The sequence below is a fragment of the Dermacentor albipictus genome, chromosome 2 (genome assembly GCF_038994185.2).
Source record: "Dermacentor albipictus isolate Rhodes 1998 colony chromosome 2, USDA_Dalb.pri_finalv2, whole genome shotgun sequence".
Classification (NCBI taxonomy): domain Eukaryota; kingdom Metazoa; phylum Arthropoda; class Arachnida; order Ixodida; family Ixodidae; genus Dermacentor; species Dermacentor albipictus.
Genome location: NC_091822.1, coordinates 100841981 through 100986159, shown reverse-complemented (window position 1 = coordinate 100986159; position 144179 = coordinate 100841981). Strand labels below are relative to the sequence as shown.

At 44.5% G+C, this 144179-nt stretch overlaps 1 protein-coding gene and 1 long non-coding RNA gene across 2 annotated transcripts; one reads left to right on the top strand and one right to left on the bottom strand.

Moving 5' to 3' along the window:
* Window positions 1–31866: 31866 nt before the first annotated feature.
* Window positions 31867–97412, bottom strand: LOC135915948 (uncharacterized). Its single transcript, XM_065449136.1, has 4 exons — window positions 97279–97412; window positions 97009–97202; window positions 34217–34521; window positions 31867–32813 (listed from the first exon to the last, which is right to left on the bottom strand). Exons 2-4 carry the CDS (start codon window positions 97066–97068, stop codon window positions 32576–32578), a joined length of 603 nt encoding a protein of 200 aa, XP_065305208.1. The 5' UTR covers window positions 97069–97202; window positions 97279–97412; the 3' UTR covers window positions 31867–32575.
* LOC135915916 (uncharacterized) lies at window positions 55072–62616 on the top strand. Its single transcript, XR_010568783.1, has 2 exons — window positions 55072–55208; window positions 62272–62616. It is a non-coding gene; the product is annotated as an uncharacterized lncRNA (long non-coding RNA).
* Window positions 97413–144179: the final 46767 nt, after the last annotated feature.

Below are 144179 nucleotides of genomic sequence, written 5' to 3'. Positions count from 1 at the left end.
CGAATCGGGGTACGCAGTTGCTGCTTGAAGATTTTTCCGATACACTAAACTGTGCATTTGAACACAATCAGATTGCTTGTGCAGTGTTTCTAGACGTCCGCAAAGCGTTTGACAGCGTCTGCCATAGTATACTACTAACCAAACTTTCTTTGCTAGGCTTTCGGAGTGCGTTTATGCGGCCTCTGAAAAACTTCTTATCTCATAGGCACCAACTTGTGTCTATTGGAAAATTTCGTAGCAACGTGACCGAAATTAAAGCTGGCGCCCGCCAAGGTTCAATTTTAGGTCCATTATTATTTAATTTATATTTTAACGATTTATCTAATGTTGTGAACGTCAAATTATATCAGTGGGCTGATGACACTGTCCTTGTTTCACACGCTCGAAGTTACACTGACGCCATCTCTTCTTTACAAATTGCAACAACAAAAGTGATGTACTTGTTTCAGAATAATGTAGTCCATATCAATGCGTCCAAAACTCAACTAATCTGTTTCCACAATCCTGCCAAGCAAGTTACCCTATCGTCTCCATTGTATTTGCACACATCACATTGCAATCCCTGTTCGTGTGCCCCTGTGCATAACGCTTGTTCAATTAAATACCTTGGTGCCTTTTTTGACATTGATTTATCCTGGAACTCTCATTTCGCATATATTTGTCAAAAACTTCGCACAGTGTCTTGTGTTTTGTATAATGTAAAATTTTACATGCCATTGTCTGTCCGAAAGCTTGTAGTACATGCCTTATACTACAGTGTAATCCGGTATGGTATATCTACATATGGTCATGGCGCTCAACATTTGGTAAACCGGGTCAACTGCGTCCTTTGTGGCATTCTGAAGCATGTTGCTTATGATGTCTCACCCAAATCTGATGAGTTTAAAACTAAGTCTTTACCTGATTTCAATTCTTTGCTGCTAGAAACTGTTATCTTAAAACATTTTTGGGTAAGTCAGTATAAAATTCCTTATGTGACTGTTCGTTCCCTGAGACCAAAGAATCATTACGTTACACCCCGCTGTAAAACGAGATATGGTCGAAGACTTCGTAACTATTATGTCCCAGCAATGTTTAATTTACTTCCTCAACGCATACAAGATGTGAAAACGAAATATGGTCTTAGAAAGGCTCTTAGACACATTAATTTGTGATGGGAAGCCTGTCATGTGTGTATGTTTTTTTTTCTCACTGTTGTCTAATAACGCGGTACTGATGGCTCTGTCGCTGTCTCCCAGGCACTGGCGTTCAAGCCCACTGTGGTTTTGGCAGGCCCGATTCTTCCACTGTATGATTCTCAAGTCATCAATGAAGTATTATTATTGTTATTATTTATAACTTGAAAGACTGCTCAGTGGTGTTCGATTGCACACTAATGCTTTCGCATTCCCAATTCAATAACAGCTTAAGTGCCCTCGGTATTTTAGTGACCCTCTTTAACGTTATTTTTTTGTTTTGTTTCGGCACAGTCTCACAACGTTGAATGTTTGATTTTGTATGTTTATGTCTCTTGCTTTTCTCCTCATTGATATTTCCGCTTACAGAAAAACAGGTCGAAAACAGGTGTGCTGGTGGAAACGAGACAAGAAACATTCTTTAAGAAATGGCTCCTTTATGATCTCTATGACTGCTATCGCCAAAAAATGATTCAAATAAAAAAATCATTACTTCCTTCTTTAACTATCTTTTCCCGTTGACATGGCGTTTTCTTGAAGAACTGTAGTGGATTGTACGTTTTGTCTTTCGAGCATCTGCGTTATTACTAAGCTTGCACAGTTTTTCTCGCTACCTAACAGTGTAAGCAATCTGCACTGAAAATGTTCGACAGAATAGTGCCATCAAAAACATTTTTTTTTACTATTTTTTGCTTTTAGAACAATTTACACCGTAGTATTATTTCAGCAAGGCACGGCCATTTGTGTCTACACATTATCGCCGCCCTCTTCATAAAACATGTAATAATGGCTACCATAAAGCGCTCTTTCCTTTCTCCTTCGTCAACTAAGGCTACGTCCAGATCTTTAACAAGCATTCCACTACACTAAACACCTATGGCCGCTAGGCGCGCGGCATATACTTCGATTCACATGCAAGGAATGTAGTGCGGTGACCATTAGGGTCGGCGCGTGTGATATTAACGACCACTGTGATTAAGGTCGCTTGTCGTAGCCACCCCTTAGTATGTAGGGTGCTTTTCACACAGCACTGTATCACCAAGTGCAATTTCCTTGGCTGGACCCACTGTTCCGTTAGCCTAAATGACTTGCCTTTATTATTTTCTTCTTTTTCTACCGCCTAAGAACGCTGTTATTTAGGTTGATACTTTTGCAAAAGAAATGGGATACTGGGATCAAACCTACAACATTGAGCTCAACAGCTTAACTTTATACCCACTGAGCAAGAAAGGAAAGAAAAAAACTGTTGGTATAAGAGACACTGGGTGTGGGGCTTCGGATTGGATTCGATTGGAGCAAACTTTATTTGTGCCTGCAGCTGGGCGCTCGCGCGCCCCGACGAGGGCCTACGTCATCTACGAAGGCGCCGTTACTCGGCGCGGGTCTCCGCTCGCCGTTGCCGGCTCGCGGGGTCCCTGCCTTTAGAGCGCCCCGAGGACCTGCTAGATATTTCTGAACTCCTGAATGTGTCCAACATCTCCAAGATCGATCGAACCGACGACGTCATATTGAACGACAGAAAGCACTAACTACTGAGCCTTTTTTATGCTTACTGAAGCCTTCAGTTCGAACTGAGCGGCTATTTGCGTCGTGGGCGTAAACGTAATAGATGCATAAAAATCGTATAAATAACACCTACCTGACGAGACAACTGACGTGGAAATATAAAATCAATTTGTTAGACGGGAACACATTCCATTTCGTTTTCTTCCATATCGTTTTCAGCAGCACATGTCTGGACCCCTTCCTTATCAAAGTTAATTTGAGCGCCATTGTGCTGCCTAAAATTAAAAATATCACGAAGTCGACGTTTTTAATTTGTTAGCATACGTGCGCTGAGTGCAGCCACTGTTTGCAAATGAGTGGGCGGATGGATGAACTTGATGTTTAAGCGGGCTGAGCCCGAGAAAGCGCCGCGGTAGCGAGTAGGCTTGTGCCACTTACTATGGGCCCTTGGCATCACTGGGCACTGTAGACAGCGCTACATCTATAATGTGTCGTGCAGATCTGGCAACTGTTTGGTGGCGGCTCATGCATGGAACGTTCTGGAGTCATAGTGGTCGGAGTCGATCACGTAAAGAAATAAATCTATGTGTATCGTTCCTGACACTCGACGTGGTTAGTCTCGATATGATGCTGGAAGTGTAGTCTGGCGAAGTTTAATCAGCTACTCGCGACGAAGACACAGTGTCATCGGTCGTGGAACCTTCTGGACTGATTTCTCGTCTGTGAATTTGCGGTGACGTGGCACGTTCGGTACCTTCTGTCCAACGAGCCCGCCCGCCAAGCCTTAATCAACTTCAAGAGACAATACTCAATTGCTAAAACTTTTGAGTGGAGAAACAAACATTCAAAGTTTATCCTTTTGTTGTATCGTGGCAAGATCTTTCTAGGCGACAGCCTCATCAATTTGGCTCTGAGAACGCTGTTTCCTGGACGACCTGGTTAATGCTATTAACCAGGTCATCCAACAAGCGCAAAGACTACGATTATGAATCCAACTATGAACTTTATCTCCCTCTCGCATTTCGGAAATTTCCATTAGGGAATCAACGCAAGTAAGCATTAAAATTAGGAAGTAGAACTAACATAAATCTTAGAAAGGCTTAATGTGTCGCACAATGTGTATGTGTATCGTGCTGTGCACCTCGGAATGGGTGTGGCATTCCTGTTGAACGCCTGAGGATGTGCGCTTAACATTTCAGTTAGCTTCATCATCAAATTTGATTGCACGAAGGACGTACCAAAAGCCTAAGACAACGTGAACTTTGAACATTTAACTTTATTTAATTCGAGCCGAAATATAAAACTATGAGGTCGTTGAGCTGACCATTGATTCAGTGCAAATAGCCTCGTCAAATTTCCAAGGACTATGGCGCGACAGTGGTCACACCCACTGGATCGTTGGATTTAGGTGAACGAAAGATGACCGAAAGTATCAACATGGAGCAGACTGGCCTACCTTGATTTTTCCTGACGTGCGTGGTCATTTATTTTTATTACCGCCCTGCATTTAGGTTAGATCACATTTGCTACGATGACTCCCCACGATGCACAGGCGTGTGTCACTTCTGGCAAAGAGTGGCGTTTGTGAAAGCTTCGTGGGATCAATTGGAAGCAGAATGCAACATGGTACGACGGGTACGATGAGTTAATAGACGATATATGTCGTTGCTTTTGTTTTTTGACAGTCTGCTCCAGATTTGTTCTCTCTAAAGTTATATATGCAAGCCCGTTTTACGGAGAAGTCTAGCAGGCAAAGCGTGCATCTTTAATACTATCCGAGATTACTCTCTACCGCTCAGATTTTTCAAAGATACGCCTTTGGTAGGTCGATCAATACACTTTTGTATAATTTCACCACAATATATTATGACTAGCCAAAAGACGTTTTAAAACGACGCTGTTAGTGCAACTAGACGCCAGTTTTCACGAGTTTGTTAAGAAACAAGACGTCTCACAATAGTTGTGTCAGAGTAATGTGTAAAAGGATAGACATCATATAGAAGCCACTTTTGAAGTGTGTGGGTTAATGAAGGGCTAAATAAAAATTGCTATACCTTTGTTTCCAGCCTGTGGAGAGGCGTTATATGAAACATTCAAAAATTGACCCGCTGCCCTCGGATGACCAAAGTCGGCAGTAACTTTGTATTTGAAGCCAATAGAAACTTGCTAATGGTGACGTGTACTTAACGTTCGAAGTGTGCAGGTTAATTGTGTGCTTTGAAAACAACTAATACATGCTCGTTCTTGCCGAATTTTCATGCGTTATAGAAGGCGAGCAAATTATTCTCTCGGTCTCCGCTTACTTTGCAAGGCAAGTCTTTTATATTTCTTTGAATTAGGAGGGGCGTTGTGGGTAACGTGGGATAAATATTTATTCTGTGGAAGGTAATTACTGCCTTTGTAGAGAACTCGTTATCGCAGGCGTCCCAGTGTGCCTTAAAGGGACACGAAACCGAAACAATAAATCAGTTTAGACTAATTAAGCATTGTTTGAGAACCCTGAAGGCAGTCATTTAAAAAAATACTTTTATTATTAGATCAGAAAATGAAGGTCCAAGTATCACTATTTGAATTTCGTGCCGAAACCCAAGCGCCGTGACGTCAGGGATTCCAAAGTATTTTTTTGCATTTGGGCCGCGTTGGCAGAGAAAAGGTTCCCGAAACTTGCCATGTTTAATATTTTGTTCCTTTAGAACACAATGTAGTCAATCTAAACCGCTATGTATAATTAGCAGGCCCTAGAAGATGCCATCAAAATCCAAGACGTCACAGCCCACAGGTGATGGAACATAAGTAGGCGTCGCCGCCCGTATTTCGTTCTCCCGCTTTTTCTCGCTTACCAAAAGTCTTATCGTTGTAAGAGTGGTGTTTTTGGTGTTGTAGAACGGTAATTTACTGATGCTGAAGAAATCATTTTCCCCTTGAGTGTCCCTTTAAGGCCGTTATCCAGCCATGTTTTCCACACTTCCTTAATGAGAAATTTGAAGAGTTCACATTTATTAAAAAATAGGGTAAATGTCGAGTGTAACGAGGGGCAAATCTTTACAACAACAACAACAACAACAACAACAACAACAACAACAACAACAACAACAACAACAACAACAACAACAACAACAACAACAACAACAACAATAATAATAATAATAATAATAATAATAATAATAATAATAATGTCACCACCATCATCATCATCAGCCTGGTTACGCCCACTGCAGGGCAAAGGCCTCTCCCGTACTTCTCCAACTACCCCTGTCTCGCGCTAATTGTGGCCATGTTGTTTCTGCAAAATTCTTAGTCTCATCCGCCCACCTAGCTTTCTGCCGCCCCCTGCTGCGCTTCCCTTCTCTTGGAATCAAGTACGTAACCCTTAATGACCACCAGTAACTTCCCTCCTCATTACATGCCCTGCCTATGCCCATTTCGTTTTTTTGATTTCAACTAAGATGTCATTAACTCGCGTTTGTTCCCTCACCCTATCTGCTCTTTCCTCATCCCTTAACGTTACACTTATCATTCTTTTTTCCATAGCTCGTTGCGTTGTCCTCAATTTAAGTAGAACCCTTTTCGTAAGCCTCCAGGTTTCAGCCCCGTAGTCGAGTACTGGCAAGACATAGCTACTATACACTTTTCTCTTGTGCGGTAATGGCGACCTGCTGTTCATGATATGAGAATGCCTACCAAAGGCACCACAGCCCATTCTTATTCCCCTGATTATTTCATCTTTACCGCTCCTAGCTTAATGTGGAGCTTTGAAAGTAATCGCCATACCCTGTTTTTTTTAATGTTATTTCGTTACTGAAAGTTTGCATTTCGTTTCCTCCGAGCTCGCGATGAAGAAACCAAGGACCCTTGTTGATATTTGGCCAAAATAACGAAAAGGTTATAGGTGATGTGTAGGCAACGTTTAAATTGTATGGGATAATTGAGACCTGTGCGAGAAACTGCGTATGCAAGCGTGCCAGTGGGTTATGTGATTTATGAACGTGCAGACTTTAACCGATTGCGCTTGGGGAAGCATATCTCTATAAATTGCGCCAAAATTAAATTTTGCGAAAATGGAGGGAACATTATGGCCACTTTTTTCCTAAAGTAAAATGTCGGCTGATAATTTTCAGCACTAGGTGAAAAATTTCACTTTACTAGCTTTAGGTTTTCATAATATTTAACAACTCACGGGCGACAGCCAAAATAAGAAGCTTTGGCTTGTCATATATGGATGTACTTTTGCCTTTTTTCTCTTTGACTAACCGATGCAACGCTATTGAGTGAACGAGCGAATTTAATGCATTGGTATTGACTGTTTCAATGAATCGGTAAGAGCAGTTATCTTCACACGGTATAAACCCGCTGTACAAATAAATAATACTCTCTTTAGCGCCTAATTAAGGTTAAAATATTTAAGCACTCTGGAAAAATGAAGCGCTGGATACTGTAGCAACATGGGGACGTACTTTTCGAAATTGGTGCTAAGTAGAAAACTTGGCCTACATGTGCTTACTTAACTACAACTCCTCCTAAGTTCTGCATTATGCACCCGCAAGCGAATGATCAAAGTATTATTAATTAGCTATCGCACAACTTATATTTTTCTTGCACGCAATGCCCACACCTTCGGCCAGTCGTACTTCAAGGATAGAATTCCCATGATTCTCACTGAAAATGTTTAAAGACCATTTGCGCTACTAAGTTGTGGTGGTGTAATTTAGCACCTTCGGCAACAGAGCCTGGTCTCAAGCTGGACTTGAAAACTTAGATGGCTCTAAGAAGAAGTCACTCTACACCGCCAGAACATAGCATCAAACAGCGTGCGCACACCCGATTCTAACCGCCGTATTCAGAAATGCATGTTAATTTTAACCTCATGCTTGATTTGAACGCACCAAAGGAAATGCATTGAGCGTCTTGGGCGCATTCGCACCAAGCGTCATTTATATCTAGTCAAGCATGACGGGGCTAAGCTTGAGGAGGAGTAAGTGGTATTTGCGCGAGAAGGTTCCCTAAAGTACGGGTTCTGGAGGAATGCTGCTGTAGGTTATCGGGTTCGAGGGGGGTGCGTGGGGAGAGCCCTGCGGACGACCAGTCGCCCCTCGTCGAATGATGACGCTTCCAAGGCAGCCGCACTGCGATTTCTCCATTTCGGCAGTTCCTCAGCTGCCTCATGGCCAGGAACTCCGACATGTGCGGCTTTTCTCAACTTTTGCAGTCATTCAAAATGCGCCACTCATTCCCATTTTCCTACCGTCCTTTGTCTCCTCATCACCGAGCCAATTGCGCCAAGAGACGTGCGACGTAGTGGGATCGTCAGTAAATCTTCGGTTGGGGCTAGTTGGCACATCGTATTTCCACTCACATCTGGCGGGACAAGGCCCTTGCGCAGGGAGAACCTGTCCAGTCTTGCTCGGCAAGTCCCATGGATGACGTGGGTGAGTAATGCGTTGATGAGAGTAGAAGAACGGGGTGAAGAGGCACAAAAAGAACGGCCCACTGTACTAGAAGGGAACGTCAAAAATACTTCGGTTGGGTCTAGTTGGTATATCGTATTATGAAGGGGAAAACGCAGAACCAACACCATGGACAAACCACAAAGACACAAGACAAGCACACGCGCTTGTCTGGTCTCTTCTCTGGGGTTGTTCCAGGGTGTTGGAGCTGAATTTTCTCACCTTCAAAAAGTGAGGACCTGCTCATCTAGAAGGGATCCCCCGACGACGTAGTCTACATACTCTTTCAGGATGACTTGAGGACCTGAGCAAGGACCTGAGCAATGAGCTTGTGTAGTGGCGGCTTTTTTGTTGGAATTGATTTCAGTGGTGGCAGCGGCAAACCCTTTGTGTTCCTATTCGGCATTCAGGTCTTCACGGTTGATCAAAAATTTTGCGGTGTACCCCCCCTTCACCTGCCTGTTACGCAAAGTCATGAAAAGCGCGCAATCTCCCATATCCGATATGGCGTGTGCACACTGATTATGCATGATTAGACCGAACAAAAGAAAAAAAAACATTATTTATGATTTGAAACCTTCTTTTTCTATTAGCCCTTCGCAATTGGTCAAAAATTTTCGGGCTGCCCCACTTCGCGTTTCTGTCATGCGACATAACAAAGCCGTGAGAACTCACCATGTCAAAGTGCACAGCTTAAAGATTCATCAGCATACCGAACAAATTTGTGCTTTTTCGGGAATAGCCACAAAGGACCCCGTTCCGAAAGGAATAGAAGGTATCTGCCAACCTATCACTCTGATACTGGCTTCTCGGTGCTGCTGGGGAAATTGGATTTATTTGCGTATTGTATGCAAATAAATAGGTGGCAGTATAACGTTCTAAAGCCCTTTCCGCATGTATACGACATGACTGTGCGAACTGTTATTTGATGCGAATTCCTTTTATCGACATTTAAATCTTCCGTTGCACGCTTTAGCAATTTTCGACCAGCCACCACAACCGAAGTATAGGAATGTGGGCCAATAATAGCCGCCGGCAGCCCCCTCCCGCTCCGGTTACCTACATTCACGGTGCTAACTCGTTCCCAATGAAACCTCCTCCATCTCGACAGGCTCCAGACTTCTTGCCAGCCAATCAGATAAGAAAGACCTGTCAAAGCAGGCAATGTTATTTGATTTGAAATCAGACGAATGGGACATCCAATAAAGGAGGGCAACGTTTGATTGAGTGGTCCAGAGAATGCGTTGAGTCACCGCGCGATGCGTTAACGTCGACCGTAACGTAAACGTGACATCAGGAGTTTAGAGTAAAACCAGAGTTGAGTAATTTTGCGGTATAAGGTCCCATGAATACATAACTCAGTACATTACAATCGGATTCTGCAGTGTGTATTTTTTCATGTTATACGTTAAACTATGCTCGTGATCGGCTAGTATTAATACGGTCAAGTTCTAAAGCGCCCTGCGCCTTTCTCCGTAAACACAAGCTTGATTTTCCTTCTTCCTTTGGCCTCTGCGTGCTTTCTAGTTGTCATTCAGTTCACCAATGATTTGTTGCTTGCGTGGTTCAGTAAACCTGCTTCTATTTTTCTCTCATTACTGTTTTTAGTTTCTCATTTGCTGCAAGTGACCAGCCAAGAGGCCCAGCCGCGAGAAATTGAGCACTTCTGGCAGCGTCATGATAAGCAACAACCCTGCGGTGCAGACAGGATTCTCGTCTCATACTCGCATTCAGAATGTCTGAGACGTACAAGCGAATCAATTTTCGCCGGTAGTCTGTTCCGGCATATGAAACCCCACTCCTCATTTTTTGTTAACGTCATGGGTCCGGCGGCAGCATGGAATGCACTCGCTTCAAAATCTTATGTTCTGCCTTGCAGATTGCTGCATGCACCGGAATCTTCTACGTTCAGGACGGCCCGTCCTGTTCAAGCCATCTCGATAGCCTACCTTCTTTGCCGGTCAGCAGATGCTTCGTCAATGCCTCGTGCGGTGAAGATGCTTGCAGGGATACTGCGAAGAAGCCTGATTTCCACCATATCTGCTGGACTGTCAATGCGTGGTCGAACTGCGCGTGGCGCGGTACCAGGACAACTACGAACACACTGGAGCCTATAAAAGCGTCGCATCGTGTGCTACTCTTCAGTGGGTCCGGCGGCAGCATGGAATGCACTCGCTTCAAAATCTTATGTTCTGCCTTGCAGGTAAGCTTGAAGTACAATTTCAAGAGCTATAGAAGTGACAATCGTTTTCTATTGCTGCTGCCGGACCCCCCTGCAGTCCTTATAAATGTGTTTCTTTCGCTCATAAATTCCTTAAAAATGCTGTTACTATTGTGCGGTGACGTGGAAACTAACCCTGGCCCCGATATTGAAAAAATGTTGCTCGAATTACTCTCGGGACAAACAAAAATTAGCCAAGAGCTAGCGGCTCTTTCCTCTAGGGTTGTTTCCTTCGAAGAGCGGTTAACTGGTATAGAGCAGTCTATTGCACCAATTGCTGAAGTTGCATCGCGGGTATCTGTGCTTGAAAAGGCTGTAACTGACCTTCGAGTGATCGTTAATAAATTAAATCGCAAAAACGACGATTTAGAAAACAGGTCCCGCAGAAACAACTTGCTTATATTCGGTCTTGCTGAAAGCTTCCGCGAATCTTCAGAGGAGTTGCTGAAAGCGGTAACTGAACTGATTACATCGAAACTAGAAATTAATTGCAGCGATATCGAACGCTGTCATAGGGTGGGAATGCGAAAGAGCAATAATCCAAGACCTGTAATTATTAAGTTGCTGGATTTTAGAACTAAGGATGCTATATTAAGAAACGCGAAAAAGTTGAAGGGCACAAACATATTTATAAATGAAGACTTCTCTGTTCGCGTGAGGCAGGTGCGGAGGGAGCTCTGGCAGAATTCCGCTGACATAAGGAAAAATGCACAAAAAGCCCGGTTGCACTATGATCATCTGTTAGTAGACAACGTTCGGTACTCTTGGGATGATAGCAAAAAAGTTATCGTTAGAGAAACCCGTCGCTTGACCGCTATAGACAACGATTGACAGTTCCGAGAGCAATGCTTCACGCTTTTGAATTTAAATGCACGTAGCCTCATTAACAAAATTGAAAACTTTAACTGGCTAATAGAATGTCATACTCCATCAATTATATGTGTGACTGAGACTTGGCTAAACGAATCCATTCTTGACCATGAGTTCTTGCCTCCTAGTTACACGGTTCTGAGAAAAGACAGGCCTTCTGGCCGTGGTGGCGGAGTAGCACTTTTTATTAAGAGTGGTATTGAATTCTCTTTACTACCTCAACTTCCAGATGTTGAATCAATATGGTGTAAATTAAAAATTGATGGTCTCGCTATTGTTATCGGTGCTATCTACCGTCCGCCAAATTCCGCCCCTGACATTTTTTCGGCTATCAGTGATTATATTGTCCGACATAAGCTTAACTGTTCTAAACTGGTACTAACCGGTGACTTTAACGCACCCGCTGTAGATTGGCATTCGTTATCATCAACTGGCCGTGATAGGATAATTTGTGATTCGTTAATTGACATGTCAGTAGCTTTCGATCTATCGCAGCTGGTTGTCGATACAACGCGCGATGATGCTGTCTTAGATCTTGTTTTTGTCAATGATGACCTGGTAAAGAATGGATATCAGTGCCATGTTGTTGACGGAATTTCCGACCATAAGGCTGTTATTGTTCGCCTAAATGTTGCTTGTGTACCAGTACGACCAATGTTTAAAACTGTCCTGAATTTTGAGCGTGCTGACGACACTTCTATTATTGCTAAACTTGCATCATGTTTTGATGATTTTGTGTCTTGTAGTGAACACTACAGTGTTGATATGTTGACTAACCAATTTTATGGTATAGCTAATGAGTGTATAGCGCAATTTGTTCCTCAAAAGAGTATAAAACGGCATGCTACACACCCGTGGTATACCAGACCAATTATACAACTCAAACGTCGCATTAAGCGACTGCGAAAACGACGTAATGCACAAAATAATGACGGGGAGTCCCTAAATAAATTACTTAAATCTGAACTAAAATCCAAAATGAGTGAGGCTAGAAGGTTCTATTTCAATACCACATTATCCTCTTTTATGAAAAATAATCCACTTAAGTTTTGGAAAACCATCAACCCTGCTACCTCCTGCCCGTCATCCTTCGTAATAAATGATGTGTCCTGTTCGGACCCTTCGACAATCTCGGAGGCGTTTAATGGCTATTTCAAATCTGTGTTTGGAGATGTCAATGGTACCACCCCTGACATTGGTATTATCCAGGAAATGCCTCCGTTTCCAGTAATTGAAATGAGCTATACCGGTATTTATAACCTTCTCTTGAACATCGACGTCACTAAGGGTGCCGGACCGGACGGTATACCAAACATGTTTTTGAAGCGCTATGCAGAATGGAGTGCTCATTACCTAACCATAATTTTTTGTAAGTCATTAGAGACATGTACTGTACCGGCCATTTGGAAAATCGCCAACGTAATTCCTGTGTTCAAATCGGGAAATAAGCAACTAATTTCCAACTACAGGCCTATCTCGTTAACAAGCACTTGTTGCAAACTCTTAGAGCACATAATTCACAAACATGTCCTTCAGTATTTAACTATTAATAATATATTGTCGCAGAATCAACACGGTTTCCGCTCTGGTTTTTCTACAACTACTAAACTCATTGAATTCACTCATGACATCGCTTCGGCTCTAAATAATCGAGGTCAGGTTGATGCCATATTCATAGATTATAGCAAAGCGTTTGATATGGTGTGCCACAGACAACTTCTTCTTAGGCTCAGTAAAATTATTAACGATGATAAAATACTTGGCTGGATAGCTGATTGGCTACATTTAAGATCTCAGTATGTTACTTTTAATCACGCGCAGTCATCGTCGGCCACAGTCACTTCCGGGGTACCACAGGGCTCAGTCCTTGGGCCCCTGCTGTTCATTATTTATATTAACGATGTCACACAGGTCATTAGGGACACACCAGTGAAACTGCGATTGTACGCCGACGACTGCGTGCTCTATACCACAGTAACTAACAGACGAGATCAAGAGGTTCTCAACAATGTATTTTCGTCCTTTTGTGGTTGGAGCAATGCGTGGCAAATGAGTATTAATTACCAAAAAACTGTACAAATGACTTTCACTAATAAAAAGCAGCCGTTCAATTTCAGTTATAGCTGTAATGGGCACTACCTAAATTCTGTGAATACGTTCAAATATCTTGGAGCTACCTTCACTCAAAACTTAAAATGGCAGCTTCATATTGAAACAATTTGCGCTAGGGCACTTAGGAAACTGGGATATTTAAAGCAAACCCTCAAATTCTCAACTAAGGACTGCAAATTAACAGCTTATAAATGCCTCGTCAGACCATTACTAGAGTACGCCTGAGTGGTTTGGGGACCATACACTGCACTTGACATTAGTAAGCTTGAAGCTATACAAAAGAAAGCAATACGGTTCATTTTTAGCCGATATGACCGCAACTTTTCTCCCTCATCTCACGCATGCGCATTATCAATAGAACCCTTGGCTCATCGACGCACACTTGAACGTATCACTTTGCTACACAAGATTGTACACGGCCAAAGTTGCATTGATGCCCCGATTTCCTTCAGTCATCCCACTGGGCGTGCCACGCGCCGTTCACACCCACTTAATATTGTTCCTTTCCAGTCTTTTGTAAATTGTTTTAAGTATTCGTTTTTTCCAAGCACTGTTGAAATTTGGAACAACCTAGCTGGTTCCTTGCGGGAAAAATCTAATGAAGAGTTTGTGAAGAGTTTGTGAGTTTGCGAAGAATTGTCTAACCATATTTTGTAATTACGTTTCAAGTTCATTGTATGTTGTGTTGATCGAATCTCTGATGTATCCACTCCTGCTATGTCTCATGTATTGAGACAGCAGTATCTGTAAATAAATAAATAAGTATATGCCTGAGCAGCGAGCAATAAGAAAGACGCTTTCACTCCATCCATGTGCTCAACTTTTTACCGTTCTTCCTTTATCTTCGAATACATACTTTAACTTCGTGGCGCTATAGTTCGCTCTCTGCAGTTCTCTTTACTCGCAAGACTCCACCTTAACACTTCTGGTGTAGCTGCTGAGGACGCCGTTATTGTATTACACTAAGTTGCTTACATCTTAGAGTATTTGCTCTTGTGAAACAATTGGTTTTGATTCTCCCCATGTCTCTGACACCTTCTGCAGTATATCGAAATAAGCAGCACAGTCCGTTTTCCTTCCTCCAAAACTCAAATGAGAGAGAGAGAGAGAGAGAGAGAGAGAGGAAATGCAGGGTGGTTAACCAGATATCAGCCTCGCGTTGGCTACCCTACACTGGGGATGGAAGATAGGGGTTAGAAAGATGACAGAGAGGAAAACGCAAAAAAAACACGCACGCATGGAGACACACGCACACGCAAAAGGCGTTCCAGTTCGCGAAGGCCGGTAGCGAAGGCCGGTAGATCGCAGAAAGCGCAATAGCGCTTGCACGGAGTTCTTCTGTGACGTTGGGTCCGTTCGGTGGTGTAGAATTCTTTTTTCCGATAACGGTTGGTCGTCCAGTTGGTCAAGTTCATGGCGAAGGCATTCCCTCTGTGGACTGCACTGCGGGCAAGCGCAAATGAAAAGCACAGATGAGCGCGTGCGTGTTCTCTGACTAACGTCTTCCTCTAAAATTAGCAACTTGACATTGACAGCCAAGTCATGATGAAGTGAAGCGCTAAGAGAACGGGAGTTGAATGTGTAGTGAGCAAGTGCCCGCTGTATTGGGCGGAATTCATGTTAACGTTCAGTCGTGTAGCTGCGTGTTTTGTAAAAACAATTTGTAACATGCATACTTCAGGTTGATGTGATGGCGGTGGCAATTTGTGTTTGGGCTATAAACTGCAGCAATCCTCAGAGTTATCGCGCAACTCGCGTAGCCTCAGCAGGTTTTCAAGTATACGCTTTTCTCTTGTCAATGGGTAAAATAAGCAGACTTAAGATATATTGATTCGAGACCACTCAGATTGTCACTCTACAGGGCAGAGCAAGCGCATCAAGGAGGATGTCGCTAGGCATTAAGTTCCCGTGCTCTAAGACGTACCGAAATGATAACCTTAACTAGTAAAACGAGAAGCGCTTGTTTCGCTTTCTGCGTGTTTGCTAGTTAATTGAGAAAAAAAAGGCTAGGGTTAGTGACTTCACTGTTGGAGCATGCTTGCGCTTCGACAGCTTGCGTACATAATGCAAGTGCTCCCGTTCACTCATGGTCGGGACTCCGGCCTCGAAAAGTAGTGAGAGAAAGGCGTTGGGAAGAGTCCACGTGTAGCTCCTTCCAACGAGAGCTAGACTATATGCTGCGCAAGTATCTGTTGTTGTAACCTAAAGTTTGAGCATAATATTAGTACGTATTGAATCTCGAATCATATCGCTCGAGACATGTTTGAGCCTCGCCGAAGAAGAGACGAAAAATAAAAAAACATAGAGGTTGGGGCTCCTTGAAAAACAAATCTGGCGTAAGTATTAAAAGCGCGAAATGTTACACACAAGAAAATGCTTCATTTCTTAGTCTCCCAATGTCATGAGGTCATTTCTGGAGAAATGAGCCGGCGTGTGCTTATATCAGCTCTCAAGACGCGCGTCTTTTAGGACTTCCCAAGCCATAGACAAAAAAAAAGCAGAATAAACACCAATGCTTGTCTACTACGTTGTCGCCTACGTTCAGGCGCTAGCATTAGCAAGCCTTAGAACATTTTGGCAAGCTAATCGATTATGCTCGCTGAATATGTCACACGTCGGCACAGTGGCTCGATATGACACCGTGATGGCACCCACCTCATCTCTGGTAGGGTTTAGTTCGCACAAGTTGCATAATTTCCCTGGGGACGCGAAATTGAGCAAACAGTTGTGTTTTGCAAGTAAAACACTCCTATGCTCGTGGAAATTGCTCTTTGACGCCAAAGAGAGAGAAAAAATAATTTCATGACGTCAAAGTAGCGAAATTTGAGTAAGAGCAGACAAAGTCACAAAATAAGCGATGGCGCAACAGTATAGAGGTACGTATTCAAACCCAATATGACGGTGTATATTTCAGGTTTTATAATTTACAAATTCTATTGCTTTATTGCCAGAGCGGAAGTTCTTCTTGGAAGTCTTCCCATAATTAGGTAGAGCCAGAGATGTATGAAAGCGGTCCTCTACAGATGTCCTTTAATAATCGTCGCGGTGACGTAGTGCCTATGGCGTTGGCTCCTAAGCATTAGCTTGAAGGATCAAACCTCAGCCATAGCGGCGGCATTTCGTTTTGGGTGGAAAGCCAGAACGCGCGTATACAGACCCCTGGGCGCATCTTAAAGAACCCAAAGGTATAAAAATTTTTTCCCGAGTCCTCCACTACGGTCTGGCTCGTAATCTGATTGTGGTTTTGGCCCGTAAAATCACAGAGGTTTTAGTGTGCCGCTCTTAGGCGGCCGTTCCTGCGTTGAGCGTCGGTGTGCTTCGGTGTTTCCTGTAACCGAGAGAACGACTACAGGGAAGGATGAAAGAGCGAACGCAGAGTGGAGCGGAAGAGGGAAGATGGCGATAACGAAGACAGCGCTAGGAGAATAGCACACAGGCGCCTTTTCCGCGCGCTCTTGGCCTTCGCCGAGGACGCGGCGCTTCAAAGCCGCCTGTAAACATGCCCCACCCACGGCCTTACCGCTGCGGCTGTCGCCGCCGCGCTTTTATTTCTTTCTCACCTATCTTTTCATTCCCCTTTTGCCCCTGTGCAGCGCGGTTGAGGTGTCCTCTGCGGAGAGACAATTACTGCGCTGCACTTAATCCCATACTTTCAATCCCTTCTTTAGAATCTCTTTAGGAGAAAAGCAGAAGAGGAGGCTACAGTGAAAGCATGATGCTGAAAGCGGAGGAGGAGAGTATGGCGAAAGGGTGAGGAAGAAAGCAGAGTGCTGCACGGGACTAAGAGATGGCGCCAAAGTAGTAAAGTGCAGCTCATAGCAGCCCGTTCCTGGGTTGAGCGTCACCGTCCCTGGGCCGCGCTAACCACGCTAACGTGGTCGTGCCAGTGCTCGCACGTTCCTTGTGGTCCATTTCGACAGCTACCTCTGATGCCGCTCATCATGCTAGGGTCCCACATATTGCCGCTCACGCTCGTGCCACTCATTGAGCCTTCGTCGTAATTTTCTATCACAGCTGCCTCCGTTGCCGTTCGTCATGCTAGCGTTCCCGAACTGCCTCTCCCTCTGCGAAGGCGCTCAGGTCACTGGCGACTGCCTGACGGTGCGGTGATTTCGGCGTCAAATTGTTACCTAAATAATTAGCGAAATGAAACCCGTATGCAGCTGCATTTTAATTTCGCATCAGGGAGTATATCGTAATCGTCGGGTATTTTTTATAAGTAACATTAATGAGGTAGCCTGCCTAGAGGCAGTCTTCCGAATCAGCTGTATTGGGCCGAAAATGAAAAGCTTTCAAGAACACTGTTGGCTTCCAAAAACGTGAGCGCTTCCCTGTTATAATTCAAGGACCGGAAGCCTATTGTAAGCAAGACGCTCCATATCCTCACAGCCACTCCTTCACTATGTCCAATGCTGATGAAGCCCTCTTTTTGCCTACCACATGTTATTTATTTTATACCCCGCATGAAGCACATATATCTATAATTTGCGGAAAGATTTCAGCGAAAATGTACGAACAACAATTTTCCAAGAAATATTATTTTTAGTTTCTTAGACGCACAGCTTAACATTGTCAGTCCTTTATGGTGTCACTTCGGTGAAGTTTACACTGCCGAAGCGAAGAGGAGAAGCTAAAGAAAAGGTTAGAGGATGTCAGCCACAAATGCGTTTGGTTGGCTTCCGTAAGCACGGGAAGGGAACAGGTGATGAGAAAGATCAGGGGGACGAAATAAAGCCACAGGACAGCTAAATGCTTTCTTCCAATGAAACACAAATTCAACTGTTCATTATGCCACTGCCCTCAATTTCATTTAAATAAACAGTCAGACTCCAACGCATTACTACCACTGGACCAGCGGCCATCGTCCATACAGGTGGTAATGAAACGTCGTTCGTCTCCCCGCGAGGCAATGAAGTCATTTTTATACTCTTTACAGGTTGCTAGACTGCACTCGTCAATTTTAGATGGCTAACTATGTTAAAATAAAATTCAGCTTTGTAACAGAGCCTATGCTCTACAGTGAACAGATGCTGGAACGCCTGTTGCAGCACACCCTCAGATGGATGGAAACAATGCTCATAAGACCATTGGGAAAGTTAATCTCACACAAAATGTAACTCTAATGTCACTCTTACAAATGTAACATCCAACTGGCTGATTTTATCCCCCCCCACACACACGCACACACGCACACACGCGCACACACGCGCACACACACACACACGCGCACACACACACACACGCGCACACACGCACACACACACACACACACACACACATATACACATACACACACGCGCACACGCGCACACGCGCACACGCGCACACGCACACACACACACACACACACGCGCACACGCGCACACACGCACACACGCACACACACACGCACGCACACACACACGCACGCACACACACACACACACACACACACACACACACACACACACACGACCCGCCGTGGTTGCTCAGTGGCTATGGTGTTGGACTGCTGAGCACGAGGTCGCGGGATCGAATCCCGGCCACGGCGGCCGCATTTCGATGGGGGCGAAATGCGAAAACACCCGTGTGCTTAGATTTAGGTGCACGTTAAAGAACCCCAGGTGGTCAAAATTTCCGGAGTCCTCCACTACGGCGTGCCTCATAATCAGAAAGTGGTTTTGGCACGTAAAACCCCAAATATTATTATTATTACACACACACGCACACACGCACACACACACACACACGCACACGCACACGCACACGCACACGCGCACACACACGCACACGCGCACACACACGCACACGCACACGCACACGCGCACACACACGCACACGCGCACGCACGCACGCACGCACGCACACACACACACACACACACACACACACACAAAAGCGCGCGCGCGCATTAAGGTCGGGTGCTCCTGTCTAAATACATGTAAAAGTAGAATTAGTTTTTCTCGGTAACCACTGTACCAAACCTAAAGATGAAAAACTTTATTTATCCCTCTTTAAAGGGAAGGGGGCAATGGAATAGAGGATGGGGGGAGGAACTACTTGAAGTAGGCCTCCTTTATCCTCTCAGCCCACTCCAGGATGGCCTCCTGAAGATCGGGCCTGGAGCTGCGCAAGGCAGCCTCCCACTGCTCCTCACTAGATATTAATTGTTTGAGGAAAGGGGGAAGGGGGTGCTTAGGGCACCCCCACATGATGTGGTTTAAGTCTGCTTTGGGAGAGACACAGAATTTACAAGAGGGAGAAAGGTAAATGGCGGGATGAATGCGGTGGAGGAGGTAAGGGGACGGAAAGGTACGAGTCTGCAGCTGTCGCCACAGAATTTCACACCTACGCGGGGATTTGCCCATGAGTGGCGGAAAGGTTAAGCGGTCTAATCGGTAGTGTGCACAGATGTCGTGATAAGTAATAAGTCGATCCCGCGCTGTAAACGACGCCTCCTCCGTGGCGAGGTCCGACACATCTGATGCCTGAGCCCGGACAGTAAATCCTCGGGCACTGGCATGAGCCGCCTCGTTTCCGGCAAGGCCCGCATGCGCGGGAGTCCAGATTAATGCCACAGTTTGGTGGAAAGGATGGACCAAGAGGAGAGAAAGGGCTGGCTTAGAGACCCTACCCGCTCCGAAGTTATGTATGGCTGCTTTGGAGTCGCTAACGATAACTGATGAATTTGGAATTGTGAGGGCCAGGGCTATGGCCGCTTCCTCCGCCTCCTCCGAGGAAGAGCCAGGAATGGAAGCGGCCGCAGCGACCTGGCCGTGAGAGTTAATGACTGATATTGCGTAATGATTTCTGCTCCCATATTCGGCGGCATCGACATAGAGCACGTCTTTAGAGGTGGAGAATTGTTTTTGGAGAGCCTTTGCTCGCTGCCTCCTGCGCTGTTTGTGATGCACAGGGTGCATGTTTTTAGGAAGTGGGGGGATGCAGAGGTTCTCGTGTATGTGATGTGGAATGGTGTATTTAGTCTTGATGATGGGTGCCGGAGTGATAGAAAGGGTTTGTAGAATGTGTCGACCTGTTGCGGTGTTAGAAAGTCTGCTATATTGGGATGTGAGGTGGGCTTCTGTGAGTTCAGTAAGTGTGTTGAAAGTTCCAGTAAGCATTAGCCTATCAGTGGAGGTACGTATGGGGACTCCCAGAGCGAATTTATATATTTTGCGTAAAAGAGTGTCGATCTTATCTGATTCTGATTTAAGGAAATGTAGATATGGTGTTGCGAATGTAATCTTACTGATAACGAAGGCCTGAATCAAGCGGAGAAGTTCGGCCTCCTTTAGTCCGCCATGTTTATTGGAGACTCACCCTAGAAGGCGCAGGGTGTGATCGACTGTAGTGTGGAGTGTATGTAGGGTATATGTGTTGAGCCGGTTGCTTTGAATGTGTAAGCCGAGCACCCGGAGCCTGTCCACTCTAGTAACGGGGATGTGGTTTAGGATGACCTCTATACTAGACATGTGTTTTCCGGACCCCCGGTGGGATGGCAGAAGTAGCAGCTCGGATTTTTGAGGGGAGCATGTGAGATTCATAGCCCCGGCATGAGCCACGACGGCGTCTGCTGCGGCCTGTAGAGTGTCTTGAATCTCTCCATCGGAACCGCCAGTCATCCAAAGAGTGATGTCATCGGCGTAGAGTGAAAACTTGAGATTGGGAATAGACCGCAATGCTTGCGCCATCGGCATCATAGAAAGATTAAAAAGAAAAGGGGACAGCACTGAGCCTTGGGGCGTGCCGTAGCTACCTAAAGCGTATGAAAGGGATTGCTCTGTATTTTCTTGTATTTTCTTCATTGTATTTTCTTCAAGGAGGGATTCATTATTAGCAGTCTGGTTTGAGGAGCAGCTGGAAGAGGCTACCTTAGCCCAGCTTACCTGGGGTGAGTTGCGCGAGGAGTTGGCGAGAGTAGGGCTTGATGATAGAGCTGGCCAGGCGACGTCTTGGGTTGCGTAGCCAGGCCCGCGGTCCTTGCTTTTGCTGCGACTTCTTCGCCGGCTTGAGTCACGAGTGCGGTCGAGACTGGGAGTTCGGTTGGTGGGTGAAGTTTCTTGTTTATGCCTTGGACGTGTAGGGCGTGGTTTGAACCTTTGTTTGCACAGTGAGGAGCCGGTTTGATGGTTTCCGTTGCACACAACACATATCGGGTCACATTCATGGTCCATGGGTGCGTCTTTCATTCCACACTTGGGGCAGAGTGTGTCGGTGGCACTAGTGCAGACGTCCTGGCGATGACCAATCCCGCGGCATCGGGTGCAGGCTTCTACCTTCTGCCTGAAGGGGCGGCATCGAAGTGAACAGCCGTCGTAGTTGACGTAGAAAGGGATGATTTTGCCTTGGAATATGACCATGATGGTTTCAGTATTGCCCAGGCGTCGTGCACCCCCAATAATCAATGTTGGGTTGCATCTGCGGAGGGTTGAGGCGATGTCATCTTCTGAGTAATCTGGGGGCAAGTGAATGCATCCTCTGCAGGTATCGATGGGATCAGCCACATGTGTGGCGACTTCGTAAGGGTTACCATTGAATTGCAGACTCTGGATGTTGTGGTAGAGATCTGCACGTTCCATGTCTGGTGTGCTGATTAGAACGGTATTGTTGATGGTGTTGACACGAATTTGGTCAGAACTGGTGCGGTCGGTGATGGGGAGCCCCGCAGCCTTGAGGATGACTTGTCTGAGGATGCATGCATGGATTCCAGCGCAGTTGAGGCCCCCACGAACTCTTAGGATGATTTTATAATCGCTGCGCGGCAGCGGCGGGGGCTTCGGTTCTGCTCTTGATTGAGTCTTATGAGCCACTGCGGGGTATGCTGGTGGCGAAGGATGCTGACGCTGTTTCGAGAGGTTGTCGTGGATCTCGCGCCAGGTGCGCGCGCCATCGCGCTCCGTTCCTGCGCCCATGCTAGGCGGAGCTAGGCCCAGCAGCGAGACGGTCAGCCGAGAGCCCTAAAAAGGGCTGCGGCTCGCGTAAGGGACGTCGGAGTTGCTAAAGGAACTGTCAAGAAGTGCCGATAACACTCACATAGGTCCAGGCAGGAAATCAGGCTCTTGAAGCGATTGGGTAGGCACAAAAAGAGAAAATGCAGGAGCCGAGGCAACATGCGACCGCTCGCACCGTCGTCTTCTTCAACAAACCTAAAGAGGTTTGTTGCATTAAAAGAAATTAAAATCTAGTGGCTGTTGGTTTCCAATTTTTGATTGAGGTTGCAATTTCGTATTGAAAATTGGCGAATATCGAAAATTTGCGGTAAACGAAACTATCAAGTTTACGACTCTTTAACTCAGCAATGAGAAACAATATCGCAATTCTATCATTGTAGTATCTCTTAGTACATCTAAAGCGGACAAAATTGATATATTACACATGAATCTAAAAAAAAAATTTACTACTACGGAAATACAGCTTTTGCAGAACTCTTGTAGACGATGTAACAAATTCAGATAATACATATTTAATTTGTGTGCTTTAAATTATCTAATGGATGCCGTTTACAGAACTGGGATGTCTGTTTCTGATGGAGATATATTAATTTGTAAACTTCCTGCTTCTATGTTTTTCGAACTTCCGATTTCCTGAAAATTCTTTCAACAAAATTCAAACCCTAGATCGAAATTCCGCTTCCATGTGCCCCGAATTTAACTTTCTCTCTCAAATGTAACACCTTTCATTAATATCTGTACAGAGGTTATCGCACAAAAACGTTTTGGCACTTTACATGTATTTGAATAGCCCGCCTAGGAGTTGGGGCCGAGCTAAAGCTTCCTCGTAAGCTTCAAGCACGAAAATTGCTAGCCCAGCAGCAAATTATAGTGATATATAACACTGACCTTTTCCTGCGCGAGCAGATATTGCAAACAGCAACTTTAGGATGCGGCCCTTGACACGATAAGACGATTCTGAAGTTGTGAGCACGGCAGTAGGATTGATAGCGAATCAATGAAGCATTCAATCAAACGAAATCGACACCGGTTAGCAAGTTGCTACGGTGCGCACTGTTAGCTAGGAAGCAGATTTAAGCACTAAAACAGAAGTTCGACATTGCCGGAAACATCTATAGAGAGATTCATGAAAATAACGAAAGCAAAGAGACGTTAGCTATATGCTTTTCACAAACTTAGAAGAACAACATTTCTTGTGCTTGTCATTCTCTTGCATTAGCAGTCGAGAGTTATGTGTGTTTGCGCGCATTAAATCGACGTATATTGCACTGCAATCGCCGCATTCACTTTTCAAGCCTAAACTTATCGTGTTAAGAGGAAGCTTTAGCTCGGGTGCTCCGATCTAAATACATGTAAAAGGAGAATTCGTTTTCTCGGCAACCACTGCACCAAATTTGACGGGGTTTGCTGTATTTAAAAGAAAAACTTGATATCTAGTGACTGTTGGTCTCGAATTTTTGAGTTAGGATGTCCATTTTTTATGGAAAATTGGGAAAAATTGAGAATTTTCAAAAAACAAAACTATGAAGTTTACAACTCTGTAACTCAACCACTAAAAATGATAATACAATTCTGTGAATGGAATCTAATAGAACATCTAAAGTGGACAAAATTGATATGTTACACATGAATATAAAAAATTCTAGTCATAGGGAAATACAACTTTTGCAAAACCATTGTAACCAACGTAACAAATTCACGTAAGATGTAAAATGACATATTGCATTTGTCCGCTTTGAATGATCTAATGGATGGCGTTTACAGAACCGCGATATCAGTTCTTGATGCAGAGCTATGAATTTGTAAACTTCGTGCTTCTATTTTTTTCAAATGGTCAAATATTTGAAAATCGTTTTAAGAAAATTCAAGCCCTAAATTGAAATTCCGCTTCCAACAGTCCCTAGAATTTAACATTCTCTTTCAAACGCAACAAATTTAATCAAAATCGGTCCAGGGGTTATCTCACAAAAACGTTTTTGCGTTTTTACATGTATTTGAATAGGCCGCGTCGGAGTTGGGCCCGAGCTAAAGCTTTCTCTTAATGTAACGCTAGAGTATTGCCACGCGCACTTTTTCCGGGACCGTAATTCACCTAACTAATGGTAAGAGTTGTGGCTAAGCACAAAACACGCCTAATTGTGCCGGAAGTTTCTCGAATGTTATCGCTCATTCCATCTTTTGTCTATGTTTTCAACGAACCTTGATTGCGGAATCAGATTCCCTACGCGACGCGAATTGCGGCATATATTCTGAGAAATACGCGAGCACCAATGATTACGCTGGAGGGTCCAGCGAGTCGTGTATAAATAACGGACGTATCTGATCAGCTTACCAGATATTTGACGATCACCACCTGTGCTCGGCGCTATCGTCGCGTTTCAGTTGTGCTTGAGGCACATTCGCTCAATAAAGATTTACCATATTTAAGTCACGGGTTTTACAGGGTCTTATTCTTTGCCGTCATGACAACCTGACATCTGGTGGAAGTGCCCGAAAAAAACTTGAGCCGCAAAAAACGCAAGGAACGCTTTATACCCACGGACAACATTGTGTGGCAATGAAGAAAGCTACGGAGGCAAAGCGCGACAAGCGAGAGCGTTTCTAAAAGAAATTCTAAATTTTCATCCGCGTTACTTTAGGCTGGCAAAGAAATCATGAAGCACCATATTTAGAGCAGCGAAATGAGAGAAAACGCACCATTGACGGAGAGTTATCTCGCCGCTCTTTGCTTGCGCGTCCGAGCAAACGCTAAACCGTTGTATGCGGAAGTTGCCAGGATTCAGCACTTTTCTGAGAAACCAAAAGCACTGTCACACGCTGCCGCACTATTTGGCGCAATAGCAGATGTGCAGAAGCACCGCCGCCGTAGTTACCCCGTCCGTTGCCACGGAAAGCTGTCTGCGAGTACAGAAAGTTATCCTATGTTAGCCTTATAAGGTTGAATGATGAACAGTTTTCTTAATCAAGTAGGGGGCCGGCAGACGGTGTAACACACTGCGGCTTAAAAGTTATAAGGAAGGGCAAAGTGCCTCAGAACGGACCAACGTTTCACTAGTAAACCAACCTAGTTTTGTCGAAAAGCGACTATGTCATCCTCAGCAGGTTAGTTTTAACGGGTTAGTAAGGGGACGTCACGGGTGGTCGTTGTCGACGGCGGCTGGCTGAAAAGGAAGATACTGAAACAGCGTTCGTGCCATGTTACTTGTGCTGTTTTCGAGGCTGATCCTCGAAAACGTTCCTCGACTTGTGGCGCCGCATCGCATCACACCGTTCCGACACACGCCGCAGGCCGCAACATTTCTATTTTTTTTTATAAATCCAGTGGCCCTGCTTTGATGCAACTTCCCTGTAGGACGAACACTATGAGCCTTTACAGTCAGTGGAGCTGAGGTCTACTTTCGTATTGTAGCCAATGGCCTACTTTCACAACCTCCGAAACAGCCCTGGCTGTTTACGAATATTCAGCAAAGCATTCATTATACCCTTGAAAATGCTATATCCGGGACTAATAAGTTTTTGAGAAATAAGTTCGCATCGGAAGTTATTCATTTGACATATTTAATGCGGGCGTTCGGCGACGAACGGGCCCTGTAACTGGATTGGGCGCACGTGCCCTCTGCATCGGCGTCAATTCCACAGCGGTGAATATCCAGGAACCTGGCATCCAATCATACAAGCACACACACACACAACACCCACAAACAAACACACACACAGCACACACAAACAAACACGCACAACACACACAAACACATACACACAAACGCACACCCACAACACACACACAAACACGTACACACACAAACACGCGCGCAATCAGAGATGCGCTAACTGAGCGCTTTTCGTGCTGTTGCGAAAAATACTGCTACTCTTATTACCTAATTGCCATCCAATGTGAAGAAAAAATAAATAAGAAGAAGTTCTGCCCTGAGCTGATGGTCCCTTCTCTACGAGCAACCTCACGATGAGCGATTGCTGCCCGCTAAAACTTCCGATGTACATTGTGGAGCCTTCTAGTACAGCACATAAGAAAAGCTCTTGAATTACAAAAAAAAAATAATAATGCGAACTTTGGTGGCCTTCAAGAATCGCAACTCAATTTCCAGCGAGGATCTTCCTTTTGAGCAGTTGCAATAAGAGGTTCAGTTCCCTGTAAATAAATCCTCCATATAGATACATCGGCTCAATATTGCTTGTTCGTTATAAACTTTACCAGCATATAAGGTCTTCGAACACATGGTAAACAAAGTTTACATGAGCACTAACTCATCAGCCTGCATTTTCATTTTTCAACAACACTGAAAAGAATATTCCTCCCATTTTAACTAAACGTGATCTTGTCGGCGTTTACAGTTCCCGAAGGGCAAAGGGGTAAAATCTGCATTGTTACTAAACCAGTTATAATGCTTGAGATAGCCTGTATGCGTAATTTGCTGCTAAGGCTGTAAATCGTCCACAAATTGAAATTCGTTCACACATTACGTATAACCTGCTTTTAATTTTCTACCAACATAAATGAAGTATCTTTTCCAGTTCATCGATGACAGCGGGGAATCCTAGGAAGCTCGTTAGACTAGATTCGTAAAAGCCTTCTACGATAAAATAAGTGATATACAAGAGTAGTTCAGTAATTGTTTGCAACGCTTCAAATCCAGTCCGTAGCTTTAACATCTTGTCAAACATTGCACTGAACATGACTGCTCTTTCCGGCAAGCATAAACATGGTGTATAATGAAGTTATGTCAGGGGATTTTGCAGCATACCTGTAACGGCAGTGTCAGGTATGCTTGTTCACATATTTAGAACTTGACCTACATATTAGCCATCACCTGCGCCTTACTTTGTCAAAATATACCCAAGGTGCTTTGTCCACATCACCCAGGACTTCGAAGAAAGCAACTACAAACTTGGTTTGACACATTAAAGTAATAAGAAAAAGAAACGATAGTTAAGTGGCTCTTTGCAACGTTTCTTTTTAAATCAGGAACATCAGAGTGTAACCACACGTTAAACTTAACAGTCCCCCTATCTTCACGGAATTCTTAATTGGCGTTGTTCGCAGCTGTTTTATGACTTCGACATATACAGCGAATACCGACGGTACGGCACTCTGCAATGCTTAAGTAACTTTCTTGAAAGACTGTGATTACGTCACAGAGATTTAGCACACATTGTTCGTAACACCGACGTGTTTCGTAATTCAATGAAGTGTATAAACCGCGCCTCACATAGTTCACCACAGAGAACGTGTGTATAAAATGTAAATGTTTAGAAAACACAAGTATTCAGCAATTATTTTCGAAATTCACAGAAACCCTAAGCGCTTCCAACTTTCGGCGCACGTCACCCAAACCATGAACCCCATTTTATATAAATATATAACTCCTGGCGTTGACGGTCCTCCCCTGGTAGAATCATAACCTCTTAAGCCGCTTCTAAATGGGCCGAAACTTAGAGCTTAGGCATTTTCAATTAACACCTAATTGATACATTCATTTGAAAATTTGCCTGCACATTTCACTTGACAATGCACACATTCCATCAAATTATAGACTTCGTGTGGGATTTAGAATTCTTATAGAACTGCGAAAACTTGCACATAACGTTCTGAGCGCGTCTAGTTCCATTAACCACGTCGCTTTAAAATGTTGACCTCTCTCTCATGAAGGGTTGGCAGGGGTGTGTTTTGATGCCACGAAAAAATAAAAAGAAGTTAGTTCTGTACCACTATCAGTATAGTTTTGTACTTTTCGTACTTACAAGGAACAAGTTTTTTGTTACTTTCATCGTTTTTATTTCTTAAATGGCGTTGTGGGCTCTGCGATAGTGCTCTTACACTGTATGCTAAAGTTTTGCAAGGGAGATGCTAGTTTCCAGGGAACATTCAAGCCGGCCCTATGTTTAGGAAATGTAGGGCTGTCAGTTAAGAGGAATGATGCGCATGCCAGTAGTTGGAGAGTGTATGTTAGTTTGGCGCTGAATAAAACACAGTTATATTACGCTTTTCTCGCGGTTTGCGGGCCTTATATGAAGCGCTACGAATCTTCGTCTCTACCACGGAAGAACCTAAGGCGGGAACAATTATGCGATTGAAGAGCGTATAAAATCCATGTGGTGAGCACTGAAATTTCAGAGTGTATATTTTAAATATTTCTTTTGTCTCTAAGACTACTAAATTATAGGGTTATTTCTGTCTTTGGCGGGCTTACAAGGAGCGTGAACTTCTTTTGCAAGGTATAGTACTAATGGTGGCACCGACATTCCATTTAAATGAAAATAAGTAGACCTATGAGGCGTTTGTAATGTATTTCATAGGGTCTTCATGGGTTACTTTACCATGAGTTGCATTAACTGACAACAACGTACATCCTCTACAACCTAAACCCAACCTGCTAGGTGACATATATATTCGGAAGAAAGGATCCTTGGATCATGGTGAATGCTTCCTTGCATGCGAAAGGCCACAAAAGCCCTTCTTCACTTAGTGAAGGATACTGGATTGCATGAATGCTTGTGACAGTGGAGATTCCTCGGCGACTGATTTAATTTTTCTTTTCTCTCCTTATCTGTTCTTCCCCTTTCTCTCTTCCCAAATGTAGGGTAGCCAAACAGTGGCGTCCTTGGTTAACTTCCCTACCTCTCCCTCTTCGTTTCTCTCTCTCTCTCTATTCTCCGCGGTTGAGCAATTTAGTGTTCTAGATAGGGTAGAAAGCTTACCTGTGTTTCACGACTCCTTCCCCCCTCTCTGCTCTCTACTGAAAAGCGTATATAGTTTTATTCGCAAAATTAAATGTCCTGTTGGTAGCCAGCGCTTGTTCTGTTCGTCCTTGTTGTCTTGTTTTTGTTGGGGTTTTTTTTCGCGCTGTTTCCCCGTAATGAAGGAGACTGTGCTGGATGATGTATGGTAAGAGTATGAACTGTGTATTGTAATTATTAGCTTTGTAAAATTCTTTTTATAAAAGCGTTCTAGAGCGTTTCAGGGCATTTTTCCAAGCCGCTTACAAAGGTTTCCCATCCTCAAAAAAAAAAAGAAAAGAAAGCCTGATGGTGCAGTGAATGCACAGGCGCCGACAGAAGTGGTATACTCCACGCAGCGGGAGCCGGAGCAACGGCAAACTGCATCGCAACGCCATCTACAGGCAGTATCTGGGATCGAAACAGCCAATGGGTGCCCTTTGTTATCTGCAAGCATGTCGCTTGACTCGTGTCGATGTAGATGGCGTCGCGATGCAGTGTGCCGCTGCTGCAGCTCCCGCTGCTTGGAGTACACTACTTTTGTCGGTGCCTGTACACCTGTGCGACTGAGCGGAACTTTTGGAGGCATGCGTTGGCCATGTTTTAAAAGCGTCAGTAGAACATGGTCTTCGAAATAAAAATTCCTAGGCAAGTGCTTGAAAGCGTTATACGACCGTCAACCACAATGTGGCCCACTCTAATCGAAAAACTATAGGCGATACCGCCTTTGGTCACAATGTGCGGAATGTCATGTAATATAGGCGCGACTGTTTCGAGAATTTCAAAAGTCTCCAAAAGTTAGGCAAGCAGTTACTGTATAGCAGTTTTCTCCCTATTCTTATGCTTAGCATGAGGGGGCAGTGGTATTTCCGCGTTTTTTCGGTGAAATTAACAATGTTACTTGCTTATATTTGGTGTAAAAATAGGGAATGCAATTGGTTATGTGCAAGCAAATGTTAAGTGCTGCAGTTAATTACGGTCTCAGCAGTCACTTATTCTTACAAGCACTGCAGAGCGTTGCGTGTCCTAGGAGTATCGTAATATTAGTCCTGCCATCCTCAGAGAACAATGGAAGGCACCGTTTTGTAAAAACAGAGAAAACCTTACGTGTAATGCACGAGCAAAGTTTCAAGAAAATGAAGTATCAGCTTTGCAAGCAGTTAAATAAATAACAGTCAGTACACTCAAAATTAAGATTGGCCGTTCGTATAAGTAATCAGAAGGCGCCGTGCTGGAGCTCTGCTTCGCAGTACACTTTCATGTACACTTTCATCTACCCAACTGCCTCACATCTTCTAAATGTATACTATATGCCGATGTTACAACAAATACTTATTCTGGTCAATGTCTGTCAATGGTAATAACCAAGCTTAATAGTGATATTTATAACTTGTTAGAATGGTGCAAAATGAATAGACTGTCCATTGATCGTACTAAAACTAAATTTATTTTATTCTCATCCCAGAATAAATCATCACTATGCATTCCTTCCATTTCCATTGGTGACCATTTATTGCAAGCAAGTGAAGAATGCAAGTACTTAGGTGTTATTATTGACTGTAACCTAAAATTTCATCGCCATATAACGCATATTAAAAAGAAGCTATAACATGGAATACGCATTCTCATCAGGGCGCGTCCATTGTTTTCACGACCTGTGTTGCTGTCACTCTATTTCACGTTTGTACACTCTCACATTAACTATTGCATAACCTCCTGGGGTAACATGTACACTGCTCACCTAAAACCGATACAAACCATCCAAAACCAGGATACTAGAATAATCACGTCGAATCCATACACCGCCAATGCTAAACAGTTATTACAAGCAAATAACATTCTAGACGTTGTAGCCCTTGTCAAGTACAGCCTTGCCACTCTTCTTTTCAAAATAATAAATGACAAAATATCATTATCGCTAATTCCTATATCATCTCTAACAAACACTAACTCAACTCGTTTTGCGCTGCATATTAACTTCATTCTGCCCAAAGTGCGCACTAATTATGGGAAACAGACAATTCACTTTGCAGCCATATCATCATGGAATACATTACCATTTATAATAAAACTCCTAAAACCCCATCGATCTTATGATGAACTGAAAAATTTTCTGTTATGTGATATGTAAGTGACACTATGCATTCTATAATCCGATTTTGGTTTTAGACCTGCCATTGTTACGTACTCCAACAAGTAAATAATTTCTTTTTTTATTTTTTTTTCTCTTTCTTCCTCTTTTACTTTCGTGTTATCTAGTTGCGAAATATTGCTTACCGCCTTTATATTGTGTATTAATTACTTCATCTACTTAGATTTGTATGTCATTATTTATTATTACTGGAATTGTACCAATTGAGCTGTTGTTGCTTGCTAAATGAACTTTTATGTTAACAATGAACAGGAGGTCCCAATTCAGTTTTAACTATGGGACCTCCTTCTGTATACTTCTATCTGTATATAATTTTTGTGTAATAGTAAAATGGACTGATTGATTGATTGATTGATTGATTGATTGATTGATTGATTGATTGATTGATTGATTGATGTGAGTAAATAACACTCCTTTCGAAGTTGAAGCAAATATTCACGCAGCTGATAGATCAGTGGTTAGGATTATGTGATAGATCAGCGGTTAGGCTTATGATGAAAATATTACTTTAGTGCGGCCATCGATGCCCAGAGATTTTCATTTTTCTTTAATTTACGTTTTAGAGGTGCCGAAACGCTTGAGAGAGAAACGCCTTCTTGCTTCTTTCCATGAGCGACCATGTAGTATACAAACGCCAAGTCTTGGAATGACACTAGCGTGAACATATACAGGAGTGGCAAAGATTGCGCTGGAAGTATGGCGAAGAAGGCCCAGAGGTCGAGTGATGTTCAACAGCTTTATTTGTGGCATAGTTAACGAACGTACTCTGAGCAAAAATATTGCAGCCATTTATTCATAATTTCGTCTCCTGAGATTTTAGATGCCACTTTGTTCCAGCTGTGAAAATGCGCTCTGAAAGAGACATGCTCCCACTTATACACAACGGATTCCCCTGATGTAAGAGAATGTGTCCGTTCTCACGGCTTTTGCAGTTGCAGTTTGCAGGCCGTTCGCCACATATGGACGTGAGAACGGTATTGCCATAGACAAGGTGCTCGTTGATTTCGCTAAACCAACTCAATGAACTCGTACTAACGATGTCGAGAAGAGCACAATTTAATGCAAACCGATGAATAGCGCATAGGAACTCCTGCGCCAAGTAACATCCCGTTTGCTAATTGACCTTGTCGATGGGGCAGACGATTTTCCACTCAAGGGCACCTATACAATGAGAGAACACGGGGTTCCTGCATAAAAAACAACAACCTAGTCCGCACAAGTTGCTTTGGAGTGTTAGGGCATTCTAGCTATAAAAACCTAAAATCTTCTACATGTATGTAATCAATGCTTAATTAGTCTCGCATGTTTTTATATTATTCAGACTGGTAAAAGGATCTGTAATACGGTGGAGAGGTGGCATTTGTTCGGTGGTGGTTTCGCTTAGCGGGTGGCCAAGGCTAACGGACAAAGGGGTAGTGCAAGGGCGTTCACTTCTCCCGAGCTCCCGAACGCTTGTAAAAGCCCTCGAAGCCATTCCTGTCGATCTCGTCAAAATTTCGCTTGTAAAAGCCATCGAAGCCACTCCTATCGATTTCGTCAAAGTTTCGCTTGTAGAATCCCGGCCAGCCAGCGTGATCGATCTCGTCGAAGTCCCCGTGTCCGTAGGCCCGCTTTTTCAGGCCCCCTTGGTCGCCTCCGAACGTCAGACCGCTGAGGGAGTCGAACCTGCGCATCGGGCGGGGAAATGAAATGGTCAGTCGCTTGAAGTCTCACCGAGTTGTCATCGCATGTCATACTCTTCGGAGAGTTCGTGCTACTTTTCGAATACACGAGCGCCAGAAGAAGGCCCGGATGGTCACCGTCAAATATCTCGTGCATTATATCGGCACCGTGCGCTGACTTGAACATTCTAGGTGGTTCAAGTAAAGATTTTGTTTGAACATTACCAAGAGCCTTATGCAAAAAAAAAATGAGGACGTCGTTAATGATCACGCCGGCATGACGGCAACCGCAGCATTGGCGAAGCAATCGGTCTAAACATACTGCGTCTAGATTTTCCCAACCGACTAATGCCCGGCGTTTGAGTATACTTTCTATGCTGGTAATATTTAATTATCGTTAAACTTGTGCTTTCGGTTCACGCCAACATTGACGCGCACATGTTCGTAAAACTTATTTCGCGGATAATTTTTGACGATTTCCAAGTGTATATGAACGCGCTGCAGGAATTGGGGACAAGTAAAACAGCACAGTGGCGCGAACTAAGCCGTATATTATTTTCGTTCATTGGGACCAAGCAGCCGAAACTTGATAGCCCCGCCGTTACTATACATACGCACTTTATTCGTTTACCTTATGCGCTTGGCGAACAGTTCCACTACCTCAGTGTTCGTTTCAGCGCGATTTAAACAATTCTTTAGCAGGCAGTTTCATTCTAATTCGTGAATCGCAGGACGCCAAGCAAGTAATTGCGCATCACAAAAATGTTGAGCGTGCTCTATGGTGCAGGTGCACAATCGCTAGAGGCATTCGATTCGTAAGTGCATTTTGTCATTGACCGCCTTTGCCAATGATATGTCCAGCATCAGCACCAGTGGGAATTCGCTCTTGCAAACAATTCCATCGCAATATCTTTTTCCGGTAAAAGGGCTCACATGTCTAACTCTAAAAGCATGTAATAGCTACAAATGAAGGCATTCTTTCTAAGTGCGTGACGAGAACATAACGCTCGGGCTTTTACACGCAGTATAATGCAATACGAGCCAGTCCATAAAGCTACGCTGCTAAGTTACATTTCCTTCTTTCTCGTACCTTCTTTCCGTGCCTCCGTTAAATATCCGCCCTTTACACAAAAATCGCAAAACCAGAACCAGAGCAGCAGCTCTGGATCTGCACCGAGCAACGCATTGCTTTCAAGATTCGAATCGGCACTGCATGCTGCACAGTTTGGTACGCCGGTTGACAGTATTTTCCGAGATATGAGCCAGGTTAAGCGGCCGCAGGGCACGCCACAGTGAAAGGAAAACACGAGGCAGTGCAAGTGCACGGCGAAGAGCTAGCAGTACACGTCGAAGGAGAGAAGCGAGAAATTTAAAGCAGTGGGAGGAGCGTTCTCGTGTGGTGCTCGCCTTTTGGCTGCCGAGCCAGGCGGCAAGGCCCCCGCCGAACGTATGTACTCGCCGCCGCCAATCTTGTCCAGTCCGCGGCGGGCGTCCGAGGCCGGTGTTCGTAGGGCGTACGGCAGCACCAGCGAGCGCAGCAGCGCGGCGTCGTCGGCCGAACGCAGCAGCTCGCCGCCGCTGATCTTGTCCAGGCGTCGGCGGCCGTCGAGGCCACGCACGTACTCGCCGCCGCTCAGCCGGTCCAGCGTCCGCGCCCCCTTGGCCGAAGACGGGGAAGCGGGAACAGCGCGCAGCTCGTCACCGAGCACCTCCTGCGAGGAAGCGAGCGCCACGCGATATATTTCGTGGCCCGAACAGAAAGCGTGTCAGTTGCGATGCGGCCACGCCGACCGGCGAGATGAATTTGTGCTCCGCTTACAAGGGCGCTGCCATTTGCTTCCCCGACCGGGTTTTAATAGGTGACTCCAAAATTTAGTGCAGATATTTGAATAATGTTAGTGGTCCCACTGTAACACACAAACACACACACACACACACGCTTAATTAAATATATATATATATATATATATATATATATATATATATATATATATATATATATATATATATATATATATATATATATATATATATATATATATATATATATATATATATATATATATAAACGAGAAGAAAGGGGGTTAACCGAGGGACCCGATATTTATTAGTCATATAATCAGAAGCCAACAAACACTGACACCAAGTACAACATAGGGGAAATTGCATGTGCTTAATAAATGAAATAAAGTAATGATAAATTAATGGAAATTAAAGTGGCTGAAAAAACAACTTGCCGCAGGTGGGAACCGAACCCAGTTGCCTTCACCCGAAAAGATCACGTTCTCGTGACGCCTGCGGCAAAAAAGACGTTCCACGTCCGCCGCCAAGGTCTGTGAGTGGGGGCGCTGGCTAACACTCCCAGGGTTCTACTAGTACACATAAATACCCAAGAAAGTGGATGGGGAAACGCCGCCGCGGTAGCTCAATTGGTAGAGCATCGCACGCGACATGCGAAGGTTGTGGGTTCGGTTCCCACCTGCGGCAAGTTGTTTTTTCATCCACTTTAATTTCCATTAATTTATCATTACTTTATTTCATTTATTAAGCACATGCAATTTCCCCTATGTTGTACTTGGTGTCAGTGTTTGTTGGCTTCTCATTATATGACTTTATATATATGTATATATATATATATATATATATATATATATATATTCTGATGAAGGCCGGACCCCGGCCGAAACGTCAATAAGCCGCTTCATACGCGCGTCTACTTCACTGTATATATATATATATATATATATATATATATATATATATATATATATATATATGGGTATAGAGAGAGAGAGTAACATGATTTTTAATGGGCCAGTAGTATTTAGAATGATGAGAAGCACAACATCGCAGAATTATCTTTAGCTTATTCGCTCAAGTTTCGAAGGGTGAACCGACCTTTTTCAAGGGATAAAGTAAACTTTCGCAACAGTGTCTTTATATATTTAGGTAGAGAAAGACACACACGCTAGAAATAACGAAAATACAGAAATAGGTGACAGATGGGTAGAAAAAAAAACAAAGTGAAATTCCCGAGGGAGAGAGCCTAGGGATAAGGAAATTAGTGGTGGGTAACGGGGTTATTCACGACGTATTCCGCACTCCCCTCATCAATGGCAATGTACAGGTCATTGACGCGGTACCCGTAGCCCGTTATTTTACATGATTTACAAACACGCAAGCCATTTTGTGGTGTTTTTATCAAATTGAGTAGAATGCGTAAAAAAAAAAGATATAAACCATAGTGTTAAAGCACGTAGTCGCTGGTAACGGGGTTATTCAGGTATAATTCGCGGGGTCATTTCCCTCATCATTTATAGTGTTCAGGTATCTGACACATTCTGCAGGATGGTTGTCAAGAGGATCATGTGATGAGAAGCGTTGGAATATGAATTCGTGAGGCGTTCTTTTACATGAAAGATAAACACGCAAGTCATTTTGTGCCTTCATCAAACAAAGACATTGCAGAATTGGTGGAACGAGTAAAAGAATAATAATAACAAGCACAATTTTCATTTTTTCCAGTAAAAAAATTAGAATAGTATAGTAAATTAATGAAATAACAGAAAGAAAACGCAGCGGGCAGAGTCCGTTCCGAGTAGTGCTGAGAACTGATCGTGGCAGAAGGAAAAAGAGAAAGACAAGAAACGCGCGATGATAATAATTGCAGGAAAACGAAAACAAATTGAAAGGAAAAAAAAACATGTACATAGGACAATAATACTGTGGCGAAATAAATAGTTTTATTTGGTTTTATTAGTGTGGATACTTGTAAACTGCTACTTCTGCTGCTCCAGCAAGGTAAAGGCCTTAGGAGTTTTACGCACACCTTACGGCATACTTTGTATTTGTTTTGCCGAAGTAGGGTACTTGAAACTGAAAAAGAATGAGGTACAGTAATGTGGACGGGTCGGTCAGCTCCCCGAATGGAGTATAGTGAGCGTTCTTTGAGCTGAGCCCACGTATTCGCATTTCAAATGCGGTGATTGAGTAGTTTTCCATGTGTTCATTTATGCAATGCGTGATTGTTGTACATTCCTAGATAAAGTATTGCCCTTTTTCTTCCCATCCACGATAGGACCGGAAGCCCGACTGGAGAAGGGTGACTCCTATTTCGTTAAATGAATGCCATGGCAGACGGACATGTTTTGAATATGGGAGTTGTCGTAGCGCGCGGCCGAGAGTTTCGTATTTATTTAGACGGGTCTGAACGCGGTGGCAGTCTGGTTTGACTGGGACCGCGTTCAGACTCCACCTAAATGACCGCAGCGTACACCACCACGCTCTACGACATCTCCCATTTTCAAAACAGGTCACCATGCCAGAGCATTCATTTGACAAAATTTGAGTCGTTCTACTCAATTCCGCTCTCTCTCTCTCTCTCTCTCTGTATATATATATATATATATATATATATATATATATATATATATATATATATATATATATATATATATATATATATATATATATATATATATATATATTTGTGTTTGTGCGTGTTTGACTAACAAAGATAAGGGTCTTTCTATGTATACATAAATATCTGCATGTGTTTTCCACTCGGATTTGTGCTTTCATTTGCAACATTGAATGGCGCTTTGCAAATTACAAAGGGGCGCATGTTTCATTTATTTCATTTATTTCATTTGTTTCATGTTTCATTTTATTTGTCTAAAGCACGCAGATGATTCTCAACTTTTCTATAATGACTTTTGGTACACGCTTATTCAGTTCAGCAACTCATAAAAAGCCTAACGGCTTTTTATGAGTTGCGCATGCGAATGCAATAATGTCCAATTAAACGCTGCTGAGTAGCCCTTGGAGTTTTACACTGCAAGTAATGTTTGCGCTAATGCTCGTTCGGCAAGCCGTGTATGGGGAGAGTTAAAGACAATGGCGGATTTCGCTGCCTGCCTCTTCGCTCTTTTTGGTGCCGTTCTTTCGCTTCCTTCATTTGTCTGCGATGCACTGGCCTGGACAACTACGTTGCGCAACTTCCGGGGTTGCGGTCGCCGGTGATGTAGAGGCTTCAGACTCCATAGCCGTACGCGCTTCCCGAGTCAGTAAGCGGGCGCCAGCGTTGCTTGCGACGTCGCGTCAGAGCAAATGGGAAGTCAGATGCCGTTCTTTCGCTGCTGAGACTCCGCCGGCTTTTTCACTCGGTGGGTCATTTGACGCTTTTACATCAAAATAACGACGAAAATCAAACCGAACCCTTATGGAGAAGCACACAATCTGTGACCTCAGAAATGCTGCAACAAGGTGCGAGTGAATGAACCTACGCAGCAGTGGCTATAGTCCTCCTTACGCAACGGGCCAAAGGTGTCGCGGAAATTCTGCAGCAGAAAAACGGGCACTCTGAAACTGTCGCACGGCGTTATTGCCGATATTGCGATACATCGCGGTGAGGTATACTCAGCCATGTGTGTGCACTTGTGGCGCTTTTCCCACGGGCATACAAGCATCTAGGCCGATGCCCTTCCTATACTCATGCGCAAGGGTTTGCTGAACGGCAGGTTAAAGAACGTGTCAAAGCCAGAACTTGCATAGAAAATGAATAAATATCAAAATCATTACTGTGTTCTATCTTCCTGCAGGAACATAGCACGTCATCTCTGCTCCAGGATGAGAGAACGCTGGCTGGACGCTTTATATAGTGGCACGTTCACGTGTCGATGCACTCGGTGTGCGCTTCTTTATGAAATTGCGATAACCGAAAGACTACTTTGTACACCATTTGCAAGACCAGCGCCGGCTCATCCCAAGCGTCTACTGTGTTTACAGCTTGTACTATTTTGGTCCTTAAGGCACACCGTGTGCTTCTAGCCATCTTTATACGCCTGCCGGCTGACGTATTTGGCTGTACGCGATATACTATAGTCTTTTTCTTGTTAGAGGCTGCGAAATGACGCAACGTGTGCTGGAATGCTGTCGATATTTTTCCTGAAGTTGCTGCATATAGGAAACCGAAATAATGGCTGTTGGGATGGCAGAGATGAATCGACTGTGGGACACGGGCGCCCACTGGTGTGGGATTGAAGTTTGACGGATGCATGTTTGCTCCGCGAAGTGCACCGCCGAGTGCTAAAAAATTGAGAAACAAGCATAGCTTCTCATTTTTGTGTACTTTGAGAATACTGGATTCCGTAGAGGTGAAACACGTAGCGTCTCTACATTTCTCAATACGCACGGGGTAACTTCAGGCAGTGCAGACTTCATGCTTGCAAACAGCGCTGCACATCAAGATATGCTCGGGCTCTCAGAAGGGCACCTCCATGGTGGTTTTCTGTTTGCTCGCGCTAGGCTGTTGGCGAGCATGGCTGGGAGTGCGACCAGGAGCGGTCGATTGCGCACAGAGCCGTACTCGTCGGGGGTCCGCTGAGCGCCATTGTGTTTTCTGGCACCGCTGTTCGTTGTCAGGACAATGCTCGCAGCGAGACAGTGGGAAAGAATTGACGAATATACGCCCCCGCCGTATGGGTTGTCGCGTATACTCAGTTCGAGTTCTACGCTTCAGTGTCACGTCATTCTGTAGCTGGCACAAAGAGGAGAGTACGCAAGCGCGTAATGACATATGCGTGAGAGGGTACCATGCAGGTTGCCCCATCTAGAGTAGTACAGGGCTTCGCCGTAACTTCAGCGCCACCACGTGGGGATGCATGCCACTAGAGAGTCAAAGCCGCGCAGAGCGGGGATCTTTGCTTCCTCTTGTCCCGGTACTGTGACTTTCGATTGGCAACAGGCTAAATGTTACTTCGCATAAGCATATTAATCTCTGCATAAAGTAGACAACAGCATCCGTGACGTTTATCACCTAACTAAACGGGATTTAAATCAGGGTCTCTCGCAAATGAACAGTTCTTATTTGAACTGCGCGGTTCAAAAGTTCGACAACGTGTCAGCCTATATAAACTAAAATTATTAAACTAATATATGTCTGCATAATCCCGTGCAATCAATAAGTGTATGTCTCACGACCCTCTTAGCCTTCGTGTCTTTAATCATCGTCGTCAGCGTCTACGACAACTTCTCCGGTTTTATGTCGCTTCAGTTGCCTAGTGGAGTGTATGTGCTGTGTAGTTTCTGTCGCTGCCGTCAGGTAGTTTAGCACTTACCCAATCTTTTGCAGCGGTGGCATAAAATTCGCGCTGCTGCCGTATCTGACTGATCTTCCTCTCAACAGCAGTAGCTCACGTAATATGGAAGTGATTACAATCTCATCACCTTGTCATTATTTCGTCTGGTTCCGTAAGGTTCTTGTCGCCTATTAACAGCAGGACAACGACTACAGAGTTGTCATCCAACGCTTGCAAATTCAGTTGTTTCATTACTGTGTTTGCGACCTCTGATCCTCATTTCAACTTTATCTCACAGTAACGCCAACGAAACGGCCGATTTCCCATCCACAGGACGCCGTTTGCGTCAGCTTGTGCGACTGCACCCGGTATTTTGCTAATGCTTCCGAAGAATATTCATGCACCACGTAGCTCACAGCACTGCGTCAAAAACTTTTCAGCAACCGTACATGTACGCAAAATGCGTGATAAGAAAAATCCATCAGCACCGAATAAAAACACACTGTGCTTGCTGACTATTTTAGCCCTCTAATTTATTAGTCAACCAGACAGTTACAGAATACGAGCATGCAAGCAGATGAACTAGAATAAACTGCCGTCGAGTTTTTGCACGTTACTCAGTCGCGTCGCAAAAGTCACGAGTAGTTGCGTAATCGCATTATTACTGCATTACCGCGCCTTAGTATGCCACGCGCAAGGACGCCTGCTAATCTGGCAAATTTGCGCAATTGGCTCGCAGCAGCAGCTCACAGGTGCCCTGCGTATCGCGGTGCGCATTCTTCCCGTTTCTGCGTGCGCAGGCCGATACCCAGAGTGTGTCACTGCCGCAATTTTGCCGGAAATGTGCCGCGCGCCCGCTAATCTAATTTCCCTGCGATGCATTTTGCTAAAAGGGACCACCAAGCTTGCGATTTGCAAAATGGGGCCTGCGAAATGATAATGCGAGAAACACGGCGCCTCGCACGGGTAAATTACGCGACGTCTCAGCCGTACATACGAAAGCACTGCGTCGGTGGCGTTTATGCTGCGGTCGAGCGGCGAACCCACGCGCACACCTGAGAAACCGAGCATTCCGAGTGCATTGTTCGTCACTACACTTGATGTCTGATTTGTGAGCAAGGAACTCTCGCCAGTGGGCCCCAACAGTGGATGGATCCGGAGCATGGTTGGCCGCCTAATGTATTACGGGCATACATTGCAAATCTAAAATATACAAACTACTCAACTTTAGTTAACCTGCTCGAGCCTGGTGCATTTTTTCACGGCTATACAGCATGTATTTCGTAAATTCTTTTCATACGTGACGCTGCAAACGTATTTTACAGTCTAATTCTTGGCTGCTGTTGACAACGGGTGTTTAATCGGATGCATACTTCCGCATATTCAGGCAGTATTTGATCTTTTGTCTCACCCTCTACTGTGTTTAAAATTAGGTTATAGGTTCTAAAAATGTTATTGCCTGGATTGTAAACGCTATTTCAAGCAAACCCCAATTTGTGGCAGCTAACCATTTTTATTGCCCTTACTGTCCCCTTATTCGGTTGTACCGCAGGGTTCTGTTCTTAGCCCTCTTCTATATTTAGTCTGTAGTTACCACTTGACTTGTATAGTTCAATCATCTATTAGACTATATGTTGACAACTGCCCAATTTATCATCTAATACATTATCTTCTGACAATTATCTTGCAGTCCTTCAGTCTGAGCTTGACGCTATCATTAAGTGATGCAACTCATGACAAATGCGCCTGAATGTTAAGAAAGTGAATGAGAATCTCCCGAAAATGGGCCACCTGCAACCCTCTTTTTTATAAAATTGGTGGCTTTATGCTAGACGAAGTAACCTGTTATAAGTATTTTGAAGTTCACATAACTGCTAACCTTCCTAGTGAAAATCGCGTTAACTATACATTGCTAATTATGGTAATTGTATGTTAGGTTAGTTATGCTGCAACGCTTTAAGGGCACCATCGTCCCCTAAATTAACTTTATATAAGATAGTAGCAATATCTAAGCTTGAATATGCATATGTATTGTGGGGTCATAGTCAATAATTTCTGATTTATCAAATAGAGTAGGTACAAACCATGGTCTCCGTTTCATTTTGTCGAATTATTCGAGCTTCTCCAGAGTGCCATAGATGAAACTCGCATCGCAGTTTCTGAACCTCTCTTTGCTTAGGATGATGTCACGTTGATCAATGTGCCACAACTCTTTTCATAATACTCACCTGAAAATTTAACTTCTTGTTGAGTTTGCTTGTGATCCGTGCCAAACTAACCACCGCCATAAAGCTTGCGTCCCGTTTTGTCGCACTAATTTGTTTTCTGATTCATTCATCCCAAAGAAAGGTAAAGAACGGACTTAGCCACCTACGCCGTCAGCATTCTGAACGCCTCCGGATTCATATCTCTCATCGTTGTAGCGCACAGGAGCAGTCATGGTTCGAAACCGCAATAATCCCCGCACTCTACAGTACTGGGATGTCCGGTAAGCTTATGCGAATTTTGCAGTGTCACCCTCGGCTGCTTGAGCCCCATGGCCTTCTTGCGATCGGGCTAGGTCTGCGGACAGCATGCAGCTCAAAATACATATGAGAGCGTTCCGGTAATGTAATACAAAAAAAAAACGTACAAAAAATTTTGTCGGATAAATGACCTCATTCCCGACGTTCGCGTCTTTTCCTCATGAATAAGCTTCTCACATCGGCTAGACCGTTCCGCGGAACAATTTCCTTGGATCACTGGCATATTATGCACTGCGCGTCTCCTTACCGGTCGTTTGGGGGGCATATAGGACTAACCTTATCACGCTTTGCTATCGCGCTTCCAATTCTCCCGATTACCTCGCACGCTCTTTTGGATTCTCCTAGCCTGCATTTCTTGCCGTTAGCTCCGTGAACTCCATCCACACAGCCCATAGACTTCACACTTCTCGTTCGCATATACCAACGATGCTGCGATATGGAATGACTGCCAATGTCGTCTTCTAGTAAGGCTGGTAGTAGTGATCACTAAAGAAGGCAGCGCCTCGGGGAACATGAGATGCCAGGGTCCACCGTATTAACGTAATAAGTTTCACTACGTCTCTCTAGCATTCGCTGTGGGCTAGTTTGAAAAGACGATGAGGTAGAATATTTTAAGCAGCTAGGAGGTTGAAGGAGCTAATTGTTGCGCGGTTTCGCTCATGCTATTTTCATACGGAAAATAATTATGCCACTAACACCCATTTGTACTTCTATAGCACGGGACGGGGTATGACCACCAAATTCTTATTGCTGATTGCTATTGCTATCTCTCCTTGGATGAATGTATAGAGCCGTCTTCAGTTTTATGATGACTGCATGTGTGACATGCATGCTGAAAGTGTGTCCCAGTACTGTATAACCAGGGAACATATATAGAGTTTACGATGTTTAGACAATGTTAATGCCCCATTTTTGAAAATATCGGCTGACGCATTTTGTCATCAGAATAGGTAAGGACAGCGAGAGAATGATGACATGGTCATGTCATCAAGAGCCACGATCATTCGTTGCATGCGTCGAGCTGCTCCAGTCACAAAATACTTCTGGCTCCGATCTATGAAAGTAGCTCAGCCAAACTTTAAACGAAAATTTTCAAGCTAATTTTTCTTAGCCACACTCGTCGTGGTTGCGTAGTCGCTATGTTGTTGGGCTGATAACCACGGGGTCGCGGGATGAAATCCCGGCGGCGGCATTTTGATTGGAGTGAAAACACCCGTGTACCTAAATTTGGGTGCACATTATGAAACCCCACATGGTCCAAGTTTCTGGAGCCCCCCCACTAAGGCGTGCCTCATAACCAGATCGTGGTTTTGACACGTTAAACTCCATATTTTATTTTTTTACTTGCCTCTTTCTTCGACTTTCCTACTGCTGCTGCTGTCTGGCACACCACGTCGGAAGGTGGTTCAGAGCGTTTTTATACATGACAAAAGCGCAGCAGAGATGAAAGGTGGGGCTAGAAACTCGTTTGGACCGGGTCGGATGTTCAAAGTGCCCTCTGGAACTCTCAGGGCGTCGCCATATCAGCCTGTTATAGGTTATTATCCGTGACCACCCACGAAAGCATTGCAGAAATTGTAGCGCTTACTTTTGTACTAAAGTGCAAGTGCAGAGGGAAGCTAGATACGATTGTAGAGAGGATGGGGGGTGGGGGGTGGCAGGAAATGAATAGAGCCAACGCTATCGCGAAACGAGTTAATAATGGCCTTGGAACTCTTCGCTCGCATCTCTCACGTAAAGGGTTGTGGTGTATAAGAAAAAGGCGACGTGTGAAGGCGCGGAAACGCTACTACAATAGACACGACGGCGATTGCGGCCAAACGGGATAAACTTAAGTTCGAGGTACTGTACGGTACGTTTCTGCTATTTATGAAAAATAAACACCATGTGATTTGTCAAGCGCACAATTTACGCGGGGCGTGCAGAAGCAGAGGCGCATTAAAGCGCTCCGTAGAATCTAGGCGACAGTACGGAAGCTGTCACACATCAAATCAACACTTCTGTGCCCGCCGCGGTAGCGTTGCGGTTATGGCATTGGTCGAGGTTGGGCCATTCATCCCGACCATGGCAGCTGCACTTCGACGGGGTCGAAATAAAATAAAAAAAAAACGCTTGTGCACTTAGATTTCGGGACGTGTTAAACAGCACCACGTTGTCAAAATTATTTCTGATTCTGCCACGACGGCGTGCCTCATTATCTGACTGTGGCTTTGGCACGTGTGACCTCATAATTTAGTTATAAATTTTAATAGTTTTTCCACGATGTGACGTACCATGTGAGGCAATAAATATGCTGAACCCTCTCAGAGGTTATAGAGTATGGCGCACACGAACACCTCAAGCGAACACTTCCCCTGTGTGTGCCGTTATCTACGCAGGCACAGTACAGGCAAGATAAAGTTTTACTTCAACTCACTACTTTAGTGTTGGAGTAAATGTTGATGAAATTAAACATCCGTGCTCAGTATCACCGCTAATTAACGTCAATCAAAACAAACAGCACAGAGAGCTTCGCGCACATCGATTTTCACAGTGCGTGGAATCCGCATAATTTCCTCATACATATTTTAAAATTCTAAGCTTAATACATCCTTGGTCCGATCTAAAATTATGTGGGTCGCTATGGCCATGAAAAATAGATACGATTGGTTACAAATTTATGCCCCCGTGAGAACTGGCTCTTGCAGTGGAGATGCTATTGGGAAACAAAAGTGTACCCTGCAATCATGCGTTAAACGAAACGTGAAAAGACAGGAAAATAAACACGAACTCAAATCCCTTCCTCTCAGCGGTTACTCAGATCCTGTGCGATATCACTAGAAAGAAAAATCTATACAAAAGTTTAATATGAGCAATTGTGTTAGGTCTGGGCTTGTTTTCATCACGGTTCGTTTTGGTGCACAAAACAGCAGAAAAATTGAATATGCGCACATTTTTCCCCCTATGACGACTAAACCAGAAAGCACTCGCGAACTAGATGGTGGCGTCAGTGAAACGTTGGATAAGTGACCCGTTTTCAGCGCATCAGGAATCTTGCGGGACGAGGCGTCATTTATGATGCCTCTCTAATTGCACTCGAAGTGCTTGTGAGACGTGCACTACTGGTATGTTGGGCTGCCTCTGTGCTAACCCCGTAAATTACTCTTTGCCGGTCCAACTTTCCCTCAACCTAACCTACCTTCTCGCGACTCCCTCTACACACGCTTCTCCTGTGCACACGAGGATACGAGTTTGAGCGCTGCCTTTGTTATGCGGTTGCCATGTCCATTATGACTTGGTGCTGTGTTGACACTGCGGTAGAGCAAACAGAAATGGCAAGCCGGAAGATTTATCCCCATTGGTCACGTAAGTGTTCCACTTACTTCACGTTCCTTGGAAGTACGCCACACGTGATGGCATGTTTGGTGTTTCTGGCGGTGGCCAACAATGCTCCCGTTTGAGTTGCCAAGTTTGAGCGTTTAATTTTCGTAGCAACGTGTCAATGACTATATACAATATGAGGTCAAACCGAAACTGTCAGCTGTAACCTGGAGAACACTTTGACCGAAGTTGGGTAATGACGACGGAAGCGGGGAAATAGACGAATCTTTCGAAGCTCCTTGAAGACGATATTTAGAGGTGACAGTAAGGAAATAAATTACATTTCGCAGAAGGCACACAAACATCATGGTGTTTCTCATTGCTAGTAATATCGCTGTCAGAAGCACGCATGTGAAAAAAAACAAGGTTTACATCGAAATATTCTGAGAAATGTAGTTTGTAAGAACTCTATAAAGCTAAGAACACTTTCTCTAATCTATAAAGTTGTCTTTTAAAGTGCTATCAGAGCAATCGCTTGCGTGATTTTGCTCGGCAAGTGCTCTGGTGAGACTCACAGTTTCTGCAATAACACCAATCAGATGATATCAGGAATTCCAAGCATTGGTATGGCAAGAACAATAATATGCAAGTAAAACGAATCTGGTTGCATTGAAAGAGTCGCCCAATGATGTAATACCTCAAGTAATGATTGAAGGTTAAAGGTACAGCGGTAAGTTCATTTTCGAAGTTTTCGCAAGACTTATTCGTTGTCACTGACACCTGAGGCCAGAATAACATTGACATTGGGGCAGCAAGTCCATACTGCACTTTGTTTGCATAGATCAATAGGCGCTCTCACAACCAGAAAGGAGCATCCTTCAAAAAAAAAAATAAAAGTGTCGCTATCCATGCAGTAAGTAAACTTCTCTTAAATAGAACGCTCGGAAAGATGCACGCGAGCAGTGTGTCTGATATGACATTGTTTGACAACACAGTTCTCCATGCTGACGATAGCGCTGGACTACATTTTAGTCCTTCAGGGTATTTAAAGGATGCTGAACATTATCTTCTAAGAACTGAGGTGAAACAGCGCGAAAAAGACGAGGACACAAGGACACAAATACCACAGACAAGCGCTGACTGCCAACTGGAAGTTTATTTGAAAATCACTTCAGTATGCGAAGCCATTTTGCAGAAAGAGAAAAGAAGTTCCGATGCTGCCCAAGAAGAAAACAAAGACAAAAGACTAGCGCACGTGGTGCCATACCTTCACAAGCTGCCTCACAATGTGAAGAAAGTTTCCAATAGACATAATATCAATTTGGTTTTCAGTGCCCCGTGTAAGTTGTCCTCGATATGCAATCGCATGAACAAGCGCGAAACGCACCTGTGCACCACTAATCATAAAACTTGTTTCACTGAGTGCAGGCACAATGTCATCTATCAAATACCGCTAAGCTGTGGGCAATCTTATATAGGTCAAACGTGACAGCGCTTCAATGAAAGAGCGCGTCAGCTTAGCGCTAACCTAAAGAATGGCTATGGGAGTCATTTAGCTGGACACTGTAGCAAGTGTCAATGCACCCCCATTTTTGAAAAGACTAAATTCATAGGGAAAGGAAAGAGTAAGAAGGAAAGGGAAATAGTAGAGGCCTTTCATATAAGAAAAGAAGGCGATAAATGTGTAAGCAGTCCCTCTCTTGCCTTGTCGGGAAAAGAAATAACATTTTTGGAAGAAAGATTAAAATGATGATTTGCAGATGTTTTTGCGAATGATGTGCGCATGCCTATGCTGATGAAGGTATAAATGTCCGGTGATTTTCAAATAAACTTCCAGTTGGCAGTCAGCGCTTGTCTGTGGTATTTGTGTCCTTGTGTCCTCGTCTTTTTCGCGCTGTTTCACCTCAGTTCTAAGTATGAACCTACTAGCCCTCATCAAGACCTTACTAATGGAAATTGTTATCTTCTACACCTTCAGTGTATATGCATACCCACACGTTGCCCCACGTAGGATGCTTTCAGAAGTGTAGCGAGAACGGCTGTATCTACCTACAGGTGAATGGAAACGCCAGCGAGTACGCTGACGGTGTAAGAGCCAGAGAAACGCTCACCGTCTCCGCCATTTACCAAGAAAGCCGTGCGAGGTGTACGCCGCGGTGCATATATGTAGAATATGGAAATGCGTTTGAAGAAGTCGGTTTGCCTGCGCTAGGTGAATATTGGCACATATTTCAAGCAGTCGGCTGCTTTCGATTACTCGCAGACAGAGGTTTCAAGGTGCAAATATCAATGGCGCTATCGCTAAATTTGTGATTCCTGTGTTATCCAATGCTTACTCGAGGGCACATTCAGTCTAGCAGGAGGAACTGCTTGTATAATTTTCAGCTTACCACTTTGTATGCACATTGTTTTTTTGTATATATTGCATGAGGCAAAGAAAAAGAGGCAAGAAATTCGGGTATTTTCCTTCTGCGAACACGAAACAACGAAAGCGTCTCGTGGAACAACAATCTTTTCTAGAAGTCATTTAAATGAAGCTTCTTTGCACACAGTAAAATGCAAGCCATGGGCCTTAAACAAAGCACGCACTTACAAACTGGCAAGGATGATGACTAGCACAAGTGGCTCGATCAGGCATGCATGCAGGTATTTCGAGAAAACTATTTATGTAACTGTAATGTCAGTTCTCAGAAAAGTTAACGCTTAATGTTATGATCAAGTCCTGCGGGCATGATTAGCTGCTGTAAGAAACGTTATTGGTATTCCACGAAAACTCACGCATGGTTGCGTTTTAATATCAGTGCATCAATAATGCCACAGCAGGAAGCAATTTCAAATCTACATAATGGTAGGGGCGTAATCTGGAGGATTTGCGTCGGACATGGCAAACTCACTTTTTCATTTGGCACGGGCTACGGAAAACCTGTGTGTGTAATTTGCGGTATGTGCATTACTAAGTTACAGTAGAATTATCTCAAGGTTTCCTGGAATCAAGTGCGCAGGCACGTTTTGGGCATGTTTTTTTTTCTGTTCGGAGATCCGCGTCTTCTCATGTCACTGCTGGCTCGGGCGTATGCAAAAAATATTCCATTAACAAACAAATGAGTGATCTGGCGGTTCCTCCAAGACGGGGTTGTGGCACGACTTATAGGAAAACACATATGTAACAGCCTTACACTATATTACAAGCGTAATCTCGCATTCAACATGTTCTCCGTATAGATACGTATGTCCATTGTGCAGGTGCAGTTTGTCGTACTATGTGTGGCACGACGGATTTGTATAATTACGTTCTGGCAGCAAGCGGTGCTTATTGGAATTTCTGCTAGGGAAGTGCCTTTTACCCCCTTTATTAAAACATACGCCCCGTGACAAAGTCAGTCCAATTGTAGTCAGAACAAAAATTCTTGGTAAAGACATTTCATTATGAATTCACCATAGTGCCACGCGTGTAGAAGTAACAGGTGTATAGACGTCGTTTCCGCCAGTTTTGCAAACAAACTCTTCCTGCAGCAGATATCTTCTGCAGTGGTGTGCAAATACTCAAAGTGATGGAAAAGTGCCTTGGTATTTCAATCGGTGGTTTGTATAGGCCCGGCACGCAGACACGCCGTCCTTGCGTCTTGGGCGTTGTCTGCCGATGGTGCTTGCACGGAACAATCATGTCTTTGGCGAGAGGATAATTAAGCATCATTTACTCACCTTCAGGGCTAATGAAGGGACAGGAGAGATAGAGAAACGCCATTCGCTTGGCGGTTCGTTAAGATTTGTCTAAGGGTGCTGCAGCTCGAAGGTCGCGTTGACCGTTCTGTGGCCTCCTTTTGGCATCGGTGATTTGCATCGACCTGTTTGCTTGAATGAAGGAACCTCGATCTGCTTGCGGTACTTAAGGCGCAAGGTACTCCCGCCTCAGATTCGACCAGTTCGAGCCACTTTTTAAAGAGACTCACTTAGCAGGAGACGCAATTTGTTTTACAAGACTTGAACGCACCTAAAGATGTAAACGCCATCATGACGCACACATCACCCCATTCTGCTGCGTTTTATTGCTTTGTATCACTTTTTATTATTCAGATAACTTTATTATAATGTACGGCTAAGATAGTGTTAAGGTTTTGACAGTATCCCTCGCTGATCGTTTCTATTTGATCAGGAGGCATAGCAAAAAAAAGTAACTCCCTAATGCACACCCTCGCGATGACAGTTATTAACGACCAAGGCAAACTTAGTTCGCATAACTAGGTTTCTTGAAACCAGCGCTCAGCTCGGTTTTGGCGCAAAGATAGCCTCAGGCGCACACTCTGCATTTATTGAGGCGGAACTTGCTTTCCTGCACTGAATTTAAGTTGCCGAGCCCCTGGCGACCAACATCGGAACATTATGAGGCTCTCTTGGGTATCGCGATAGGCAGTTTGGTGCGCACTTCTCCCGTGGCAAGCACGTGGATGCTCGAAGAAACTTTATCATTTCGAAGGATTCCAGTATAAAACACAGCTGAGTCCCTTGTCGCCTGATGGGGCAGTGCGCAGTGGGGTGAAAGCCAATCTTGCCAGCGAACAAATGGATATAAATAAAATGACAACTGTCTTATTATGGCCAAACCGCCTCAAGAAATATCGCCAGCATTTGATTTTGGTGCCCTCCACCATGGAAGAAACAAATATGCAAAATAGTTTTGTGAACCTTTTTTGACACATGTAATCTTCAGCACGACTAAACCAACAATAGAAAAAGTTTATACAAGGAAGTGTACCAAAATCTGCGCTTGTAGCTGTTGGCATATTTTGACGATGAAAGAAAACTTCATTGTGAGATTCACTCTTCTGGTGGAAGAAGAATCACAAGGTTAGATTTCTTTGTTAGTGAAATTACAGCCCTTTTGGCAATGTCATCTGAGCTTTCGTGTTCGGTCTTCAGCATATGGAGCAACTCTTGTCCACGAAAATGCATGCAAGTCGCATTAAGCTAGAACGAACGTTCGAGGTAGTGAAGCCACAAAGCACTCGTCGAGTTGCAGAGAATGGTTCTCAGGAAAGGGATTGTTTTTTCTGTGGTTATCTGAGCGCGCAAATACCTTAATGGCATTTTCAATTTATGCGGAGCTGGATTTGCTTGCGCTCACGGTCACCGCTTCATGCCGCCCTGACTTTTTCTTCCGTGGTTTATCACATGTATTTTTTTTTGCGACGTCATGTTTTCTAAGTTAGTTTACGGCTCTGGGAGAATGTTCATGCCTGAGGCTTTCGTCGCTCATCGCAGTTGCTGTAATGTTTTTCCATTGAGGAGGCGGAGGAGGAAAAACGTTTATTTAAAAAGAATGGCAACCGGGTGTCTTTTTACTGAATACTTTCATGCTGTTCTGATTTTGATTTCACGCTCTGTTCCGCCTAGGTTTACGTGCGCTGTTGTTTTGTTTTCATTTCACGAAACCATGTCCGAAATTTTATTTAATAGTTGCTTGCTGTCATTAGGACAATGTGTAGGCGTTTTTGCCATTGCGTGGCGGGGTTTTCTGAGGCGGTTCATTTCGTCCAGGGAAGTCCTTTGTGCTCACCTTCACCATTATGTACGCTTATATATTGTCAAGTATGATAGGATGATACTTATAAAAGGTCGCCGTAAAGAGTAGCTTCATTTGATAGTTCGCTCTGCATCTGCGTGTCTTAGTAGTTCTCGACTTTTCACACTGTTTATTTTGCAATAAGTCACAGCAGTTTTCTGAAACAGGAGTAGTCCTCTTCGTATGTGTATTTTAATTAGGTACTGCGGTTTTTATGCGGCCGAGCACAAGGTTGCATGTCATCTAACGTCAGAAGTTATCTTCTCGCAGAAAAGTTCGAAACAGAACGGTTACCGATGGCACAAGTAACATGAGAAGTTTTAGCATCAAGATAAGCACTTTTTACGATAAAATTTTCACATTATTTTTTCTACATTGAATAGCTGAGCTACTGTGGCGGCCGTCTTCCTAGTTATAAGTGCCACTAGCAACAAGTGAGAATGAAAGCACGCGAACACTGGAGGATACATAACCCTACTTAATTGATTGTGCAGGATGAAATAATGAAGACTTCCTTGTCCACGCCTAGTATACGTATCACATGAAATAGCAAGAAAAATGAAAATTTTCTGGTGCCCTCACTGACCATTAATTCCGGGTCAACCTTCTCACAGCGAGGACTTTTTATTCGCTTGAGCTCAGTAGGACACCAATTTTTTTTGCGCAGCATAAGCCTTTGTGTGGCATTCACCTTGATATAGACGCAGCTCCTCGAACGTGAGAGCCGTCAGGACTTCCATAACCGCCATTCATCAGAACAATTGAGGATACATATTATGCCTGGCTAAAGTGCCCTCAGGAACTTTGGACTTTACTGTCTTTTTGGGCAGGCCTCTGCACCAGACTACTCCTGAAGGACATTATCTAAGGCTTTTAGCACCTAACAGAGTTTTGTATTGATAGGAGTACTTTTCATGCTACCACTTTGGAATGGCACGGTACTCCAGAGCCTCTAATCCCAAAACCCTCTTACGCTAAGAGCTGTCATTAAGCGAACCTTACAGCCAATCATGATGCTGGACACTCATCAGTGAAGAATGTCGACCAATGGCAAAAAACACATAAGAAAGGCATTGCGAATACGGGCCAAGGTTTCAACGGGGCAACGACGTGTGTGAGCTACAAACATCATCGTACCAATCACTTCTTCGCTATCATTCCCCATTCTTCTCTCGTTCTCTCAAGCGCAGAGTAGGATATCGGAGTGCACATCATTGCACGAACAGCCTGCAAATAATTTCGCTAGTGTTCTCTTTGTCGCACTCTGCATTCCTTGTAGTAAAACGAATCAGTTCGTTGAAGGAAACGGCTGCCCGGTTGAAGTATTAGGAGCTTGTGTCACTCAATAGGGTATTCAACACTATGCATTTGTCAAGTTTTGTGTACGTTATCTGACATTACGACGAGGTCTAGACCGCGGTATACACTACGGGCAACAGAGGTGACAGAATGCTGGCCCTTCGATTTACAAATTTTCTTTTTGTTCTATGATTTGAAATTTGCACAGGACTATCGCCTCTTTGCATGTAATTCATGCAGCAATTCGCTACTGACGAGGAGGCAGTCACCGAATGAGTGGTGAGCACCACAATAGCATCTACTGGGACTGCTGTTTTCTTTATTTCTTTTTCTGAGAAATGCAGGGATCTATGTTTCCATTTCTCTTCCTTTGGTCTGATTTACGAGGTTCAGGAAAGCGGAGGTTGTTTTCACAGCGCGCCAACTTAATGTGCTTCGCGTTTATTTTGCTCTATTGCTAGAAAGAGAACCTTTCACTTGTGGATTACGTACAAGTGGCCTTATAACGATGAAGCTTGAAATCAGGCTCAGAAGTTAGTGCTTTCATGTAAGAACACGGCCTTCATACGGAATCTCTGTTGCCGTCGCAACTGATCACAACGCCACCTTCCACTCACCCTTCCCAACTACCCAACCTTAAGCCACCTTTAGTGCTCAAAGTAATCGCCATGTATCTAGCCAAGGGCACGTACTGCTGTGAGCAGCTGTAAAGGAGAGGAAAACATTATGGTAAATTGAAATAACTATATTTCCTCCTGGGAACCTTGAAAACACTCAACACACCACACAATCATACCACTTCTCCTCGTTAACGGCTGTTTACAAGTTACGTTGAATGACAGCCTTCCCTGATGATTGCGATGCAATTATTTTTGTGCGTCCCATCACTGCGCAGTTTTCGCTCTATCTTTCTTTTTTTATGCTTTCTCAGTCCTGTCGATAACGTGTTTGCTTTGTGTTTTCCATTCGCGCTTCGGGGGTACGTTCGTCGATTCCGCAAGATTGCAAGGGATTATACCGCAATCCGAATACCATCGGCCACCCTGTCGCCGTTTCAACAGTGCCAGCAGACAGCCATATATCCCAAGAGTGGCAAAGATGTGGACAAACGTCGATGGTCTGCATCGGTGGATACACAGTTGCCCATCACTGGCATCCGTGCTTGGCTTGCGCTTATGCTGCCCCGGAACCTGTTCATCTGTGCTCTGTTTATCACCAGGCCGCGGGGGTTGCTGTTAGCTCAAAGACCCTCCACCACTATCTCGCGGACGCGTCTCTGCCTGAATGCCGCAGCCCAATTTCTAGAGCCTACACAACCAAAAAGGCGTTATTATTTTTTTCATACCGTACACACTATGTGCACACTGTTTCTGATGGGTCCTAGGTCGGGAAAGTCTTAGTATTCTTCCGGACTTTTTTTTCTGTCTTACTGGGCCCACATGCTTTTACGAAGAACATCGCACTGATTGCCTACAGGTGCCTCCTGCAGTACATTCCTTGGACACAACTTCTCGTGCAGAGAGCCAAGTTCGCGTCGTGATTGATCAGGAAAAGCAGAAGAAAACAGTGGCAGGCGTTTCATGCTCTTGGTGGGCAGCATTCGGTGATTCGGCTCTCGACCAACGTTAATGCGCCTTCCTCCCTCTGCGGTGTTAGCCTGTTTTTGGATGCTTTTCTTGCTTCAATTATATTGAAGTTCTGCAGAAGCGGGTGTAAGGAACGTCCAAAGAGCGGTACGTTTTTCTTTTGTATTTATTGTCCCAGGGTGTTCACTATCGATAAGCGATGCATGTGGCCAAAAAGCTTTGAGCAGCTGTAGTATTCCGAAACCCTCGGCGTATTGAGATCTCTGCTTTACTGCAGTACCTTAGAAGGTATATTGACGACATTTTCTTGATTTGAAAAGGCAGCGGCCGGTGCAGAATTTGGGTGTCTACTGTATTATTGCCCAGTGCTTCTAGGGCAGTTTTACTTTGCAAATGGCATCACAAATTACAGCATGACGATCTTTTTGGTTAGATGCGTGAGGAGATTCAGTGATCTTGATGCATGGCTGTCGAGTTCATTTGCTCCAGGTAGAAAGTGCATTACAGAAAACATGGTGCAGTTAATGAGGGCTGTTGAAAAAAAAATGAATAACTGTTGAATGGATGAAACAACAACATCAAGACTTCATCCGCTTTATTGCGTGGGCCGGCTACTTATACTATTGCATTACCCGATTTACTGTCTGCTATAGTCGCTTAAGTAGGTGTCTCAGAGACTAAGGCGTTGTGCATAGGACAAGGCCCCGAATGAAATTTGAAGTTTTCTTTTGCGTGGAGTATTGAGACGTTCACTTGTACATGCGTCAGTATTCAACCATACATTCTCGCATCGTCGTAGGCTAACTTTAAGGCTCTAGCCTGACGAGGCCTACCCTCCTGCAGGGAACAAACAATGCAAGTGAGGTTGGTCGGTAACAACTTTATTGAATCGCCCCGCAGGTATTTGGTGATCCAAACTCACGTCCCCCCCCCCCCCCCAAGGGGACATCGAGATCTCGTCTGAGTGCTGCATCGTGAGCCTGCTGGACGGTCCAGAGTTGGCCGCCGAGGGCGGAGCTGTGTGGAGCGGTGGCCCACCTCAATCATAGGGTACCGGAGTTTGACTCGTTTTTGCGTTGGGCATTACATTCTCATAACATATGTTTGAGCGTAGCTGTGTCTTGTTTCAAATCATACATGTGTCTTCTTTGTGCGCTTCAGGGAATATCCGTTCTAGGTGAAAGAGGTTCGGTAAGGAATTTGTTTGTAGTTGACGTATGGCCACTGCTTGTGCCCTGTTAAGGTATTCGTGTGGTGGTGGGAATGTTCTTCTTGCTTGATACAACGACATCTTTGTGATATCATTGTATCTGGTCTGTCTGTCTTGTTTAGCTCGGGGGTCTTACCGAGAGACGCTAGCGAACTTTCTTTTTCCGCAGCATTAGAATCATGGCCAAAGAGAACACCAATTATTTTATGTGCTGTACCACAATAAAAAAAATCATCAATTTTGAACTGCTGCCGTAAAACGAAACGAAAAGCAGCATGGAGAGTAGGCAAAATAACTAGCCACATTAGGAGCACCATAGGTCCACAGCTATGGCTTATAATGCAGCTAATAACTCAACACATTCTTTTCTTTTGTACAGCGCTTTACTCAGGAACTCACGTATTATGTTTTGAATTTCTTTTGATTCATGAAAGATATAATCATATGCTCGAAATTCTGTGGTGTATGGTCAGCTTTAATCCCAGGATTCCTGTGAGAAGCACATCGGTGTTCACAAAACGCATCAAGCCGAGCAACTGAGCAGAAGCTAAGGTTCGCTGTGCTGCCGACCAAACAATGAGCCTCTATTGCGTGTCGAAGGGTCGATCAGTTATATGTGTTAAGATTCTCGCGTACGTTAAGTACATGGCACATTGACAGTTGCTCCTCTTGCTTTCTTATGGAGAACAAAGGGGGAGTTTAGGTTTGTATGCATTTTAGTACCCAAAATAAATAATCAGTAATGAAGAAGAGATTAGACAATGGTAAAATACGTGGCGGCCCCATTCCGATGTAAGCGAAATGCGGAAAATGCTCGGGTACCGTGTTTCCCGAACACGTGAATACACTCCAGGTGGTGACTATTAACCGGGAGCCGACATTTAAGCGTCCCTTAAAAGTTATATAACACTGCGCAGTTGTGGTATGGTAATTCCCAGAATTGATTGATTCCAATAGCTACCACATCTGAGGCGGAATCACAAACATTTTCATTCGTAAGTTCTGTTTGCCATCGGCCGACTGCCTTGGCTGATGGTACGTTTAAGATCCCGATTGGCTGACAGCTGCCCCAACGAAAAATAAGGGCGCGTGGAGTATTCGCAAATGCGAGCCCAGTTTGCTCTCACGTTTGTCAAGTGCCATATCAGGGCAAATTAAACCCAGCGCTGATCGTATTCTTTTGTCACCTGTCTTTCTATTTCATTGTCCCTGTGAAAATTTTCATTTAAGCGAATTTACGCAGGCAGACTGCTATGTTTTTACTAAGAGTACATTCTTCACTCTCCTTTCCCCCTTCCCCAGTGAAGGATAGCCAGCCGGGTTCAGCCTGGGTAATCTCCCTGCCTTTAGCTTATAATTTCTCCTTTTCTCTCTCTCAGCGCAATAGAGTCGGAATAATTGCTGGGTCAGTCAACCATGAGCCGCGATGCGTAATTGGAGACATTGTCGACCAGATGTGTGCCTAACATCGCATATAGGAAAGTTTGCAGGGGAATTATTGACGACAGCACACGGGTCCCTCGTGCTCAAATGAGACGCACGCTAGGCGGCTTTCGAGGTTGGTATTTCCGCAGCCAATTGATGCAGAACTCTCGTTGTAGACGAGAAATTCAACGAAACGCCAGAGGCATTTAACCGTGTAGCTGTGAAATAACTTGAGTTTAATTCTTAGAGTTTAAGACTTCTGCTAAGTGTATTTTCTCGCATATGCATACGCCTAATGACAGCCTTGACTTCTCGTGTGAGGAAGTTTTCATCGCCGACCGCAACACAGCGGCACATTGAGCGTCGAAAGCATCCTTATATATAAAGCACCGATTTGCGGTGACGACGTATCTAGTTAACATTATAACGTGCATTATGCCCATGCTAGCGGCTGAAGGCAGGCCTTTAAACATTAGGCTTTCAATGTCACCGCAGTATGTTCTTATTCTAGAAGACACAAAACATAACACTTCTGCTAATGAGCAAGTAGGTGTCTCACTTCATGTTCCGTTCGGTACTGGTCTGAGAGAGCGAGTTCATAACATTTACAAATGTTACGCCACTAACAAATGAAACAGAAACGCAAGTCACTTTCTCCCACTCCATTATGACTACAAGACAACCAACCAGAAAACAGATCCCGGAGACGTTGCAACAAGCGTTCCATCTACCTGGGAGTATTAGTCTTCGAGGTAGAAGAACCCATTGCTCTGGTACGCTATTTCCACCGCCTTCGTTCACCCGGGAAACTCTCAGAGACTAAAGCTCCAGCCATGCCACAAAGCAACAAGAAAGAGAGCACGTCCGCAGCATTACGAAACACACTGATGTCACAGCAACGCATGCTGGGTTACGACAAGTGTATCAACCGGAAGCGGCAGCGACACTCAGCCGACTGGAGAAAGACATGGGAAGGACAGGAACCGACAGGCGTGATGATCGAGTGCGATACTGTCGCCTCCCCCGTTGACCTGCCCACGTTATTCGCATTGCCTCTGGCCAAATGAACTGCTTTTCTCAGCCCGGCGACATCTTCGCTTTGCCAGACCCCGCGGTAAAGTTGGAGCAAGTCAAGCCATACGTGGAATTATTGCGAAACGTGGCGGTGAAAGTGATGTGCTTTTGTCAGTTACTCTTACATTCATTTACCCTTTCTCAGTGCACCCGCGCTGTGGTAGCCCACTGGCTATGGCATTCTGCGTTTGAACACGAGGTCACGGGTTCGCTTAGCTGGTGTGGTGGCCTCATTTCGATGAGGCTCAAATGCACTCGTATTCCCAAATTTATGTGCAGGTTATGATACTCGAGGTGTTCAATATAATCCGGAGCCCTCTACTAGGACGTCTCTCATAGTAGGGCGGCTCGTTGGGCTTGTTGGTCATCTAGAAGACAGATTTAGCGGAGCGTTACCGTACAGCGCGAGCCATACCGCACACCGGCTGCCCCGACTGAGCACACGAGGTGTTTAGCGGGCTTCGAAGTAGGTTTACGGGAAATCGCCGTATGACCTGTTTGGGCATTATGGCAGCACCCAGTGGGAAATTTTTGGAATAAATAGGGTGAATACGCTCACAAGATAATTGTGCAATAATATAAAGTAATATCCGATTGCACAAAGAGAACATTTCGGCAGCCATGCAATGATGGAAAATTTGACACCATTACAGGTTTAAGGGAATATTCACAATTACAATTATTTATTTGTTTGTTTGTCTGTTTGTTTGTTTGGTAGGTAGGTAGGTCGCGTTCTTTTCTTTTCATTTCCATACATTCCACGCGCGGTGGCCTTTCGCCCAAAGCGCACCATACGTGACGCTCAGTTTATGGCCAACATTGTCACGCGACCTGTAAGACTCGCCCATGTATGTGATTGCCGCCTTATTGGTCTGTAACAAGACCAGCCGGAACGCAGGTGTAATTTCTCGTTACAAATTAACACACGGCTATGAAAGACCGTTAAACGGGAAGCTTCAAATTAATTTTGACCCGCCATCGGATCCTCACTGGGCCCCAAACGTACGCTACACGACCATTTTTTCCAATTCAGACTGCGTTAGAACGCGGCCGCCCCCACTGGCAACCGAACATGCGAATTCGGGTTTCGCAGACCGAATCCATATGCGCTCAGTCACCTCGGCGGGTGTGCAGTTGAAGAGAGCGTAGCGCGCAAAGAGAACAAAATATGGCAGCGTCTGTCCCGTTTCCTGCTGTCCAGTTTCCGTGAAATGAACCACTTGGCGCTGTATAATTTGAGAGTTTTCCTCTTATGGTACACTCATGCGTACGCCGTCAACAATGAGCTTTTATCCGCCGAGTTCTCCTCCATCTATTACTCCCGGTCGTTAAACCGATATATGTCGTCATTCGCGTGGGAAGTAAAAAGCTGTGCAAGGAGCTCTGCGACACTGGTGAACGCAGGAAAGCAATTTTCGTTGAGAACGCTGAGTGCAGGTGCGCAGCGTAAACGACCTGCGCTCATAGGGTGACGGTCAGAGCAGAAGAACCAACGAGTGCTCTTGCTAAGAAAGCGACTCTAGGGGCCGATTTCACAAAGCTTTTCGTCTGTTAGTGCTCTTCACTATTGACCAGCCACAGAAACAGCAGCAGCAGATCAGCAGCAGCATTTGTGCGTATTTGTTCTCGCAAACAGTGTAGTCGTAGTTCTTTTTCATTTTTTTCATAGGTAAGTTATTTCTGGAGTCATCATTCGTCCCGACGAGTGGCCGCCACCAGCGATAGATGGAGGGAATAAGAACCACCAGGTGATTAATAAAAACGTGAAAAATTTGTCCGTTTCAACAAAATGACGAATCAGTGACAGCGATATAGCAGGTTTTGTCGACGCGCTTGGTGTAAGGCGGTGTTCCAACTCCACACGGGTGCGACACGTTAGCGCGACGCTGTACGCGAGGCAACTACTGCACCGCAGAACGAAGAGCGTCGCCAGTCGCGTAGCACGCGTCGCAGGGCTTTTGTGAACTAGTGGGAAACCGTCGGGTTAATGAATGCCTAGTGAGACATTAGGTTGACAATTGTTTCCCAATGCACTTACACAGCAGTCGATACACAGCAGCGCAGCAGGAACGCTGCGCTTATGGTGTGCTAGCGTACAACGCTCATGCCAGCAGCAAAGTGCAGAACGCTGCAATGCCTCCGCCACCGGCGCGATAGGCGTACTGTAGCGCTGCGCACACTTCAATTCGTTGGCTTTGCAGCCAAACGCACTCCATGTACCAACAGACCCTCTAACCCAGCGCACGCGAGTGTTTTGTGCTCACGAAGGGTTTTGACGGGAATTTAGGGCGCAGGCTCCTTTTCTAAGCGTATCACCCGTGAAAAACGCCGAACGGCAGGCCGGGGTGCACTTGTGCCCACTTGAGTACCAGTGTGTGCCCGGCGGCGGTGGGAATCGAACCCCCAAGGTCTGGCTGCCGAGGCGGGCGCTGAGCAACTAGGCCACGGCTGTTGTACGTTATCGTAACGGTGGCGGCGATGCCGATATATTGAGTGCGTCTCGAACGCCATGCAGTTGCTCTCGCTATAAATAGTAGAATTGCAAGAATTTGCTTGGAAAATATTCGGACAAAACAACAGTGTTTGCGATGCGCAATGGTAACATGAATCTGCTTCTTTTTTTTTTCATTGTCCTGTGGTGCCCTCTGCTACGCACAGCTGCAAGCGTTTTGGAAGGGTGCTGGCGTTATTGCCTGCTGATTTGTGTACGTGCACCCATGTGGATCGTGCGTAGATTGCGCGTTCTATGGATTGCGATTAATTAATAACAGCTCCTCCAAGGCTGCATGTCGTTCCTGGACGCCATGTGCCAATCAGCGACCACTGTGTGAGAAGGCCTGAGTGGCTGTTGCGGCCGATAATGGCGCGTTGAGTTCCGTCTGCTCACGCGGCGGCCTTGGAATTTGTCGTCGCGGATTTCTGGCGCTTGAAGCTCACTTTTTGCCTACTCTTTAGACATTCCGCATATTCAAAAAGCCTTTGAGCGTCGCCTCCCACGTCAGATTTACCAAAGCAATGCCATTAGTTACATCGACTTCTACCCCCGCAGATCGTTTATCTTCAAATATTGTGGAACCGGTGCATGGAAATGCCAAACGTAGCAAAACATACATTTCTGCGCCAATGAGCCCCGTCGTTTTGCCGTGGGACGATGAGAGGCGGGCCGAGCCCCTTAAACAACGGCAACGTGCACAATTCATAAATAATACGCACTGTTTTTACTGATTCTCGCTCTTCTTTAGCTTTATCATGCTTTCAGTTCGCGTGTTTCGTAAAGTGGTAATAGCGGTGACTACGGTCCCATAAGCGCACATGTATAGGCCGCGTACTAGTCTCGCTAAAGCGAGGATGCCATCGCTGACACCGTTCGTAACTCAGCGAAGGGGTCGCTTATGCTGCTGTACCGAATGCAGCGTCTCTAATTTCTCCTTTGACGTAGAGGTAAACAGTGAACCTCTGGCGCAAAAAAAGAAAATGTGTCCGCATAACACCACGGACAGAAACACCCATCTACGCAGCGAATCCAACTGGCGGCCTCTGGCAACGCTGATGTATACAAATATTAAAATGCGGCGCCGACGCTTCCCGCTTATAGCGTGCGCATTATGCGAAGTGAAGAGTGGCGGAATTCAAATCGCTTAAGCCAGAACCGAACTATAAGAGCAGTTTCTTCTTAACTGCTTAGTTTTCAGTCCATACCCACTGGCATCGGATGCACAAACTCGACGGCTCCCGTAGACTTAACGCTGAAGTTTCTGCCGTGCAACTTCGAAAGGATAGTTCGACTCATTTCTAGCGCGAATAACGGCGTGTGCAAGTGAAGGCACTGCGGTTATCGAGTCGTCAGTTCATCGGCCAATCGCTCGGTGAATGGTCAACCGATAGCCGGCGGGCTTATTTTGTCGGCGCCGTGGACACGAAAGCCCGTCGCACAACCACGACTCGTGTCGTCATCTGCCTGGTCTGGTAAACTGGTCTCAAGCGACACACAGCACTGAATAGACGGCGAATCGTTGGCGTCTGCGTCTTGTCGTTCTCGTATCGACCCAGTGTTACCCCGCCTGCAGGCGAAGTCAGGCACGCGCTGTCACCACAAGTGCAAGAGAGGGCCGTAGCTGCAAGAAGAAGTCGCTGGTCGCGATATGTTTTTGAAGTGCCGCCTCAGTGTAGACCAGTGATTTTTCGATAAATTTTCTAGCCACCAGTGAAAGGCGGCTGCAATATGGTTCACGGTGAAGTCCGGACGAAGGCCTCGCGGTTCTCCGTTTTCAACGCGGAGTTGCAGTCTTACGCTGCGCACGTTTTCGGCACGGCACCGACGTATACAGTTACCGGTCGAGTTGCGACGCGGTATACGCCATGAGTTTTGCAAAAATTCGCGTTCATGCACTTTTTCTTTTTCAGGGGCTTGCCTCAGAAATCAGGCCACGTGCGTGACTTTTCCAAAACATCTCGAGACTAAGCCGCAAGGACAGGACACATTCCAAGTCGCGCCATGAAAAAGGCGGATTGTTCGACTACAAGCAACTCACGCACTTTCGTGGTGATATAAATTTATAGGAGAGTGCTCTATGAATGTTTTCATTTTTTCGCTTGATCGCTCACGTAAAAGAAAACAAGCAAACAAATTAGGAGTTCGATTCTTACTCGCAGCACTTCATTCATTGCTGCACCGCCTACGCACATTCCTGATGCCAAGATCCCTGGAGCTCAAAAGCAAAACATGGAAATAAAGTAGTATGAAGTGGCTGCGCAGCAGGGTGGTCAATTCTTGAAATACAGATCTAAGAACTAATAAAACCACAGTTTGAATATACACTTATCAATATTAACGAAATGAAAGCACGTTTGCCTTAAATATTGCCCGTGGGCCTCTACTCGTTACTTAATGTGTAAACAATGACTAAATATTTAAATCGCTGTTTCCTGAAAGGCTACTATACTCAACAATAAGGTGGATAGAAAACCCCACTGCAGCTGTTTTTTACAAGGGAAGTTGATTGCAAACAGGTCATTACGCCGATATACGTAACTGCGCTTCCCGAGTCGATTCTGCAGAGGTTTTGTTTTGTTTCGTAATTTCTCCTGTTGTTGCACGGCCGCTTTTCGCTGATAGCAGCAGAATTAGTCATAATTTGGCGCTTACGAACTATTCCAGCGTAAGCGATCTTTGTGAATACGGGCCCAGTTGAAAAAGTGAATCTTTCGCTGCCTCTTTCCATGGGTTTTGTGCATGTCGTTTCCCTTCCCGGAAGCATGTGCGGATATGTTTGTTCATACAAGTTGTGTCTGCGGGAATGTAGTCACACAGACAACTTGCTGCTGGCTACTGTCTTGTCGTGTAGGCGAGCTGAAACCCTTACGGTTAGTGCCTTACAAAAGTTTATAGGGGACGACAACGGAGCTCGACCTAGCCGTGCGATGACAAAAACCATAGTTGAAAACTATGCAATCATTCTGATAGCCGTGGGCCCGCACAAATACCTGACAGAAGAGTTTCGTATCTCTACCTGTGAAATTCTGTTGTCGGATATTTCTGTGCGCCCAAGGCTGTCAGAATGATTGCCCAGTTTTCAAATGCGTCTTTTGCATTGCACGTCTAGTTAGAGCGCCGTTGTCGGCTTCTATAAATTTTTGCAAGGCCCTAACAGGAGGGGTGCTACTGGTGTGACAAGAAAATACCCTTGAGGGTGTAAACGTTTTTACAGTGTAAGGAGCGTTAAGTTTACATCAATATGCGTCGTAGTGCTTTGTGCACATATATTTCATCGCTATTACTTCCTCAACAGGAGTAATACATCGAATTCATGCTCGCGTCTGTAGCTGCAAGCTACAGACAACGACGCCATGCTTCTGTCAGCCGCTACCGCGGCTACCTCGATAACTCGCACAAACTTCGTGCGTTTGTGCAACAAGGTGCAACAAGGCAACAATGCAACAAGGTGCAGTAAAGGGTTAAAGTCTTGAATTGCATTGGATCAGTGCGTTGCCTTTTTTTTTCTGGTCGAGTCTAGGCATGTGAGGGTTGCTTATTCAAACGAAGGCAACGACGCGATTGGGGTTCTCCAGCAGCCGAAATACTGGAGTACGGCAGCTTAGATGTGGACAACCTACGAATACAAAATGTTCTATTTACCCTATCTAACTAAAAAGCAATTTGCAATCACACATCACAACATCACAAGAAATGTTATTCAACCATAGACACCATTGCAGCGGTGGTATAATGCTTGAGTACAATATAACGTATCGCACATGCTATCATTCTTGAGATAAACAAAACAAAAGAGCAAACAAAGACACAAATAGATGGTTTGGCCAATTAGCTTCGCCTATTTGTATGGCGTCAAACGATTCGCGTGTTCCTAACCACGGTTTTATTAGCTCTTATTCATCTTTGTGTCCCGAGTTTTAGAATGAAACTTGATTGTAATAGCAAATTTTACGAGTGGTCCACATGTCAAGCTTCAGCCGAAGGTGATATCTTAGATTGATACCACGACCATACATGTTTTAGTTAACATATTGTCATTTACAATAACAGAGCAAGATAATTTAGCTGTAAGTGGACTCAAGCTGGCTTGGCTCCCTTACGGAGTTGATAGGCAGGTGAAGTGCGTTTGGTGGGCGGAACCGTTTTCGTAATTCTTAGGTTGTCACTGGCTACACAGGCCCATAGTTGTAACATTAAACTAGCATTGTCAAAGCACTGTTGATTAGCTCAATATTTTGACAATTCTCTAACTGGGTGCACCTGTTCTTACAAGTAAAAGATCCTGTAAATTTATGCTCAAATAGCAACGAAAGAAATGACACTTCATTTACAGATCGATTGTGCAGGCAGTCCAATTGTGTATCTTATTATTATAGAATAATAAGTTCTGGGTTATCCATCTAGACAAATTATCTTAAAGAAACGGTATTCAAGGGGCCTGTCATACTGTTTGATAATTAAGAAATAACAACGTCGACCCCTCTGCAGTAAATGAGCCTGCATTTTTTTCATCAGAAAATGAGCAAAAGTGCATGTTCATCAATAAATAGGTCATGGTCGAAGAGATAATCTAGCAGAAATGCATTATTGATAGCAAGTAATAGGGCTGGCATAGATAGAGGAGAAGTGTGTTTTATTCGTAATAAATAGTGAAACTGAAGCACATTTTCAACGTGTATTCATTGAGGTGATTTTGCACATCCGCGAGAACCGTTGGATTGTCACTTTTGAAGCAGCTGTCCTAATTGTTTTTGACAGACGCTGAGTCATTAGGGTATGAAAATGAAATGTCGCATACTTGCTGTCACTTGAACTTTCGCTAACTGTACTGTCTTAATTATTACCAACGCATTATAATGTCTATTTCTCTCTACTTTTTCTCATGTTTCTCAATGCTACGGGGTGGTATTGCTTCCTTTTTTTTACTTTTTATATTTTTCCTTAGGCAACCATCGCTTCCAACGAATTTCCGCCATCTAAAAAAAGAAAAGCCGTTTTTTTTTGCGGGGAAGTTAAGGTTGCGCTGCAAAGCATTCGTACACCTACGCGAATGCCTATGCCGGAAATTATTAGATGTCGCGGTCGAGCATAAGTTAATTTTTTCCGCGCATTTCTGTTTTCCTTTTCGTTCGGCTCATTTCTTTTTCTTGTTTACACGCTTTGCGTTGTGATTGCATTATGCGCGGATTTGCCGCGAAGCGCTGCTCCTTGTCGGGGGAGAGATTGATGGTCGTGAAACTAGAAAGTGATCCGATGTAATGGCCTGCCATATGAAGCCAACAAAGAAGCCAAGGAAGACAGAGGGCAAGGGAAAAGCTTTATTTGTTGAAATGCGGAAATAACAAGGAGAAGAGGGAAATTAAAGTGGACGTAAAGGGCAACTTGCCGCTGTAGCAGCTGAACCCACATCCTCCTCATTGCGCGTGCAATGCACTACCGAGAGAATGTTTGGGTGTTTGTTTAGGTGTGATAAGATATGGCTCTCGGAAAGTTAGCCCGCGCCACTGAAGGCGAGGGTGATCCGTCCTCTTAATTGAAGCTGTTGCGTCATGCGTGAACATTGGGAGCGGGCAGCTGGCCAATGAAGCCTCGCGCGCTACCCTATAACATCAAGGCTGCCATAGTCGACACCGTAGCGACGATGGCGTCGCGGCGCAGCAGGGTCTGTTGCGCCCCCTGAGCCCAGATTTAAGAAGCCTGTCGCGGTGTGCGAGTGGCCACGTGGGAGAGAGTGCGTGCGCGTGAAGCTCGTTGGGGCTGAGTCGATTCGGCGACAAAAACGGTAACTGTACATTTTCTGTGATTTGATGGAGGTTTAAAAAAACACTGCATATCTTATGCAGTGTCACTTTCGCTGTTACCTTTCAGCCAATAATATTAGCCGGTTGGGCATCCGCTTGTTTACTTTCTAATCGGCAAACAGAAAGGTTGCGTCTAGGATCACTTGCACGTTTTTGACTGCCGTCGCAGCTTACAAAACCCGAAGACTCGTGTTCATTAGTCTGTGCGCTAAGAAAATGAGAGAGAAGAAAACAACAAAACAAAACACTTGTGTGATGGGAGTTTCTTCATGAAAACATGGTCATACTCAAAGTGCTCTAAGAGCGTTTCGCATTCTTGAACATATTGGGCGAGTTAGGCTGTTATTGAGTTATTCTGCATTATTCATTTCTAATTCAGACTACTCAACACTAAATATTCAAGCGCCTTCAGCTTCTTATGGTAATAAACTATCTGCATCTGATAGACCTTCAGCAGAATCTGTAATGAACGATTGAGGTGGGAAAAAATGTGTACAGGACGTGCATCGCTGCTGTGCATAATTTTAAATTAATTAGTGCGATAATAGTCGAGCGTTTTCTGGTTCTGTGTGCTCTGCAACAGCTACCTGTTGCAGTAGTTCTGGTTATTCATGGTTGCTTATCGAATGAAACATCAGCATTTAGCCGCCTTTGAAAGGGAACACCTACCTGATATTTAAATGAACACAACTTATAAGAACGAATATGGTCAACTTATACGACGTTTGTTCAATGAATCGAAGAAGCAGTCCTCCAGGTCGTACATTAGGCACCATTTATTCAAAAGTTTCACCACTATTTCGTTTTACAGGCGTTTTTGGTGCCCTCTTTCAATAGCGGACCGTGCAAACTGTTCGAGATACCGACAGGCTTCATGTAAATGAACTCGCTTAGATGCAAGCCCTTTCAAAGGAACTGCTTGAAATATATATTCGGTATTGCTTTTTCACTGTGTGAACAAGACTCCTCTGCATTGATTCCGACCTTTGACACGCTATTTCCGCAAAATTTTCACTTTCGTCTTCGATCAAAGGGACAGAAAAGGTGCTCCGGCTGTACGCGTGGCTGCTCGATGGGCACAAAATTTGGCCATAGATTCTGGATGCTTTTTGATACGTGTTTCGAGATGTTTCACTCCGAAAGAGTTCTGTGCTTTTTTTGTATCTTTGTGCGTTCCCGAAATTGTGATGCGGCAAATGGGCATTCGAAGTGCTCAGGCGGCGCTCTTTCTCCCTTCTACTCGCTAAGCTGGGCTAAATCATGCGCATTTGAAAGGTCAAAGCCTTAACACAGTTACGACACCATGGTCGTGGCTTCTCGTGAACGAGGAATCATTGAACATCAGTGCCGGACATTGCAACACTTGAAGTGCCACCGCTTGTGCTGGATGTGCTGTTGTGCATGCCCGGAGTATGAAGGTGCCGTCAATCGAAAGGTCATATATACATAGGCTGACCGCCATTTATGGAACAAGACACTCTGGGAGAGATTCTCAAATTTTGTGCGTTCAAAGAATTTGTTTATACTTGCTTTCATTTCACTCTGTCATGAATAGCGTCATGCCATTTCATACTCTCGTGATTAGGTTGCCATGCATGCCACGATTACCGAGCATATGTTGCACTGTGGTCAGTTTTCGCGCACAGACAAGTGTACTAATGCGCATTCAGAATCAGGATCTGTCTATATTGAAACGACGGGGCCAATCGAGCAGGTCGCACATAACTTCTCACTCACAACTCCCATCTCACAGTCGCGACACAGTGTGTATTTTATTTATTTTTCGCAGACAACAGTTGTGCTTCACCAGCACCTACATGTGATGATGAGATGAGAACAGGCATTCACCTACATGCTCGTGGATGAAAGTAAGAAGGTTGTGAAAATCCACACATATCGTAATGACTCACGCACTGGTCTTGGGCTTCTAGGTGTGTGAACACTTGGTTTAAACAGTACGTTATGAACATGGCTTTAAATGATGTCTGTTCTTTTTTTTTTTAGCTGTGCCACCATACTACCTGTGCCACTAGTTACCCGCATATACAGGCCACCTCAATACAGGCGGCCGATGGTTAGCTGCATCGAGTCACGGCAAAAGAAGGGCTCTAACTATACCCATACGAGCAAAAAGTAGGCAGCATACCAGGCATACTTCTGGATACTTCGCACGCTGCCAGGTAAGCTATTCTGCAGAACCCATCCGTCAGCCCACAAAATAAGTCAGCTTTGAATTAATTTCTAACCAAGAACTAGACACTAGCCAGCGCGTGCACTACATACACGGACACGCAGCCTCTGGCAACGATTGAGAACTATGCCGCTTTGCATTTTAGGGAACCCTAGCGGTAGGAAGCCTAACTGACGAAGCGTATGCAGTTCCAACGATACAATAAAGTCCGCCACTCCCAATGATTCAATCCGGAGTCAATTCTAGTGTTCCGTATTAGCATCTGGGAATGCCAAATCGCTACTTTCAAAACAGCCGCCTTGCCCTTGCATGACGTTACGCGTGCAACACAGTTCACTGCTCAAATAACACTTCCACTTACTTAGTCAGGCACCATACCTTAGACTATTGCAACGATTACATCAAAACTTAGAAGAATTCTCAAGAGAACAATATTTTCGTACTGTGCAGGCCGCTGTAATTTTGATCAAAAGCGGCTGCTAACTCCTACACTCCTATACGCAGAAACGAGCGCCGCTCTTTCCTGTGTATACACTGTGGTCATAGCTGGAAAACAACAAAGTATGGAGGCAAGTACACAACTGCTTATAACGCGACTATCATTTTGTCTGTTGGTTCCAGCGCTTTCATTCAGATAACACAAACATGGCATTTTATCTGCACCTTCAAACCATTCGCAATAGTAAGGCCACAGTCAGGGTCAGTGCAACACGACCCGCTAATTGCACCCATAAATAATAGTACCCGTATAAGTAGCGGGAGAATGGTGCAACCTGGCTTTCTCCGGGGAGCATGCTGGCCACTGTTATCGTGCACGACGCTTCGGCGTTCTCGATGAGCAGAACTGAAACAGCACTTGAAGTGGTAGGAAAAGAGGCGCGCCATTTGCGATGAACAAGTATTATTTGTGACATTGTTCCCCGACATGCGGTATATATAGCAGCTTGTACAGAAGCCGTGATGCTATATGAACGACGAGACCGCGTTCCCTATAACGACGTTATCGGTTTGATGCCGCGTTCGGTATTGCGAGCGAAAAAAAGCTTACTGTACACTGCTTTGTCACACGGCAGGCGTGTTATTTCACAGAGAGTCCTTTTTGCTTCGCTAGCGTGCTTATGCATGTCCGACGAAAGAGAAATCTGTTTGTCTGCTGTCGCACTTTTGAAAGCATGTGGAGTATTTCAAACCACTTCTTTCATCCGGCGTTGATTGCCAGACACACCGAGCTTTGTGCGCGACAGACAAGTGGCCTGAAATCACGCGCTCACTCACGCGCGTGTCAAACTTTTGTAACCCTACTTGATCACCACCTCCGATTTCGCGAGATGTGACAAGGACTACTGCTTTAGTGCAGCGCTGGAATCGGCCCGCATTTAGAACTGGTCGTATATTGCGATTGGAAATCCTTCATACGCTCTAATATTTTCATCTTCATACTGTGATTCTGATGCCGACGGCCATTTAATTCGAGAGAAAAAAGCGAGACAGCATCTGGTGTGTCAGTGGTCCTTTAAGTATGCCTGGTCTTTCATTTGCACCACTACACCTCTTGTTAACTCCTACTTGGTCATGATCTCGAAATCTTAAGATAACCAATTTATGAGTGATGGATGGAGCTTAGCCCGAAATGCAACGGTTGGCGTGCATCCTTCCGCCATAGACCCTCTTCGTAACTCAGAAGTGCGCTTCTCTGCACTATACATTTATGGCTTATTGCGGCAGCGCTCAATGCTCGTATAAACGCCAAGTGCTACGTGCATTAGCTGGGGCTTGTTTCTTGAGCATGACTTTATATGCATTTTATATACATCTACTTCTATATTTCCCATGTAATCAGAAAAAAACCACTTCGCTTGTACAACTGTTTGCAAATGTGAATAAGCTACCATTCGTTGTGAAAACTGCCGCGCAGGAACGCTTGCGTCAAAATCCTGTAAATAGTCCACTGTGACTCCGCTTAGGTTTGATTCCGTATTTCAATAGACATGATCCGCAAATCGAGCTATCGTTAGTAATGAGTATATGCGTTAATATTGTGATTACCTTGGCTAATAAATTCGTTAAAGGTGGTCCAACTTGAACATTGAAGGCTTACTAAAGAATCTACGTGGAGATGATTGTTAAGAATTAGGAGGATTTTGGCACAGCGTAGAAAATCGCTTTATAAATTATACCATAGCGCTCACATACCATGAATAACAAGCGTATTCCGTAAGCAAACTTCTTTGTGCGAATAAGAGCGACAATATTTAGGCGGCTCACTGAAAAAAAGTATTCTACATGACAATTTTCACCAATAAATATCGACGAAAGAGTCGGGCTATTCTCGGGCGCACATTGTATTATTTTTTTGCCGGTGGCCATCTTTAGCTGGATTGTCTCTATAATCCACTTATTCTTCGGAGCAAGACGCGTCTACCGTATTCTACATTTCTTGAATGTTGCTACCTGTTCTTTATACCAGAAGCTTCTTCTCCAAAACAGGTTGCATGTTCGATATGATGGGCGTTCTACATTCTTGAAAACACGTCAGCACGAGCGAATAGTCTGCAATGTGTAGTTATGCATCTATAAATATCAGGCAGGCTAGGGCCGACGGTTCAGATTGGAGTATCAATGCTTTGCTACCCGCTACCGTTTTTTAATGGACTGTAACTTCCTTATCGGGCCATCCGTTTCCCCGCAAGAAGTCAGGGGCCGAATTCACAAAGATTTTCTATCGTAAGTGCTGTTTATCATTAGCCGATTGCCTTCACTAATAATACGTCCCCCATCACTATTGGCTGGCACGAATGCTTTTCGCGTAAGCACGTCTATGTGAATACGGGCCCATGTTCCGAACTCATATTTTTCGCGACGTTTCATTTTCCGCCGTTACTACAACGTTACGCTATTCGAATTCTTGACTTCTTAAATTCCAGCTTGCCCTGTCAGAACCTTGCCGCGCACCGTGACTATTACTGCAACTCACCTGAGACATCAGTTGTGCTGGCCACTGTCGGCGATGAACTTGTGACCTACGGAGCGACTCATTATTATAATACGAGTTTTATGCCCATATGCGAAGAACGATCCTGCAGTCGCTTTATAAGAGAAGTCACCTGAGCTAGGCAAAAACATTGTGACAAAGCTTGCGCTGACTGTGCCTGACGAAAAGAAGATTTTTTTTTATCGACTCACACACTAGATGTCAACTACGCGTCGGAAAACTTCAATCCAGTAGATACAAATATCACAGTGCGTAGACGTTGTTTGGAAGCAACCAAGGTTGAGGGGAATAAGTACACATAGCTAATTTTAAATCCGGACCACAGCAAGACTTGCCTATATAGGTTAAGTCGTGCTGACGATTTTGCGCTTTTCATAATCGTTTTGGCCACAGTGCGACAATGTCTATTGATTACCAAAGTCATGACCACGCTGGCCCATTGACAATATTATTACTGCAAAAAAAAAAACGATGCTTGTGCATAAATGATGTGCCGTTAAGACAGGAAATTATGCTACCTAAACTGTATTGCAGTGATATTCTTTTGTGGTAATCTTATATTTTGGATCGACTACCTTGGTTGTTTGTTATTGTTCTACGGCGACTCGTATATTCTGTAATGACATCCCGAATTTCGCGTGAAACAAATGAAAAAGATTAAGCCCTAGTATGGAAGACTTCGACAAAAATAAGTTTGGCGTGCTGAAGCATATGCATGGATAACCAATTTAAAGCATGTTACCCTTCTATGGGAAATCACCACTGTTTTTAATGACTCTAGTTACAAATTGCAATTGGGCTTTAGCACATGTTGCTAGAAATAAAGTTTCTTCTGCAGGCACCTAAATAGCACGTGTAAGGATTGGTCTCCGTCAAATAAGTCTGACCTTCGTAGTGGCCACCGCAGAATAAATTTTTACCTAGGTTCAGTTATCTTGTTTTTCGTCGGTGGATGTCACCTATGTGCTCGGTTTGTCTCTTTTGTGGCACCCACATGGTCGTCTCAAAGCTCTGGGTGTACTAACATAAATTCTTCTTAGAGAGAGAGAGAGAAAATAATGCAGAGAAAGGCAGGGAGGTTAACCAGAGGTAGTTACGGTTGGCTACCCTGCGCAAGGAGAATGGTTAAGGGGGATGAAAAGAGAAACAGAGTGGAAGGGGGAGATAGAAAGAAAGGGGGACAAGCACGAACAAAGCGCGTACACTACAGAGCGGTAGGGGGTGGCATTCCTATAGTTTATCGTGTAGCCCCGTTGACCGCAGGAACCTTAATAGCGCGAGTAAGGCCTTCAACACGGATGTTCTTTCGGAGCATTGGCCTAAAGCTTTTAGTTCTGAAAGTGGACGATTGTCCAACTGGTCCAGTACTCTGCACATCACTTATCTCTGAGCAATGTATCGCGGGCAGACACAGAGAATGTGTGCGAGCGTCTCGTCGATGTTACATGTGTCGCACGTGGGGCGGTTGGCCATTCCTATGAGGAAAGCATAGGAATTTGTAAAGGCAATGCCTAGCCACAGACGGTAGAGCATGGTTTGTTCACGTCGTGGTAATCCAGGCGGGAGGTGCATCCGTATGTCCGGAGACAACAAACGCAACCGACACATGGTGAAAACATTTGAGTCCCACAGGGGCAAAGTACACTTCTTGGAACCACTCTCTTGTGGTATCAGGGCAACAGCTATCACAGATCTCTTTTCCGCGCCAACGCCGCAAATTCAGGGAAATCCCGTGGACCACGTTTCTGTCGGCAGAGGCAAACAACCTAAGAACACTGCCGTTATTGTGCAAGACCAGTTTCCCCAGAAAGTTCGAACCCATGTTTATTTTCCTTTTAGACGGGGCATTCTAGACCTGATTTGCGGCAAGCGAGCCATTCGCGTCTCTAGCGTGAAACCCGTAAAACGCAATACCTCTGTGTCTCCTGCACGGCAATTCGCCACAGCTTACGACCAAGAGGGCTGCTTTACCTCCGAAGCGAACGTTTTTGTCGCGGTTCTGCATCCTCGCCAGCGGCAGCAAATTGTTCCCTCGAGAAAAGCCAGTCGTACTGTTCACATGGCTTAGTTTCTTTTTATAGGACTCTATGGGAAATCCATCTCTTGTTGCCACGTCTTTTGCGAAAAAAAATAAGCTGTATCACCTGTTTGTATTCTTCATGCCAGGAAAGAAACATCACGCAAGAATATCGGTACAAGCACTTATGCCATTCGCTTTCATGATAATAGCAGACAGTTAATATCCGGAATTGCAATCATCACACCATCCATTCTTAAGTTAAAATGGTATTTGTGCTAGACATCTCTTAGGTTATCATACAAATAAGAAAAACAGCAGTTTCGCACAAATAGTGCAGCATTGACAAGAGCAATGTCTAGCGATGCTCTAGGGCTCCGCGTACGATTGTCTAACTATACGCAGATGCGATATGTTGGCACGGCGCACCATTCGCGGCGACTGCCACTGGGCAGATGGCACATCGCCCTGGCAAGCTACCAGTCCCCTCACTACGCTGGCAGATGAGGAGCGCCACCAGTGGCATCGGAGGCGTCAAACCTCGACGGCGCGCGAGAAGGGAATGACGTAGGGCTGTCTGCCTCTAGTCAACACCCACCTAAATAACAGGTGGCATTGGCTCGATGTTTACTGTGCGCTCTACTCATAATAGCTCATCCACACAGCAGCTCAGCAGTAATGCTGGTGCATTTACGGCACAGCGCAGGCACACTCCTGGATCTTCCGCCGAGACGATTGAGCGTAGCGCTGATGGTGCATTCACTCCGCTTCGTCGTTTTGGGTGCCAAACGTGAATCTACGTTTGTACAGACCCTCCAACCTTGCGAGCGCGAGCGGCGCATGCAGCGCTGGTGGCGAGACCGCGTAACGGGATTGTAATAGTAGGACGGCAGGAAGGTCACAGCTAGAGTTTTTTTATGCTCATTCGTTCATCCAAAAAATATGCATAATTACGAGCAAGGCATGTTAACGAAGAAATTACATAACGTCGTAGCCTTCAAAACTGAGTAAAACACTTAGAGATAGTTTAGTTCAGGGTTTATTTTTAACTAAAATATATGGAAACACATGGATGCAGATGTACTACAGCACTCGGCAAGATTATTGAAATCTTGCCAGACGCTGTCGTACATGTGTATTCAGTTTCTTTATGACTCGAGGTAGGGTATTCTAATTCAACCTGAATGTCGCAATGTCACACGAACACCTTCGCTGTCTGCACGAAGAAACCAACCTCATTCCTCCTTCTGCCTGTACTGAACGCGACCGAGTGAGGTTTCATGTGACATGCCAAAGAGGAAGCTGTTTTGTAGAGGCTGGACCGGCGCATTGTAACAATTCTATTCCAGAGCTATTCCTTTTCGTTATTCATCAGTGGTCCAAGTAAGCAATTGGGTGGGAAAGAACGGTGAATTATAATAATCAGTTAATAAAATAGAGCAATATCAAAGCCTACCGTACAGGGGCACATTTATACCTACGTGAAATGTGCGCCATAAATGTTTCTGGCTTTTTCCATACGCTCATATATTTCCTGCATGGAGAAATTTTTAAGAGTTACACATCTTTTGAGAATAAAATCCTTGACACAGTATCATCAAGGGAAAGCACAACTAAGTTGCTTAAGTCCCCAGCGAGAGGTGTATGTTACAACACATTGGTTGAAATAATAATATAAAAAGAAACAGAACCTATACCATACTAGGACGGTATAGAAGGCAGTAAATACGTGAACTGTTGGTTGGCTTTGCACACAGTCCCTTTTTGGCGCTAATTAGCAGGCGTTTCACCACAACAATTCAGATGCCCATATTTTGCTGCATTGCTTACTTTGCCTTTCAACATAGTGAAACTTCCGCAAAAAGTAATAGGTTATTGCAATTAAGTTCTCATACAACACTGCGTGTGTGAGATAGCCAATAATAATTAGTGCACACATTCTGTATTAAGGCACATGTTACTGGACAAGTGCTGATGCCCAGTAGAATGGAACATGTTCCAGTGCAAAGAGTAATAAAAGCCATTCTACCTTGTAGTTTTGTATAGCACGTCTTGGCGGTAAAGTTAGCAAGCTTACGCGGTATATTTGCACATGACTTTTTACCGCGCAGCGCACCAGTAAATGACGCAACCTTGAACACACCAGAGGGCACATTTGAGGTAGTTGGTGCTTCATGATATTATGTAGCAAGAGGCGGTAGAAAGCACAGCAGCACCAATTTTTTCATACCGCGAAGGCTTTACGGAAAACTTTTTATTCCACGAGCAGTTTTCATTTAAAACGTCGTTTAGTTCTTTCAACGCAAGAAAAGTTTATTGAGTACACCGGAAACGCTTTATGCGCGCGGTTCAGAGCATGGCTCACCGAGCACTTTGCCTACGCCTCAAAGATTAAGCCAAGTATGCGCACCAATGATCTGCATGCTTCAGGTTTCCAGCACGTGGTCGCAACTTTCGCAAGCTATGCGTGCTACCCAGACGTTCGAGTGAAGTACATTTTAAAGACTATTGCACACGTTTATCGACGGTGAAAAGTGTAGGCTTGTAGAGGGACCTCCTGTCGGTGGGACACTGTGGCTTCAGCATAGCGTATGGAAATTCATTCCTATCGATCGGTTTGCTCATACGCGTTTTCCAGCAGGTAGCAAGATAGCACCGATGATAGCTTTTGTAATGCGGCGGTTCTTGCGACACACGATGTAGATCGTGCGATTCTACTGTAAAGCGTGCTTTGCCTGTAGGACGAGTGTGCACACACAAAAGCCGACACAAGCTATGTTGAAGGGTTTCGTCAGAAGAACGGAAGGAACAAAAAACAATAACTACTACTATATTCTCTTAAAATTATTTGATGCGATAAATATTACCAGGAAGAATCTAGGCAGCATAACAGATTGCTTGGAAGCGTGTTCTAGGATAAATGCGGAAAATACGCTAGATTTTCCAACGAAGGCAGTTACAATTCGTAATATTTCGCAGTGAACAAAGTCACTGACAACTTCAGACAAGGGCGCCAAAACACAAAAGTACATTATCTAATTTGTTCTAGCGTAGGCACAACGACACACACATAATAGGTTCATGACACAATGCACTGAGTTTTTATGTGCCTTCCATGTCCACGTCGTCGCGCCAACACTACAACTAATCGGAAGGTGACCTACCGACAAGACCATATATAATTTCTGGGAGAGTAAAGGTACACAAGTACGTTGAATGCAAATAAAGAAAATTGAGCAGAAACCATAACCAATTATTGTAAATGTAAACCAATTCATGAACGCTTCTAGAGGGTTGTTCGCTTTATTAAAAGAATTACAAGCTTGGAGGCATATGTTGGTTTCCGGTTGGTTATTTGCCTTTCCTGTTTAAGTTTGTAAATTCAGTAGAAAACAGCCTTAATTAGGCAGTAAATTTGTAGCGCTTGTATAACACTTTGAGACGGCCGTGCGTTTCAAAGGGCTTAATTAGTTCGCGGTCTGCGACGAAAGCGTCCGGCCAACCTATTGCGCGAGAGCCTGCGCCCACTTTGCGTTCGCGTCGATGCGTTGGCGGTGAAAGCCGTACTGCCACCAACCAGCGCGTACAAAAACGGGCTGCGTGGGCTAGCCTGCGTCCTGTGTGCTACCCAACGCTGGGAGTAAGGGAAAGGAGGAAGTAGGATTGGATTGTAATGCATATGAAGAGGAAACCAGCCTAAAATACGTGCACACAAAGGAAGAAGTGGACAGCACCATCTCGCCATGCTTGTTTCCTGCTCATATTCAACCATGTACCATTTGGCCTGCAAAGAAAGTTGGTTGAACGTTACTCCATTTGAGTAGCGGGAGAGAGAAGCTCGGGTAAAAGAAAAAAAGACATATGCCGAGAGTGTCAACGACGAAATGCATGTTAACGGACAACACTCTTGAGCTTAGCGCAAAAAATATGCATATATGGCGCTATAAAGAAAAAAAGCGTTTAAGACTGAGATCAAGAAACTGCGGAGAGAAGAGTACTTGCTTGACTTGTTGCGAACTAGTTTCCTCACTTTCAAGACGATAACGCAAAAGGCGCTCGGTCGCTCACCTGCGTGTTGTGATTTATTACCAGTTACACTTTTTCAGCTTGTGGTGCTCATCGTTGCGTGCCTGCCTGCGTAGCTTCAAGTAAAGAAACCTATACATTTAGCTTCACCATTTCTCCGCTCGCGCTCCTAGTTAACTTTCTTCCAACAGCTTTATGACCACTCGAACGCCTCCTCACACGTAGGCATCTTACCCATCAAAAAGAAATTCTCACGAGTTGATCATGACTGTAAGGACAAACCTGCATTTGCACGTAAAAACATACTGCAATTTTATTCATTCACTTAGTCAAATCGGAATGAAATCATCTTTCTAGCAATATATCCGAAATAAATGACCATGATAGATCCAAAAATGCACTTCATGAAGCGTTCAGAAATTAGGAAATCCAATACATGCATAATAGTGTACTTTTACTTTTGTTAAAACATCGTGAAAGTATTGTATCGTTGCTGCAATCTTTTGTTGAAATCTTGTAGCATATTGTTGTAACATTGCTATGGCCTTGCTGCAATGTTTTGCAAATGTTGTTCTTGCACACAAATGGTAATAACTCAGTTCGTTGTTGGTGTTTATTTTCTTTATTTTGCGTTAATTGTAAACAGAATGTTTCTTGATTGTTTGGATTACACATATGCTTCTTCGTACTTTGTATCAATTACTGAATCCCCCAACCTCGCCCTCCCCTATGCAATTTCCTAATGGGATTTTAGGGCAAACAGTGAAAAAAAGCCCCAACGAAGAAAAAGCTTTTCTGCCGTTCTTTCTAATTATTCAAAAGAAGCCACCGTGTGCCTTTTTATGAACGTAATATTTTATGTGCTTAAAGCATTTCTGAGTGCACTGTGCGCGCGTGCGTTCACGCAGCACTTCAGCGTCTATGCTGTACTAGATTTCAATTTTTTTTTTGTTTAAGACTGCTTTACTATTCTACCCTGGAATTCGTTCTTTAAATGTCTGCTGCTCGGCCGATTGTTGTTAACCGAAAGTTGTCTCTCAAGATTTCCAACGCTTTCTGGCTTTTCCGCTTCAGCCGACACTACCTTTCATAAACTTTTAATTTCCATGCCTTGCGCTTTCGGAATGTAAACCCTTGCATGCATGTTCTTTCATTTTTTCTTTTACACCATTATATGCTACGGACTGTTTTATGATAATTTCCAGCTCGTTCTGCAAACGTTCTTCAACAACTCGCTGTTGCTCGCACCTTTTGTTTGCCTTTAAGTTGTCTGACTGCATGCTTCGATTGCGCGACTTAGGCTTGTCCCTAACAATCTTCACAGGGAGCATTTACTCGGCACAGGAAGTAAATGGGAAGGCTTTTCAAGGAGAATGAAGAAGGCTGTGGTGATTGTTCCTTATGGTAACGTGGAATGTTTTGCATGGTTGCTTCCGCTCGTAGTGGCACAGCGCTGCGCGAGCTCATGCAGAAATATACGCAGCATTTTGCAAAATCCACCAATCGCTTGTCACCTTCCAAGTGCGTGAAAATTCAGGATAGAGGCTGGCACCAAGCCAGAGCTACAAATACAGTCGGCCCGCTGTTTAGCAAGGACAGGTGGCGAGATTTTTTCTTACTTCTCTCTAAGTAGACGTCACACCAAAATTACAGCTGTGCTGCAGACACGATCATTACTACTATGCAGCCAGTTGTAGACCGAAGGCCTCTAAGTTAAACAAGAAGAAAAATAGCAATAAGGCAAGGACGCCGCTGGAGTGAAGCGTCTGCCGAGGGTATTGCTCTGCCTATTAGCTGCCCATGAACCATAAAGTTTGTTATAGCACTACCTCTATCCTTCCTGCTAATCAACCAAAATTCTTCACTCTATGCAGGGTCGCGAACACCACATTCGTTTGGTCGGGCACATTGCATTTCCTTTTCATTTAACGCGTGTCTCTCAGAATATACACACTATATACATAGGGTTGTTGTAACATACAGACACAAAGCAAATGTAAGGAGTTTAACTCGCACAGGCGCACACATGTGCGGCGTTGCAAGGTGCGCCCGCACGCAGGCACACAATGACAGTTAACGGCCGGCGTCCTTAATCATTCCAGACAAGGCTGGTTATAGGGCAGAACGTCGAACGGAACATAGTTCTTCAACGTGATAGTCTCACCACACTTATATACTTTTCTCGTCTACATTTTCACATAGAAAACCGTATGCGGCATCGAGACATCTTGCTCATGTGGATTCCGCACACAGCCCGGGAACTTACGGTGACAGTAGTGTCCGCAGTTACATTCACTGTGTGAGAGATCGGCATTTTTGCACAAACGGCAATAACTTGCCACTTATACAGACACATAAACGCGCAAAAGCAGCATATAAAGAATTTGTTGAAGGCACCACGTCAGTTATCTTATTGACCGAAATATAGGACTTTGAACATTATCTGCAAATATGCTGATAATGAATGGTGTGCATTTGTACCCAAAAGAACTATCACGTACTCTATGAAATTACGTGTTTTATTGCAACAAAATCATGACCAATCACAAAATTTTGCAATAACCTGAATAAAATGTATCATGCTAAAATATTGATGACAAATAAAGAGCCCAATAAAGACGTGCAATTGCCTGTATATGCTAGACCATGGCAATAATTTGCAACAGCAGAAATGGTTAAGGAAGAAACAAGGGCTTTGACTGATGCTGCAAAGGCACCGCAAACGCTTCCTTCGTTAGAGGAAGCAATAGCGCCCAGGGGAACTTTTGCATTGCGTAAGACAACACCCCCCCCCCCCCCCCACACACACATATATATATATATATATATATATATATATATATATATATATATATATATATATATTGCCTAAGCCTCACTCATACGAAAAATAACAATACAGGGAAGCAATAAAAAAGCGCTAAGTGGGCTTCATTTTATTTTTGAAACCGGACATCTCCTCAAGTGATACACATCCTTTGGCAAGAAAAACACCTATGGGCATCTTATGCCGGCGTCGCAATGCGCAGTGGTCACGTTGCGTTTCTGACGTTTGACGTTATTTTAGGGGAGTTTTCACAAGTGTACAGGATGATTTATAAGCTAGAGGCGCCGTGGTATTCTGGTGTAACACCTTGGATTAGATGAAATTTCCTACAATAGATAGACCTTTACGAGGGAACTGGCGCGAATACGCCCGATGAGATCCAGTAGCTTTGAATCGGCACATTTTCTTCATTCACGGGATCTGCCCCGTCGCAATACGTTACACATTAGGGATCAAGCTCTGTAAGTATAACGCAGTGGCGTCAGTAGCATTAAACTCAGAAAGGTTTTAGAAAGAGGTCTAGTTGTCATTAGAAAGTTCATGATAACGTCCCACAGTCTGGGTTCATTACAACCAGCCTTTCGAAAGAGATGTCTATGTTACATTTTAGACAATTCTATCTGCTACTTTGTAAGCTCTCCACTTATAAGTTCTACAGAAACATCTGTTTTGATTAAGTACTTAGCGGTGCTTGAGACACCGTTTTGCCGACGGTCCCGTCGTTTGCGACGGGAGCGTGTTCTTTTTTTTTCACCAATTTAGGCAGATATCCTAATTTTTTTTGTGTTTTGTGCAAGGTTGGCCTGATAGCTCTTGACCGAGTGTTGAAATCATTCGAAATCGCACAAGTAAATATCGAAGAATGCAGCAAAATTTATACATTTATCCTCTACTCCTTTTTCTGCGACCCAAGATCGTCTTACTGACCTCTGAAAATTGAAAGGTGCACCATAATCTTGCAATGCGAATCTCGGTGAGATCTTCACAACACAAGAAAACCAAGAAGAGTAATTTCTGTCTAAGCCAAAAACGTTGTGACGGTATCTTTCCTTGCAGCTGGCCAACTTATTGTTGAGAATAATTAGGAAGCCTGGCGGAGTAATGTTTGCTTGATGTTCGGAAAGCAGCGAGGTGTTGAAAAACATTGTGTTTTGTTTTCGCGAGCTCTCTGTTCCTTTGTTTACTTCATATGCCTTACGTATCCTAGCAGTAACCTCTTCTCGGTTAAATTACCCCTCTGAAGTGAGCTAATATAGCCACCGTGATAACGTGGGTGGAGAAGGTCAAGAGCCAAGAAAATAAAAGTCATCGCAAAAACATAATTTACAGGAACGCCGACGACTAAACTCGGCCTTATGAAAACACCCGCCGCCAGGCCATGATAATGAAGTTTGAGCGCGCCGAGAAAGTTTGGAAGTTCGTGAACGATTTTGTGTTTACTACGGCATATCGGGAAAGTGTTCATGCGGTGCATTATTGAGGAAGTGACTTCAGCTATAAACACTTGCCGCCGGTTGTTGAGACAGTGACCTCTTCCTAAAGTGCCTTGAGCATTGAAACTTGAAAGAAACAGTGCAAAGTCGATGTTTGTATTGCTTGGCTGTTCAATAAGCTAGTATTTTACTTGCATCGGGATTGTCACTTACGTTTAGGAAGATGTAACATGTCATACTCTTGTGATGATGACGGCCTAATATATTTACCGAAGCATCTCTTTCGGGCACTGCTGGTTAACGTTTCATCGGTACAAAATACGTCCTACATTCACAAGCAATGCTGCATATGCTATGTCCCATCTCGCTAAGTGGCCACGATTGCTGCATGTGTATTGCATTCATTGCATGCGCATTTATGGTTGTCCTGTTGAATAGTCAATAAATAAATCTTAGGACGTAGTTTCTCCACACTTACTTGCCTATTTTGTGATTTGGTGTCCCTTGTTAAAGCTGTTTAGAATGTGTTCAGTATGCCAGTGTTTGTATAAAACATCTGCTTTGCGTGTACACAGAATCCTGTGAACCACAAATAATACGTAAGGGAAAATTGCGTACACGTAATTGTTTGAGTCGGTTATGGTTTCCGCACAAACATACTTCAATACCTTTCACATATAGTCGCAATTATTCGCGAAATCATTGCTAGATCTTCATGCTCATCTTACCCAACGGTGTATCGCAGTGTGAGACCACTGCAAAAGCTGAATACAAGAATTGCTATATGATTTGAAAAGGCACCATTCTGGCCAATTCAGTAAGATAAGCAGTGCACAACCATCCATTAAAATTTTGTAGCCAAGCTAATAAATGATTTTCAAGTGGTGGAGAAGAAGCAACTCGTCATTGTACGTCAGACAAATAAACCACGAGAAATACGCACCCAAAAAGCTGACCGTTAAACAACATCAATAGTAAACCCCATAATAAGAAAGAATTTAAAAGACTAATGAAACGAGAACAAAAAAATTGAGATAGAAGTTCTGCAGCAGTTGTGTTGGAAACCTCTCGTAGTAACACAAACTTTTAAGGCACAAGTTTTTTGCCCACTTCTTCAAAAGACACGTCTTCCTGTACAAGAACGACCCCGATATAAAAAAGATTGAACGTGACTACATCACACATGTTGACATAGAAACCAATAGCTACTAGTATGAAAAAGTCACGCCATTTCGATTTGAATGTCGAAATGGCAAATGTTAGCACCACGACAATTAAAAAAAAGCGACGGGAAACTTGACTTCTGTAATGTCAACTTGGAGGTGAGACGTTCCAATTGCATCTTATTTAAGGGTAATTCCCTGTGGTGTTCTCTGCGAGAAAGTCTCTAGGGGACCTATGGACGCACCTTTCTTTGTAATGACGCTGCCAAGAGTCAGGGACCTTGATAGTTGTGAGAGAGTGCTGACCTCTTTGGGATAGGTCAGCCCTCTGTCACCACTACCAAGGTACTTGACCGATCCCAAAGAGTGCTAGGGTGCGCCACTCATAGTCTTTCACGTGTGCAGTTTTGAACGCATAGACAACTATCAAGGGATGTTAATGAAAGGAAAACCCCCATGGTAGCTCAATTCGTAGAGAACTGCACAGCTCATACCGCAGTAGTGGATTGGGCTCCAGCCAACGACAGGTTGTATTTTCTTAATATGTGTCTACTTTAATTAAAAACATGTTAGGCTCCCCTATTTTATCCTTCCCTTGGTCGTCTGGTGACGTCATATGGTTATTGTCCTCGCAAGTTTCCCCGAACGTTAAAAGCAAATCTTCAACGTCACTTGTTGCATTATGTTGCCACGTGGTAGTGACGGGGAAGAAACTGCAAAACTGCAAATGGCGCAACTAATGCTTTAGTGGGCGAACCTGTGCCCTCAAAAACAGGCTATACTAAAAGCTCAACGACAGCGGCGAACACAGTCCGCGATTGCCGAAGAGCTGATCGGCGGGTCAAGCGCGTGGGCTTTTATACGTGAGTCATCGAAGGCCCCAGAGTAAGCACTGGTGCCCGCGTGTCTTTAAGAAGTTTCTACACCATTGGCGTTGTGCATACATAAAATCAGATCACACAAGGTTCGGTGACAACAGACAACCGATACAACAATCGATAACATTCGAGAAACTTCCGATACATGCTGGCGCATCCAGCGCTGTGCGATAACATTTGTTAGGTGATGAAAAGCGCTCACCCGAAAAAAAGATAGAGAAGTACACGTGTCAATATGACTTGTGTTGTTTGATATTCCTCTTCAGTGAAGCTCAAGCACTTGCATGCCACATTGATAGATTGTTTACAATTGGGGTATTTATCAGGCGCTATAAGAAGTGGAGAGATAGAGAATTCATAAGACAGCGAGGTTAACTAAGCTGAGCCCAGTTAGTTACCCTGCAGTGGGAAAAGAGCGTAAAAGAAGAGTAAATGACTAGGCAGGTGCACCTCCAGAAATGCCACAGTGCTTTTATGCCTTTGTACATCGCAGATGCACGAGCCCACAATTACAAAATTGTATCTGCTCTATAAATGCGCCGTCCATCTTACGGAGATGAGACGCTTGACCTTAGGCAGCTCTAGGAAAATTAGGAGACAGGCTTTCAAAAGGAAAGCGTTCGAAGAAGTGACCGGGATGCATATGAAGTGACCGGGATGCATAGGCCATGCCAGAAACATTTTCAATAATACGAAGGGAATTAATTACGAAGTTATCGAACTTATAATTGAAGCTATACCATCTCCAGATTCTTACATTACAAATGCGCCGCGGATTACAGAAGCTTTCAGCTCTGTAATACAACGGCCACGCTCAAATGCAGCAGTTAGCGTGCTGCAAACAAGTGTCTTGAAGTTTGCAAGTGAAAATGCAGCTGCGAAGTACGGGCGACTCAGGTGTTATTGTTTGATACATATTCCTGATCCTGACAGTCATCACACACCAAAGTGCATTGCAGACACATTTAAAAAAGCTGCAGTTACATTCTTGCAAGTCCACAATTGAGTAATCGCGTTTTTCAATGGCTAATCAATACAGTAATTACATATATACGGCGTTCTAGAGCCAACAGCAACATTTGCAATGGCGGATAACAAAACACGAGGGTGTAAAATACTCAATAGCCCTTTAAAACTGATGAATACTTTTTTATATCGATACGTTTAGGTCACCAAGTTTCAATTGTAGCAGTGAAGCCAGTCAGCGCTCATGACATGTCCTCTCGAACGGTGCGCGCAGTTTGCACCAGATTCAAGGTATATATCTGGGAAATACCACGAAGTACCAATGGACCACGTGGAACCAGTGCTGGCAACGCTAAGAAACCTCTTTAGAAGCAAACCACAGATTCCTATCTGTGTCTCCCTCTTTCTCCCACTGAAATCAGCGCCGAATTACCTTCGTATTTTCATTGAAGGGGGCACAAAAACAGAAAGAAGGAGATTTGAGGTAATCAACACTGGACGAATAAGGAACATCACTGGAAAGGGGACTCCACTTTGACACGGCAGCAACTGCTGTCGTTAGTAGCCTTTATGGATGCGTGACTTACTCTTCCCTACCTACAATGAGGGAGCTCGAGGTAAGTAAGCTGGTGCGCAGATAAGGGTAAGGAAAATCGGCAGTGTTAAAGAAACAGAGGAGGGGGCGAAAGTCTTGGGGAAGAGCTTCTCAGACGGAAGAGGTAAAAGTACAGGCGTTGGCTCTTGGAAAAAATAGGAGGGACAACAACAGACAAGGATACACACATGCAAACAAACGTTGTTACCTAATCCGGTGGGACTATTTTTCTCTAACGCTGAAGCTTTAACGTAGACATGCTCGTTTGTCGGGGCGTTGGATCCGGCAACATTTCTCGTTCAAATGCTGTTGATGGGCATTTTTTTTGTTTTTGTCTAGCATGGGGCTTGAGGAAAATGTCGTTAAAAATTTTTTCTGTTTGTTTAGGCTCGCCATTCCTCCAACAATTCGTAACACGACAAACGCAAAAGGAAACGGAAACAGTAACGGGAGAACAGAATCAATGCATTGGCTTGTTGTTTAGCCGCCTCCCAGCCGTAACGCTCTTTGGAGATGTGTGCAAAATCCGTTATGCCATGAACAATCAACTTGCTTATTAGATAAACTACCCGTGGTATAACAAATACCTCAGTAAAGTAATATGTTTCATTTAGTCATAATTACAGGAATGGTGAGAACTCTGTGTTATCTTCAGAACAATGGGCAACCCTGCGGTCCCTTTGGGGAATATTCTTGGATTGTGTCCATAAATTTCAAAGATATTACGTGCTGCGTATAATATGTTACGTGCAATTTTGCTTGAACGTAGTCATTGCATGTACGTCAGCACTTTATTTTAATTCTTGTTTATATTCTTTTTTGTTCTAGTTAATGCGCACTCCTTTGGACTTTATAATTAATGCCGCGCAAGCGGGTGGGCTTGGTTACACGTACAGCTCACCACGCTCCATTTAATCGCCAAACCCCGCAGACCAAACTCCATACCTAAAGATATTGGCCCAAGGCTCTCCTAGCCGAGCACTGATGCATTACATTCGCACTAAAATAAAAGCAGACAGTTATCGGAGACAATTAAAAGCTGCACCAGTACATGTGTTTGACAAGGGCGGGCTTACTCACACGGAAGAGGTTTCTTTGAATACAGTTATGGCCAACGCTGCATACACACAACACATACTTGAGAAATGGCACCAACCCAGACAAGCTGCGATTGATAACACTTATACCCGATGCACACATTGCCAGGAGTCATGCAGAGCAGAATTGCAACACCTCTTTTGGAGCTGTGCAGCTTTTTCCCAAGGGAGATTCAACATTCAACGTTTACTACACGGATACATTAGAACATTGGGAATTGGAATACAAACTAACCCTGAAACACAGAAAGCCATTGCGACATATGGCAGACAAAGTGGCTTGTTTCGAATAGTGTAAAACGGGTCGACCAGCCCATGCGAGAGCAGCGGCGCTGAACATCCACCTGAGTCTGCATAAAACGGAAGATCAAAGGCTGAGATGAAGATGTGCTTCAGCCAGCAATATGGCAACCCACATTCCTTTCCCTCCTAATCCCCAACAGCGGCCTTGAGCCAACCCCTTCCTTAAAATAAAGGCTTTATTCATTTATTCACTAATAATTTCTGTATCATCTAATCGAACGTAATAGCACGGCATCCTACAAGCCTTTTTTAATGTCTGCCAATATTTATTCAGTAATTTTATTCACAAATAGCTACTTAACCCACATACATGTAGTTTATATGGAAAAGCAGAAAACACGTGCTTCCAACCTCTCCATCTAATCACCGGCGTAAGTGTAGCTTGCGTTGAATATAATACGCGCGAGCTTTACACCGGAGAGTGAGTCGACTAGGAACAGGCGCTATCTACCTAAGCTTATAAATCTCCTCAGTAAGAAATTTATCAATGTAGTACACATATGCGCATGCACATGTATCCACGATACCTGGACGAAGCGAACAACTATGCGGTACAGAGTATTTGGTTACCTTTCTCCCTGGTACTATGTCAGCAGGGTGCATAAAACGTGTGTAACGTACTGGAAGTAGTTGCGCACAACTCGGCCTAGGGCGATGTCTTTCCAAGCCATTTCTGCTAAGGGTAGTAATAGTGCAGCAGCGATTTTGACGACTGTGATTTCGCTGTTTCGGAGCTGTAGCATGATTCGCCTTGATACGATCGCAATAACTATAGCAACTGATATAGCTAAGCTCGTGGAGGCAGTTCATTACAAGACGTTGGAAACGAGTTGCTCCTAAAGTGCTTACGGAGACACATGCGCCAGCTGCCGCTGACAGAAGACAGCTTTAACAGCTCGAGTCACAGTTGAACATTCATGACTAACGCGTGCATGCGACGTGCGTAAACGAATACCTTGGTCGTGCAGACAGGTTTACCTTCCATAAATTTTGCACGCTTGTGCATCTGTAGCTGTATGGTGTAGCTGTAGCTGTATGGTGTATAAACTCGTAGTGGGCTACCCTAGAAAGCTGCGATGTTTTCCCGTTCCGGAACTTTAGACTTTGCTCACCGATTGTAATATTGCTTTATCTTTCAAATGGACAGCCTCATGCTACAGTTCCTGTGTGAGAGGGTGTTCAGGACAGAAGAATGCCCCGGGACACATTTTCACGCTTCGTAACAGCTTCAATACAACCAGTCGTAAACGTGGCACTCGCTTAGCACTGGACATTGTTTCCGGGTATGAGAGAGAGCGCGCGATGCAGAAAATTGAATGGAACCGACGAAGACAGATGACAAACATCCAGCGTTAAACGGGACGTCTTTTCGGTTAGTAGTGCTTCCAGTCTAGCTTAGTACATGGCGTAATGGGCCACGTAGAGCACTGACAGAAGTGCGTCTTGGAACCCGGAACGAAACAGAAAGCGTACAACTGACAAGGAAAAGAGGCGATCAGAGAGACCATATGACTGATGACCACTATATTTAATAAAAGCCACACCTTTAATGCGAACATGAGCATACGCAACACAAAACACAACGACAAGCGCTGGAAGACGGGCTCGCGGGGGAGCCCTATTTCCGCGCATTGCAAAACAACACAGGGCCACGTGGCGCATAGGTGGCCTCAGTGAGACTTTTTGTGCCGTCTTATTTTATTGTCTTCCCAGCACATTTACTTAATTTGCTTAGTCGATACAGTCGTGCCTAATTGCAGAAACTGACCAACCTGGAAACTTGCTGCATGTTTTTTTTTCTTCTATATAGAATTCCGAAGCACACTTCCGATAAGTGCACTTATTGCCAAAATGATCTATGTGAGCTTACGTCATTACCCTGTAGTCGCTGAGCAATTTATTATTTGTGAGCAAGCTGACGGCTCATTAGTTGTCATGGTTTTAATTTTTACTAAAAGAAATCAAAACACAACGCGTCTTGCTTAAATTTTGTTTTATTGTGTGCCGTTATAGAAAATGTTACTGAGAAGGCCCTTCTGCGCAGCATTTGGTTGTGCTGTCAGGCCAGTAAATAGCATGAGCACCCATTTATGACAGTGCCAATCGTGTTCTCCGAAGTCTGTCATTTCTCATTCGTTAGCACAGGTCAGTTATATTATGCCACCTGTTGCAAAGACATGTCCACCGACTCCTATTTCAGGCATTAAATGCTTTCACGCGAAGCGCCTCCATATCCAATCTGCGCAATTCGGCATGACGAGCGTGTTGTACTTCATATGTATCAACTCAAGAGTAGGTAACCAAACTCTCATTCAACGTCAGGCTGCCACGTCAGGAAAGGTAGTCCTTACAATAACAGTATGGCAAAAGATAAAGATAAAACGATCGTACGATGCGCCATACAAGGATCGAATCACGACATTTATGCTCATTCAAGGGCACGGTGCGAAGCGCAAGCTTATATTGCTGCCGCCAAACAACAAATAAAGCGGAAACAAATGTTATCAGAGCACGTGGGCGACCTGATAACCTACATACGGCGTGTTGATTGCTCGGATTATTCGAATGCCGAACGGGTGCACAATGTTTTGCACAAGATACGCTCAAGCTACTCGGTTGCAAAATTTTTTATAACATGTATTAGGCGAGGTACAACATAGATTACTGTCCGTTGCCTACAAAGTATATAATAAGCTGATCGCAAATAGAATGAGGAACACCTTAGATTTGTGTAAATTAAAGAGCCAGGCAGGATTCTGTAAAGGCTACTTAACAATACACCATATTCCCACTATCGATCAGGTGACGGAGAAATGTGCGGAATATAACCGACCCTTATATATAGCTTTCATTGATTACGAGAAAGCGTGTGATTCAGTCGAAACCTGAACAATCATGCAGACATTATGGAATCAGGGTGCAGACGAGCCGTATGTAAAAATACTGAAAGATATCTATGGCGGCTCCAAAGCCACAGTAGTCCTCCATAAGGAAAGCAACAAAATCCCAATAAAGAAGGGCGTCACGCAGGCAGATACTATCTCTCCAATGCTATTCACAGCGTGTTTACAGGAGGTATTCAGAGACCTGGAGTGGGAAGAATTTGGCGTAAGAGTTAATGCAGAATACCTTAGTAACTTGCGATTCGCTGATGATATTGCCTTGCTTAGTAATACTGGGGACGAATTCCAATGGATACTCCTTGACCTGGACAGGCAAAGCATAAGGGTGGGTCTAAAAATTAATCTGCTGAAAAATAACGTAACATTTAACAGTCTCGGAAGAGAACAGCAGTTCACGATGGGTAGCGAGGCACTGGAAGTGGTAAGGGAATACGTCTACTTAGGACAGGTAGTGACCGCGGATCCGGATCATGAAACTGAAATAATCAGAAGAATAAGAATGGGCTGGGGTGCGTTTGGCAGGCATTCTCAGATCATGAACAGCAGGTTGCCATTACCCCTCAAGAGAAGAGTGTATAACCGCTGTGTCTTAACAGTACTCACGTACGGGCCAGAAACCTGGAGGCTTACGAAAAGGGTTCTACTTAAATTGAGGAAGACGCAACGAGCTATGGAAAGAAGAATGATAGGTGTAATGTTAAGGGATAAGAAAAGAGCAGATTGGGAGAGGGAACAAACGCGGGTTAAAGACATCTTAGCTGAAATCAAGAAAAAGAAATGGGCAGGACATTTAATGAGGAGAGAAGATAACCGATGGTCATTAAGGGTTATGGACTGGATTCAGTTAGGTGGCAGAAAGTTAGGTGGACGGATGAGATTAATAAGTTTGCAGGGACAACATGGCCACAATTAGCATATGAACGGGGTAGTTGGAGAAGTATGGGAGAGGCCGTTGCCCAGCAGTGGGCGTAGCCAGGCTGATGATGATGATGACGCGAGGTGTGAGAGGTGCATTGAATAATTAGTGCTAGTTAGTACTACTAATACTAATAATTATTTTTAATACAATATTTAATGTTGCCTCATATAACCTTAACTTACTACTGATATTTATCAGCCCGAGGCTGCGCACAGCCTCCATCAATTTGGACATATTCATGTACGATGACGTTCGCAGTTCCGTGTTCTAGACCGAACCTTCTGACACCCAAAAGTTTATATCTCCTACTTCTTCAATAGAACGTCGTTTCAGTTAGTATATCTAGGAAGAACACTTATAGGAAGGATACATTTTATTTGTTTCTACACACATTGCATCCCACAATTTGCGCTATCAGCACGTTAAAGATATCAAGATTGTTACTGAGTGTTCACAACGTCAAGTATCGTGGCCAAGTTGGAGGCAGTTGGAAAAATTTTGTCGTGCTGTCACATGTGGCTTACGCATTTATTCAATGCTGAATTACAATCCAAATCTGATGGCACTTTCATTGAGATTTCACTGACAGCTAGTTGAGCGTTGATCCTGCAAAACGAGATTATTAGTGCTGCTCGGTTACCCCACAGCTACATCTAGCCACGCTGACACTCTTTAAACCAGAACTGCTTTGGGGCATGTAGTGGCCGCCGAAATAGCTTTTCTTGATTACGAATAAGAGCCGAAATAGTGAGAAGGCTTTTGTTAAGCGCCGATTTTTCAATAATGATTCCTGCCTAATTATTCAAGAGGTCGTGCTCTTGACTATCGCTTATTAAAGAATGCAATTAGTCCACTACCATACCGAAATCCTGTCCTATCTCCTCGTATGGCTTGTCCAGCACAAGTCATCAATTAATTGCCGCCTAATAGTACTGCCGGCTGCGAACCACTTTTCATTTTATATGAACGGGCATGTCCATCTCGACCTTTTTTGGGATCTCGTATTCGGTGCTGTGTTTTAAGTTCTCAAAACTGTTGCGCAGGGTAGACGTATGGCCGACAGTTTTCCCTGTTCTGCTCATCGCTTCGAACATCGCGCAGAAAAGCTTGCGAGCAATGACTGAGAGGTTACAACATAAGACGGCTATGGATTTTTGGACAGCGCCCACATACGTCGTCAGCTGTGAAGGCCACTGGGCATTGCGGGAGTTCCCCAAGCCGCCTTCGCTCATCGGCGTTCTTTTCACTTGATGCGCAGCTCTGTATGAGCGCGTCGCTCGGGATATCGGCTCCCTTGGTTTCCCCTTTCATCTCTTACCTCCTTCCCACCTTGAAGGGGTAGCAGGCCCAGTGTGCATTTTACACCCAAGCTGTATATGGCTACCCGATTTGTCCGTCCGTCCGTCCATCCATCCATCCGTCTGTCGGTCTCATGTACACCGAAACCTCTTCCGGCGCCACCCCATGCGCATGCGCAAAACAAGGAGATATAGAGAAGAGCGCGTTTACCCAGCACCACCTAGAAAGCACAAGGCCTGTTACTCTGATCCATGACGTCACGCTACCTGGCCCGAAATTTCTATTGATGAGGCTGACGTGATGGAAGCGGTGACGTCAAAATCACTTTTGCTTACTCGGGAGGATCCCCATTAGATTCGATGGTAGTCGGGCCAGATAACATGACGCCATGGATCGGAGTGAAAAGGCGTTGTGTTATACAAGTGGTGTTGGATTAGCTGCATGCGCCAGTAGTGACGTCCTTGCTCTCCGTCGCAGCAGAGCGTGCATGCAGTAGTTTCTCTCCGGCTCTGAAATGTGTAGGCCACGCGTCACATGTGCTCCTGAGAAGCAGGCAGCTTTCCATCAGCAAAGTCACGAAAAGGTAGACGAATTACAGCACACTCTATATGTGAAGAACTACGAACGCACCAGTAGTATTAAAGAACGGCGGACATAACAATAAAACAACTACAGCATTCTTGGCGGCAATTGCACGCGTTTATCGTGTGTTTTCCAGTAGAATAGACGCAAGGCATTAAATTATAGGACTGCGACAACTCCTAAAACAAAGAGTAAGTGCAAAATGAACCTGTAATTGACAGCAATTCGCAACCGGTTTGGCTAAGAAAGGAAATGCTTCAAAAGCCAATCGCACTGAAAGAAAGACAGCGGAGAAGAACCCCCTTCAACAAAGAGAACTTGCGCTTCTATTTCTAATTCCAATGTGAGCTGTGACTTTTGTTGATTGTTGGAATGCTGGGTTCCTGGAATGGCATCGTATCACCTTGCGCCATCGCTTCAGAAAATGGATGTCTCCTGATACATTTGACAATAGAGTTGCACTGCTCCAGATAGCTTAAGGCTCACTCACACTAGGCCGACCCGACATCAATTTCGGTCTGCCGACTGTCGCCGACAGTAGGCAGACCAAAAGAGATGACAGGATGGCAACATTTAGAACTACTGCGCCGTTAGTAATCTCTCAATCAATTGACGGCGAGGTTCTACTGCTCATTCGTTCTGCCGCCACTGTCTTGATTTTTTGTCTGTTGGGTCACTGAATACTGCTTTACAGCACTTTTCCATGTGTGCCCGCGTAGGCGCCGACAGGTGTGCGAACACCAGTCCACATTTCTTTTCCACTTTCTCGAGTAAGAGCGTGCCGTCTCATGAGTAACGAACAATTAAAGAAAAGACGTGCAAACACGAGAAGCACTTATCAGAGATAGCAGGATATCACGGACAAAAATATCTGACATCCCTTTCGTCTGGCAGCGATTGAATCGAGAATCGAGTAGTGTGAACTTCTCCATTGCTTTTGAGAGCAATTGTTTGATGACTCTAGCACTGCTCGAAACCACGTGCTGTTCTTTTTGTTTTTGGAAATCGACTCAGAGGCCTAGAAGCTCATTGAGCCAATCTCCGCTCGTTGGTCAACCACAGCTAGGCCCTGACACCTTACATTTCTAGTACTGCATTGAGGAATTGGCTACTTAAGTAAATAAACTGAAAAAAAAAATAATTGTGTGTTCAGCTGTAGTCTGAGTGCTACAAAAGTTTCGAAGTATGCTTTCATTGCCGTTCATTTCGCATTCCCATTTATTCCAAATAGGAAGGGCCAACTGTGCGGCGTGCAAATTTCTACTCGTGCGACCAGACAATAGAGCGCCTTCTGTGCCAATTGCCATTTTTCGATAGCCACCGATGTGCTCTGCAAACGAGGCTGAATTCCTTGAATTACAAGCAGCTGGTGCAGGAAAAGATCCTGGGGCCTCGGCCTAAGCATTCTTGCCTGCACAAGGCAACAAAAACCCTACTGCACTACTTGAACTTGGCTGGACTGTATAGAACCACTTGTATATGTTTGCGAACTTTACTCCACTTGTAAATGTTTACGAACTCGACTTTACTCACACTCTACGAGTGTGTTCCGAACGACTGTCACTACATTATTTTTCTTTCTTTCGTATCTAATAATGCTTTTTCTGTCTTGTCCAGCGTAGCGTAGCCGTCCGCGCATGTTCTTGGATAACTTCCTTGCCTTACCTCTTTGTTTCTCTCTCTAGCAGGGATAGTTTACGCGCTCATCGTCATTGAAACAAATGCGTAGTTAAATCAGCAAAGGTTTATGTTTATATGGTACGAATACAACGCTGAAAAGTAATGTTTCGGAAACAGATAATTGAATGCGGCGCATTGCAATGAACTTATTCACTGCAACAAGCAGATCGAAAACGTTGACTGAATGTCAAGCGATTTCGCCCGAGAGTTCATCACAAATAGATCAGATCGCGCAAAGCTTCAACGTTAGCTTTGGTATTCGTAGGTGAAAAATAAATATCGCCGATCACTTGAGCGAATTCGAGACATCAGCGGTTGACAAAGTGCATCTAAAAGATACGAAACTGTTACTTCTGGCTTGTACTGTACCATGGTGAAGCCTGTTGATACGAAAACAAGTTATAGGTGAATGAACACTGTCACGTACACATTTAGGACATGATGTGGATGCTTCATGTCAGACGCCACTGCGTTTTCATCATTTAATAATACATTTGCTGTTGTGTTTGTGCAACTACCACAATGGAAAATTCAGCATGTTCCTTTACTCATTAGTGGTATCTCGAATTGAAAGTTTCCTACTGGTAGCAGCTTGTTCTTTGCAGACATCAAGGCTGCGATGCATATATTACAATGTGGGTATCGCCTTGACAAGTGCAATTACCATTCAGTATGTGCAAGTAAATATTTATGGTAAATTAGTTTTACTATAGCTTTCCTCTAAAGACACGCATATTAACGTTCCCTAGCACTTTCTTCTGATTTTATTCATCCTTGGTGTTTTTAACCCTTTGTGAAAGAGAGCGAAATATCTCCTTTGATTGAATGTTGAGCATGCCAGCGTCATGTGTGTCTATAAAGCAAATGTTACTCAATCTTTAGTTGTTATTATTTTTGTTTTTATTGCACAGACTTGGTCAATAGCGTATCACCATTTTTAGGCTGTTCTTTCCTTCGCTCACCTTATTTGGACTTACGAGGCAAGGTAATGATAAAATGAGCCTTTCAGCAACGAAACTTTTCCAAATTACCACCTACAAAGAAAAAAAGAACTATGTTCGTGTCTGAGTAAACCTGGAAAAATACCGCATGGGGTTATATTAATGATGGCCTTGGTAACCAACTAGAGCATTGACCCCATGACGTATGAGCATATGTGAAGAATTTCACCTCTAGGATCCCTTTTAGTAAATGTAGATTTTTCTTTTTTTATCAATTAATGAACCTCTTCCTTTTTCTCCCTCTTTCACCATAGCCTAACACTTGGGCTTCCGATAGCTATTTATATTTAGAGTTTATTGAATCGTTAGTACAGGTCTCTTGAGCATCTTGTTGACCAAATGGACAAGAGAGAGGTGCACTAAGTTGGCCTTCTTGTTGCGATTACAAGTTGCATTGACCGTTTACACTTGCTTGCGTCACGATGTCGGAAGCCTCTTGTGTGTCATATCTACCTATCCATGCAAAAACTAAAGGAAACAAAAACATTAAAAGCGAGGCACAGGTGTGCATGGAAACATTGCAAGCAAGACCTGTCATTTGCCATGTGAATTCTGGATGGGGCCTCATTACCGCGCCCCATTGGACACAGATGCTTCGTGAAGGTGCGGGGTCTCTGTATCCTGATAGGGCAAGTTTGTCAGTGTACAGATGAAGTGGCCATATGTCAGCCGGAGCCATACGTCAGTGACGCTATGCGCACGACAAATAGTACTTGTCGTCTCAACTCAAATTGGGCGCAGTTTTATGAAAATTCAGTTCCTTTTGAAACCTCTTGAAACACTCTAACGATACAACCCTCTCATGTAAAATCTATGCTTTACATGAAGAATACGGAGAAAGCCCTAAAGCAAGCATACATTCACAAAGCATTGCTCCGAACTAAGAATATAGTGGTAGAAAGTTCTACCAATTTTCATGGGATGCAATCAATACTTGCATTCAGCTCACTTCTAAGTAGTACAGTAATTAGTAGAATGTATTCTATAAATTAATGACTGGTGACAGCATTATTATCTGCTACAGATTTCATGCGTGCGGTCACGTAATGTTGAAGTGATGACGGCTCTATTATCCACAATAATAATGTTAGAAAATATAGCATTATTTGCAGAGCTCTTGATGGTGTTCAACATGCGAAAGGACTAACAGCGTCCTACTACTGAAATATGGCCAAAATAGCATTTCAGAATATTAATAAAAACTTCTAACGTCAGCTCGCGAAGAGACATGAGAAAAAGTGAGAAAGCATATGAGAAACACTAGCTGGGTCTTTTATGTCTAGACTTCTTGTATAATTGATGGCATTTGAAAGACTTGAGCAGAATTATGTGGCAAGGATGTGCCAAAGATGGTATCGTAGAGAGCGTCGCCCACCCGACACCAGAAGTGGTTCTAAAATGCAATATATTTGTTCGTATATAGATAAGCAATTGGTGCATGCAGCAGGATTTTGTCTTCAGCGCAGAAAGTGGGAATGAAGAGAAGCAACGCTAATAAAATAAGCACATTAACCAGGATCGCGCACGATTTTTATTCTGTGCCGCAATTAGTTTTCATGCACATATTCACGTGCACATGCAAAGAGACTCTCATAATGAACCTACTTCAAGTAAGTTCAATTTGGTGTGCCGTATAAGTTATTGTGAAAAAGAAAAAAACTCCCTGCGGAGTTTTTCTATCTTCAAGAAGTTACATCTGTAGCACTAAATAATTGCTATGGGTTATTTGCTCCCTTTAAGTTGCCAAGAAAACATGCTGAAACATGAGGAACGTAAACACCATTGCATATGTCATACAGCAGAATGTTCGTGCGCTACCGGCAGAATCTGACAATAAGGAGTTTCAAAGATTTTAGATATAGTAGATGTTGGGTTGTGCGCTGTGAGGCTTTCGGAACATAAGTTACGTCTTGCGCGGCACGAAAGCATTAGTGACATGATGCATTCAATCATTCAGAGCAGAAGACCACTTACGTTGAGCGCAGTGCACAGTGAAACGGCGGTCAGTAGGAGCACAGCGAAGACAGACGTCATGGTTGAAGAGCCAGTCGGAGTGGTGGCGAGCACGCAGAGACACCTGTTTCTTAACTTCTAGCCCTCTTTGTTGTTACGTGTGTTTATCCTAGGAACTGTATTTCGATACGAGGTCCCAACCAGGTTCCTGCAACCTTCAAAGAAAGGTAACTGATTTTCAGCTTTTCTCTTCAACGACTCTAGTTCCACACTCTGAAGAAAGGTAATTACCCTTCCCGTTTCGCAGACTGCGCAACAATCAAACGCCTCTATGGGGCCTATCACCGCTCTGGGACAGACCACAGGTTTTTTGCGGCAGCGCAACCCTTGCAGACTAAATGAACGGCGAACGATTGGTGTCTCGCAGCGCAAACGCTGTGAGATCGGGGCTCGCGCGAGTGCGCGCTTATAAGGAAGCGCGTTCTGGGACCCACGTGACCAAGAGTTGAGCCGCCAATCGACAGACGGAGAGTCGCCACGGGAGGTGAGTTGAAAGGGCCGGGAGTGCGGGGGAGTTCGGGAAGGAAGAATGCTCGAGAGAGGGGAGCAACGGGAGGCGAAGGGAGGGCATGGCGGCCCAAGCGAAACCCCAACTGAACTCCTGCAAAAGGAAAACCTACAAATTGTAGTAGGAAGGTGCTCACACTTCGGCTGTGCTGTCGAAAAGCCTGCTTTACAAAAGCAATTTTCTCGTCTTTGCAATTGGAGTATAGCGAAGGCTAGGAGAACAAAAAGCTGAAAAGCCGGTGAGAGGTCCAATGGTGAACAGGTAAATAAGGCAATAGAAAACTAGCATAAAAAATTATGGGGTTTTACATGCCAACACCACCTTCTGATTATGAGGCACACCGTAGTGGAGGACACCGGAAATTTCGACCAACTGCGGTTCTTTAACGTGCACCAAATAAAAGTACACGGGTGTTTTCGCATTTCGCCCCCATCGAAATGCGGCCACCGTGGCCGCGATTCAATCCCGCGACCACGTGCTCAGGAGCCCAACACCATAGCTACTGTGTAGCCATGGCGGATAAAACTAGCACAAGTCTGTAGGTGTGAGAGCGTTAGAAACGGAGATCCACAAGACATGGTAGTCTGAAAGCATCTCATGGCATGCGGTCATAAACAAAGTTGCAGCAAATATTAGTAGGAATGGCTCGGAAAATTTCGGCTCTGTATTTGCATTTACAGGCCATCCATTTACTTATAAGAGATGCAATAGTCAGTTACGCAAAAGCAGCATTCTTAGACTGGACTTATAGAACCTATTTGTTCAGGGACTGTTTTCACTGCTTCGAAGACACGTAGCGTCCGATGGCAGCTAAGAATGCATATGGACAAGAACACGGTAGTTCAACCCTGGCTTCCAGACATATCCCTGGAAACTTCGAGCACTACCGCTAACAGAGCAATCTCTGAGTGGTATGGAATACATGTGTGAGCGCTGTAGCAGAATAAGCTCTCTCACTACCCGTATAAACGTTATTTAGCATAGGTGTAGGCCGGTGCAAGTTTTAAGACTCACAAAGCTAAAAAGATAATTCAGTGGTGATTTCGGGGTAAATGCGAGATAAAAGTATTATCATTACGTCCCATATCTTTCAGGTCCTGCATGCATAACTTGAACTCCTTTCACAACATTGCAAAGCGATGATAAAGAGCTCATTCTACATACACCCTGCCTTTAGTAAAAGCGAAGTGCGACTTGCGGTGGTCCGGAGCAGACATCCGTCAGTTGCAATGTATATGTTCTACTAAACTCTCCAATCCCCGCTATACCATCCGAAAATGCCACACTTCATACGCACACACTATTTTGCACACAGACACTACTAATGCTAGAGCATTACAAAAAGGAGACAAAGAAATGCCCAGCTTAGCAGCGGATCACAACTATATTGCGTTCTGGTCACCATATTATAACGTAACTTTGCGAAAATTTGGAGATGTCAAAAACCTACCTCTCACGTTCACAACTCTAACTGCGCAAGAATAAACAATATTAAAATGAGTAAACCGCGCTAATTAATACATTTAAAGCGGGGCACATGGGTCTATAATACACCGCTCTGAAATATATAATAATGAGTCAGTAGGACTTTTGAAAGAGCATCGTAAACATTGCAAACTATTATGTAAGCAGTAACTTATATATGACATTTTAAGCTTTGGGTGCACTAACGGACCTAATTTACAGCAGTGCAATATTTCTTTTTGGTGCAGAGAGACGCATTTGTGTACTTTGTGCTTCGTTTGTACCGCGAAAGCATCTTATGCGTAAATGAGCGAAAATTTGTCATAGTCCACGTGACCGAAAGATGGTAGCAAAAGTGGCCAATGGCGCAAAGAGAAAAAATACGTCAGAACATGGTCGGATTGACGTCAAATTTCTCAGGAGGGTCCCTGTGAACAAAGTAAATAAATGCTTCGCAAAGAAAAATTCGAAAGTTTTGGTCTGGGTGAACATCGAGTCCGTGCCTCGTGGGTGCAAGACGAGCAGTGTTCCCCGACGCCTCGGCAGCTCGTTTTTTTTTTCTTTGTTACATAGGGAGGACTTTATTACATGTCATAGGGAGGATCGCCCGTAACCTTAAACGTCAGAAACCTAATTGAATATGGAGTCATGTCAATGTCATTTCTAAGCGTCCATCGGAGAATGCCCCCAAAAATACAGCATCCCTATAGTCTATGAAACACTGATCGATGGTTTCGGCACGCGGACAGAGTCGATAGTTTGTTGACCACGGCGAAAGACAATCCCTGGAATCAACAAAGTTTTGACAGGGAGTGTTTCCGAATGTAATTTAAAGAAAAATATTTTTGCTCCAGGAGGTGCACACATTTTTCGGATGCGCCTAAGTACATCCTGATAAGGTCGACTTAAGTAAAGTGCACGATACAATTGATCTGGGAAAATAGAGTCCACCAGTGCCGCAGAGATTGCTTTTCGACTCGCAGTGAGCAGGTTCGCCAGGCTGAATCATACTTTCAAGAAAAGAAATGTGTCAGCAGCCCCCGTGAGAAAGCCCCAAGGAGCCTGCGGGACATCTTTTGCATTTTATGAGACTACTGTGTTAGGAACATAATGAACTAAACGGAGTTGCAACATTTCACGCAAAAACAGATAGTTACTGTCTCGAAAAAGAAAAAAAACAGGCGAGAAACAATTTTCCTGGTGAAGAGGTGGACTAATCCTAGACTACCACGTTCAAGGGGAATAACAGATTGTCGCACCACATCGATTCAGAACTCGAACTCCAAATAAATGTTGCAAATGCGCGATGCAGTGCCTGAAGGCGAAGTCGTGAGCAGTGCAGTACTTGCAGCAGATACATAAGACGGGAAGCTAAGAACACGGTGCACACTTCAGCACGAATGAACATTTACAAATTCTGCCCTCGCCATGAATTCACTTTATGTTGAATTTTGACAACTTCTCCCGACCAAATTACCGACTAATGAGGTTCGGGTTCTTGCGTATGCAGACGACGTGTATTTTTTTTTTGTACCGATAGAAAGAGTGTAAAGACTGCTCTTGCAATTACAGAATTTTGTGCTGCTTCTGGTGCAAGCGTTAACTCTGATAAAAAGTTCAGGATTTCGGTTTGGATTATGAACCACAATGCTATCACTTTACGCAGGCATTCAATGGAATAAAGATCCGCATTATTTAGGTGTGCCTTTCTCACAGTATAGAAATAGCGACGCATCGGCAGCTCCACGGTTCCAGCTGAATAAAGTAGTGCATAGTGTGCGCCATTGCACAAGCCACGTCGCATACATCTAGCTGACTAAAGGTGGGGTCTAGTGCGTGCTTCATGGGGCACGGGACGGCGCAGGCAATGAGCAGGTGGCACCAGGTCATGACTCTACAACACGAGCGTGTTCATGGCTTTTCGAGGATTACAAATGATATAATGATTTCGCATACCCACACTCTAGCAATGTTAAGTTTTCCTGCCGAATGTTTTTACACCGAAAGCTTTATATGACATACCTTCCGCAGTTTTTTTTTGCTTCTAGCAACAGAAACGGGCTTAGCGATTTCTAATAAACCCATACAAAATAGCTTTCATTGGTTTATTTGTGTGTGATCACGTACGGGTGCAGTGCGGAGGGGCAGATGTCAAAATATGGAACAGGTAATAGCAGAAAATACGGAACATTCTGCTTGATAGTCACTAGAATTGTACTCTCTTTTTCTCTCCCAAATGCAGAAAATTTCATTTGAATCGGTTTAGTGTTGTTTCGTAAAAGCATCTTTGCATTTTTCTTGCATCTGAATCGGGAAGTGGGAGTTGGCCCGAGGTAAGCTTCCTCTTGAGACGAAGCTTTCTTTTTTTATTTTTGAAGAGCCTTACAGACTTAGCCAACAGTGCCTGCTGCTGATGTCATGACAAAGAGCTCACATACAAAACAGCATTCGCAGAATGAATTGGCTTTTATGTAACTTCGCCTGTATTACCCTTACCTGTGTACCAATGACTGGCTGTGTTCTCCACGGCTCTGCGCAATGAAACAAGTGGCACCTGCATATCTTCAGTGCAACGTATATGAATTTAAGCACATAGTTCCATTAATAAAGTGACAGTTTCTATGCAGTTCTTTTCTGCTGGGTTTAGTGCGTTTGTTCTGTCGGCATCTTGCCGCATAGGGTGGGCTTGTTATGGAAGCCCACCCTTGTCATGGTGGGCTTGTCACAGTGCAACAGTAAGCTGGGCTGATAATGGAGACGGCGGGGTGGAAAGTGGGCCAGTCCCGGAGAGAACGTCATCTGCGGTCACGTGGATCACGTGGGACCCATAGGACCTGCGTCATTACTATGGCTGCGTAACAGTAAAGACGAATTGGCTGTCACGGTATTCCTAGATTCCGAGCTGTTTAACGCTATTTCAGGGAAGAACCCTGGATTAGCGGACACTCTAAAAGACTTCCTGAGAGCCGACCATGAGAGAACAGCCCCAAAGTGACAGTCGTTTCCTGATGAGCCAACCAGACGGATATCAATGTGTTACGTTTGAGAGAAACAATTTGAAGCGCTTAAACAGTAAGCGAAATAACCAGAGCGCTGTCATATTGAGCGACTTGTTTTCTATGAAATCAGCCAATTGTCTTATTCATAGGAATCACTCATTGCTTCTAGGCTCATGGTAAAACTACATCAGCGGATCCTGAGGTTGTACCCATTCGTGACGCAGTCGACTTAACATAACTGAACCGCCTCAGCTGTGGACTGTATATTGTAACGCGACGTCAGCGCTACAAGTTATTCATTCTGCCTTTAAACGAGGACGTTACAGTCTCCTTTCTGAAAATGCGACAGAATTACGCGATGTTGGCCCGAGAACTGGCGATCACTTGAAGCTCAATGGATTCCGGGGCACTTGGGTTTATACCGAAATGAGCTCACCGACGAGCAGCCAAAGATGACTCGTAATAGTGGCGCACAGGTGCCCAACCTCATTTCTCGATGAGCTACTAAAGCTCTATCGTATAGTCTATGGAACGAAAATACTGTACAATATTGGGCGCCGCCGAGTCACTGTGATCACCGTATTCACGGACTCGAGCCACACATATAAGTGAAATCACTGCCCGCAATCAAAAGAAGTAATGCAAGCTTGCTGCACAGCTTACGATGAGGGAGGGGGGGGGGGGGAGTTTACTCGGTGCGGCCTACACCTTACTCCGGAGTGCGAGGAGCGCAATATACCCGAGAGTACAGAATATGTCTTGCACATCTGCCTGTGACATGCTGCGCATAAAAAACCATTGGCTCTCTGAAAAGTATTCGCTGTTCAGTTTTGTTCACCCCCGTATTCGTCCCCATCATCATTTCTCACTCTCCCCCTTTTCAATGCCAGTTCTTTTCCCCAGCGCTGTGTTACAGGTCAGAACTTTGATTCAGGCCGAGCTCTCATATTTTCTATCATAATCAATGAAGTTTCCTGCATACACATTAATGCAAGCTTTCTATTGTGAATATGGCTTTTTTGTGTGAATATTAGGAAGTTGAAAATTTTTTTCGTAAGACACTGCAGGACCATCGGGGCCAAAGCATTAGAAACAAAAGAACAATACAAGAACAAAAATTATGCATATATTCAGAACCCCGGAAACGAATCACACTCAAGCCCTAAAAGTGTAACCTCAGTGAATAATCTGTCCTAAAGAATCAATACTACCAAGCAATGACAATGGTAGAATACTCAATGCACCAATAGTGCGGCGGGTGAAAAACGAAAACTTGAAATCATTAGTTTCTGCTTGAGTTAATAATTCTGAGTGATGATCTCTGGTTAGCCGTCTGGCTTATCTGGGTGGTTAAGCATGGTTTATCCAAGAAAACCGAAATTACGAAATTTGCAGTATTTGAAAAATCCTTGTAAGTATATCTAACAGAGCAGGAGTTGTCGTGACGTACACTTCAGCGTAAACCACACACTGACGTAGACAGAAAGGACGGGAGGCAGTAGTGCGCCCCGTTCTTTCTGTCTGCGCCTTAGTGTGGATCACGCTGAAATATACATGATGCGATGCCAGCTAGCCGAATAGTAGGTCGTAATGAACGAGTTGTCGGCGTCAAGTGTCCCCAGCAACACCCTTGCGGAATTACACCACGACAGTTAAATGTGGAGGCGAACATTTTTTTTTGTAAAGTAATACTTTCTTTTTCGTCTAGTTCTTCTTATCGACTGGTTCTAGACTTCATTGGGTGCCAATGTGGGGCAAATGCTCAAGCTGAACACGTACTGAATTGTTCACAACAGTCGGTCAGGAGGCATGAAATTATCCCATTCACCACAAATCTTGCTATGCAAGCTTTTGAAGTGACCCATTTGGTCGTATTCCTGCTGCAGTGTCAATAGTGTCACTAACAATGTTTGCAACAGCTGCAGACACCGGGAAGTCTACGAACAATTTGTTGAAAGTTTGGCGATCACCAAGTGCAATAAGGAAACAAAATAAGCGGTGATATAAATGTGTCTTTCAAGACGCCTTCTCTGGCTGTATGCTCCGGGCAATACCTCCGTATTTGTTAAACGATCTGTTTGAACAAGCAAACTTAGAATGCAGAGGCGAGATGCATTCTGGTTGAAAAGCGTAACCCCCACTCTGCATACACAAGCCCGGTTTAGCAGTCGAGCAACCAGCTGAGTATGGAACGTGACCTGCCTAAACGAAAGCGCGGTGACACTAATCAATGCTTCCACCTCAGATATTATGCGTGAAACTCAGACTAGTTTACCGCGGGCACTGCGATAATTAGGCAACCTAAGTTTCTATATGTACACGAGACTTCTTGATGATTAAGCTGAGCTCTCCAAAAATTGCCCTAATTGGCTAGTATGCTTCGTGACAAGCTGTCCAACTTCATCTTGGGACTGCCTTCAGAAGTGGCTTACACAGTGACGAAGGGCTTACGTTCTTGATTCTAAGGCAATCTCGCAAATACTTCCGCATATAAAAAGATGTTCGCACCATACAGAAATCTTCGGCACATCGCAAATAAAGCCAGTTTTTCTCATTTGGCGCAAGATAAATGTATTTCGCATGACTTCAAGAAAAAAGGCAAAGCGTAGCGTTTTTACAAACACGGTAGAAATCTCTTCCGCGCATCGGGTGGAGTCTAGGGTTAGACGAAAGGAACTATTTGATAACCATAATTACCTCGATTAACTTGTCAAGGAGACAAACCACACCACTGTAACCACAGGAAGCCTTTCGAATTCTTTCAAGAACCAGCGGGAATATGATTTAGTCTAAAAAGCCAGATAAGGCTTAATGAAATCAGCGATTGCGAAAAGTCACTGGTCTTCTATTTGTATACGGCGCGTACTGGGTTACTGGGGCGCTCATGCGTTGTCTTTTGTCTTTGCCATTGAAAACACCCTTAGTAAAAGAATTTGATTAAGCGAATTTTTTTTATTGAAGAGGGCTGTCAGAAGAACACAAACGTATGAAAACGAGTAACGTTCTACACGGTATTGGCCTTTAGAGATCATCGTGAAAGTCAGCGATAGCTGGTGCGACGGTTCACAAGGCGCACCGAGTGAATGCCCTGGCAGCTAGAGAGTGGCGCTGGTGCGCGGAAATTTTGCGTCAGGTCATTGCGCCATATGTGGTGGAGTCGCACGAGGAATTCAGGTGGCGCGATCACGAGTGGCACATGCGCCGGCGCAGCTGTCGGTGGGCCCCGTTGCTCCGTGTCTATCATTCACGTTATGTCACGTGGTAAATGCGACACTCTATGATTACGACAGTGCCAGGGAACACCAGTCAGGTACCACGATCATGTAATAAGGCAGCATGCTAGCTTGAGTGCTCTATTCCGTTTGATTGTTTCTTATGCTAAAAAGTCTATTTACTCGACGACATGCTAAATGGGGTACGCTAGACCGTCAAGGTCCCAAGTCTTGTCCAGCTTCAGCACCTTGCCATGTTCATAAATATGTTCTTTTCCTTCTGTTCGTACCGTTGAACTGCACGTTGGTCTGCATTTTTGGTCTTCATTTGGCAAACAGGGTAGCTTTTAAAAAAGCAAATCATTCCTGATGCTTGCCGAAATACCCACAAACGCTGATGACTTTCAACACAGACATACTAGCCAACTGTTGTTAAGTGTATAAATGATTGTGTCACTTTCCAAGATATAAGTCAACTATTTCATACGGTCTGTTTATCGTGCCTCGTACTAAAGCCAAGATGTTTTACAGAGAAACATTCCGTTCACCGTCGCCAGAGAAAGAAAGGCAGAAGAGTGATCGTCATCCCTAAAGGCTTCTCCCATGCATTATTCAATAACATCTGCAGCAAAGCAACCGAAAGCGCCTCAAACCTGCAAGCAAATTCGATTCTGCTTTGTTTATAACAGGCGAAACAGCGGAAGTAAGGTTTTTTACTCAAAAAGGTTCAGTTCTCGCCCATAACTACTTGTTAAAGACGCAGCATTGCGTAAGCTCATACGCATTACTAGCTTCCAAAGTGCGGATTTTACTCGACAACCCTTGAAGGTCTTAGTAGCGTGCCCTTCGTTTCCCATGCAGTTTTTTTTATTTTTTGCCGCGAGGGCTTCCAGATCTTGAAGGATCGCTATTGTAGCCGAAGGCAGCCGCGGTATAGAAGAGAGCGGTGATCAAGAAAATTGGGTGCGCACAATTTTGGTTGGTAGATGTATTGGTATAGCCGATACTCCATCATGCTTACTATCGCATACATGTTGGCGGCCATTTCACGCAGGGACGCTTTTAAAGCGAATGTCTCTCTTTTGACTGCTTTTGACAGCTTACTCAATCTGACCTAATGACGTCACCGGTCGCACAGACGCGGGGGTTCCCCTTTCGCCTCTACGCACGCACCGTGGTGTGGCCCGGAAACATTCTATTCGTTTTACAGCGAAGCCGTGTAGGGCTAGGTTCTGCAAAAAAATTACGTGCGTCTATCGAGCCGTGTAAATTGACGTGGGGCCGATCCCGGAAATAGTTCAATACCGGGCCGACCCGTGAAGGAGATGAAGCCGGCTTATTGTATTATGCCCACTTGCAAAAATAAGTTCAGTTAATCTTATAACAATACCTCGAATACTGGGTATTGGAAAACGCAAGGCGCCGACGCGGCTGCAAACTATTGGAACGTTTCAGTGAGGCGACGGCGAGGTTCGAGCAGTAGATTGCGAGCAAACTGTTCGGCGCCAAGTCCCTCGTCTGTGATCGACTGTGGTTTGCCGGGGACTTTACCAGCATCGGCGGTGTGCCGGATCAACATCAGCGTGAATCTGTGGCGGTGGTGTGGCGGCAGTGTGTGCACTCGGGGTCCTGACAACGCTTGCACTTGGGATCGGCGGCCCGCTCCTCGTCGGTCGCATTCGCCTGCCGTCGCCATCCGTATTTTCCCTGCTGCTGCCACCGACGCTCCAGAACCTCTTCGCTCTGTCGTACACCTTTTCGTCGGTGTACGACAGCGACCAGAAAGATAAGGTCACTGTCGTAATCAATGAGAGAAAATAACGGACGATAACAACCACGAAGTTACGTGTATGTGTCTTTATTCAATCAGTATAGCAATAATTATATAAATCAATGCAGTTATCAGAATACCCATTCCAATACAGCTTCGGTGGTTATCCTTCCTCACAGAGTGGAAGGGAACTAAGTTCTTTCTCCACATGGTGAGCTCTCTCTCTGGCTGCTAAACGTGCAACTTAAAACCGCTGCAAGCTAGAAATATGGGATTATCGGTAGAGGGCTTCTGAACTGGCAGTCGGTTTTTTCGTAAGCACTCGTTACTTCAGAGATGTTCCGTTTTTAAGCACAAAATGCTTTTAACTACCATTGTTGGCGACCTTCAAGAGACCTTGAGCCGTTATCAATCAAGAGCCGTTATCCGAGCACTCAAGACGAGAATGGGACTAGACTGAGACGAGAACGAAGCGACAACTTCCTGAAACCATTTGCGAGAGCAAAACAAGGTCATCCGGGCAACCAGTCAAAACTTACGAAAATCTGGTCTCTAGCCTCCAACTCCTTATACCGGACCGCGTTACGTACGCTACTTACTGACCAAATTAGTTGCAAAAAAATATTGCTTCCAATTTCTTCCTAATGTTTGTCCACAATATCACTCAAGCTGCAAATTCTAGTCCGCTGAAGTTCAATTTGTTATTTCCGATGGCGACGTTCAAAAGGCAGATGCAGTGTACCATACACTTTATTGACATCTTTTGGCACTGAGATAGGGTTGCTTGTGGTCTTTTCAACGCCAGCGGTCCGTGAGTTCCGTGGCGTAGGTCTTGCGCCGCCTCCTTCTAGTTTGGTTGTGATGTTTGTGAGACAGTTGTGATGGTTATGAGGTAGGTGTAGGTATTCGTCATAATTTCTCCAACCAATGTGCTTTGCCGATAGCCATTTCATGCATACATCTACTCTCGATTACGGGGCAGCCAGCATCGCTTTTATTAAAGCGCATAGCTTTCTGTTGCCCTGTCACCTATTTATATGTTCGGCGCTTGGTGGTATTGGTGGTTGGTACGCTATGGCTGTCAGGCGTTCACCACTAATGCAAAGGCGCCGATGCAAAGCACCCGTGCTCTTGCGCAATGGAGTGACGGGGCACGTTAGTCGTGGTGCGAGAACTTTTGTAGAAGGTTGTTTTAGACGCGCATGCTGTTGCGCGAGAGCTTTGGCGCATGTGAATGCTTTAAGGCGGTGGTGCAATGCCAGGGAAGGACAGCCCTCAGCTTCTCCTGCGTAGGACGAACCTGCTTATATCCAACTTGACCTGTACTACCACTGTAGATGTGTTTGTTAACAGCTCTGCTCTCTACGGAATTACGAGACGAAACAACTAACGCTGTTCGTAACAGCATCCTCGGTACATGCGCCCTGGAGCCGCCCAACACCAACTGGGGGCAGAACGCTCCAAGGCGGTGGAGGGGCGGAAGTAAATGAATCCGAGAATAAAAATGCACAGCACCGGTGCGCACTGTTAGCGTCTTCTGCCGTAACGTTCGTGGTTTCAACGGTGCGCATAACTGAGTGAGCTGTCGATTTGCTTCTGGAGCATCGGAGCCGCGAGGAACTCGCCAGTAGAGCGAACAATTGATGGCAAAGAAATATCCCGTTACGATAACGAAGTTATAACTTGACGAACGAATTAAGGGCCGGTAAGTCGTTACCCGCTAAATGAAGGCGTACTCACTTTATAATGTTTGTACATGGTGCACAAATCATGTACGTAACGTCTGGGACCGCGGGTGTCGCGGCTTGTGGCCGCGTAATCATGCTGCTATTTTTTTTATAACATGGAGAAAATATTTGCGTGAGATATAGCACACTGAAAGCGACTAAATCATCTGTTGTAAAACACAATCATTAATTTTCTACTAAAATTTGCGCCATAATTTTAGTAATTAGGAAGTTCATTAATTCATATAACGTAATCATGCAAAGTAAAATTATGAAAAACAGCTCATCCTGGGGGGGAGGGGAGTACGTCACTGCTGACAGAATGCCATTGGTTGCGTCCTCGTATACCCTATATGTTTTTTTTTTTAAGATCTCGGATACCCTTCGCTGGGACACCTGTATACGCGGCATTGACATTTCCAATGAATGCGCTTATGTTAGTCGATGCCAATACAGTCTGCCGTAAAGTGATGAAAAATATTTTTTCATTACATGCCGGAATTTCATGCTCGCGCACAGCTATCTCCTGCGCAGCTGATGGAAAGCGTATACGTCTCCCACTGATATCTTCCAGAAGGGAAGGAACCCATTCGATGATCCCATGAAGGGCACGTTCTGCCACGCCAAACACACGGCAATGGCACTTACACAAGTTTTATTTCTAGCAAAGCTGCACCACATTGCGCTGCCTATTGCATAGACGCTATTAAAAATATGTGTAGCAGAATACTCACCACAAGAAAGACAGCCCATATTCTTCAGCAGTATTTTTTTTTGCGGGCCCATTTGGTCCTCGTTTTGCTTCATCTGGAGAAAATTTAGAATTGCTGTAGTTTGCTATCTTCATATAGCACCCCTCCCAGGACGCGCGAAAGTGTTTTTGGAAGTGAAATGAACAGTACGATGGGCAATCAAAATGAATTCGGCACCATGGAATAATTATTATTCCCGTCGCTGTCAATGAAAAACTTGACGACTCCTCTCACAAAATGGCGCCATCTAGGCGTTTCATTACCGCCTCTAATAAAGGGAAAATCAGACATCCACCCGTTCGTAGCAATTGCTACAAAGGAAACCCGTACGGGTTCCTCGAAAGAAAAGACTCAGAGTTGAAGAAAAATTCGTCCTGGTCCGGGATTTGAACCCGAGACCACCGCCTTTCCGAGGCAGCCGCTCTACCATCTGAGCTAACCAGGCGGCTAGCAGATGGCAGGGCGAAGTCGAATTTGTCAACAACACACGAAGCAAAGACAAGTGTTTGACGTAGTAGTTCTGCGGAAACCCACAAGCTGCCTAAGCTGCCGACAAATCTAAGCTGCCGACAACCACCTAAGCTGCCGACAAATTACCGCCCTATCCTTATCTCAACTATACCGGGATGCCCAATATCACATTTGGTCTGAACGGCACTGCAAAACTAATCGGCTCGTTAAAGCTCACATCTTCATGTGGCGTGGACGGTATCAACGCGAAAATGCTAAAAAACACGAAATCAACTACTGGTGCGATACTAATCCATATTTTTCAGTAGTCACTATCAACAGGAGTGGTACCGGTATACACTGGAAAGTGGGAAAGATTGTTCCAGTACCCAAAAAACGTCCTCCATCTTTGTGCAGCAGTTATCGCCCTATTTCACTTACTAGCATTTGTCCTAAACTAATGGAACATGTGATCTACTCAAACATTGGCAATTGCTTAGACTGCAATAATTTCTTTTCATCTAGTCAACATGGCTTTCGCGCAGGACGCCAATTCCTTTTTTTGTGACGAGCGCATGGAAGTGGAATCACCTACCTGTAATTCCCGTGCAGCACTTCGATCCACATCAATACAAGGCGCACTTGAATGACACTTTCACTGTAATTAAAACCCATCCCTCATGTAATACCTCAACTGGGACATTTGAGGCATAATGAATGAATGAATGAATGAATATACGAGAAAAGATAATTCTGTTACCCAAAAACTTATAGAAACGCCTTTTCCAGCGTTTCCACCATATGTAAACCGGTCACGGCCATTATCGCGTACCGGCGCGCGAATATATACCGGCTGTTCATTTAGGAGGCCTCAACTCAACATGCCGGCGCTTTGGGTGTACCTGAGAAGATGGTGTCGGTACATCTGGCCCTAAGGAGCACTGTTTTACATAGGAAGGGTACAAGAACTTCTGTGTACAACTTCGCTGTCTTTGTTTCTTTGAGCAGCTCGGATTGGCCACGGCCGGTGTGAGCGCGCGCTTTGGGAGTAGTGATGCGCAGTGATGCGCAGTCTAGAATAGCCCTGGTTTGCCGTAGATCTGTGGAGGTTCGCTTGTTTCCGTACAGCAGAGCTGTTAAGGCGAGTTTCGCAGGCGTTCTCGGGTGGTCAGGCTCAAACAACTATAGGGTGCCTCGGCAGTACTGCTTCTCAATTCACCTTAACGAGCACTGGCATGCAGCAGCATGCGGTGTACCAATCAGCATGCACCCAACCGGCGTCGGAGTCCGGAATATTGCTCCGAAACGTTCTTATCCATCACTTTAAAATAAAGCTTTCCTAGCGTACATCTCGCACTGATAAACAACGCCTCATTTGGGTGGTTTTAAAAGCCAGCAACCCGTATTTTTTTTTCTCACGTCACGTTATAGTGGCTTTACGTTGAAGGTCAGCTACGAGTTCGTAGGGCTGTGGTGGTGGAGAGCAGCAAGCGTTGCATCCGACGTGGAGCCACGAAGCGGTAGTCAGCGACGAATTATAAATAAGAACAGCCAGAAAACAGACGACCTCCAGAACTTCCAAGTGATATGCGAATTCGGTTTCACTGCATCGATCTCTTTGGGGCATCATTTTCTGAGAGTGGCATGTATCTGCGAAGTGCCTTTTTTGTCACATATAGGACACTTTCCTGCATACCATGGCAAGACGTTTGCTGTGACCAACTTCGGAAGCGGAGGCTTCAATGTAGAGCGAGAAAATAACAGATCGGAAGTGTACATAGCAGCACGAAATACCACGCGTTCGCTCCTCGCTAGCTGACTGAGCATAGGGGACACAATACATGAACCAAGCGAAGAAAGGCAAAGTTCGCTTTCCACGCTAAACTTTATTTACCGCATTCATGTGTTCCTCATCTAATCGAAATCAGTCCACCGGAGAGCATGAGAATAAGTGGTTGAGAACGAGCCACGCCCTGTGAGCAACACGAACTTAGCACCACGCGATCTCAGAAGAATAACTGAGGCAGATTACGTTAGAAGGATTGTAGTACTGACAAAGTGCTTCGTGATTTCTCTTTGCTTCTTCCTTATGGCACAAATCCTCAATAAATATCCAAAAAGGGCATGCAGTTGCCCTTGAGATACTAAAGAGGCAGCTAATTACAAGTTGAGCAATAGCGCCAAGTAAGGTGGTCTTGAAGAAATGTCGTGGTCTCCAAGGTTGAGTACGGTTGTTTACTTACAAATTATTTGTACAATAAACCATCCGTTTGTGTTGTAATTACTAGAAGCGCTTGAAGAGGGCACGTCTGCTTATATTTCCAAGAACGGTCCACGTTATGCGACAGGAAGCCAACCAATAAAACACGCCAAATCCAGATAGCTATGCATAGTCAGCTTCGCTACAATAAAAATTGGCAGTGGCTTAGCTCGGGCTATGCCAGCATATACGTAGCGAAAGCTAAGACATAGCATGGTTAGCCTTGGTTAATCTTGATTGCAAGTCCAGGTTAGTCTGGTTATCTAGCTATGTTCCGGCGTTTAGCCAGTCGTTCGGCGCGCTGTTCGTCTCTTTCTTGGGCGATTCGTTTCCTCTTCATCTCGTTCCGATGTCGATTCCAGGCCTCCTCCTGCTTATCAGAATTGTCTCCCTCCATACGGCCGCCTCAACTGTGGTTGCGGCGCATGCGATCTCTCCTTTTCAATCCTCCGACATGTTATCAGGTATGCGACGCAGCTGGCGAAGCAAGCGGAGGCGAGCGCAACGACGAGGAATCCGGGTGACGTCATACCAAACGGCGGCGGCGGAAAGTGGAGGACGTCGAAACTGGGTGGAGGACGTCGCGACTATTGCCTGGACGCCACAACCGGCAACCTGAAAACCGCCGACAACGCTGCTTTTTAGTTTGTTTTTACTCTTGGCCTTCTCATCAATAAAAGTTTTTCACCACCACCACCTATCGCGGGCAAACTTGATATCACCTATTTCACAGACGGGGTGTGTCGCTTGGGCGTAAAAAAAGGAGAAATTCATTGGCGATTTTGCGGTAAATGCGAAAGAAATGTGTTAGCATTTCGTAGCACCCCTTCGAGGTTCTGGATGCATGATTCAAACTGCGTCCACCATGTTCCGAAATGTTGCTCCGGAGCTCATTCGACACACGTCCTGACTTATGTAGAAGCCAGGTGGCGCTGGCCCGGAGCAGAGCACCGTCAGTTGCACTGTACACGGTGTCCCAACCATCATGTACCAAGCTATAAAAATGTGCAAATGAGACGTAGCTGCACAGGATCAAAGTAATGTTTGCTGTCGCTTGGAGATAGATACCCAAGTTTCTACATTCCACCTAATTACATAATTAGTCTTCACGATGACATCCACTTTTAAAGTCGCATAACAAGACGAAAAGTGTCGATGATTAAATTTTAGAGCAGCACGAAAAACTCCCGACGCAGCTCTCTGTTGCCTAATACGGGTTACTAAAAGTGTTTTTCCGAGCGTGAGATAAGCCCGCGAATACAGGCAAAATTGCCCCACAACTGGCCGCTAGAGGCACGAACTAGAAATGTATGCGGAGAACATGCCTTCGTCCCGAGTTTTGTGCCGCAGGAAAAACTTTCTGATCAAAAAAGAACAGAACTTAATCCCATTCACAAATGAGATGCAAAAATAGATCACTGGCATTTTGCTTTGTCACATGGACCGTTTTATAGGTCGAAAAAAAGTAAATTCGCTGCCAGTGTTTTAGTATAAAGATTGTTAGCGCGAGTCGTTTAGCACGAGGCGCATGCACGCCTGACGTGGGGGACAAACCCCCACGTGTGAAGGCAACACATGGGCTCAAACCGCGGAAGGAAATAAACAGCCTCAGCACAAGCAGTTTGATAACTCGTCACCTTGTTTTCAAGAGCTTGTCCGCGCCAGCCGCGTCTCTCTGACATGTAAAGTGTGATTACGCCTTCTTAGGATCCACGAAAGGAAAAGAGAGGCGCCTGCTCTTGCAAGAACGCCCTCATGAGATCCACGTGGCTCTCAGGACCACAGCCGTGACGCCGCTTCTCGCCAAAAATGCTCTCCATCACTCGCACGCACGCGCACCTCCGTGGCGCGCTCAACGCCTCACTATGGGAGCAAGGAATACCGTGCGTCGGCACCACTGTTTGACCAAGCAAGTACGCGCCCACTTTCGCTCCAATAATGGAAGCATATTTCGCGCAGAATGTGCATCTATGCGTCTGACGCCACGACAGAAATGCCCTGGATCTGACAGGCCCCACACACGAAGAAAATAAGCCACAAGCTACGAGTATTTTAAAAGCATCATTTGTGCCGGAGCGTACGCTGTGTCAACATGTAGATATTCTGGTACTAATCGGCTTATAACTACGGTGCCAGAATATAATACATACAGGTACTATAACTGCACATGACCATATTCACACTATCAATCAGGTTATAGAGAAATGAGCGGAATATAACCAACCCTTATATATAGCTTTCATTGGTTACGAGAAAGCATTTGATTCTGTCGAAACCAAAGCAGTCATGGAGCCATTACGGAATCAGGGTGTAGACGAGCCGTATGTAAAAATACTGAAATATATCTATAGCAGCTCCACAGCCACCGTAGTCCTCCATAAAGAAAGCAACAAAATCCCAATAAAGAAAGGCGTCAGGCAGGGAGATACGATCTCTCCAATGCTATTCACAGCGTGTTTACAGGGAATAAATGGGTATAAAAGTTACTTGAGAATACCTTAGTAACTTGCGATTCGCTGATGATATTGCCTTGCTTAGTAACTCAGGGGACCAACTGCAATGCATGCTCACTGACCTCGAGAGCCAAAGCAGAAGACTGGGTCTAAAAATTAGTCTGCAGAAAACTAAAGTAATGTTTAACAGTCTCGGAAGAGAACAGCAATTTACAATCGGCAGCGAGGCACTGGAAGTCGTAAGGGAATACATCTACTTAGGGCAGGTAGTTAGTGCGGATCCGGATCATGAGACGGAAATAATCAGAAGAATAAGAATGGGCTGGGGTGCGTTTGGCAGGCATTCTCAGATCATGAGCAGCAGGTTGCTATTATCCCTCAAGAGAAAAGTGTATAATAGCTGTGTCTTACCAGTACTCACCTACGAGGCAGAATCCTGGAGGCTTACGGAAAGGGTCTACTCAAATTGAGGACGTCGCAGCGAGCTATGGAAAGAAGAATGATAGGTGTAACGTTAAGGGATAAGAAAAGAGCAGATTGGGTAGTGGAACAAACGCGAGCTAATGACATCTTAGTTGAAATAAAGAAAAAGAAATGGGCATGCGCAGGACATGTAATGAAGAGGGAAGATAACCGATGGTCATTAAGGGTTACGGACTGGATTCCAAGGGAAGGGAAGTGGAGCAGGATGCGGCAGAAAGTTAGGTGGGCGGATGAGATTAAGAAGTTTGCAGGGACGGCATGGCCACAATTAGTACATGACCGGGGTTGTTGGAGAAATATGGGAGAGGCCTTTGCCCTGCAGTGGGCGTAACCAGGCTGATGATGATGATGATGATGATGATGAACTGCACATGCGGTTCTCCTTTTCACATGTTTTCGTTGTTGTTGTCTCTTTGTTTGTTTGTTTGTTTTCGACGGGAGTGGGGGCGGGGAGGCGGCGAAAGCAAACATGATATTAATATCCAGTCGAACCGGCCTTTCTTTTTTCCGATTATCGCGTAAATAAGAATTCATTGATAACTGAGGCGGACGCTGTCTTAACGCATGTTCGCTGAAGGAGACATGGGCCACCGACATACCGCAAATATGTTTTACAGTTATTCTTTACTATAAGCTCTTATTGAGCATTCCTAGCAGCGCTCCACCTACGTGGCCAACAGGATCGCAGAGTCTTGGGCTCTGCACGGCAAGAAAGTAAAAAAAAAAGACAAGGTAAAAAAATTGTAGCGCTATATTTGGCACGAATAACATTACGCGGTCATCAAGGAACCAACGATTTGCCTTTACCGACCAAGCGCTCATGGTGCTTTGAGAATTTTGAAGCATCTACTTTGTACCTTGCTAAAACGAATGTCAGTGGGTATGTACAGCAGTTCTCAAAATGCCGGAGATGCACTTTTCGTTTTCTGATGAATCAGCCGAACAGTATCGTCAATATGCTGATAAAACGTACTTTCATACCGCCGGCATGAATCCATTTGCTCAGGGTAAAATGCTGACACTTTATCTATACTCTATAGCGCATTTGTTCTTAATCAGTCCACTATTCAGTGTGTTCATGAGCGATTATAAATGAATCTGCCAACGCAAGCACATAAGGTGCCAGGTCGAAACCTTGCAGGTAGCGTATAGAAAGTGTAGAAGTTAAGTACTCTTCAGTACCTCTGCATAAATTTTCGCGACAGCAATTAAATATAAAACTAAAGACTATTTTGCCTAAAACTGCGACTGAAATAACTCTTGGCAGCTAGTTTTGCATGTTGTCGCACACGCTGTCGCAGAAGCACGTGGTATTGTTTATTGTTCGCTTTTCCTAGATTACCTAGATTTCTGGATTCTCGTCTATGTTTTATATCTCGGTCCTGTTGGCTTGCGCCATTCTTCCTTGTCTGTATATTATGTTGGGGAACTACTGGTAGAGAAGAGTCTATGCTACACCTGCTGACGACCACACTGTGTTTGGTGAGGCGTGTTACTGTGGCGTCATCTAATCAGCAGTCGACGAATGACGTCCGTTGTCTCTGAAACTACGTTGCATAGCCTCAGCCTTTGGTGCATAAGCTTAGCCTTTTTTCTCTCTTTTTTTTTCGCATGTTAAACATGTGGTTCAAATGTGGCTTTCGACAAGGTGAACACGAACCAATGCAAAAGCTAAGCATAACTCACTATCGCAAATAAAATTTCCCGTTATTAAATGTCTCAAAGGTGTATATGACACACAACATGTTTCAGGCAAAATGTTTCACGAAACTGCGCAAATAATCAGTATATCAAAAGTGAAAACATTAACGAGCTTTTCAAGCGAGCCTGGATGCTTTCGCCCCAATGCGACCTTTGCAAAAAACCCGTGAAGGAAGCACCACACAGGAAGTATGAATGGTCGATTAATTCTTTTTGTTCGATTAACGATTACTCATTCATCATTTTAGCCTTTAACTGATTAATCTCTTTCGATGCAGGATTCTTTATCGATTATTTGATTAATCGAAATTTTTCCAAGGCACTCTTAAAAATGTTGAAACACAGTTGTCTACTTTTGCAGGACCCTGCTTTAAAGTTTGAGAGGTGGAACCAAGTTTGAAACAAAAGTTTCAAACACAAACACCCTTGAAGAAGGATAATATTTTAAATGGCAAAGGCTAAATATAGTTAGCACTAGTGGCTTTCGAAAAGACTTGCAATGTACGTTCTAATATGGCACTTAGTGCAAAAATAAATAAGAGGCATGGTGCTAGCGAAGCCCTGTACAGTAGTTAAACAAGAAATAAAAAAACGGAGTAGTGAAAGCTGAAGTCCATCTCAAATATGTAATAAGTTGAAGAATGCGCATGGCAAAAGAAAATTACCTGTTTAGGATTTTAAGCCGCATGCTATTTTCTGCAGAGCGAAGTAATGTCAATTGGCTGGGTCGTTTGGGTAAAATTGACACATTCTCTGAATGTCCACAGAACCAGCATGCGATATTAGATGCTCAGAGGCTATAGATTTGGAGCAATCGACATGAACTCCATCGCTATGTCAAAAAAATTGGAGGACGCTTAAGCATCGCCTTTAAGAGTGGGACGCGAGAGCATTCGGAGATCCCTGACAGCTGCTCACGCTTCCGGGTAACTGCAGCTTATGTAACCGTAATGTTTGCCGTGAAATGTTGGCGGCGAAATCTATGCAAGGCGAGCTTTATGGTAGAAAAGCGACCTCTTGCGTGAGCCGATCTTCTGTTGTTATTTCGCCCTTTCTATATTTCAGTCTGAGAAGATAAAACATAAAAGGCACGTGCTGTTGGTGTTTTCTTTCATGATATTTGTTTGTGGGCAGTCATTCTCAAAATTCCGAGGAAAAGCTTTGTAAAGAACGTAAGACTAGGTGTGAACAACTTTAGGGATAGAAAAACAACTTTAGTGCCGCATAGAATATGCGTGGTTCGTAAAGATTTTTCGCGAGAAGACGGCCGACGCTGAATTTTCTGCGATACGGGGCCCTTAACTCTGTCGCGGTAATAGATTCTCCAAGCCGGCGCGCCTGCTGTGTCACATCATTAGGGGACTGGGAGTGGCTCGACGATCAACGACTGGGTTTGCAATAGTATCCCTTGCATTTCGAGGGAAGTTCCGGCCACCGGCTTCACCCGGCGTGGTGGCCTGTAGGGGAAGAGAGCGGAAGCGCTCGGATCGGCAACTCTCGGAAAAACAGTCGGCAGTCACTCCACCGCCGCGGTACGGTCACTGCCTGTGCGTCGCCCTTTCCAGTACGATTTCAAAATTTTCGTGCCACTCCTATCAAACACTCAAAAACACTTCATCGAACAGGTGTAATCGATTAAGCCGAATAAATGGAAGTGGACATCCATGAAGAATAGTTGTTTTGTGGGATACATTTATTCGATTAGTCATTCATAAATATTACTAACCATAAGAGAGAGTGTGGTTGATCGACAAACATGGCAATAAGAATAATAGAGAGATAATGATCATAGCGGGTAGTCTATACATCACCTGAGCATATGTTCGCGAAGACGTCGACAAACCACTGTTCTATATCGCAGAGTAGGGAATACTGAGATGAAATTTTGTAATTAGTTACGATGCACAGCTTACATAATAGTGCTACCTATAAAAATTCAGTGGCAATGTTATAAATCCCTTTAATATTTTTTAGCTATGAAAGCAATATTGGATTACATTTAGAACTTGCGGGCTTTGGTGGGTTTGATCTCGCCTTATTCTTTTTTTGACCCATGCATGTTAAGAAATTTCACAGGTTTGCCTGTGTTGTCCATTCATTATATTGAAAGATGCTCCATGAAATGCAATATGGTTGCTGATCCGTTCTATTCATTTTGTATAATGTACGGAACACAAGAGTGAAAATCAATATCTTAAATTTGGCAGCTGGGTAAGCCTAGGGCGGCTATCCAACGCGCAGTATGTGCCGAAAACATGTTAATACTAACACTGCTAAGGTTCTAGTAGGTAAATGTCTGTATCATTTCGTGAAGTTTGAAAATCCTGACAAGCATGCGTAGAACCGCAGCTGTTTACTGCTGCTCGTGCGGTACGGTCGCCACCGCACAAGTGATGTCTCTTCTTCGCAACTCAATGAAAACGGGGGCTAGCTTGTACCGAATTAAATAAATATAGCCTCTCCCCCCCCCGCCCCCCTAAAAAAGAACACGAAAACATTTGAAGCCATAAAAGACGGTGACTTCATGTTTGAGCGTAAACGTAGGACTAGGAATTAGAGAGTGAGGAAAAAAATGCATGTTACAAACTGAATGTTATCTGAACATTAATGACTTTATGCAAGCACGAGACACGTCAGCGACTATCACGAAGGTGGAATCTAAACAGTTGCTTTTGGAGTCCCCCCGAGATGGCACTTTTATACAACCTTGATAGTCACCAAAAAACAACCGACAAAATTAATAATTCAATGCGAAGAATTATTGTTCTTAGTATCGATCTCACACGCACGAAAATACAAAACGCTTTTCAGGTCCATCTACTTCTTATCGCATACGAATAGGCACTCACAACCCATGTGTAAATCAATAAATATCGCACATAAACAAAAATAAAAGATTTTTTCACGTACCTAGAGAACGTAATTAGGGCACGAATTCGCAAAGGTTTTCGTTCGTAAGTGCTGTATCTCATTGGCTGATCACTTTCGGTAAGAATATGTACTATATCACTATTGGCTGGCACGAACGCTTTTAGCGTAAGTACGTTTTGTGAATACGGGGCCAATTTTGCATTAATCGACGTATTTCTACATCTTGCAGCGCGATTTTATCGATCCATAAATGTGGAATCTCGATACGGCGTACATGAATCAGGTGGTTCTTTTTTCTGCGCGGCCCTTGCTTAATCCAGCGCCACTCGTCCCCTTTGCAGAGTGTACCGCAGTTTAGGTCTCTCGTTTTGATTTCCTTCACGACCAGCAAAGAATATGACGGCGAGATAGCGTAGATAATTTCTTATTTTTCTGTCTCGCCTGCTTTCGTTTCGTTTTATTTGTTTACCCTTTAGCAAGGCACTTATTCTATGTAGCACTGGTGCACTATTTTTAAAACGGTTCTTTTAACGGAAAGTGCCAAGTTATGCACAGTAATGTACCTCTTTATCATACCAGCAATGCGTCAAATTGGCTGAAGTCGCCGTGAGGCTTAACTACCAAAACAAATAGGTTTGCAAGTACAGATAACTTTTCGTGTGATGCGGACGATCTTGTGTTCTGCCGAAAGCCGGGCTTCTGAATGCAAAAGAAAAAAAGGATAAGTTACTCAAAGACGAACGAAAGCGCACGAAAGATAGATAATGGAAAGGAAGTATTTTAACGAGGCTGCAAGTGATTTTTTTCCCTGCATTATAGTCCCTTTGGTAAATTTCTTTTTTTTTCGTGCATTCCGTTTTCGCGCAAGCACTTGTCTGTGGTCGAACTGCGCGTGGTCAAAATGCGCCTCGCGTCGCAACGCGCTCGCTTGCCCGCAAGAAGTTCGTCACTCGAGGGACCGCTTAGCGCCATTCAAATGGACTATAATGATATTTAATGCGAAAGGCTTAGATGCGTCACTGAGCGTACTAGGCGTGGCCCAAAGATGGCGCCAAATACGGCCGACGGCGCGAAGATTAAAAGCACGTTAAAGAGCGCTCGGAGTGGCGTCAAATTTCTCGGGGAGATTTCTGCTTAACAAAGTAAATTAATGCATCTGAGAACAAAATTTCGTACATTTCGGTCGGGGTGGGAATGAAAGCCGGGCCTCCGGGGGGCGAGACGAGGCCGCTTCCCCGCCGCGACGGTGTCTCGACGGTTCTGGCTCACTAAATTCGTGCCTATAGTGAGTGCATCACTGCACACTTGTCGTCGCTGCCATCTGACTCACTAATGGTTTGGGCGCGCATCCCTGAGGGCGTTACGCCGCAGCCAATGTGGTGGAGGTGGCGCCACGTCAGAAATGTGCAAAATTAGTGCGTTCATGATATTCCGACGTTTACAGGTGCTTTAATGCTTTCCCATTCGCACACCTAAGCAGTCTTTAGTGTCTCTGCAGAATCTTTCTTTGACACAGTTATTTTATACGCAGATGACGTGGCACCACTTCCTTCTCATTGGCTGTGCGGTCACGTGCGCAATGATGTACGCACTACGCATACCTTTAGCCGACGAGAACCATGGAGCCGCCAGGGCGTCGGGATATTGCGCTTGTTCGCACCCTGGGTGTCCCCGGCTTGATTCCCACTCACGCCGAAATTTGCCAAATTTACTTTTCAAAGCCATTAGTTTACATTGTTTGAAGAAACCTCCCTTAGAGAGTGGACATCTCTCCGAGCATTTTGTGCTGCCTTTTTACTCCTTGCGGCGTCAGCCATTTTTGGTACCTTCATTTGGTCATGCCGATTATGCCGACGGATTTTCGCGTAATGTGCCATATAATTCTTTTGCACAAAATACGTGTCTTCATAAAATGAAGGGCAGTAGGAGACGAAATATTCTACGCTCTCGCCACATGCCACATAATCTGTGTGAACAAGACACTACCACCCACAATAATAAAAACGTGTCCGTCTTTAAAAGCGTAACGCCAGCCACAGGCGACAACGTAATCAAGTTGCGTCACTACGAGATGAACCAGGCGGCAGTCAATTGAAGGTGAGAAAAGGGCAGACGTGTGTTGCGAGATGGCAGTAAATCAGATTGTTCTAACATAGTGGAAGAAGACTGCTGGCGACCCTGTGATATGAACATGTCTTTTCCAGGGGACATAAACACTGGCACACTTTTATCGCCTACCTAACCTGAAGGCAGCTGCAGCAAGAGAAAAAAAGAAGAGGTTCTGCATTGCATATGTCACCAATAAAGACACATTTTCAGTGCATTCTGCACCAATCTATAGAAAACAAAAGGATATCGCCGCGATTTTAGCGTTTATACTTCAGCAGGATAAAAAAATGAAAAGGACTAAGTCGGACGAGAGAGCGAAAAAATAGAGTGGTTGGTCCTCTGAGTGCATAGCATGCCTCTCTTTGTGCACTTTTTTTTTTTGGCTTAGGCATCCTTCGTTCTGGTCCCATGAAGTTCTTATTCTATAGGCTCCTATAGCACAGGGAATAGTGAGACGAAACCACCGGCGATCCTTCTGATCTGAGCGTAGACCACCCCTATCGGTCACAGGGTATGGCATACACTCCTACCTAGTTTAAGCCTTGAAAGTTGCACGTGGATTTAAAAAAAAAAGTAAATGGTAGCTGAGTAGGCACAGATGTACGACGCACATGAAGGTACGTCCGTCGCTGAGGAGAGATCCCGCGGGGTTGGTCTGACTTATTAAATAATAGGTAAACATATGAATATGACAGAACCGTTTTGAAGCACCTCAGTTCTCGTCGCTTCAGGCAAATCGATTTGCTCTTTGAGCAGGCCGGTTCCAAAACTGGAAAAATCTTGTTCAAGATCGTGCCCGCTTCGCTGCTAAAATGCCGGCCTCCCCTCGCGTGCTCGAATTGATTGCCTTCATTCGAAAGATGTGCTGTACCTTGTCATTGTCTTCTCACAAACTGCGCGCTGATGAAGTAATCAGCTATAATTATAATTATATAATTATAGTTACATACCACAGCTATAAATCGACTTATAACCATTGCTAACGTTTTGGAGTTTCCTTAGGGTACTAGATGCCCGTGTAGTAAGAGAAGACTCGAAAGAAACAAATAAATGTACACTTGCTTACAGACCTGATCCCAAGTAAAAAACAAAAAAACGGCTGTGGCTTAGCTAAGGGTTAAGCCCAGGATGCGAAGCATACTAGCCTTTATTTTAACGCGAGAGCGTTAAGGAGCTCGTGTCGCAGAAAAGCCGGTGTCGTCGGCGTCGGCTCAGGCGTGCGGCGCTTGCTCAGGCGCACATTTCGTTGTCGCGCCGAACACTGCGTTGCTCGACGCTCACCGCGTCCGATGCGGGACGCGTAGTCGCTGCGCCGTAGCAAAGCCACCTAGAAACAGTCTCTGTAGCACGCCGCAACCTTCGCTTCTCATTCCAACGAGCAGCTCTGTCTCCAGGAGGCATCTCACCTCGTGAGTGTCTAGCAGAGGCAAGCGCAGCTGCTTATATACCGCCGCGACGCCGCGAGCGACGGCGCGAGTTGGAGCCTTGTTTCTCCTCTGTCGTGACGTCACGGTGTCACGTGGTATTGAAGGCGACACCGCTGCGCCTGAGGAGCTGGGTTGAGCTCTAGTAATATGCTTCGCATAAAAACAAAAACTTGAACGACGTATTCAGCAGTCGGAAGTACATGCAATAGGGCCTGAGCATCATGTAGCCGGCCCCTGGTGCAGGGAGAACTTGGGCTCTACAGGAAGAACTGCCTGTTCGGAGTCGGGTATGCGAACCTACCTAAATAAATAAAATGTTTGTGTTTTACGCGCCATAACCACTCTCTGCTTATGAGACACATTGTAGTGGGGGACTCCGGACGGCCTTTGACATTCTAGCGTTTTTTTAACATGCGCGCGATGCACAGTACACTGTCGTAATTGCCTTTCGCCTCCATCGAAATGCGGTGGCTGCGGCCGTGATTTGATATCGATACCTGATGCTTAGCCGTGCAATGCCAAAGCTACTAAGCAACCACGGCGGGTGTGTGAATGAGCCTGTGCTTCTGAAATGGTTGGCTATTTCTAAATAATCATCATGAGGAGTGGATGATCCGTAATGATAAATATATGATATTTACTGGCGGACGTTCAATCCTTTGAATGTGCTTGTTGTTGGTTTCCTGGTACGAAATAGGTGAGTGGTGATACAAGCAGGGTTCCTACTCTCTGCTAAATAACCTCCAGGGTGTTCTCGCTTATCTAAGGGCATGTAATTATTCGAAATTTCGTATAGAAATTGAATAGTCTCTGCTATTCGGTCTGTATTAGACTCGAAAATTCACCATTTGAAGTTGTCGAATATGTATCGTTGTTTTTATTTGCATGCATAAAGGATAACAACACTTACTGAGCGCTCGAGGAACAGACAACGATAGAACAGATGACTGTGTCAAATAATTCCGTTGCAAAAGAGTCGCAGTTGTCGCGCAGGAGCACCGATAACTGAGTGAATGCAAATGGCAGATAACTGGTTCTCAAGAAAAACTCTAGTAATTCAATCGGAATGGCTTGCTTTGTAGCATCTTATATCCGATTTTGTTTCATTTATTATTCCACTAGCGTCACCCTGTTTGTGCACTTCAAACGTAGTCCATTTCAAACATGGTGAACTACTCTGTAGTAATTATTTAGTATCACACTTCTCTCCTTCAACAAACACAATACTGTACATGCAGCATTTGGTGACGGACTGTTTTCTTGTCTCACAACTTTCATTTTAATAATGCCACAGGTAACGGAAAACAGTTGCTCTCTTTGGACATGCTCTTCGGTTCGCTGGAAACTTAGTGCCGAACGGTACAACATGAATGTGTCAAATGATCGATATGTCCTTACTTTGCTTAATAAATGTACTCCGCACAAATTACAGTCGCGGTATTTAAAATATAGGAAATGTTTAAAATTTTCGGATATTCGGTGGCCATTTTCCTCGAATATTCTTATTCTATTAAGGCTGATACCTTAGATCTCTATGTTTTAAGGTCGCGTTGCGAGGTACACAAATTCGGAGCATTCGTGCCATTGCACGCGCGTTCATCGCATCTTCTTCTATACCACTCTGCCACGTCGATGCCGCTAATCATGGCTAAATAGAAATAGGCACACTGTTTTATTATGGACGTAATTAGGACACTTGAACCCCTTTGATAGGCATCGAACTGTCCACCTTTGGTGTCAATTAGGGCAAAGTTAATTAAGGTGCAGTTAATTTCGGTAGCTTTGTTTGGCGCACTCGAACCGATGACCTTTGGTGGAAGAAAACAAGTAGTAAGAAGTAGGATCTCATTTGAATGAGAATATCAAGTAATTTATTTGATGTCGCTTGAGCGCACAGTCTTTCGCGTTGACCCTCTTTGGCATATGCTAAAGTGACTGTCAATTCTTTTTTTTTCACTATGCGAACACAGGTACCTTTATGGAAAATCAACAGCCCGGTGATAAGGAGGAGGAATAAACTTTACTTAATAGTTAAGTTGCGCGACTGCAGGTTCGGGTGGGGCACTCAGTGCAGGACTCCACTGGCTTTTGAGGCTCTCTCAGCAAGGTACATGAGGGCCAATTGGATCTCCCGGTCCTCGCTTGCGAGTCGTGGCCCCCACCGCCTTGCAAAGTCCGTGACTCCTAGGAGGGGCGAATTGACGTTACTTGGTGTCACCGTAAATTTCCTCGTTACCTGGGCTAGCGTTCGCTTTGGGTCGCGGCACGGATACTTGCCTGTGTACTGTGCTGCGTGTATCTTGTATAAGAAATTCCTATATGGGTATATTTGGGTTTGTAAGCGACGTTAGTCCCTGGCTTGTTTATTGTTTACTTTCAAATGCGGAGGGCCATAGTTCCGTTTCTCCCTCATCTGTCTCTCTAGTAGGCCATGCACCATGGACCGAGGTTGTCCTAGGGCTCTGTTCGCTGCTCGGTCATTACTACCTCGTACTATGTATGCACTCTGCCCTAACGTGTTACGTCGGGCAACATGTAATGCCGTAGTCCAGGTCAAGGTGCGAGTTGAGTATTCTGCTGGCGCTGCGTAACATGCCTCGCTTGAAAAGTCGACGTGCTGCCTGCGAGTCTGTAAGCACGTGAGCTGACGGTGCGTTGAAGTCTGCCTCTCGAAGAGCCAGCGTTCTTGCCGCGGCATCCGCTGTGCAGATTGATGTTGTCTTAACGATGGTGGTTATCGTGATGATTCCGTTGGTGGCAGCGATTGCGTATAAGTCATTACGAGTACTAGCATCCAGGTCCGTGTAGCGGGCGGCCAGGTCGTCGCGAAAATCGCATGTGCAGGGCACTCGTCCTGGCCTGCCTGTCACCTGCGTGGAACATAGGGCTTATATTTCTGAGAATGGGGTGCACATGAATGTGGTCAATCAATTCCGGCATCAACTAACGGGTCGAGTACTTTAACCCATTAGTTGGAGAGTAGACCGACCCTGAGCCGTAGAGTTAAGTCTCTTTCTTTGCGATATGGGAACCACAGCCGCATATTCACAGCAGCATGCTGTGAATTCATTGCATGCTGTGAAACACGGCCTATGTACCATGATTCTCTAGCTGTGTCAATAACTTGAAACCCACTGCGTAGAGCCGTGAGTTCTGCAGCCATGGACGTCATGACATGTGACATCTTGATTCGCAGTGTTACTCCTCTTGTAGGTTTTAACACAGCACCCCCAGAACTTGTCGATGTGCTCGATCCGTCTGATATGTGTACGTGGCTACTGTATTTGTCATACAACAGGAGTAAGCTCAATTGCGTTACTGCAAGCGGTGATAGATCTGACATTTTCTGAAGTCCTGGAATTCTGAGGTGTACTTCAGGACGGCACAAACACCATGGAGGAGACACCGACCGGGCCGCAGGTGCGTAACTGGATGTAAGCGAAACACGATATGAACTGACAGTTGTGCTAAAGGCGTGCGGGGTCTTTTCACGGTGAGTGTGGCAAGGTGGTTACAAGGGGTCCGGGAAATGCGCCTAACATGTACACGCATTGTCTCGACGGCGATGCGCGTCGTAATTAAATAATCTTCAGCAATGTCAATCGTTTCAGCCGTTGACGGACTGCGCACTAATCCAAGGCATATCCTGAGCGCTTGAGCTTGAGTGCACTGAATTATACGCAAATTGATTTTTGCAGGTGTTGTATATAACAGGTAGGCTGTATCAGAGGAAGCCAATAAAGAAGACCCTGTACAACTGTAACTGGATTGTGTGGACACTCCCCAGTTCTTTCCTGCAAGGAACCTGAACAGATGACATGTAGCAATGAGTTGCTTTTCACGTAGTTTGCGTGAGGAGTCCAGGACAGTATTTTGTCAATCACAACACCAGATAACCTGGGACTTCTACTGGACGCTACCACTTGTCTGTTGATTGATATGGCGTATACAAACATTGCCTTTACGGGTAAACGCCACCATTGCACACTCTTCTCAGGTCACCTCCAGACCTCGTTTACGAAAGCAGCATGATGTCGATGAGGCCACCTTCTGAAGCCAAGCGTGAAGCTGAAGTCGTGTCACCCCCGGAGTCCAGATACAGATGTCGTCGGCGTAGATAGAGAATCGAAAGGCGCTTGACAAGTCCTCGGGTAGAATTATAAGGGCTAGAATAAAAAGCGTTGGTCTTAATACTCTGCCCTGACGGACTCCGCGGCTACTGTAATACTGGAGTGTCGGGTCATCCCCGGTGATCACGTAGAATCAATACATATGTAGGTAGATACGAACCCAGAGATATACCTTGCCACCAAATTTTATTGCTTCTAACGCTTTAAGGATGCGTTGATGGGTACCATTATCGTAAGCCCTTTTAAGGTCTAAAAACAAAGCTGCAGACAAGCGTTTACACGCCTTCTGGAAATCAACGCACGTTACCAAGTCAATAAAGTTGTCTATAGATGAGCAGCAATGACTTATTTGTCTAAGTGTCAAAGTGTCTGGTTTAATTTAATAGTGCTCTAGAAATCACTCCAGACGAGTTAGAACCATCTGTTCTACTACATTTGCTACACAACTAGCAAGCGCGATCGTACTGTAAGAGGAAATGTCCAAAGGCGACTTGGCAGCTTTGAGAAGCGGAATCAGGCGACTTGTCTTCCATTCCTGGAGAACTGTGCCAGTCTGCCGTGAGCCGACGCACAGGAGCAGGAGTGTCTTTCGAGCCCGTTCACCAAAGTCACACAGAGCACGGCCTGTATTGGCATCTGGTCCTTGCGCTGAGGAACGCCTGCATAAAGCAAGCGCCGCCTCTAGTTCGACCAGAGAAAAGGGCACTCCATACGGGGATCACGTAATAAAGGCGAGTGCTTGGGAGCCCGCCTTCCAGTAGAACTTGCTTCGCCGGCAGTCCTCCTACAGAAGAATTCTGTGACTTCAATCTCTTTACATTCTATGTAAATATGCAAGTAATTAAATGGGTGGCGCTGTCCAGGGTTGCACGGAAGCCGCGGCAGTTCTTCGTATAAGAGACAAAGGCTACCGGGGATCTAGAGACTCGCAGAAAGACATCCATCGTTGTGAAGCAAGCTTGTTCATACGACGCTGTACTTTATTTTGTGCGCGTCTGGCCAATTTCATATCATGAATGGACTTTGTGCGCCTATATCTTTGTTCCGCACGGCAGCTAATTGCCCGAAGCTTCTCTAGTTCGATGACAAATTCGGTGCGTGAGGAGTTTTTGAAATCGAATGTGTGGCAACGTGTAAGGCACCTTTTATTTCATCCCCTAGGCTGGATGGTATGTCGTGTCGGCAGCACTCTTCCATGGTTGATCTAAATTTCGGCCTGTCGATGCATTGGATGGCTACGAAGAACTTGAAGCTAGTAAGCCTTTAAATCGTGAGATAGGTTGAGATGTCGTCTCTTGCCCCCGTTTCCATGTCCGAGAACCATTGAATCCTTCTGTTAAAAGAGTGCGAAACAAAGCTAATGTCGAGGCAGCTGCTATACGCTGTTCATCGAAGATAGGTGGGGCTTTCATCATTTAACAAAGTACTCGCTCTGAGGCAGCGGATACCAACCTTGGCTATGGTGTCCTGTAAATGTTCTTATTTCTCTCCTTAGGAAGCCGTGGAAATGTCGAGGCTATTTACTGCAGCTTGAAGAATGACCTCGGCGCCTCCTTCGTGTTTACTGCTTTTCTTGGTCAGAACTGAGCTTCGGGGAAGACGTAAAGACATATTATTTGTACTTATGACACTTCAATGTGAATAAAAGCCACACAATCAATAGGCCCAAATACAGGAAAAAGGGTGTAGCAAAATAGCGTTCGAAATGACAGTCAAAGGCTGCTCTGTTTTGTAAGGAACCAGAGATGGCTGCTCGCCGATTACTCTCGCACCTGGTACTCGGAGCTGCCGGGAGAATGGACTTCTCAGCGTGTACCAGTTTTAATACCAGCATGATAACGATAGCGCGACGACCGCTTTTATGACAACGTGATGACCGTGGCCTGAAAAAGTCTTTGTTCCTGCGCTTTCTTCTCCGCTGGTTTGCTGCATTGCAGACAATAACTCACCCAAAAAAAGACAGATAATATACTCATCCGACGATTGGATTTAATATTGTACCGATACCGCTCTCTGTGGATGTTGGCCTAAGCTAAACTCTGCTAAGCCGGTAATAAAAAAAGAACGCTTATGAAGAAGACACGTTTGGCGGACTTCGGCCGATACACCACCTAGTGCTCACGCGACAGCACGAGAGCTTTGTTGTACTGTATTGTGCAAAGAGCTATAGTTGACGTTCGAAGACAAAGACGCCCCGCAACTCGTATGAGCTGGAGCACCGTGCACCATAGTATTTGCGCGGAGACAGTCGGGCCACCAACCACGAAAATGGGTGAAGGAACCACAGAAAGTCATTCAGTTTAAAATTGGCGTCAGTCGGCTTGCATGTTGGCGTCATTACTTGTAGAATGTTTACAAAGCGGCGTGATGTGTAACAGAACTATGGTTGTGTTTAGGCTTCGCCATGATAACATTTCGCATATTGCCGAAAAGCGATGTTTATCGTGGTTTCAGTTGGTTTTACTGCAACCTGAAGAAGTTTACTCAACTCTTGTAATTTTGTCAAACAGAATCTATAGCTTGAAACAGAGGTCTGTTGCCTACTGGTCACTTTCCCGGATTATAGCCACTTGACATTTGCCGTCATCGAAGAGCTGTTAAATATGCATCGATAAGTGGACACAGCTTGACTTCATTCTGCAAGCTTTGCTATCTTCTCGTAATTTTTGCACTCTCGACGCCATTCACAATATATTTAGAAACGGGCGAACGGGATACAAATGCGTACAGATATGCGTGGTTTCATAATGTATTTGTGTTCTCAAATTGTATTAGTTGTGATTAACATCTAATACATTTTCAAAAAGGTCTTACGCTATGATTGTTCGCAAGAGGATATTCCTGCAAAACCTAGTGGCGGACATATTATTAGCGAAAGCGCCCGGTCAGTGGTAAAAAACACTTACGAACGAAAAGCGTCGCGAATGTATACGGTCTACGTAACTTTCCGTCCCTTTTTCTCATCGTACAGCCGAGTATATAGCGGCTCGTGCAGGCGTCACAACCTAGTCTGTTCCATCAATAAGAGTATGGCTTATGTCTTCTGTCGTATTCTTGGTACCGCTTGCTGGTAGCCACAAAAAGAAAGTTACTTTCTGTATTCGCAGTGAACGAACCTGCCATCATTGTTCCTAACTGTTTATACCTGCGAAATATTCTGCATTGATATTATATGCGGCGTTTATCGCACCCACTTTTGGACGCGCTCACGAGCCGTCGCAAGTACGTTTGACGCAATCCTGCCGAAAGCTGGATCGATATTCGAGCCTTTCGTGCCGCGCAGCCCACTTCGCAAGGTTGGGTGCGGTGAATTGCTGTAGGCAACAATGAAAAGAATCGACAGAAGACCCTATCGCGGAAGTTCATATTTGCGCTCTGCCTTTGCCACCCTGAGTGACATGTCTCCTTCGCCAGCGCCCCTTAAATCGAGTCATCGCGCACACTCGAATCGTTTGTCGTAGTAGTTAGAAGGAGAAAGGCGGTGGTAGACGAAGCCTCGATTCGTTCCTCAAGCACAAGTTTTTCCTGAAGCGCCAATGTTGTCATTCTATATTTTCTTTCCAGTCAGGTAAATAAATGGCATGCGGAGGAGAAGCGTGCGGAGTAAGGTTTTATGCGATGCCATAGCCAAAGGAAGCAATGCAGTAAAAAGAACGACAGATATAGGGGCTGGGCCAGCTAGACCGTCGAAACGGACGGCCGCCCTGATTATGGAGTCCTAACTTGATCTAACAAGAAGAGACTCCCGAGCCATTTTGCCCATGTCTGAAGGATGAAAGTCAAGACACGTAGCCTAACAACGCAGCCTCGCTTATAGGACTCCAAAAAAGCAAAAAAAGAAACAAAAAAGGAACAAAGAATATGAATGCCCCCCAGGCAATGACGCCGCTAAATACGCAATTGCCGATAAAAGGGCATGTGCTATAGTTTAACAGCGCTAGATCGTGCTTATCAAATCAATGTTAAGGTCCCCACAAAAAGTTTGTTGGTGCACACTGTTACGACACTTTCTACGCTATGCTCTCATGGACTTCATTATCCGGCTGTTAAATGACTGCAAACAAAAAACACGCATTTCATGCTGATCCTACTTGCTCCCACAGGCAGGCACACATGGCAAGAATCAGGTACACCAACGGCTTATTGTAAGATGTAACACAACAAGAAATGAAGACATCAAGATTATTTGGTCAAATGATCACTTTGCTTTACTGAACTGTACGTTTATGTGCGATAAAGGTTGACTTTATAAACGAAAGAATAGGAAACGAAATCTAAATGTAAGAAAACATGGCCCGTGATCACGAAAAGCCTCTTACACTGGAATTGTTGGTCAGCGCAAATGCCTGGCAATGCTGATGATAAATACATATTATTAGCAAAGACAGAAAGCCAATGCAAAGGAGCACTTACGAATGAAGACGTTACGTAAGTATGGCCCCAGGACTTTATTGACACTTGAAGTGAAACCAACAGCGCCCTCGTTCCAATTCGTAAAGCGCTCCCGAGGCTCTAATAAGCGAGCTTCTGCCACAGCGGTCTCCCATGAGTAATAAGACAGCGTATACTACACGCGGAGACTGCTGCCAGCAACACTGGCCCGCTTAAAGCGCTCGCCTGTCATCTCATTTCGTCTGTCCTTGGTTTAAATATTCATTGCAATTCGCCAATAGTTTAAGCACTTTCCGCTGTACACACACACACACACACACACACACACACACACACATATATATATATATATATATATATATATATATATATATATATATATATATATATATATATATATATATATATATTACGCCACAGTTTTGAACGGTATTGCCTAGCTTCACTGACCTCCGTCACAGTTGTCAAAGCACGTTTATTATCTTTGTTATTGCATATTACCTAAAAATTATTCACTTCAGAGGAAGCTTTATCTTGGGCCGAACTCCAACGCCGCCTATTCAAATACATATAAAACACAAAAGTGCCTTTTTGAGATAACCCCCTTGTCTGATTTTAACGACATATATTACACTTGAGAGGGAAAGATGAATTATAGTGATTGTTGTAAGCTGAATTTTGATTTAGAGCCTGCAGGTGTTTACAAACATCGGCCAAAATTAATAAATTTGAAACAAAGATATAGAAGCCCGAAGTTTACAAAATTAACTCTGCACCAAGAAAAGATATAACAGTTCTGTCAACAGCTTCCGTCTTCCGTCTTCCGACTTCCATCTTCAATTTTTTATAACATTTACAATGACCTTGCAAAAGTCCTACTCAAATGCTAGTGGTTTATTTAAGAGCCACGGATAATACTCCACTTTTGCTGACTTCAGTTATACTTTTAAATGACTTTTACAGAACTGGGATACCATTTTTCATTGTTAAGTTACGTAGTTGTAAACTTGATAGTTTAGTTTCCTGAATAATTGCGAATTTGGACAATTTTTACTTAAAGATTGACAACCCAATTCTAAAGTGCGCTTCCCACGCTCCCTAGATTTCAACTTTTTCTTTTGATTGCAACAAGCTTCATCAAGTTTGGTGTAGCGGTTACCGAGAAAAATGATTGCTACTTTCTCAGGTACTTAGGTAGGAGTCCCCGAGCTAAAGCTTCTTTTTGAAAAACCTGGCGATTTCGCTATGCCTACTATAACGTGCCTGAACTATACGCCTCCAGGGCCGAACTTACGGACTTCTAGACTCCTGTACCCGTCGAAGTGGATTAGCGGATGCGGCGCTGCGATGGTGAGACCAAGGATTTGAGTCCCGGCCCCAGCGGCCGTATTTAAATGAGGCCAAAATGCAAAAAAAATGAAAAAAGAAAACGTTCGCGAACATCAATTCAGGTGCACCTTAAGGAAACCCAAGGTGGTCCCAAAAATTTCTGCTCTTGTGTACCGCACAATTATAGCTTGTTTTAGGCATGTAAGGCAGCACAATTTATTTTTCATACTCTTTTTAGCATGTCAATATTAATTTAACGGCAGTACAGCGCGGTGTCTCAGGCAAAAAAAAAAATGAAAGAAAGAAAGTTGTGACAGTGCTCGCTTACTCGCGATGAACAAATAAACAACATTCAGCGTTGTTCGAGTGCTCTCGCAAAGATCTCTCTCCAGCCGCCAAAAGAGATAGAACAGAAGAAGTCGTCCGAGTCCTAAATAAATAACAAGGATGAAGTGGTTTCCACGTGTTCGCTGCTAAAGCAGGCAAGGTAACAGAAAGCGCAGATTTTCACGTGCTCGGTCACAAGAATTCGAGCTGCTGTCACTTCAAGCTTCGTTGCGTATGCACCGCGATGACACGTATATACGGTAGCGTCAACTAAGATTGTCATCCATGCTTCCGCTTGACTCATGGTATGTAAATGAGGTTTGGCACTCTATTCTGCCTCGTGTCCTATAGATACTTCTGCCTATCCGGCACGCTGATCATTCTGTATATCGAGATCACTCGCCGAACACGGCCGTTCGCCTGTGGTAACTGCTTTTTGTAACGTTCCGCAAGGTAGCATCCAACGAATCGCTTAGAACAAGCCTCAGCGTGTTTTTCTAAGCTCATGACACTCGAAAAAAGAAAACATTTCCCAATTGTTGTAACTTCAGTAGTTTATAGTAGTCGAGTAATCGAGGAATCGATCAGACATTTGCAACGAGGAAGCCGCTCATTAGATTCACGGAGTCCCGAAAAATAGTTCACACATTGCAGCAAACCGACATTAATAAGCTTATTGACATAAATGTTCTGCGGAAGCCCGCAAGGTGGAGCGTAGTAATTAAGAAAGGAAAAATTAGACATCCAGCCAATGGTAGCAATTCCTACAAAGCAAGATTATGTGGGTTCCTGAAAAGAAAAAAAACTTCGCAGTTGAAGAAAAATTCGTCCTGGCCGGTTTTGTAAGCTTTCTGTTTTTACCAGAAGTAGTTTTTTTTTCATTTTTTTTTCATGCGACATCAGTTTTCTCGGTCAACGATCGTTTTCTACTGAAAAATGTACAATCATAGCACTATTGACAACTCTGGGCAGGGGAAATAAGTCAACCGAGGCAAGCGTTAGCGAAAAGATGACGTGTATTATTACGCCGCAACTAACGCAATTTAGCAAGTTCAACAACAATACGCTACGTTAGTGCGATCACCTCTTGCGAGATGACCACTCGTGTTCTTCTCGAAATGTAACTATTAAACTTTCAACACCCTGCGACCTCCTGTTGGGTTCCTTTCTGTGGCACAAATTATTTAGGGACGAGCACATGGCAGGTCTTTCACAGCATTTCTGTTTTGAAAGAGAAAGTAAATGGTTCCTATTTAGGTTACAAAATGTATCTAGTTGTAAGACTTACCTTTTCCATCAGTGCATGAAGAAAAAGATTAGCATAAATTATATCAACCTTCGTACAACTAAAGTTCATAATGCAATTATCAGCTACGGGAAGAAATATAAAAGGTGTTCTCGGGAGTCTTGCCAAAGAAATTGTTCCCCATTAACGGAACCTGACAGAGACCGCACTGGTTTATTTGTCCACCAATTTTTCTCATCTCAACCATACTTGCATGCTCTTCTTTTTGCCCTTTTTCTGCAGCATCTAGAAAATTATTAGCGTTATAAACCAAGGTATATTATTTTAAACAGAAAATGCGCTTCATTTAATTTCATACCACGCCCTCTTCTTGTGGCTAAAGCTACAAGGCGTAAAAAAAAGAATGAATAATATATTATTCATGCAGGATGGTGTTGAGGATTATTATTTTTCATACTTTTATTGTTTAAAAACACCGTCAATCTCGTCAGAGATTATAGGAGGGAAGGTACGTGAAATGTCTCTTGTATTCAGAGTCATGCATGCATAAAATAGGACGTAATAGTTATGCGGAAACTGACAAGGTGGAGAGGAGTAATTAATAAAGGGAAAATGAGACATGCATCCAATTGTAGAAATAAGTACAAAGGAAACCTATACGAGTTGCTTTGTATGCAGAACATTTACATTGGTATTTGAACGACATATTAGAAAACTGGTTTTGGCGACACCATCTACATAGAAGAAAAAGAAAAACAATACTTTTGTAACAACGACGTAGGCTATACACTCAGTAAGATTAAATTTTATACGATGACGTTGAGGCTAAGGAGAGTAATAAAGGTGGCGAAGAGTTCATAACATTGCAGTGGATGCTGGTCTCCTGGGCAGAGAACAGCAGCAGTTGACGCACTTCTGCGAAACGGCGGCAGTTTGCGATACCTACTCATCGTAAGCGCAAAATACAGGGCTAAAAAGCGTTGGCCACATGATCACTTTTTTATAACACTACACATAAAAAAAGGCGCGTTCCAAATGCCGCCCTCTGCTCCGCACTTCAATGCGTAAACTCAAGCACATAGCAAATCGACGACCGCAATCAGGGCCTTTGTAATGGAGCATCGAAATTGCGCCCATAAATAACGGCCCCTCCCCCTCCCTCCCTCCCTCCCTCCCTCCCTCCCTCCCTCCCTCCCTCCCTCCCCCACCGGCTTGGCGTCGAGAGGTTCACAGAGCAAAGGCCTCGTTAGCAGCAGCGCTTGCTCGCCGGGTATCGGCAACGTTTACGCATTCTCGATGACAGCGAAGAATGGCACAGAAAAATATGGATTTAAGGCAACGTAGCGAACGGCGGTTAATGCCATTTCCTTTTCCTTGCGATACCGCGTACCGGACCCTTCGGAAAGAATTGCGCCATACACAAAAGCGACGCCACGCAGTAACGAGATCGTCCGATCGATGGAGAATTTGGTGCTGCCAGGAGAGAAAGCAGTCATTTCGAGCATTAGCCGCTGCCCTAATTTCTTTCTTCACCTCTGTTGCTTCAGAAAAAAATCGCAGCTTTCTCACGAGAGGAGGATTAGGTCATCCCAAAAGACCACTGCGCACGCTTCACTGACTGCTCCGACCGCATTTTGGTTTCGACGAAGGCTGAATTTCGAAGCAGGATAGAAAACGTTGGCCGTGTAGTAGCCGCGCGCTTCGTTTCGCACGCTAAGCCAGTCAGATGTTTTGGTTCGTTGCACTAGTCATTGATACTATTTGTTCTAGCTCTGGTACTTTGGCTCGCACACAATAGTTAGAAAGAAGTCGGCTATTCAATTTGTGACAGTATCCTGGCCTAACGAGTCAAACTATAGTCGCGCATCAAACTGACTTGAAACTGATGATGGCTCTAATCGGATATCGGGGATCGGGCCACTTAATCGGAGAAAGACGGTAAGGTGAGTCTCAGGGGCATATATGCTTTATAGATTGTCCTTAACGACCGAGGGAGGGTAAGGAGAAGAAAAGCATGTCAAAGCGAAGACGACGACAATTAAGCTAGACAGGCGATCAGTCTGTGCTAAGCGTAAGCGGATGCTTGAGGACTTCTCCACAGTGATAGGAGGCCGTCCGTGATTCTGAAGTATTCTGAAGATTCTAAAGGTAGCGCTGTGTCTGCGTCGTGCCTCTGTCTCTCGTCCCTTTTTGTGCGCTAAAAACCAAAAGGTCTTGAATTATAGTCAGGAGGAAGCGTAGAGAGTGCGTGATGTGTACGGCTGTTTCTCCACTGGCGCATCTGAGATGGGAGGACGTTGTTGCAGATGTAAATTTTTTGCTGCTTTTCCCTAACTTCCTCAATGTTCGTGCCATGTAGCGAATGTTTCTGCTGGTTGATTTCCTACCTTGTAAATAGAAACAGAATTTATTGAAATACAGAGTGATTAGCCAGCGCATCTCACCTACATGCTGCTCTGCAGGAAATTATATGAAAGAGAAGGAAGGCCTTAAAAGGTTAAGGTGGGAAGATGAGAGAGAGAAAAAATGTGGGGGTCTTGTGTATGGGCAGCAGGTAAGTGCCCGAGGCAATGAAAGTAGGTAATGTTGGTAAAGCTTGAGGTTAATGCAAAATAAAAAAAAACTTGGTGAGATGATGTGGGTGGGTCATAGCCTGGAGAGCGAAGCTGCTGATTCAATATGTAAAAAATAATTTGCGACCCGGAGCTCTACGCCTACCTGATTAATAATTTTATTCAAGACGCTTTGGCCTACTTGTCTTTACTGTGCTCTCCAAGCAATGTGTAACGTGCACCGCTCACTATGAACCTTTTATTTACCTTGATTGTAATTGCTTTTTCACCACCATTAAAACATGACACAATTTATGTTTACTAATAACATGATTAGCATTCTATGGGGTGCTTCTTGCACTCTCCGGGGGCTGCCTACCAATGTCTCTAACCGATTTCCCACCAACATGGGTCATTGGGTAGTCCATGTTCGAATGGGTAGCGCACCGGAATCCTGTGCAAAGGGAACAGGGATTGAAACCAGTTGTCGAAACGACTTGTGTCACAGGGCATGTGGCACTGAGCACGTGCGGCTGTTCACTGACTTTATGCGATACCAGCTTGGCAACTGGCAACAATGTGCAAATGGGTATGAGCCAAATTCGAAGAAACTTCATTGACGTGAACTAGTCCCACTGGGTACGTGCAACAGGGTAAGTGCCGCTGTTCAGTTAACTTATTTGACCCTCACTTGGGCCACTGGATGCATTCAGCTCTTCTATGATTCCAAGTTAGGTCACTGTGTAGGTTCCAATAGGTATGTGCCATTCTTCAACGGATCCGTTTGTTGTCCACATGGTTCACTAGTATGCGCCACTCTTCAATAAGAACAAAAAAACCTTTGAAGCTTCCGCAGTGTTAGGCAGCACCCAACCCGCATCGTGTATATTCAGGCAATTTCTATATATCCACGCACCCGCCAAACTTGGACTTTTGTGCGTGCCGCTAGATGGCAAAGCGTGCCCAAATAAAGAAAGCATAAGACAGGAGTCATGCTGCAGATACGTCTTATACGAGTACATGGTGGCACTAAGTTGTGTCGCTACATTGCTTCAATGCTAATCTGAATAACGACAGCATATACATCCTGTGATGGTCTCTGCAGCAATTTTTATCATCTGCAGGTCATTTCAGCTAAGTTGTTTGTAGGCGAGATAAGTTGGGTATAACCATGCAAATTAGACATAGAAAAATTTTTTAAATTTCTCCACCGATTGAGAGCAGCTTGACACGGTCCTCAAGCCAACATTGGGCGCTATAACTTAAAGTTATTCGAAACCTTGTTTATTTCAATTCTGCAATCAGCCCTCGACAGTCGGCCAACCAATTTTCGGGTCACCCCCACTGCACCTGTCTGTCGCACGACGTCACGAAAACCGCAAGAACGTCGCATCTGATATGATATGTGCCCACTGATTATGCAGGATTAGACCAAACGAAAGAAAAAAAAATCGTTTCGATGCCTTTTTCGCCACTGTTTGACCACAGGCTATGCGTGAAACGTTTTCAGCTGCGCCCACTTCGCCTGTCTGCCACGAGACATCACGATACCACGAAAACTCTCCGCGGCACAGTGACGTATATGCGTTAAAGGCGCTATAATATACAGAACAAAACATATTTTTTTTGAACAGCGGGAAACTGTCCCGTTCTTTGAGGAATATAAGATGGCTGCCACCAATCGCTCAGGTGGTGGCTACTCGGAGCTGTCGAGGAGCATGGATTTATTTGCGCAAAACAAACAATTTTGCGTGACCGTATAACGTCATCGAGCCCGCTCGGCATGTATACGTCATCGCTCTGCCAACTCTTTTTCGATGAGAATCCATTTTAGCTGCCTGTTTAGCCTTCTATTGCACGCCACCGCTATTTTTGACCAGCCAGCACAAGCTAAAAGGGAAGCGGACCAATAGCAGACGCCGGCACCACCCTCCTCATCCGGTTATCTACTTTCACTGTGCCGGCTCGACCGCATTGAAACTCTCCCATTTTGAGCGTGTTGATCGCCTCTTGTGTGTGAATTAGATAACAAAAGCTGCTCAATGTACGAAATGCTATTCCGAGCAATAAAAACAGCGCTAACGACAAGAGAAGTGAAAGGAAGAAAAGTGACATCCTATAATCAAGAAGCGCGTTTGATTGGACTTTTCAAGCAACACTGCGGGTTACTGCCCGATGCTTGCGTCGACGGTTACGTAAATTTTGACATCAGAAGATTACAATAAAGACACACTAGTATAGTCTTATGCTATAGGGCCCATTGACTGCAAGTTCCAAGGCAGCTTCCGCGAACGCTAAATAACACACTTAATCATTATTTATGACATCTGTAAAATTGTGCAGTCCACGAAAATGTCCACAAAACTCGAACGCGTCGTATTTCGAGGTAAACATCTACGTATTATTTTTATTAGATGAGAAATTTATATATTTATTGTCCTACTAGTGCTGATCGAGTTCTCAGCGTAATGTATTCTTGCCCACTACCAATCATATTGAATGCAGGGAGGTTACAAAATTTTCCTTCTGTAACTATTAGTCACGAAGAGCTGTTGATAGTGAGATTTACTTTAATTTTGACTGTGCACGTTTCCGAACTCGGTTTATTGTTCCTGCTCAGGAAATAAAAAGAAACCAATAAGAATTCGTACTCGTGCAAACTTTTTACAAAGCAAGAAAAAGCCTTAATAGCGCTACCACACGTAATGACTTATTGACTTTTTTTTTTCTAGGAGGCCTATAGTGCACTAAACATCTTACTGTTGTGAACTTCAAGCATGAGCATCATCAGTGACACGGAGAATGGCTCCTCAGAAGCAGAAGAAAAATGAGAAGTGCACTGCAACAAGGTAGGATGTACCAGTAGTATTAAGAAAGACAAACTAACCAGATTTACAGTTTGTGTGTGTGCGTGTGTGTGTGTGTGTGAGAGAGAGAGAGAGAGAGAGAGAGAGGTGGCATATATAGTCAATGCATACTGATAATGCATTAGACAAAAAATGAGTAAAGAGAGAGGTCCCATATTGAGGCCATTGCGGCGGGGCTTCTCGAATTACTCGTTTAGAAAAGGATTGCAGTTTCGCCCGGAAGGCGAAGCGTTGACTGCGATGCCAAATTATTACACCATTTTACGAAGCAAGGCCATTAGTTTTATCGCCCGTATATATTGCAGTAAACATTCGCTTACTAAGTTAGCAAGCATGGTGTCAGGTGCGCAAATGCAAACACGAACAGATCTCGCTCGATGACCGCGGGTATTGGCCGTCAGAACGCTGGCGTTATGAACAGTGGTAGCGGCGGCGAGCGAACGCTAATTTCAACGTGTCTCCGAACGTTGATTACGCGACGTCTAAGACTAAGCCGCACGAGAACACAGTGCACACGAAGCGCCAACCTAAATCGGCAGGTGCACCTTTTGTACCCAGCGCTGAGCGTGCAGCCGCGCTCAGGGGCGCCTTGCGCAGCGATGGCCGGACATTAAAAAAAAAGTTCGAAAAAGAGCGCTCACCTTCTTCCCTTCCCCCTGGTCCACACCTCCGTCGAACGATCACTAATCTCGTTGCCTCCATCTCCTCGCATGCGCGAGAAGACTGCGCGCATCAAGCCACCATTCTTCTCCGCTCACCCTCGGATTCTTTTTCTCGCGCGTACAGCATACGGCGCGCTGACGCAATCTTGTTACATCCGTACACTGCATTATTGCGTTGCGCAAATTTGCATGGAATATTGCGATCGCAATAAGGCTTAAATCTCGGTGGATGGATACCTAAGAATGCCAATTAATGATTACTAAAAGAAATATGAAAACAGCAACCCAACGCTCTCACTTTCATGAGACAATAGAACAAATACATTTGTGGACTAAGGGATGTTTCTTCAAACACTACAGCTTCAACACATGCGCCTCGTAATGTTTCATGGTTAGCAATGTGGTGCTTGCCCCCCGAACCCGAAACTGCACTCAGTGTAGAATGCCTAAAAAAGAAAACACACTGTGTGGTTTGGGGCATGAAAGTGAGTGAGTGAGTGAGTGAGTGAGTGAGTGAGTGAGTGAGTGAGTGAGTGAGTGAGTGAGTGAGTGAGTGAGTGAGTGAGTGAGTGAGTGAGTGAGTGAGTGAGTGAGTGAGTGAGTGAGTGAGTGAGTGAGTGAGTGAGTGAGTGAGTGAGTGAAGAAACTTTGTTGTGAACGCCTGCAGAACGGTTAGCCTTCCCCTGTTAGGGAGGCGTTACCGTGAAGCGGCCATGAGGTCTTCGCGGCGTGTGGCGCCTCTGCTTCGGCCGCGGCCGCACTATTCCCTTTGGTCGACCGCGCCTGCCGCTCTTTTGGGGTGGCAGCCTCCCTCCGGTTTCGCTCTGTCGTTGCCTTTCGAAGGCCGCCGAGATCTGCTGGACGGCCTGGGTTTGGACATCTCGGTCATAGCATCTCGTTGCGGCATCGAGCCGCGGCGAGATCGTTGTTATTGTTGCAGCTTCATGCGGATTCTTAGCACAGTCCCAAAGGATGTGAGCTGCAGTTTCTGTTTCCTTTCGGCACACACAACACAGATCACTTTCATAAACACTTGGACACAAAGTGATAATTTTCTGACGTGAAGTCGTAGAAAGAAACTCCGCAATACGAGATGACGACTAGTAACTGAGGTCAGTCAGAGCACGCGAAGACGTTCTTGGAATACGAAAGCTGTAAATCAATGGGCCCCGTAGGATTTTTTTTCTCCGCATGGTGTAAGCGTTTACTTTCGGCCTCGCAACGCGGGAAGGAACCAGACACATTTAGAGCCCACCTTCTGGCGCCACATGTAGATGCTTTGACGGCATGGAAAAGGCAGCATAATAAAAGTGTAGCGTAGCATTTGCGTATACCGTAAATGTCTTCGCCTAACCTTGCTGATCTATGTTTTTGATCTTCAGGTTTCTCTTCTCTTTATCATTTTTTTTTTGTCTTGAACAAAAAATTCAACTTCAGTTTTTCTGCCGCATGTGCTGAAAAATGAAGATATTTTTGCCACGTAGGCGAGAGATTTAGTTATGTGCAGTGCAGAAACGTGCAAATTAAGGAGAACGTCCATTTGGTCCTTTAAATGAGCAGTTTCTTTTTATTCTATTTTACCACACTTATACATATAATCAGCGCTGCCTTTCAGGCAGAAAAGGTTACGGGGCAATAAGCCAAATTGCTGAACCGTGGACATACTTCGTGGACGCACCATCATCAATTTGTATATTTCAGGTCCACGCTCCTTGGTAAAAGCGCAAACAACTCTAGCGTCCTTCTTTTTTCACACAAGCAATTGTAGGTGAAAGATGAGCGTTCGGAGAAGGGAAGTAAAAAAGAGGTATAAAAGAGAAAGTTTTCTTTGGTAACAAAAAGCCGTAGAAAGCCCACCGTTAAAACGAAGTTGCAAAACAAAAAATGAAGAGAATGAAATGTGGTAGTTATTGCCCAAAGCCGCAGATCAATTTGTTACAATACACTGTAGACAGCACGCAACTCTGTTGCCTGGAGCAACACTTAAGCCGAAGACAACTAAGCAGTCAAAGCACCGAGGCGACAATTTCGCAGGCATACAACTTGAATATACTGCATCCCTATAAATTCAAAGGACCCGCTAATTGTTGAAATCACTCCTTGCATGCAGTGTGACGTTGAACGTCGCGGCAGGTCGTAACGAAAAGCTGGAGAAAAAATGTGCTTTGAGACGTCCACATTTTTCATCTTCCCCACGCGTTTTCGTGGCGTCTTACTTAACGCAAGAATATCAGGGCCCCATTTGGCGCCACTTGTAACAGAAACGCTGCCTTTCGCTGGTCTTCATTTTATTTCGCACGACACGTGCAGCAATAAGAAGAGCTGATTACATGTGCGATTTTTCCAGGCTTTATTACTAAAAAATAAACGAGCATACCAGTACTAAATCGATCTATTTTGCACATACAAGAATGAATTCATATCTCGCGCGAAGCAAAATGAATGGCAAGGACTTAAAAGCGGAGCTTATAAGGTCAAGAAAAACAAATTTGCAAAATTTTTTAGGCACGTGATAAGACTACGCCCGTGCGCTGCTGTTTAATTATCTTAGCTGAATCCACGTGGATCAAACATACGTCAGCCACGGGACTTGGGCGTAACGCACGAGGGAACAATCGTTTAAAAAATAGGAAATCGTGCTGCAAAGGATACAAACATATGGTCTTTGCTTCTTGCGTAAGTGGCGAAACACAACAAAAACGGTCGTTAGGCCGCATATTCAGATAAGATATATGGCTTGCTAAAGAATAAATGACGGCATATGCCACTATATGCCTTTCTTTTCCCTTGTTTGAATAGAACAGTCTAGTTAGATTCTAATTGTGGAGGAAGATTAAAGCTAAAGGTTCTACGTTGTACATTGTCGCTGAAATGACTTTTTGCAATACCAACGTTTCTTTTTTTTTATCTCGTGCCACATATGTTCTGTAAGTAAGCGGAACATATTTGCAGATATGCTCTATTTACTGTGATAAAACATGTGTGAAACGAATTTAAAGGTTCTTTCTCGCTCCTAGCTTTCTTTTTTTTTTAACGTTCGAACTCTTGGTCTTATCAAACACCGTTTCAGGTGAACTTTGAAGAACTCGCACGAACAAAACACTAAACATTTTAAGAGCGTCACGGCTGTTCAAAGGCTGCTTCATTTGTGCCACACTTAGCACTCAAACCTTTAAGGAGTGAGATAGAAATTCGAAGCAGACAAATCAAGTATTCATTTTTTCTGGCCACTTCATTGAGCCAAGTAAACATGGCTGCGCGAAAAGCGCACGAAGTAAACTTTAACAGACAACACTGTCAAACCGTTTATTTCGGAGATCTCCTGGTGGTCGGAAATACTACACAGTGTTCGACTGCGGCTTCTCTCATCGGCCACGCATAGTTTGAGCATGCAGCCTGCATTCGTGCACAATAATGTTTTCGTGCAGAAGTGGTTTCTC

Bases quoted from the DNA above. Each gene is read 5' to 3' on its own strand.
- LOC135915948 (XM_065449136.1), bottom strand. From the start codon at position 97,068: ATGACGTCTGTCTTCGCTGTGCTCCTACTGACCGCCGTTTCACTGTGC. The intron at 34,522-97,008 runs GTAAGTGGTCTT...GCTTCCTCGCAG, and splicing joins CACTGTGCACTGCGCTCAAC to GAGGTGCTCGGTGACGAGCT. The intron at 32,814-34,216 runs GCGAGCACCACA...CCCGATGCGCAG, and splicing joins CCTGGCTCGGCAGCCAAAAG to GTTCGACTCCCTCAGCGGTC.